We start from the raw sequence: 119102 nt of genomic DNA on the forward strand, positions 1-119102 counted from the left end.
TCTCCTCCTCTAACCAGTAGGCCCCACTCCCCTCCTGGAGCCGGGGAGAGAACTCAAGAGTCCTGGCCCCCCAGCCCTAACCACTAGACCCTACTCCCCTCCTGGAGCTGGGTGGGGGGAAAACCCAGGAGTCCTAGCCCCCAGCCGCCACACGCTAACCACTAGACCCCACTCCCCTTCCAGAGCTGGGGATAGAACCCAGGAGTTCTGGCCCCCAGTCCCCCACTCTAACCACTAGACCCCACTCCCCTCCCCTCCCTGAGCCGGAGGTAGAATTGTTCCCTCTAATTTTGTACATCCATGTGCGGATTGAATTTTGTTATTTGCACCAATATGGAGGTGATGTGTGGTGGGGGTGGGGCCGCGGGGTTTGGAGTGTGGGACAGGGCTCAGGGCTGGGGCAGAGGGCTCTGGCTGTGGGTGCAGGCTCTGGGGATGAGAGGATCGGGGTACGGGAGGGGGCGAAGGCTCTGGGGAGCGGGCTGCCCCAGGGCTGCAGCTGGGAGAGTACTCCTCCCAGCCCTCTTTCCCCGCCGCAGCTCTGGGCCAGGTGAGAGGCCCCTCTCACTGGCTGCGACAGCTCCGTCTGGGCTGGGTTGGGGGATGGGCCCCCTTGATAGCCTGCTGCACGGCCCCGCAGCTTAAAGGGAATTTAGGATTGAACCCAGGAGTCCTGGCTCCCAGCTCCCCCTGTCTCTAACCACTAGACCACACTCCCCTTCCAGAGCTGGGGATAGAACCCCGGAGTCCTGGCTCCCCACCCCCCTTCTGTAACCACTAGACCCCACTCCCCTCCCCACAGTGGGGATAATTCTCCCATAAATCCATCTCGGATCGGAGCACATATCTACGTTGGCCTGCCAGCCACCTGCTGGGCTGGTGGGAACTTTGCTTAAACCTTGGGAAGAAAAATAATTTAAATACTTAATTATTAATCTGTATCGAACTTGTAATAACTGTCCTGGTGGCTGTGGGGAAGCCGTAGATCTGGGCTGGGTGTTTATTCAAAGCTGTAATTTTATTGACAGGCTAAATTCTAATTAACAGACATTTAGCAAACAGGTTCTCGCATCGATCAGCCCAGCCCAACCAGATTCTCCTTATCGCAGTCTGACGAGTATGGGGGCCTGGCAGAAAGTCTCCTTTCCTTCAAAATCTCATTTGGCGTTTACCCAGGGCAGAGACGGGGCAGGGTGGCTGGGGAACAGCCCCACCACCACCCCGCAGGGGGCAGCTCATCCGGCGCTGGGATGCAGCCACCTCTGGGGTGGGGCAGCTGGGAAAGAATAACAGAGCAACGCTGCACGGGGATGGCTCGCCCGGCTGCCAGTCAGATCTTGGAGTACTGAGGGTCACGCACACAACTAAATTCGATGGTGGGGGGATGTGTAGGAATAGACTGAGAGATACGGGCTTCATTTGTACTGGGAGAGCCCCCGGGGCTCAAGGCCATTTTTTTACTTTCATAACGGACGCAGCAAGTCCAGAGGTGCCAGAGCTCAGCCCTGGCACAAACTAGATAGAGAGATGGGGGGCGGGATAGATAGATAGATAGATGGGGGTGTATGGGGGTAGGTAGATAGATAGATAGAGGGGGTGTGTGGGGATAGATAGATAGATAGATAGATAGATAGATAGATAGATAGATAGATAGATAGAGGGTGTGTGTGGGGATAGATAGATAGATAGATAGATAGATAGACAGATAGATAGAGGGGGTGTGTGGGGATAGGTAGATAGATAGATAGATAGATACATAGAGGGGGTGTGTGGGGATAGATAGGCAGATAGAGGGGGTGTGTGGGGATAGATAGATAGATAGATTAGATAGATAGAGGGGGTGTGTGGGGATATAGATAGATAAATAGATAGAGGGTGTATATAGGGATGGATGGATCAATCGATTCCAGTTCCCATTATTCACTACCTGTCCCGTTGTTTGTGTGGCTATCCCTACTCTGCCGTGGAGAGTTTCCCATCTAATAGCTCTGTCTATTAACAACAAATTATTCTGGCTAATATTCAGCACCGCGACTGCTAATAAAATAATAACAACAACCCTTTGACGCCCCTCCAGCCCCTTCCCAGCGCTGCACAACACAGGCATAACCTGCTGCCTCGAGGGGAGACTGTCGCTAGCTACAAATGGGGAAACTGAGACCGAGCAGAATGCAAGAATCCTGCCTCCCAGAACCTCCTTCTTTAACCACTCAACCCCACTCCCGTCCTAGAGCTGGGGATAGAACCCAGGAGTCCTGGCTCCCAGCCCCCTGCTCTAGTCACTGGACCCCCCCTTCCCAGCCCAGCCAGGAAGAACAGAAGGAGACAATGGAAGGATGGAGAGAAAAAGCCTTTTTGCTCATAAACACTGTGGGAGGAAACTCTGTCTCTCACTTTTTCATCCATTCATTCTCTCTTCCAGTCACTTTTTCATTCATTCATCAGTTCCTTCTGGCTCGCTTATGTGGTTTCTCTCTCTCGCTCCCTCGTTCCCTCTGGCGCCCCAGTCCGGTCTCTCTGCCATGCCCTGCAACCCCCTGGCATCTTCCTGGGCTACCCGGTCGTTTCCCATCCGACTCCAGCTCACTGGATCTGAGCGCTGGTGAGAAAGGGCCTGGATCACGTGTGTGTGTGTGTGTGTCCCTGCTGCCCTCCAGGGCTCGTCCCCTCCAGCAGGGGGCAGCCTGGACACACACACACACACACACACACACACAAACACACACAAACAGATCAAGTCTCATCCCCCCCAGCAGGGGGCAGCAGGGACACACACACACACACACACACACACACACACACAAACAGATCAAGTCTCATCCCCCCCACCAGGGGGCAGCAGGGACACACACACACACAAACACACACACACACAAACAGATCAAGTCTCATCCCCCCCACCAGGGGGCAGCAGGGACACACACACCCACACACACACACACGCACACACAAGCACACACACTGTATCAAACTCCCCCCCTCAACCGGCTGAGTCTCTCTCCTTGAAGTGCTTGTCAGATTTCTTCTGTACTAAGGAAATGAGCCGCGATCGGACTCCTTGCTCTGAAATGTCACCCCAAATATATATATTATTGGGGGGTGGGGGGGGGGGAAGAGAATATAGATAAAACTTACAAAAATTATGTTGTTATGGCAACATCTCCGGGCTGCCTCCTCCCCACAGGGCAGGGGAAATATTGTCCAATACATCATGCGCCCAGGGACCTGACAGCAAGAAAATTGTCCCTAACCAGCTCCTGTCCGGGTGATTTATAAGTCCTTAATTTCCCGATGACACCAGGGTATTTAACTTCATTTGCTACCGTTCCCCCCCCATGACCGCGGACACCTGTCGCCCTGCTCCGGGGCAGGCGAGCCAGCCCTCTGCCCCCTTTCTTTGAATCGAAATACTCCCCCCATCTCCAAGTGGTAATTCCGCTCATCGGGAGGCAGGTGGCAGGTCGCCTCTAGGGGGCACCACTAATCTGCACCCAGCTGGCTCAGCGGGGATGGGGAATGGGGCCTTTCCCCTCTAGGGGCACCAGCTCTGATCCAGCCTCAGGGCAGGACACTGGCTGGCCCTGGGTGGGGATCTCTCCCCAGTCCCCCCCCACATACCCCCCACCTTGCCCTCCCCACACAGCCCACCTCCCGGCCAGCTGGGATCTCTCCCCGGCGGGTGCTGACTGGAATGAATTCATTGGAGTCAATGGGGCCGGACCCCCAACTGGGGTCAATCAGCCGTCGTTCCTTGGAGTCAGCGCTGTAGTGAACAGAGGCCTGGATTCCTGGCCCTTGTGAGCGCTGCTAAGGAATGAAACTCGGACGTCCTCTGGCGGCCGGTCGATCTGACGCACGAGAGTTTATTATGCCCCTCAGCCGGGTTCCCCGGGCTTTGCAGCTCTTCCCTGGCACGGGGAGTTAGGAGGCCGGTCCTGGGATCACACCGGCTCGTGATCTAGGTCAGCGGTTCTCAAACCGTGGGGTGGGACCCCAGAATCGGTCGCAATCTTGTTTTAATGGGATCGCCAGGGCTGGCGTTTGACTGGCTGGGGGCAGGGATGAAGCTGAAGCCCGAACCCCACCACCCAGGGCTCAGGTTTTGGCTCCAGCCCTGGGCGGTGGAGCTCAGGTTACAGGCCCTCCACCCAGAGAAGAAGCCCTTGGTGGTGGGGCTAGGGCAGGCTCAGGCCTTGGTCCCCCTCCTGGGGTCGTGCAGTAATTTTTGTTGTCAGAAGGGGGTCACGGTGCAGTGAAGTTTGGGAACCCCTGGTCTAGGTAAAAGCAAATGGAGATCGGGAAAGGGAAGGATTTAGTCAACGTTGGGGGGGAGGCGGGGGAGACTCAGCTGACTGGGGAGTCCAGCAAGCCGCCCAGTCTGGGGAACTTCCCGTGCAGGCGGAAAGAGCTGGGGGGTCGGGGACAGGGGGGAAATGGTGCAGTCAAAGAGCCCTGCCGGGACGTTTCCCCCGGAACGTTATGCTGGTGCCCGGGCTGCAAAGTGAGGGCAACTCTCCACTAAGCAGGGACGGTCACGGCTGGGATTTGGCCGCTGGGGGGAAATGTTAATGCGGGACACGAGGGGATGCTGTGCTCTCAGAGTCAGGGCTGGTCCTGATGCCCCAGGGTGGCACTAGGGGGCGCTGTGCTGCAGGGGGCGGGGTGGGGGCCTCTCCCCTGGCGGTCAGGGCCAGTGCCGGTGCCCCAGGGCGGCGCTAGGGGGCGCTGTGCTGCAGGGGGCGGGGTGGGGGGCTCTCCCCTGGCGGTCAGGGCCAGTGCCGGTGCCCCAGGGCAGTGCTAGAGGGCGCTGTGATGCAGGGGGTGGGGTGGGGGGCTCTCCCCTGGCGGTCAGGGCCGGTGCCGGTGCCCCAGGGCGGCACTAGGGGGCGCTGTGCTGCAGGGGGCGGGGTGGGGGCCTCTCTCCTGACGGTCAGGGCCAGTGCCGGTGCCCCAGGGCGGCGCTGGGGGCGCTGTGCTGCAGGGGGCGGGGTGGGGGCTCTCCCCTGGCCGTCAGTGCCAGTGTAAACCATCCCCGTGTAAACACTTTTAAGCGGTTTCGATTAGTTCCCCTCCGGCCCGTGGACAGAACTAGCTCCGGAGCCGCGTTTTCCTCCCTCCAAGCGCTTTTCATTCGAAGCCTGGAAAATGGTTTTTAATAAGATTAGGAAGTCGTTTGTCAACTAATTAATTGGCTTTTCCCTGGTACCTGGAGCCATTGGCTTGGAAAGGGTGTGAGAGCAGAGAAGAAGGGTGTGCGTGCGTGTGTGTGTGTGTGCGTCCACGTGTGAGAGAGTGAACGAACAAACAGGGGTGTGTGTGTGTGTGTGTGTGTGTGTGTGTGTGTGATCTCCCGGGCTTCTGGTGCCTGAGTTGTCTGTGTGCGGGTGTGCGACCACCACCACAAGACACACTGAAGGTTCAAAGGGTCCACGGTCACTTCTGACTTTCGGTGTGACTTGTGGTGGTGTGCACACGCACGCACACACGATCCCACCGTCCCAGCACCCGGCCAAGGTCGTACGGTCCCGTTCGCCTTGGGGCATGTGGCCAAGGTCATACAATCGCATCAAAGGGTCACGAGACAGGAGTGGCGTCAACCAGGTCAATGTCTTGGGTCATAGGTCAAGGGTCACCCCCGGGCCGGGTATCACTGGCCTAGGCCATGTGACCAAGAGCACTGGAGCTAGGGGTCAAAGGGTGAAGTTCATGGAGATGCAGGTCAAGCTCAGGGGGGAAGGGACCTGTAGGGGGAGATCAAGCATGTGGGTCAAAGATCAAAGGTCACACAGGAACGGGCTAAACATTGGGATCAGAGATCAAAGGTCGTCCAAGGACAGACAAAGCCTGGGGTCAAAGGTCACACGGGGCAAGCGAAGCAGGGGTGAAAGGTCATGTGGGGACAGGTCAGAGGAGTGGTCAGTCTGAGGTCCCTGGGTAGCTCCTTCCCTCCCAGTACAACCTGACACTGGGGTGGGGGGGCCTTAATCTGGGGATGGGGGGCCTGGATGAACCCCCATCGCCCCATCTCAGGGGACAGGCCGAGGGTTGAACAGGCCCCATAACCCCCCTACCCAGCTTTGGCATCTTTCCGTGCACCAGACCCCAGTCCCCTCCCCTCCCAGAGCTGGGGAGAGAACCCAGGAGTCCTGGCACCCAGCCCCCCTCTCCCCCGGCCCCTGCTCTAACCCACTAGACCCCGCTGCTCTCAGCCAATTAATTCTAACCCCACCGCGGTGCGAATGATTTTATTTAGATTTTATTTTCCTTTGGAAATTGCCTGGTAATCTGCTCCCTAATCGCCGCAGAGCTGATTATGCAAATGGCATTCAAATGAGGCACGAATCAGAGGGAGGTGACAGGGTGTGGGCGCATTAAAGGCTGGGAGGCGTGGGCAGTGGGGATTTGCAGGGTCATTTAGTGGGTGAAGGCAAGGAGGTGATAGAAGCAATGTCAGTGTGTCCTAAGCAGATTGACAGAGGGGGTGTATGGGGATAGATAGATAGATAGATAGATAGAAAAAGAGGGGATGTATAGGGATGAATAGACAGATAGAGGGGTGTATGAGGATAGATGGATGGAGGGATGGATAGATGTGGGGGTAGTGTCTGGGGATGGACGGATAGATAGGGGAGTCTATGAGGATGGATGGACAGACGTATAGATGGGGGGTAGTGTCTGGGGATAGATAGCGGGGGGCTGTATGAGGATGGATGGATGGATGGATGGATGGGGGTAGTGTTTGCGGATGGATGGATAGATGCGGGGTAGTGTCTGGGGATGGATAGCTGGGGTGTGTGTGAGGATGGATGGACGGATAGACGGGGGTAGTGTCGGGGATGGACAGATAGATAGGGGAGTCTATGAGGATGGATGGATGGACATATAGATGGGGGGTAGTGTCTGAGGATAGATAGCGGGGGGGGGGGTGTATGAGGATGCATGGATGGATGAATGGATAGATAGATGGGGGGTAGTGTCAGGGATGGATGGATGGACGGATAGATAGCCGGGGGGGTGTATGAGGATGGATGGATGGATGGACGGATAGATAGATGGGGGGTAGTGTCGGGGATGGATGGATGGACAGATAGATGGGGGGTAGTGTCTGAGGATAGATAGCGGGGGGGGTGTATGAGGATGCATGGATGGATGGATGGATAGATAGATGGGGGGTAGTGTCAGGGGTGGATGGATGGACGGATAGATAGCTGGGGCGGTGTATGAGGATGGATGGATGGATGGACGGATAGATAGATGGGGGGTAGTGTCGGGGATGGATGGATGGACGGATAGATGGGGGGTAGTGTCTGAGGATAGATAGCGGGGGGGGTGTATGAGGATGCATGGATGGATGGACGGATAGATAGATGGGGGGTAGTGTCGGGGATGGATGGATGGACGGATAGATGGGGGGTAGTGTCTGAGGATAGATAGCCGGGGGGGGTGTATGAGGATGGATGGATGGATGGACGGCTAGATGGGGGGTAGTGTCTGGGGATAGACAGCGGGTGGATAGATATTTGCAGCGTTGTTGTAGGGGGTCGGTCCCAGGATCTGAGATGCGCTGGGGGAGGGAACAGCTCTTACTGGACCAACGTCTGCTGGGGACAGTTGAGCTGTCGAATCCCAACGACGCAGAGAAGTTCTCTGTGGAGCTCGACAGCCCGTCCCTCCCCAGCGCGGCTCCAACCTCACTGCAAATAGCCTGTCTGTCTCCACACCCCTCTGTCTAGTGCACCCCCCCTCACACCAGCTCTGCTGGGTCACCAGGAGCAAGGCCCGTGCCTCAGTTTCCCTCCCTGTTCTTTTTCTGTTCAGCCGGTAAGTTCTCTGAGGCTGGATCTGTTTCTCTGTGTCTGTCAGTGCCCGGCGCGACGGGGCCCTGATCTCAGCCAGGGTCTGGGCAGCGCCCGGCGTGACGGGGACCCCGATCTCACTCCTTTCCTCTCTGACCTGTCCGGCCAGTGAAAGCCAGTGCAGCGGAAAGCCATGTCTGACATCAAACGAGGAGCCAGCAGCCAGAATCCATTGGAGCCCAGCTCTAGCCCCTCAGCGCAGCGGTTCACCGGCCCCCATGTGCAAATCGAGTGAGCCTGGTCTCAGTCCCCCGTTCCCAGCAGGGACAGCCCCCTCCCCATGGGGCTGCACAGGCCACGGGGACCCCCCCCCCCCGCCCAGCAGTGGTGCGTTGGGGGCGCTGGGTGGCTGTAGGGGTCTGGGGGTTCTTGTCTCTCCCACTCCAGCTCTGAGTGGGGGGCTGGAAACCGTGGGGGGGGGGGGGTTCTCCCCACCGGGCTGGGCTGCAGCCAATGGCTTTAACCCAAGGGCTATTCAACCCCGACCCCGGAGCCCCCGACCCACAGGCCCCTCCTCCGCGGAGCCCCGTGGCCCGGATCCACACGCGTGTGCCGAGCACACGTGCGGCAAATCACACGCTCCTTGCACGCGCCAGCTGGGCTCCGGGCAGCAGCTTGGCTTTGCGCCGGGCGCCACCTGGTGGCGAGCTCCGGTATGCAGCAGTCCCAATTCCACGGGGCTCAGGGCTGCGGGGGGGGGTCTCTCCCTGGCGGTCAAGACTGGCCCCCCAGTGCCGTGCTAGGGGGCCCTGGGCTGCGGGGGGGGGGTGTCACTCCCCTAGCTGTCAAGACTGGCCCCCCTGCCCCAGTGCGGCGTTTCGGGGCCCTAGGCTGCGGGGGGGGGGGGGGGTCTCTCCCCAGGCGGTCAAGACTGGCCCCCCCAGTGCGGCGCTAGGGGGCCCTGGGCTGCGGGGGGGGGGGTCACTGCACGGCCAATGGCGAACACTGAATGGTGCAATAAAAGGGCATCAGAAAACAGTGGCTTGCTCCCCTGGGAGGGGCTGTGGTGGTGTGTGTGTCTGTCTGTCCGTCCGTCCGTCCCTGCCGCCCCTTGCTGGAAGGGACGAGCCCTGCTGTGTGTGTTTGTGTCTATTTGTGTCACTATTCACGTGTGTATGTTTATGTCGGCCACTGATTGCGTCCCTGTTTTTGTGTCTCTGTGTGTTTGTGTCTCCGGCGGTGTATGAGTATTTGTGTCTCCCGGTGTGTGTTTGTGCATACTTGTGTCTCGGTGAGTGAGTGTGTCATTGTGCGTGTGTGCTGGAGGAGTCGGTGGCCACCTCCGCTCCCCGCAGCACAGCGCCCCCTAGCCCAGCCCTGGAGCATGGTCGCCAGCCCGGACTGCCTGGGGAGAGGCCCCCCCCACTCCCTGCAGCACAGCGCCCCCTAGCCCAGCCCTGGAGCATGGTCGCCAGCCCGGACTGCCTGGGGAGAGGCCCCCCCCACTCCCTGCAGCACAGCGCCCCCTAGCGCAGCCCTGGGGCATCGGGGCCAGCCCTGACTGCCTGGGGAGAGCCCCCCCCCCACTCCCTGCAGCACAGCGCCCCCTAGCCCAGCCCTGGGGCATCGGGGCCAGCCCTGACTGCCTGGGGAGAGGCCCCCCCCCCCACTCCCTGCAGCACAGCGCCCCCTAGCCCAGCCCTGGGGCACCGGGGCCAGCCCGGACTACCTGGGGAGAGCCCCCCCCACTCCCTGCAGCACAGCGCCCCCTAGCGCAGCCCTGGGGCATCGGGGCCAGCCCTGACTGCCTGGGGAGAGGCCCCCCCCCCCACTCCCTGCAGCACAGCGCCCCCTAGCGCAGCCCTGGAGCATCGGGGCCAGCCCGGACTACCTGGGGAGAGCCCCCCCCCACTCCCTGCAGCACAGCGCCCCCTAGCCCAGCCCTGGGGCATCGGGGCCAGCCCTGACTGCCTGGGGAGAGGCCCCCCCCCCCACTCCCTGCAGCACAGCGCCCCCTAGCGCAGCCCTGGGGCATCGGGGCCAGCCCTGACTGCCCGGGGAGAGGCCCCCCCCACACTCCCTGCAGCACAGCGCCCCCTAGCGCAGTCCTGGGGCATCGGGGCCAGCCCTGACTGCCTGGGGAGAGGCCCCCCCACACACTCCCTGCAGCACAGCGCCCCCTAGCGCAGCCCTGTGGCGAGTCCCCACCCTGCAGACGAGTCTCGGATTGGCTGGGTCGCCTAGTTTGCATTGCAAATTCCCTGGGACAATTTCTGCTTGGTCTGATCTCAGAGCAGGGACCCGGCCGCCTGCGGTTTCCGGCCCTGACTCATATGCCTGGTGCTTTGGGGAAGCTTCTCTGCGGATCATGTTGGGAAGCTGACACAGCACAGCCCCAGCTGTTGTGAAATGCATCTGCCCTCCCCAAAACACACCCACACCCCTCGCTCCCTCTCTGAGCCCGTCCAACCAGATCATGGAGGATCTAGGACAATGCCTGCCTGGAACAGGGATCGGAGGGACTTTCATTCACCCTGTGCCCCATGCTCTGGCTCTGCCTTCCCTATGGCTGGGCCCCTCTTTCCTACCCACAGAGAGGCATTGGTGGGAGCGGTGGGATTCCACATTATTTGCTCCAGCAGCTGGGGGCATCACGTTCAGATACACTCGGGGCAACTCCCCCCGCTCCCAGTGATGGGCTCAGGCTCTTTGCGGACGCAGGCAGGGTCGCTGCTGTCCCCTGCTGGAAGGGATGAGCCCTTTTCTTCCCCCATAGAGGTTAGGAATTGACTTCATTTTTAAAATGAAACTGAGAATCTGATTAAATTATGGGGGTGCCTGGATGACTCAAGCTGAGATCAGGGTCCCGTTGTGCCGGGAGCTGCCCAGACACACAGCAACAGACAGTTCCTGGCCCAATGAGACCACAATCTAACAAGAGAAGGATTCCTCTTCTTCTTCCCACCCCCTATTTTACCAGTGGGGAAACTGAGTCACGGAAAGGTGAAATGACTGGGCCAAAGCCACAGGTCAGAGACAGAAATCGAACCCAGGAATCCTGAAATTCCCAGGCCCCCTGCCTCTAACCACTACATCCCACTCCCCTCCCAGAGCTGGGGTTGGAACTAGGTTTGCCAGTTTTTGGTTGGATGTATTCCTGGAGATTTCATCACATGACATCATCTTTCATTAAAGATTAATCTTTAATTCCTGGAGACTCCCGGCCAATCCTGGAGAGTTGGCAACCCTAGCTGGAACCCAGGAGTCCTGACTCCCAGCCCAAGTGACAGATGAAGCTGAGAGATCCTTTTAAGTGTGAGCAAAGTCCCACGTCTATTTTCAAAAGTGCTTTAGGCATTTAGGAGCCAAAACCCCACCGACGGTCAATGGGATTTCAGCTCCTAAGTCCCTTTTGAAAACTAGAGATGCAGGCCTCACAACACCGCGTAGAAACACCTCCAGAGCTTGACAAGTCTTGGTCCGTAGGCGCTGGGGGCATCTTGTAACATGCCTCAGCACAGCACGCAGTCCAGCTCCCAGGGCTTGCAGCGCATGCCTTTACAGACTCGCCAGCCCCTTGTATACGCAAAACCGTCGGCCTCGTGGCTGGCCTTGCGTATTTGTTCCACATGCAAACGCCTCGTTTGCATTTCAGGCCCTGGGCGCGCGTTCTGTAGGCAAATGCAGAGGTTGCATTGCGGAGCCTGGCGCATGAATTCTACATACAAACATAACTTGTCCATTGACGAGCCGGGTGGCTGCTTTCTATATGCAGATGTGTCATTCGCATTTCAGGCACCAGGCTCGCATTCTGTAGGCCAGTGTGTGACGTTCCCCTGGTGCTACCCGGACTGGTGATCTGCTAGGTCACTCCCCTCCTTGACTGTGGGAGCCAGCCTCACCCTGCTCTGCTGTGAGAACCCCACTCCCGGGTTGTTCCCCCCCAGCCTCTGGCATGTAAACTGCTCCCAGCGCAGAAGGGAACACTTGTCGCCAGCCCGCCGCTTGGATTGTGCAACCAAATGACACTAGCCAATATCTCCAGTCCCAGACACAACCCTAGGAACCTCCTGTCACGGAGTCCCTGGGCGATGCTCTGGAACTGCTCCCCATGAAGCCAGTCAGGACTCTGGGGCAGTCTCCTTTCTGGGAGCAGCCTGTCTGCAGGACACACAGCTCACCCCGCTCCACCTTCCTGGGTCTGAGCTCGGAGCATTCAGCATTGTCTGCCCGTCCGGGCACTTCCCACAGCGAGTCCGCTCAGGCGGGGTCCTGGGGAAGCCAGAGGATCCTGCCCCCCAACTCCACAGTCAGACGTGACTCTCAGCCAGCCAGGAAAACAGAAGGTTTATTAGATGACAGGAACATGGTCTAACACAGAGCTTGTAGGTGCAGAGAACCGGACCCCTCAGCTGGGTCCATTTTGGGGGGCAGTGAGCCAGACAACCACGTCCGCCCTTCACTCCATGTCTCCAGCCAGCCCCAAACTGAAACTCCCTCCAGCCCCTCCTCCTCTGGGCTTTGTCCCTGCCCCGGGCCAGGAGGTCACTTGATTCTTTTGTTCTCCAACCCTTTAGCTCTCACCTTGCAGGGGGGAAGGGCCCAGGCCATCAGTTGCCAGGAAACAGGGTGTCGGCCATTGTCTGTGTCCAGACCCCTGCACACACCTGCCCTCTAGGGCTCTGCAACGATCATACCCCCTTATCCCACCCCCTAGATACTTAAGAACTGCATAGGGGAAACTGAGACAACCCACACTATTCAGAGGAAACATTAAGAACAGTCCCACTTCGTCACACCTCCGTCTTGCAGTGTCAAGTTATGCCCGCTCGACGCTGCAAGTTTATATGAGTTCGTCAATTTAACAAAGAAATTGATATGTACCAGGCTTGTTATCCCAAGGCGAGATGCTGACATGCCTCAAACGAAATGCATGGCTTCAGGTAGAATAAACAAACAGATTTATTAACCGTAAAGATAGATTTTAAGTGATTATAAGTCAAAGCACAAGAAGTCAGCTTTGGTCAAATGAAATAAAAGCAAAACGCCTTCTAAGCTGATCTTAACGCTTTCAGTGCCCTTACAAACTTGAATACTGCTCACCACAGGCTGGCTGGTTGCCCTTCAGCCAGGCTCTTCCCTTTGATCAGCGCTTCAGTCACTTGGTTGTGATCTCTGTAGAGGGAGGTGGAAGAGAGAGAGAGCATGTGAAAGTCTCTCCATTTTATCATGTCCTTTCTTCCCTCTTGGCTTTGCCCCCTCCCCACCCTTCAGAGTCAGGGGAGCATTACTTCATCGCAGTCCCCAACTGTCCAAAGGAAGGGGGGTGACTCACTGGAGAGTCCAACAGATCCTTTGTTGCTGCCTAGGCCAGCGTCCTTTGTTCCTGTGAGGCTGGGCTGGGTTTGTCCCATACATGCCGTGATGAGGTGTGAACTGCCCCTCTGCTCCTGGAGAGTTTTGCCTGGGCCTGTTTTAAGCCCTGAGGACACATTTTCAGCCTTATAACTATATACATGAAATTACAACCGATAACATCACTATAACAACAATGCTCAGTGCATCATGAGCCTTCCGAAGACACCCGACCTGACAAACTTTGCATTGGACACCACACAATCATATTATAAGGATGAACATGGGGCTGCAGGGTGTTCCCCCGAGGTACAGAGTGTCACAAAATGCATGGGGTGCAGTTCAGAGCCCGCTGCATGCATGTTATAGGCAAATGCATGGGGTGCATTACAGAGCCCAGCACATGCATTCGATATACACATATATCTTGTGCATTGCTGGGGTCTGCTTTCTATGCACAGATGCATCATTTGCACTTCAGGTGCCAGGCATGCATTCGAGAGGCAAATGCTTTTGCATGCATTGAAGAGCCTGCTGCGTGCACTCTGTAGACAAACGCCTCGTATGCACAGCAGATCTTGCACTTCCAGTTGCAGGCATTAGCTTCCCTACCATCGCAAGAGCATGGACTCCAAACTCCAATGCCGACACTTAGGCAGGGGAGGCAAAAGCTAGAAACACCCCCCACGCATTGCAAGGCCCCTGTCTGTCCCATGCACCTCCCGGAGGCCTGCATTTCACGCTCTGCAGGGGCACTCTCACAACACATGCCCTTCCCTGATTGCACGAATCGAACGCCTTGCTTGCAAACCGGGATGCGATGCAGCCCCAGAGCTGGGGAAGCTGTTTTCTCACCGCCTTCCCATGCTCACCCATCGCCAGCTCCCCCCACTGAACCAAAGCCCTTGTTCCTCCTTCTGCTCTGCTGCCCGCTGCATTTCAGCCTCAACCACAGATTTCCTGGCACTCCGTCCTCCAATGACCCCAGAGCTGCTGACTCCGATGTTATCGGGGATTCCCAGTGTTGTGATCAAATAACCCCCAGACTTAATTAGAAATTCATTGTCCCTGGATAACTGTCCACCCTCAGCTCCATCCATCCATCCATCCCCCTACACTCCCACCCATCCAGCTCTGCATCCCACTTCATCTGTCCCCAGACCCCCTCCAACCACCCTCATCCATCCCCCTCTATCTGGTCACCCCCTGTCAGGGTTCCCTCCCCACTCTGAACACTAGGGTACAGATGTGGGGACCCGCATGAAAGACCCCCTAAGTTTATTTCTACCAGTTTAGGTTAAAAACTTCCCCAAGGCACAAATTCTTTGCCCTTGGATGGTACGCTGCCATCACCAAGTGATTTAACAAAGAATCAGGGAAAGGACCACTTGGAATTCCTCTTCCCCCAAAATATCCCCCCAAGCCCTTACACCCCCTTTCCTGGGGAGGCTTGAGAATAATATCCTAACCAACTGGCTACAAAGTTATCACAGACCCAACCCCCTGGGTCTTAGGACAATAGAGAAATCAGTCAGGTTCTTAAAAGAAGGATTTTGTTTAAAAAAAAAGTAAAAATCACCTCTGTAAAATCAGGATGGAAAACAACTTTACAGGGTAACAAAAGATTCAAAAACACAGCCGAACTTCCTCTCGGCTTAGTTTCAAAGTTACAAAAAACAGGAATAAACCTCCTTCCAGCAAAGGAAAAATTCACAAGCAAAACAAAAGATAATCTAACACGCCTTGCCTGGCTTTTACTTACAATTTGTAATATGAGAGTCTTTCAGGATGGATTATAGGAGAAGGAGTTTTCTGAACTGATGCTCTCTGCTTCCCAAGAGAACACATGAAAAAAAAGGCTTCCTCCCCCCACCCCTCCGCCCCCAGATTTGAAAGTATCTTCTTTCCCCATTGGTCCTTTTGGTCAGGTGCCAACCCGGTTATTTGAGCTTCTTAACCCCTTACAGGTAAGGAGGAATTCTAGGTTACCCTTAGCTGTATGGTTATGACACACCCATACACACTCCAGCATCAATCCATCATATTCACCGCACCGCCCTCCCCGCAGCTCACAAATCTAATTCGTTCCCTAGCCAGGCCCAGCTGCCAGCCCTTGGATGCTTCTGTTCTGACCCATTCCCGGTGTATCTGAGAGCTAATAGATGGCACCCACCCCTGGCCCTCGGGTCACCCTGCTGGCCCAGGGTCCATGGGTTCTAACCCAGGGGGGTGGGTCCTGTGCCTCTGACCCCGACATGAGGCCCGTAGCTGGCAGGGCTGGGAGGGCGGAGGAGATGTGCTTTGCGGCCGGGAGCCATCTCACCACCGAGAGTCGTGATGGTCACATCAGGTGCCACATCAGCCATGGACTTATCCTCCCACCCATACAGAAACCCGCCCAGTCGCTGGGTAAACTGAGTCACCTGCCCTGCTGCCTGCAGCACAGCGCCCCCTAGTGCCACCCTGGGGCATCGGGGCAGCCCTGACTGCCAGGGGAGAGCCCCACCCTGCTCACTGCAGCACAGCGCCCCCGACTGTTCAGAGGGAGGGACTTACTTTTGGAGACCCATGATGTGGGCCATGTGCAGTGCAAGGCTAACAGTGCCATAAACTCCCGTGGTGACTCCCTGCACAGCGCTGCCCCCTGCTGGTGGTGCTGGGAACTATGTCAGAAAGAATCCCTATTAATTGCTTTGTCTCCATGAAGTGGGTCTGTAGTGAGACCCCTTTGCATTTCTGACGTAGTAAATGGATGCTCAGTTATGTCTATGCAATCCCCAGAGCGAGGGAACTAATAGCAAGTAATAACGCTAATAATCTATCACTCAAATAACAGCGTAAGTAATCGATTGCTGAATTGCTACGATAGTTAATGACCTATTGCTAAATTATAATTTAATAATTAATTCAATGTTATTAATATCAATGATCTATCAGTAAATTATAGTATATTAATTAATAATATTCTGATGCTAATTAATAACAATAACCTATTTCTAAATTCTAGTATATTTATAAGGACATTCTGTTGCTAATTAACTATGATGATTTATTGCTAAATTCCAGTCTATGAATATGAATATGTTATTAATTAATTACAATTACCTATTAGTAAATTATGGTTTATTAATAAGAATATTTTGTTTCTAAATTATTCACTAAAGTTATATACTTACTTTTATAATCATGTAACTTAGTAATCTATTGCTAAATTTCTATAATTAGCAATGATCTATCACTAAATTATGTTAAATACTAAGAATAATCTGTTGTGAAATTTCTTACCAATTTTATATTGGTAATTATGTTAATTAATATCAGTAATCTACTGCTAAAGTGCTATAATTAATAATGATCTATCACTAAATTATAATATTAATTACTCAGAAAAATCTGCTGTGAAATTAAACAACAATTATATGCTGATTATTATAACAATGTCAATTAACAGTAATCACTATATTCTGATATTCATTCTTATTCCATTGGTAAAATTACTAAATTATTAGTAAGAAAATTATCATTGATAACAAATTGCTATGGTAATTAACACAAATGTACACTACATTCTAAAAATATTCATTAATATTCAATTGCTCAAACTAAAAAATTAATTATTGGTAATCAAACACCAATTATTAATTTTGATGCAGTGTACATTTCTATAATAATTAACAAGAATATCCATTACATTCCAGTACTATTTCTTAGTCACACTATTCCATGGCTCACATCATGAAGGGAATTATTAGTAATAACGCTTGTTTGCAGTGTTATTGTAGACGGGCTAGTCTCAGGAGATCAGAGAGACAAGGGAGGTGAGGTAATGGTGAAAGAGACAAGATTTTGAGCTGTCCCGAGCTCTTATTCAGGACCAGAAGAAGAGCTCTGTGCACCTTGAAAGCATCTCTTTCACCAACAAAAGTTGGTCCAATCAAAGATATTCCCTCCCCGACCTGGTCTCTCTAGTAATAAAGTTCTCATTACTAATTAATACACTGGCAGGCACACTGCCAAGATGCTGAAACCACTTCAAAATGCCGGTGGTGTCTCCGTATGTCGCTCCTTTCCACCGGAGCAGTGTAGCCCATGTTCAGGGCCTCACAGACCATTTCCATGCAGCAGAATTTGTAGATCCACGTCAGGTGTTTCTTGGGTACAGTCCTGTTTATCTCCCAAGAATGGAGGCACAGCTGTCTTTCCCTCAACACAGCAGATAACAAACTCCAGGGGGAAGTTTCCTTCCTCAGAAATCCAAGCCTGCTTGCAGACAGTATTCTGCCCAAAAAGATTTCCTCTCAATGCTCCTCTGGCTTGCTGCAGCCTTTTTGGGGGCAGCTTTCTGCTTCCGAGGTACCTAGCTGCAGTCCAATCAATGCCCCTGTTTCATTTATCACTAAGCAAAGGAGTGTTTAATTGCTGCCTCATTTAGGCTGGACAGAAGGCTGCTAACACCCCTGAGCTTCAGCGAGGTTCTGTGTTTGTTCCCAGATGAAAGACAAGCTTCCTGGGAATGATCAACACCCTCCAGCACCCAAAACACAACAGGTCTCCCCAGTGGAACACAGGTAAGAGCCATTGGTATGCCCCCTTTCCCCTTGTGTTACACATTCATCATGGTGTGTTTCTGTGACGATGTGAAGCAGCAGGGAGGGGAGAGTGTTGACCTGGGAATGTGCCCTGGGGACGGGAGACCTGAGAGCCTGTCACCTGAGCCAGGAAGGGGAGGGGGAGGTAACACCTCTGCCCAGGAATGTGGACGGAGGCTGCAGCAGGAAACCTGCTCGGTGGGTTTAGTTTTCAGTTTGGGGCTGGGAGGAGGAACACAGGGAACCCCAGGGCTGGGGTCTAAGCTCCCTGCTCCCCCAGAAGGACTTCACTGAGGGGTCCTGGGTGTACCCACAAGCTCTGTTTTGGACTGTGTTCCTGTTGTCCAATAAACCTTCTGTTTTACTGGCTGGCTGAGAGTCTCAGTGAATCCCAGGAAGAGGGGTGCAGGGCCTGGACTCCCCCACACTCCGTGACAGTTTCTCACTGGCGTGTCCCCTTTCCCCTTGTTAGAGTCGAGAGAGATTCTGTGTCTGCCTGTATCAAATCATTGTGTCTAATTCTTCCGGATGTTACACACTTTTTAATCTGCCTGTCCTCGACTGTTGTGTCTAATTTTCCCTTGGATTTTATCCTCCTCAGATTGTGTATCCACCTGTACTAGATCGTTGGGTCTAATTTCTCCATGTGTTACACACTCGTCGGATTGTATCTGTTTGTTTTCTAGTCTCTCCATTTCCCCTAGTATCCCCCTCCCCTGCAACCCACTGTCTCTTTCCCAGGCGGTTGTCATGTCACACCCCCAAAATACAGTGAGACCCCCCAGCTCCTTGCTCAGCTACCTGTAGGTGGAGCGAGTGGAATCTCTGTGGCCTGGTGCACCAGGTCCCAGCGCAGTCAGGAAAGTTGCTCCAAAATAAACGGCCAAAGAAATAAAGCAGTTTTGCCTTATTTCCAGGCCTGGTGGACGTATCACCCACAACCGGCTGGGGAGGGAAGACTATGCATGGAGAAGTGGCGTTCCTAGATGCCAAGGCCAGAAAGGAGCATGTGTGCCTCAGTTTCCCTGTGTGCTGCATGTGTAACGAGGTGGAGGGAGAGGGTTCGTTGTTGCTGGGGGTCCGGTGTGACCTCGCCTAGGCAGCCAGGACCCCGGATAATGGCTTGGAGTTGGGGAACCCTAACAACTGTTGACCTGGTGACCAGGAGCCCCCCCAGCTTGGAAGGCAGCCAGTTCGGGCCAGTGGATGACAAAGGGCCGAGGAGAGAGGACCCCGGTGACCTGTTTACTTGGGATGGAGGACAAAGGACACAGAGGACAGCTGTGGGGGCCAGTGATATCGGAGGCTCAGCTGGAAGAAGGGGGCTTCTGGGCTGGGGGGAAGAGAGCAGCCAGAGCCTACCTGGATGCGAGAGAGACCCAGATGTCCTGTGCTGAGAGAGGCCAGGCGCGAGGGCCCTGAGAGCCTCCTGGGTTGGGTTCAGACCTTCAGTAAACCTCCTGTGTTATGCTGGCTGAGAGTCACTGCAGGGTAGCGATCGCGGGGGTGGAGGACCCTGGGGTGCAGAGCAAGGGGACTCCCTGAAGGGGCCCACGGCAGAGACAGGCCAGCTCAGAGGTGTGGTCCCAGGAGGTGCTGGGGCCAGAGGGTCTAACACCGGAGAGAGAGTGAGCCTTCGCGGGGGGCCGTCACGCCGAAGGAGGGTCACTCCCAGGGGCCGTACGGAGCCGAGCGAGAATGAGCCCGGAGTCCGTGACAGCTGGGTGCTGCCCAGACCCAGCGAGAGACGGGCCCTGCCGCAGCTGAGATTGGGGCCGTGTTATGCCCGGCGCTGCCCAGAAACCAACTGCGATCAGGGCCTTCCCAGGGGAAAGGCCGAAGTGAAAACTGATTCTTCACTGCACACAAAGAAGTCATAGTTGTTATTGGCCCTTTGTTAAAAAAGTAGCAGGGACAAAAAATGACACATGGAAATCTATTTCAAGGAACAGCTTGTAAAGTTGGAATTTTACAGTCGGATGCTTTTGGCTTTGGAGTGAACATGTTACCTTGAATAGAGCATCGTTATTAAGAATTTATAATCACATGGCACTGATTGACCAAGACAGAGATCAGGGCCCATTGTGCCAGGGGCTGCCCAGACACACAGTCCCTGCCCCGAGGGGTTTAGAACATAACTAGCCCAGGACACCATTATTATCCCAATTTTCAAAGTGAGGAAACTGAGGCCAGACAGATGCAGCAACTGGCCCAACCTCACCCACGGCATTTTCAGTGGAGCAGGGATGAGAACCCAGGAAACTTGAGTACTAGGCCAGCACCTTAGCCACAAGCCCCGTCCCTCCACTCTTGCCAGCTGCTGCCCCTAAGCTTGAAAATGCTCTCCATCTGTGAAACGAGTTGGCGAGGGCTCAGGCAGGGTAGAAGAGAGGTGCTCTATGGCTGAGAGGTGAGTGGCTCTCTTTCCCCCTGGGGCAGTGGGGTTTGGGAGGGGGCAGGCTTTGGGACCCGGCTGCAGAGGACTCTGGGGTACCTCCCCACAATGCAGCGCTCCAGCATCTCGAAGGCCTAGTTGATTCCGCCGTGAGTCCGGGCCAGAGCAGGGATTTGCACCCAGGTTTCCCACAGCCCTGGGCCAACCCCTTGCCCCCTTCCCCCCTCACTGTGACACCCCACCCCCCCCCCCCAGGATGGGCCAGAGACGCCCAGCCTGGGCCCATGGCGCGAGGGGCTATTTCAGCCGGAGCTCAGAATATTCCGTGGCGGGGCCCTCGGGAGGCTCCCCCCCCTTGCGCTGCAGCTTGGAGAAGTCGATGGAGGCGTAGTGCAGCTCCTCCGGCTCCCCGGGGCCTAGCGGGCCCTGAGCCGCTGCAGCCCTGTCCTGGACGCCTTTGGTCCGGCGGGCGGCTGGAGTCTTGTGATCCTGGATGAGAAGCAAGGCAGAGACACCAGTCAGAGACTTGCAGCCACCCTGCTGAGCTGACTGCATGGGCTGCCCCCGGCCTGGTGTCCCCCACCCTCCTTGCAAATGCATCTCCTGCATCGGGCGTGCACTAGCCAGAGGCGGGGGGGGGGATTGGGTGTGTTTCACACGCTCTGCATGCGTGAGCCGATCCCAGGCCGGCACCAGCTCGGTTAATGCCTCCCGTGCCTCACCCACACAGGCCACGCATTCGCAAGACGCATGGGGCGCGCGGGGGGGTGGGTGGGTTTGCATTTCACGCACTGCACTTGCAGGATTTCATCCCATGCATCTCGTTGCAACACAGGTTCAACACTGGATTTTGTGCAATGGGGATGCATGAACTGCGCCCATGCAGCTTGGGCAGCACGGGGTCAGTTAATCCATTGAGTGCATTCGCAAGACGCATGGGCCTCTGTGCATGTCACACATTGCGCGTGCCTGCACCGATCTCCTGCGTCTCGGGGCAGCGCCGGTTACGTTAATACATTCCCTGCATTGCCTGCACCGGCCACGCATTTGATCCCAGGCATCTCGTGGTTGCAGAGCCCATGCTGATGCATACGCTGCTTTTTCTGAAAGGTGCAACAGACACAGAACAGCCTGCAGGCACTGTCCGATCACAAGCACCTGACACCACAGCTGCAGAAATGCATTTCCTGCCCGGTTGGTGCATCCAGGAGAGGCCCCGGGGGTTGGCAGCATCCCAGCCCCAATCCATTCCCATGCACGTTGTGAATTCACATGAATGCATTCGCCGCATGTCCTCCCCTCTGAGCGAGACCCGAGGGATGAGGTGCCTTCTCTGCATGCAGGAGCCGACCCCATGCCGTTCGGGGGGCCCAGGCTGGTGGCAGGGGTGCATATCCTCCACCGAGCACGCATGGGGGGTTGGGTGCCCTGGTGAAAGCCTGACCTATAGTCCTGCATTCATTCAGGGGGTGGGAAAGCAGGGGGGAGGGAGGAGGAGAAATGGAGGGGGGAAGAGACAGGAAGGGCAGGTAGGCTTGGTCCCCTGCTCCTCCCAGGTACATACCATGGGGATGGTGGTGACCTTATTGTAGATCAGGCTGGAGTCGTCGGCCGTATGCTCAGCCTGGGTCCCGGTAGCTGGCTCCCGGCCCCGCAGCCTGTGGGGAGATGGATCAGGACGGACTCATGAGACCCGGGGCGATGGGGGTGCGGGGGTGGCACACCAGTATGAGAGTCTAGAGGGCAGGGGACTGGGATAGGCCAGGGAGAGAGGTTGGCGGGTCGGGGGGGATCTCACTGGATGAGGGACTAAGGGGCTGGAATAGCCCAGGGGAGATGGCAGGGGATCTCAGCGGGATCTCGGGGCGGGGGCAGCTGGGGGCCAGGGCAGGAGGCGTCAGACTCACTTGATCACACAGAGCCCGAGAAGGAAGATGCCGACGGCGACCCCCAGGCCACAGGCCACCCCGATGCCCAGCAGGTTGCCAGGCTCCTCCGCACCTGCAAAAACACACAGCACGGGGCACGGCTGGGAGAGAACCCAGGAGTCCTGGCTGCCAACTCCCAGACCCAACCCTTCTTCCAGGGCGGGGGACAGAACCCAGGAGTCCGAGTGTCTCACCTCTCTGCGGGGGGCTGAGTTCAAAGTGCAGGGCGGCGTAGGTCCCGTGGGGGTTGGAGCCGAGGCAGAAGATCCGGGGGCCCCTGTCCCCGCTCCCCGTCCAGCTCAGGGTGCTGACGGCCTCGTCCCCCTGGGCCCACGAGCTGACCTGCAGGGCCCCCCACGAGCCGTTCCCAGCCAGGGGCTCCCCGTCCACCTGCCACTGGAGCTGGGGCGGGGGGTGGGAGCGCAGGGAGCAACTGCAGCTGACGCTGGGCCCCTGGCGCTGACAGGAAGAGTTCAGCCCTGTCCCCTGCCGGGGGCTGTCTGGGGAAAGCAGGAGACACAGCGACAAATTAATAGAGAGAGAAACCCAGTGGCAGGGAGTCCTCTGGATTAACCCTACTAATACCCAGGGGCAGGGAGTCCCGTAGATTAACCTACTAATATCCAGTGTCAGGGAGTCCCGTGGGTTAACCCTACTAATATTCAGGGGCAGGGAGTTCCATAGATTAACCTGCTCAATATCCAGAGGCAGGGAGTCCTGCGGGTTCTTCTGCACTGGGACGTCTCTTCAGCCAGCCCGTGGGCACTGATCTGGCCCCATCCTCAGCGAGCTGCACATCACACCAACCCACCTGCTTCTCCACCTTCAGCCTCGGCGCTCACGACCCTTCTAGACGGCCCAGAGGTCTATTCAAGCCTCAGCTGCCCCCCTTGGGGCTGCCCTCGAAGCAGCTAATTAACTATGGCACATGGGAGGTTGGCTCTGTCTCCGTTTAAAGGGGCCAGGCACCTGTGACACCTGCTAGAACTCAGTAGCGAGGAGTCCCACGGATTAACACTGCTATTCTCCAGTGTCAGCATCCCAGGGCTTAACCTGACTCACACTCTACGAGCAGCTGGAACGTCCCCTGGGCAGAGCTCTCCTCGTTCCGGGCCCCGCACCCGTACAGCCCCCCGTCCTCGGCCGTCACGTTGGGCAGTTCCAGCTGCAGCTGATTCTCCCCCGTGGGGCGGGCGCCCTCGACGGCTCTGCCCCCCGTCATCCAGTCCAGCACAGCGGGGGGGTTGCTGGAGACGGAGCAGAGGAACCGCAGGGAGTCGCCCTCCTGGGCTGCGAGTTGTGAGCCGTTTGCCACCGGGGTGCCGGGATCTGGGAACAGGAATAACACAGAGCCACTCGCACCCTGAGCCAGCCAGGCCCTGCCTGGGGGCTGGAGTGGGGCCAGCACCCCGTAGAGGGGGAAGGCCGCATGCCCCTTGCCCTGCCCCCTAGCGATACCTTGGAATAGCTGGGGGTCGCTCCTGTTGGCTCTGGAGACGGTGATTTGCAGATTCCTCACTGGAGCTGAAATACCCACGGCAAGGTATTAGATTGGAGAGCGCCTCCCACTGACCCCCTGCTCCGCTGCCCAGCACCCCCCACTGACCGCCTGCCCCCCTGCAGCCCCGCGCCCCCCATGGATCCCCCGCCCACCCCCTGCACCACAGCCCCCCCTACTGACCATTCGCAAGCTCTGCAGCCCAGCACCCCCCACTGAGGCCCCTCTGTCTCGCCCAGCACCCCCAAATGCCTTACACTGCACGTGCACACGCAGGGCCCTGCTGGCCGACGCAAAGGGATTCTTCGCCCAGCACCGATACTCCCCAGCGTCCCCTCTGCTGAGATTCGGCAGCTCCAGGCGCCCGGCCCCTCCCTGGCCGGGGCTCAGGGACTCGTTCCCCTTCGCCCAGCTCAGGGTGGTCTCGGTTCTGCCCCCAGCCTCACAGCCCAGGCTCAGGGAGTCGCCCTCCTGGGTCTCCAGAGACACGACGTCACCCTCAGCTCCCCAGGCATCTGGCACTGGAAGAGACGAGCAGGCGGGTTTGGTCCCCCCAGAGATTCCCCACAAAGGAGCTGTGACGAAGCGGGACTGTTATTAATGTTTCCTCTGAATATTGTGGGGTGCCTCAGTTTCCCCTACGCAGTTCGTAAGTATCTAGGGGGTGGGGTAAGGGTGTATGATCATTGCAGAGCCCTAGGGGGCAGGTGTGTGCAGGGGTCTGGACACAGACAGTGGCCGACACCCTGTTTCCTGGCACCTCATGGCCTGGGCCCTTCCCCCTTGCGAGGTGAGAGCTAAAGGGTTGGAGAACAAAGGAATCTGGTTACCTCCTGGCCCTGGGAAAGGGACAAAGCCCAGAGGAGGAGGGGCTGGAGGGAGTTTCAGTTTGGGGCTGGCTGGAGACATGGAGTGAAGGGCAGACGGGGTTGTCTGGCTCGCTGCCCCCCAAAATGGTCCCAGCTGAGGGGTCCTGTTCTCTGCACCTACAAGCTCTGTGTTAGACCATGTTCCTGTCGTCTAATAAACCTCTGTTTTACTGGCTGGCTGAGAGTCACGTCTGACTGCGGAGTTGGGGGGCAGGATCCTCTGGCCCCCCCCAGGACCCCGTCTGAGTGGATTCGCTGGGGGAAGCACACGGAGGGGCAGAGGAGGCTGAATGCTCCGAGGTCAGACCCAGCAAGGTGGGAGCCGGGTGAACTGTGTGTCCTGCAGACAGGCTGCTCCCAGAGAGGAGACTTCCCCAGAGTCCTGCCTGGCTTCGTAGGAAGCCGTTCCAGAGCATCGCCCGGGGACCCCCACCAAGGAGCCAAGACGCAGAGTCACCACTGGGGTGGGGCGGGGGGTGGGGGGGGGCTGGTTATACAGGGACCCCTCGCCCAGCGCTGAGACCTGGCCCCTCTGGGGTGGGCGCACAATCTCGGAGCCTTGCCATGGCAGCAGGTCTCCGTCGCAGCGATCGGTCCCTAACCCATCTCCTGCCCGCTGCCCAGCGCCCCCTTAATGACACCCCGGGCTCTAGAGAGAGGGAACCAGGCCTGCTCCCCCCACCACTGCCCCCCACAGCCCCGTGGTTCCTCGGGCTTTCCCCTCCGGGCACGGAGCAGCCTGGCCCGGCTGAGCTGGCGCCGGGCCCGGACCGCGGGCAGAGCGTGACTCGGAGGCGCTCGCTGATTCCCGGGGCTCGCAGCGTGGCCTCTCACCGGGGCGTCCGTTCCTGATCAAGATCCCGGTGACATTGGGGGGGCTGGGCGGGTCTGTAACACAAACCAGAGAGGGGGGATCAGTGGGGCTGGACAGCACCGGGGGGGGGGGGGAGTCACTAGTGATCCCTGAGCCTAGACAGGGACCCTCGCTGTGAGCTCAGCTGGGGGACGGGAAGGTCCCTGAAGTGACACAAGCCCCGTGGGCGGGGAAGGGAAGCGACAGACCCGACTGGGCGCGACCCAAGAGGCGCCGGACGTAACCCAGGGGCCGGGTTAGGGCCAGGGGGAGCCAGAACCAAGGGACCAAAACCGGTGGGTCAGAATTCAGCTTAATTGGCGGAGGCACTAACGAGGGGCCGGGCTGCTCCGGCCTGGGGACTGGAGCGAGCGTCACCATCTCGCTGCCACCGTCCGCCGGGCGCCCGGGTGTTCAGTGTCCTGCTCCCCAAACGTGTCCTCCCCAGGGCGGGACAGAGCCGGGGTCTAAATAACCCCGCTCCCGCCCCCACCAGGGTCGTCAGACACCCCCCTTATGGGTCCTTTGCCTTCCCCCCTCGGTTCGTCTCTCCCCAGCCCTCTCCTTTGGCCCCCGGGCTTGGCCGGCCAGGCCTGGGTATTTTGAAAGCAGCACCTGAAGGAGCCGGACGCTGGTGCCCTCTGGCCAGGCCTGGCAGGGTCCGTCCACGCTGCCCTCAAAGCCCCGCGGTGCCGAGGCCCAGAGCCTGGGTCCGTTGGGTCGGGCTCGTGGGGCTCGGGCTGCGGGTCTGTGATTGCAGCGCGGACGTTTCCTCCGAGGCCTGTGTAGACGTTCGGGGTCGGGCTGGAGCCTGGGCTCAGACACGGAGCGGGGTGGGGGGCGTCCTTACAGTGAGGCCCGATTTGGTCCTTCACCTCCCAAAGGCGGCTGCTGATTTTCCCTCTGTCCTGGATCTGCAGCGCGGGGGTCACGGGCCAGTTAATGGGGGTTTGCCCTGGGGCAGGGCGGGCCGAGGTCTCTGCGCACCGACCCTGGAGCGTGTTTAGTGGCAGACAGCGACTGGGTCCTGTTAACACTCTGCCCCACAGAGAGCATCCACCGATCCCGGCAGAAAGGGTCGGGGCAGAGGAGAGGTGGTGGGACAGCGCGGGGGGATCTCGGGGGGAACTAGGGTGTCTGGTGTGAGGGGGGGAATCCCAGCAAGGGGGGACTGGAATAGTGGGTGGATCCCAGCATAGAAGGATTCTGCGGGCAGAGCAGGTCGGGGGTAGAGAGGATCCCAGAAGAGAAGGGTCTGGGGAGCTGGGGGTGCGTTTGGGAGCGGGGAGCCATCGCCAAGTGGGGCAGGAAGGGGTGAAGATCCTGAGAGAGAAGGGGCTGCAAGGTGTGGGGGGGAAGGGGTCTGGAGTAGAATTGGCTGAGGGTGCATGGTGCAGGGTGGGGATCCCAGCACAGGGCTGAGTTGGGGGAGGGGCTGGAGGGCAGGGCTGGGGAGCCCAGGGGGGTGTGGATCCCAGCAGGGGGGGCTGGGGGCCGGCATGGAGGGGGTGGGGGGGTCACTCACAGCCGACGTGTAGCCGGACGGTTCTGCGGGTGGAAGGTCCCCATGGTGAGCGGTAGGTGACTCTGCAGACGAGCTCTTTGCCGTGATCCCCCGGGGCGGGTGTGAAGCTCAGCGCGGAGCTGCGGGCCCAGGTGCCATTCGCCAGCGGGGCTGAGACGTCCCGGGCTGTGTAGCTGAACGGCCCCGTCCAGGTGACTCGGGGAGGGGGCCCGGAGCAGCGCCCGGGGGCCGTGCAGGTCACAGTCACCGGCTCCCCGGCCAGCAGCGTCCCTGGCAGTCCCCGCGCCGGCGAGATCTGGATCTCTGGCTCCTCCGTCAGCCCTGAGACATGGGGAGAGGGGAGAGAATCACTCGGGGACACGGGGCCTTTCCCCTCTGGGGGCTCCGGCCCCAATCTGGCCCCAGGCCAGGGACTGGCTCAGGGGGCTGATGAGCGGTGACTGCGGCTGCTCTTACCTGGCACGGAGATCTCGAGCGTAGGGTGAGTGCGATACATATTGGGGCGGTAACTGTATTTAAAGTTTCCTTTCTCGACTCTAAGGAAATATCTCCCCACATCCGTCCATCGGGCGTCGCTGATTTGAAGGGAGCAGTCGCCACGTGCCAGATCCCCCGCCAGCCGGAACCGGCCCTGAGTGTCGCTGAGGTTAGTGCTGGCCACGGGTGGATCCTGGCCCACAGTTGCGGGCTCCTTGTACCAGTGTCCGTAGAGCCGGTCCCAGGGATTGTTGGTGTCGTACCAGGCTGGGTACGCGAAGGTGCAGGGGACGAGAACGCAGAGACCCGTCTGCACCGACACAGACTGCGGCAGCGCCAGGGAATAACCAGACTCCAGGGACAGGGACCCTGTAGGGGACGGAGAGGGATCGAAGTGGGAGCCACAGAGAGCAGAGACCAACCCTGAGCTCCCCCGACACCTCTGCCGGTGCCCTCACTCCCGACCTGCAGCCCCCTGCGAGCCCAGCCCTGGGTCCTCAACCAAACCTCACTCCATTTAGTTTCCATCCCTCCCTACGTCGAGCCCCCTGCCCGCTCCCTGTCGCTCGGTGCCCCCTAGCACCGCACGAGGGCATCGGGCTCCCCTCCCGCTCTGGCCAGTCTCCCTTCCGTGGCCTGGGACAGACCTGGCCCTGCTGAGCGCGGGTTCTGCCCTTTCCCCTGCACTGGGGCTGCAGGTGCTGCTTACTTACCCCTCCAGAGCAGGGCGAGGATCAGGACCCTCAGCGTGGCCGCAGGGGGGGCAGGACCCCCTTCTCTCCAGGGGGGGCCCTGAGCCGGGAGCTCCCATTCCCTGGTGTCCTGCTGTGGAAGCAGGGCTCTGCCCATGGGTGGGGCGTCCAGCTGGGACAGACCTAGAGACAGACCGGGGTGGGGTGGTGGGAAGTGTGAGAGCAGAGGCTGTTTACAGGGGGGAAAGATCTGCCTGGGGGACCATCAGTGCTGCTGGGCTCTGCAGGGGGCTGATCTGGGGCTGCTGGCAGTACAGTGACCCCTCCAAATCCCCAAATCAGCAGACGGTCCCCAAAGATCGTGGGCTAAAAAAATCCTTCAATTAGTGAAAAAACTGAGATTTTCTCCAAGAATCACGAGATCAGCCAGAAAATCCCGAGCTGGTGAGAGAAGATGGTGGGAATGCAGCGCTGCTCAGTGCCTGCTCTGCTTCCATCTTCCCACAAACACCAACACACCAGCGGGTGGCCAGCGAAGTTACCACGGATGGCAAAGGGGAAGGGCGTCAGATCGGGAGAAGGAAAGAACCCGTCAGAGATGTTCTGACCAATTTGAATGAATTCAAATCAGTGGGGCAGGATGCTGGATGTGACGAAGTGGGACTGTTCTTAATGTTTCCTCTGAATAGTGTGGGGGTGACTCAGTTCCCCTATGAAGTTCTTAAGTATCTAGGGGGTGGGGTAAGGGTGTATGATCATTGCAGAGCCCTAGAGGGCAGGTGTGTGCAGGGGTCTGGACACAGAGAATGGCCGACACCCTGTTTCCTGGCAACTGATGGCCTGGGCCCTTCCGCCCTGCAAGGTGAGAGCTAAAGGGTTGGAGAACAAAGGAATCAGGTGACCTCCTGGCCCGGGAAAGGAACAAAGCCCAGAGGAGGAGGGGCTGGAGGGACTTTCAGTTTGGGGCTGGCTGGGACATGGAGTGAAGGGCAGACGTGGTTGTCTGGCTCACTGCCCCCCAAAATGGACCCAGCTGAGGGGTCCTGTTCTCTGCACCTGCAAGCTCTGTTTTAGACCATGTTCCTGTCATCTAATAAACCTCTGTTTTACTGGCCGACTGAGAGTCAAGTCTGACTGCGAAGTTGGGGTGCAGGACCCTCTGGCTTCCCCAGGAGCCCTGCCTGAGCGGACTCGCTGGGGGAAGCGCACAGAGGGGCAGAGGATGCTGAATGCTCCGAGGTCAGACCCAGGAAGGTGGAAGCCGTGTGAGCTGTGTGTCCTGCAGACAGGCTGCTCACCGGAAGGCGACCGCCCCAGAGTCCTGACTGGCTTCATGGGGAGCAGTTCCAGAGCATCGCCATTGGACTCCGTGACAACTGGTGGCAGTGGTGGGATGTACTGCACCCCGTGGATGGCGCTTCCTGCAGTAAGTGACTGGGGAGCAGTAAAACGAAGGGGGATTGACGAGGACCAGGCGTGCTGAAGGCTCAGAGAGGAGCGGTTTCAGGGGGCGGTAAACCCCTGGGAGTGTGTGACCAGCGAGAAGGACTGTGCAGTAATGGGGTCCCCCTGGGGACTGCAGTGAGCAGGCTCAGGGGTGGAGGAGCCTGCGGCTTGGCCCTGGGAGAGAGAAGGACTTTTGCAGTAACAGGGTTCCCCTGGGGATTGCAGCGAGCAGTCCAAGGGGTGGAGGAGTCTGCGGCTCGACCCTGGCAAAGAGGTGGTGACCTCAAAAAAGCTGGCATACTTGGGGTTCTTCCTGGAAACCGTGGGGAGCTGAGAGCACACAGGCCTGTGAGTCCACAACAACTTGGGAAGAGCGGAGTGATGGCCTGTCACTGTTTCCTTAAGAAGGACATTGTAACCCTGTGCAGAAAGCGAGGGTTGAGCATTGGAAAGTTCACCAAGGCACAGTTAATCGTGCAGCTGGAGGAGGAGGACCGCTCTAGGAACAGATTCCTGACCCAAATGGGGCTATCGCAGGATCTGGGAGCAGCTGGAATGGGAGCCAGGCATCGCCAAGACTCCTGTCCCCGACCAGACGAGGGTCTTCACGATCGGGTTCCCCATCCGGGGATCGGAGATGCATGGGTTGGAGCTGAGTCCGAGAGAGCCAGAGGACTGTGAGAGACAGCGAGAGCCCGAGAAAGAGCTGCAGAAGCAGCAGCAGCATGAACTGGCGGTGGGGGAGCGGAGAGGCCTAGGGGACCTCCCAGGGGTGAGTGGGGATAGACCCCGGGGGGCCAGTTCCGCAGGGAACCTCCAGACTAAATTGCTGCCCCTGGTTAAGGAGTCGGGGGATGTGGATGCCACCTCACTGCCTTTGAGCAGGCTGGAGATCTGAACCAGGGGGACCCTGCGGAAAAGCCCCGGTGTCTAGCTCCCTCGCTGGGTCCCAAGGCCGTAGACTCCGTCAGCCAGATGGATGGGGAGGGGGACGGGCTCCCACTCCTGGTCCCAACCTATATGTCTGTGTGGAGTTTCCTGGGGTCGGGCCCCTCGGACCCCCAGGGGGAGCAGAAGGTGATGGTCAATGGGGAGACATTCCTGGGGTGGCGAGATCCTGGGACAGAGAGAACTGTTGTCAGGCCCTGGGTGGTGCAGCCTCAGATGCTGAGGGGCTGTGTGAGCTGGGAAAGGGTCCCAGGGATGAAGCCCCTCGCCCTGCCTACTGCCCAGATCCCTGTGCAGACCCAGGAGGGGTCAGGCTGGCTGGTTGTTGGGGTTCTCCGGGATATCGGCTGCGAGACCCTGTTGTGGGGTGACTGTGTCTCTTTGGGACAGGATCCAGACCCTGCTCCTGTAACTGCCAAGGGTTTGAATTTGAATCCAGGGAACCAATCGGTGGAGAGGGAAATGGTCAGTGAAAATGCAGATGACCTGGCTGGCAGCAGGGAGGAGCGGCTAGGCTCAGGCTACCTGCCTGCCTGTAACCAGACCCCTGGGGCTGGGTGGGACAGAGAGATGCTCCCTGCGCCCTTGCACACTGGAGAAGGGGCTCACGCTGGCTCTGATGCTGTGAGGAAAGCAGCGAGCTCGCTGCCTACCCTCACTGGGACAGCAAGGGCAGCGCTGAGCACAGGGGGAGCTGAGACCCCAGCTGAGTGGGGGGAGACACAGGCAGGGCAGGGGATCTGTGGGGAGTGGCAAGGTGTTGGTAAGGAAAGTCTGGATGAGCCTAGGCAGCCTTGTGAGCCGATGGCTGTGTCTAGTCAGCAGGGTGGGAAGGAGAGGAGAGTGGAAGATGAGTGTCCCTGGACCTTACCTGTTAGCTGGGTGGAGAATTGGGACAGGGAAGGAAATGTGCCTGTGTCTGTCAGGGGTATTGACTTGCCTATGGAGGGAGCTACCCTGATCTCCAAGCAGTTGTCTGTGACCAGCCTTGTGTGCTGGGACAAGGGGAATGAGATCCCAAGCTGTGTGTCTAGGAAAGGAGAAAGTGTGTCCGGCTCTTCTTTGTCTGTGGAGCAGACAGAAGGGGCCTTTCAGCCTGTGATGGTTGAGGATAGTGCAGTTGTCTCAGAGTTGGTTCTGGATTCAGCTAAAGCCCAGGAAGGGAAGGGTCCTAAGTTTGGGTCTGCTCAGGAGAATGGCCCTGTAACTAGGTCGCATCCAGTTAGTGTCTATGTAAAATCCCAGAGCCCAGACAATTCTGGTGCTTGTATTTTGCCTGTTGCTAGTGTTTTGTTGGGAAAGGATGTCGCAACTCTGTCTAATCAGGGTGAGATCCTAGCCAGGGCACAAGGAGAGCATGAAGGTGTGTGATTGTGTTACCTACTGAGGGTGTGGAAACCTGTAGCAAGAAGGAAAAGATTCCTGAACTTGTGTGTGGCAAAGGGAAGGAGAATGCTTCTGACCTTTTCTCTAGGAAGTCTGTCAGTTTGCCTGAAAGGGGATTGTGTAGGAATCCGCCGGATGGGCCAGAGGTAATTCTGGATGTAAGGGAGACCCAGAAAGGGTCTGTTGTTGCTCAGGAAAGTGTTCCTCTAGAGCAAGCCCTAGGTAAAGAGGGTAAGGGCAGAATTTCTGTGAGGGGTGAATTGTTGCCTAGAAAAGCCCTAGGGAAAGGAATCCTCATGGAGTCTTTGCAAGCAGTTTACAGCCACTGAAGGGTGTGAAAGTGATTTAATCAAGACAGTTTCAGTTCCTAACAGCCAGAAATTTTCTGTTGTGAATGGATCCACTGACTGTCCTGTTGAAAGATCCAGTGTGGAGAGCCTTGAGAAGGTCTCAGATGAAGTGAAAGCTGTTAAGAAAGTTAAACCGTCCTATAACCAAGTGGCTGTGTTTGGCCGGCTTGATGGGGAGAAGACCCAATCCCAGTTTGACCCCCTGGGGTTTTGGGGTGGCCAAAGGGCACGGGCCGCATAAACCTTCCCACATGCGGCCTGTGAGTGCTATCGACCACCCCCGACCTAAGGGAGGGCGTGAAACTGGAAGGGCCTGGTGTAACTCCTACCAAGGAATGGGAGAGATGCTGGGGCATCCATGGGAACGTTCGTGGCTTCGAACTTCCCCAGGTCACTGGCTAAAGTGACCCCGCTCAGTTCGATCTCGAAGGGGGGAGAGATGTGACGAAGTGGGACTGTTCTTAATGTTTCCTCTGAATAGTGTGGGGGTGACTCAGTTCCCCTATGAAGTTCTTAAGTATCTAGGGGGTGGGGTAAGGGTGTATGATCATTGCAGAGCCCTAGAGGGCAGGTGTGTGCAGGAGTCTGGACACAGAGAATGGCCGACACCCTGTTTCCTGGCAACTGATGGCCTGAGCTCTTCCCCCCTGCAAGGTGAGAGCTAAAGGGTTGGAGAACAAAGGAATCAGGTGACCTCCTGGCCCGGGAAAGGAACAAAGCCCAGAGGAGGAGGGGCTGGAGGGACTTTCAGTTTGGGGCTGGCTGGGACATGGAGTGAAGGGCAGACGTGGTTGTCTGGCTCACTGCCCCCCAATATGGACCCAGCTGAGGGGTCCTGTTCTCTGCACCTGCAAGCTCTGTTTTAGACCATGTTCCTGTCATCTAATAAACCTCTGTTTTACTGGCCGACTGAGAGTCAAGTCTGACTGCGAAGTTGGGGTGCAGGACCCTCTGGCTTCCCCAGGAGCCCTGCCTGAGCGGACTCGCTGTGGGAAGCACACGGAGGGGCAGAGGATGCTGAATGCTCCGAGGTCAGACCCAGGAAGGTGGAAGCCGTGTGAGCTGTGTGTCCTGCAGACAGGCTGCTCACCGGAAGGCGACCGCCCCAGAGTCCTGACTGGCTTCATGGGGAGCAGTTCCAGAGCATCGCCATTGGACTCCGTGACACTGTTCAACCCAGGGTGCTGAAGGAATTAATTGAAGAAATCTTGGAGCCACTGGTAATAATATTTGCAAACTGATGGATGCTAGGAGAGGTCGCAGAAGACGGGAGAAGGGCTAACAGAGTGGCCATCTTTAAAAGGGGGAAAAGGAGCAGCTGGGTAACTATAGACCAGTCAGCCTGGCCCCGACACCTGGAACGCTATTAGAGCAAAAACCTTCAATATGTGAGGACGAAGGGGTGATCACCAGCATGGATTTACCAAGAACAAATCCTGCCAAACCAGCTTGATTTCCTTCTTTGACGAGGTAATTGGTTGGCGGTAGGGGAAAGCAGTGGACATAGTATACCTGGACTTCAGCAAGGCTTTTGACATAGTCCCACAGGACATTCTCATAAGTAAGCTGGAGAAGACTTCTGAAGGAACTCAAAAGTGAAACTGCAGAACTACTAATGATGGTATGTAACCTAGCATTTCAATCAGCTTCTGTACCAGATGACGAGAGGATAGCTAATGTGACACCAATTTTTTAAAAAAAGCTCCAGAGGTGATCCCAGCAATTAGAAGCCGCTAAGCCTAACTTCAGTGCCAGGCAAACTGTTTGAAACTAAAGCAAAGAACAGAATGATCAGACGCCTAGATGAACATCATTTGTTGGGGAAGACTCAACACGTTTTTTCTAAAGATTCTCACCAATCTACTCGAATTTTGTGAGGGAGTCAACAAGCATGTGGAGAAGGGTGACCCAGTTGATGTACTTAGATTTTCAGAAAGCCTTTGACAAGTTAGCTCCCGAAAGGCTCTTAAGCAAAGTAAGCTGTCATGGGATACGTGGGAAGGTCCTCTCATGGATCAGCAACTGGTTAAAAGATAGGAAACAAAGGATAGGAATAAATGGTCAATTTTCACAGTGGAGAGAGGTAAATAACGGTGTCCCCCAGAGGTCTGTATTGGGACCAGTGCTTTCAACATATTCATTAACGATCTGGAAAAAGGGGTAAACAGTGAGGTGGCAAAATTTGCAGATGATACAAAACTACTCAAGATAGTTAAGTTTAAAACTGACTGCGATGAGCTACAAAGGGATCTCACAAAACTGGATGACTGGGTAACAAAATGGCAGATGAAATTCAATGTTAGTAAATGCAAAGTAATGCACATTGGAAACCAGAATCCCTACTATACATATACAATGATTGGGGTCTAAATTAGCTGTTACCGCTCAAGGAAGAGATCTTGGAGTCACTGTGGATAGTTCTCTGAAATCATCCACTCAATGTGCAGCAGCTGTCAAGAAAGTGAACAGAACGTTGGGAATCATTAAGAAAGGGACAGATAATAAGACAGGAAATATCACATTGCCTCTATATAAATCCATGGTACGCCCACAGCTTGAACGCTGCGTGCATTTCTGGTGGTCCCATCTCAAATTGGAATTGGAAAAAGTTCAGAAAAGGGCAACGAAAATGATGAGGGGTGTGGAACAGCTTCCATATGAGGAGAGATTAATAAGACTGGGACTCTAAAGCTTGGAAAAGAGATGACTAAGGGGGGATATGATCGAGGTCTGTAAAATCACGACAGGTGTGGAGATAGTAAATCAGGAAGTGTTCTTCATTCCTTCCCATAACACAAGAACTAGAAGTCCCCAAATGAAATTAATAGGCAGCAGGTTTAAAAGAAAAAAAAAGGAAGTATTTCTTCACACAACACACAGTCAAGCTGTGGAACTCCTTGCGAGAGGATGTTGTGAAGGCCAAAACTATAACATGGTTCAAAAAAGAACTGGATAAATTAATGGAGGATAGGTTGTTACCTAGCAGCTCTGTGTTCTTGGGGAAGCAGGGCGCTGTACCCAGTCTGTCTGTCTCACGAAGACCTCCCCCCCTCCCCCAGCCTCTGCTTGAACCAAATCTACACCAGAAGAATGACTTACGAAAACCAATGAAAAGGCCGTGGGAGACACACCTAAACCCCTGGGATAAGGATGACAGAATTAAGGCAACTCCCCTAGCCTCGTTTGCATCGAAGATGGGACAAGGAGGCGTCTCCATTAGCAGACAGAAAGGAGAACAGAGATTCCAAGGCAAGAACCGCAGGGACCTCTGGGGCCAGAAAAGCAGGGAAGCACTGCATGATGGGGGATCTCTGCTCCAGATGTTAATGAACCCACGCCTGCACACCCCCAGCTCATTAGTTATCAGACCAATTCTAGTAATAAATCCTTTATTGGGATCCAAAATAGTGAAGCTGCCTGACTGCATTGTGAGCTCCCTCCAAGGAACACCGCCCATAGCCAGGAATGATCAGTTCCCATGGTCTAGCCTGATCCAAACAGCTTTGGTATTCTCCCTTGTTTACACATCAACAAATCTAGAATTCTCCCTTGAACCATTGTTGTTGTTTCTCTACAAAAACCCCGACCCACACTCAAGTAAGTGTTCTGATGCCTGGATCCAACATCTGCATCACTTCCATTGGGACTTCATCTTCTCCTGACTGATCGTGCTCGGGGCTCTGCCTGTCTCCAGCACTCCGGACCCTCAGCTACCACCAACACCTGGGTCCCCCGATCGATTCCAGCTTCACGGAGTGGTGAGAACCCAGCTCTCGCTCTCTCTCTCGAGGTGTAGCCTTCTGACCCTGACTTGTGTGATCAGTTAGAGTGTTGTAAACCTGAGTTTCATCATCAAATTTGAGTTGGATTTAATAGTATCACTGTTTTGTTTGTTTTTGCTCCCCTGTGGTTATTACCTGGCAATAGAATCATAGAATCATAGAATATCAGGGTTGGAAGGGACCCCAGAAGGTCATCTAGTCCAACCCCCTGCTCAAAGTAGGACCAATCCCCAACTAAATCATCCCAGCCAGGGCTTTGTCAAGCCTGACCTTAAAAATATCTAAGGAAGGAGATTCCACCACTTCCCTAAGTAACGCATTCCAGTGTTTCACCACCCTCCTAGTGAAAAAGTTTTTCCTAATATCCAGCCTAAACCTCCCCCGCTGCAACTTGAGACCATTACTCCTTGTTCTGTCATCAGCCACCACTGAGAACAGTCTAGATCCATCCTCTTTGGAACCCCATTTCAGGGAGTTGAAGGCTGCTATCAAATCCCCCCTCATTCTTCTCTTCTGTAGACTAAACAATCCCAGTTCCCTCAGCCTCTCCTCATAAGTCATGTGTTCCAGTCCCCTAATCATTTTTGTTGCCCTCCGCTGGACTCTTTCCAATTTTTCCACCTCCTTCTTGTAGTGTGGGGCCCAAAACTGGACACAGTACTCCAGATGAGGCCTCACCAATGTCGAACAGAGGGGAACGATCACGTCCCTCGATCTGCTGGCAATGCCCCTACCTATACTTCCCAAAATGCCATTGGCCTTCTTGGCAACAAGGGCACACTGTTGACTCATATCCAGCTTCTCGTCCACTGTAACCCTTAGGTCCTTTTCTGCAGAACTGCTGCTGAGCCATTCGGTCCCTAGTCTGTAGCGGTGCATGGGATTCTTCCGACCTAAGTGCAGGACTCTGCATTTCTCCTTGTTGAACCTCATCACATTTATTTTGGCCCAATCCTCCAATTTGTCTAGGGCCCTCTGTATCCTATCCCTACCCTCCAGCGTATCTACCTCTCCTCCCAGTTTAGTGTCATCTGCAAACTTGCTGAAGGTGCAATCCACACCATCCTCCAGATCATTTATGAAGATATTGAACAAAACCGGCCTGAGGACCGACCCTTGGGGCACTCCACTTGATACCGGCTGCCAACTAGACAGGGAGCCATTGATCACTACCCGTTGAGCCCTACAATGTAGCCAGCTTTCTATCCACCTTATAGTCCATTCATCCAGCCCATACTTCCTTAACTTGCTGACAAGAATACTGTGGGAGACCATGTCAAAAGCTTTGCTAAAGTCAAGGAACAACACGTCCACTGCTTTCCCCTCATCCACAGAGTCAGTTATCTCGTCATAGAAGGCAATTAGATTAGTCAGGCATGACTTGCCCTTGCTGAATCCATGCTGACTGTTTCTGATCACTTTCCTATCCTCTAAGTGCTTCAGAATTGATTCCTTGAGGACCTGCTCCATGATTTTTCCAGGGACTGAGGTGAGACTGACTGGCCTGTAGTTCCCAGGATCCTCCTTCTTCCCTTTTTTAAAGATGGGCACTACGTTAGTCTTTTTCCAGTCGTCCGGGACCTCCCCCGATCGCCATGAGTTTTCAAAGGTAATGCTCAAAGGCAGTGAGGTGTTCTTAATGTTTCCTCTGAATAGTGTGGGGATGCCTCAGTTTCCCCTAAGCAGTTCTTAAGTATCTAGGGGGTGGGGTAAGGGTGTATGATCATTGCAGGGGTTGGACTAGGTGACCCCTGCGGTCCCTTCTCACCCTGTGGGTCTGTGATTCTAGGATTCACTGAAGCATCCAGAGATTTAATGTGAACATCATGACAACCCCCTGTCCCTGAAATTCGCTAATCAATCCCATGGTTTGCTTTAAAAATCCTGAGACTGGCTTAAAATTATGAGATTTGCTCTAAGAATCCTGAGAAATTCCATAGATTTGTGCTTTGTCTCCATACATCCTGTTGTTTGTGGCCCGTTGGCTTATCCCCACTGCCCCACGGGTGCTCGTGTCACCCCCATGCGGTGAGGGGCTCGGTTCTGCAGGGACCCAGTGGAGCCGAATGGCCCAGATGTGAGTAAAGCATCCCTGGAGGGTCGGGGGAGAGTGCAGAGAGCTGACGGCTCCCTGCTCTGCAACAAGGGCGGGACACTAATGCTGCCCCCCCGTGTCCCACAGCTGTCTCCCCCACCCCCCACTCCACCCTGCTCTTCCTGCAGCTGGGACTCTCCTCCCTCGATGAAAACAGTACTGGCCACTCCCTCCTCTCCACTCTTCTGAGAATAGTAGGGACCACTCCCCCTGCCCGCCGACACGCTCTTGTGAGACTAGTAAGGGCCACTCCCTCCTCCCCACTGCTCACATGTTGTCATAAATATAAAGGGAAGGGTAACAACTTTTATGTATGCAGGAACATAAAATCCCTCCTGGCCAGAGGTACAGAATCACTTTACCTGTAAAGGGTTAAGAGGCTCAAATAACCTGGTTGGAATCTGACCAAAAGGACCAATAAGGAAAGAAGATACTTTCAAATCTGGGGGTGAGGGGAGAAGTTTTGTTTGTGCTCTCTTTGGGTGTTCCCTCTCTAGACAGAGAGAGAGAGACCTAGCAGGTAAAACATCTCCTGAAAAGATACCTGAAATGACACATCTAAAATTACAGAAAGTGTAAGTAAAGGCAAGGAAATGTGTTAGATTATCTTTTGTTTTAGCTTGTGAATTTTCCCTATGCTAAGAAGGAGTTTTATTCCTGTTTTTTGTAACTTTGAAGCTGAGCCTAGAGGGGAATCCTCTGTGTTTTAAATCTTTTTATTACCCTGGAAAGTTACCTTCCATCCTGATTTTGCAGGTGTGATTCTTTTACTTTTTCTTTAAATAAAGTTCTTCCTTTAAGAACCTGTTTGATTTTCAGTGTCCTAAGGACAAAGGGTCTGGTCAGTACTCTCATTATTCTCAAGCCTCCCCAGGAAAGGGGGTGAAGGGACTTGGGGGAATATTTTGGAGAACAAGGGACTCCAAGTGACCCTTTTCCTGAATTTTTGTCTCAATCACTTGGTGGTGGCTGCAGTACCGTCCAAGGACAAGGAAGGATTTGTGCCTTGGGGAAGTTTTTAAACTAAGCTGGTAAGAATAAGCTTAGGGGGACTTTCATGCAGGTCCCGACATCTGTACCCCAGAGTTCGGAGTGGGGAGGGAACCCTGACAAACGTGAAAATGGTATTGGCCACTCACACCTTCCCCCCCTTCTCACCTGTTAATAGGGTTTGGGCCACTCCCTCCTAGCTCTTCCTCACCCATGAGAATGGTAGGGGCCACTCACTCCTCTCCCCGCCTCCCCTATGCAAATATCGTGGACTACTGACTCCGCACCCCTCCTTTCCCTTTAAAATGGTATGAGCCTCTCTCCTCCTCCCCCTTCCCTTTCTGTGCAAATGGTATGGGGCAATGGCTCCTCCCACCACATGAAAATGGTACAGGCCACTCCCCCTCTTTCCCTCCCCTACCTAAAAACTCCTCTCAGCTCCTGAAGGGGGAGCTGCCTCCCTCCTGCAGCACCCCTGATTGGCTGCCCTTCTCCAGGAGGCGGGATAAGTGGGCAGGGCAGGAGGAGCATGGACCAGCCCTGAGGGATCCAGCCCCCATCCCCATCCCTGGGGGGCTGCCCTGACCCCGTGCAGTGTCTGGGAGCCCCAAGGGGTCTGTGCCCCACCCAGCTCCATGCGGGGCAATATGGGGAGCAGAGCTGGGGGTTGGGAGAGAAGTTTGCACATCTGTGCTCCCCCTGGGGTATCTATAACTGCCTCCTCTGCAATGCCTGGCCTCCCTGCCCCCAAACCCACCCCCATGGGGACGGGAAACCCCCGGCAGTTCCATTTCCCACCATCCCTCTGCTGCCCTCAGGTGCTCTCGGGAAGGAGGCGGAGAGATGAGAGCTGGGGAACCCCCGGCTGTACGTGGCCCCCTGAGCCGACGCCTCCAGTGTTGTCCCCAGGGTGGGGGAGCCCTGGGGCAGGACCCTGCTCGGGCTTGAGGGGCAGCGGCAGAGCTGTGGGGCAGGGAGCCCAGGGCTGGGATAAGAAGGGGCTGCGGGTCGGGATTGAGGGGCACCCCAGTCTGCACAGACCATCCAGCTCCCTCCCGCACCCTAGGACCACTCACCCCTAGACCTGCAGAGGGGGGCCCAGGCCTGGCTCTCCCACCCTGCAGCCCGGGTTCCTCACGCTTTGTGACTTGGAGCCTGGGGAAGCGGCGTGCATAGGACTGTGAAAGCAGAAGTCGGTGCGGACAGGGATGAAGGGGAGATGCTATCTCAGAAACCCCATTATCAGCATCCTGCCGACTTCCACTCCCTCTGGCTGGGGCTGCCAGTGGCTTCCTTGTAACAGAGGCAGGCTGCATCTTGCTTGTGGGGCTGGAAATAGAACCCAGGAGTCCGGGTCTCTGAGCCCTGCTAATCCCCACTCTCCTCCCAGAGCTGGGACACAACCCAGGAGCCCTGACTCCCTGCCTCCACCCCCCACTCTAACCCACCGGACCCTGCTCCCCTCCCAGAGCCAGGGACAGAACCCGGGAGTCGTGGCTCTGAGACCCTCTACACCCCACTCTCCTCCCAGAGCCGTGGATGAAACCCAGGAGTCCTGGCTCCCATCACCCCCCAGCTCTGACCACTAGACCCCACTCCCCTCCCAGAGCCTGGAGAGAACCCAGGAGTCCTAGCTCCCAGCCCCCCTGCTCTGACCACTAGACCCCACTCCCCACCCAGAGCCGGGGGTAGAACCCAGGAATCCTGGCTCCCTGCCCCCCTGCTTTGACCACTAGACCCCACTCCCCTCCCAGAGCAGGGGATAGAACCCAGGAGTCCTGACTCCCTGCCCCCCGTCCCAGCCCTATCCCTTTCTGACTGCGTTTTCCAGTCGCACAATAATATTTGAACGCTAGCAGCTCACACCTCTTATCGTATTGAACACGCTGCAGACACTAATCACTCACCCCGAGCTGAGATGCGTCCGCCTCTGGGGTGGGGAGTCTGGGAACAGCCGCACAGCGACACTGTCCAGGGGTTGCTCACCTGGAGCTGAGATGCGTCTGCGTCTGGGGTGGGGCGGCTGGGAACAGCGCACTGGAACCACAGATGCCCAGTTAGGACGGCTAGCCAATCCCAACTCCAATGGGAAGAGCTGGGTGCGTGCAGAGACCTGCCTGACAGGGAGCGGGTGCGAGTGTCAGGGCGAGGGCTGGGGCGAGAGGTGAGATTTCAAGACAGGAAGGGGAAGTCAGTGTGTGAATCTGGCCCTCGCACATCTTGCATAAGCCGGTTCCAGTGGCTGGAGATCTCGGGGCCATCGACAGAAGAGGGAGATTGTCACAGATACAGGCCAGCTCCCCCTGGCAGCCGGCTTCCGGCCCCACCATAGGGGGATTGGCTCGGGGTGGGAGGAATGGGGCATGGGGTCTTTCCCCTCTCGGGAGCGCTGGATGTGATTTCCCGCAGGGTGGGGCACTGGCTGGCTCTGGGGGGTGGGAATGGGACCCGGGGTCCTTCCCCTCTAGGGTCTCTCAGCAGGGGAGACGCCAGCAGATCGGAGCCGGTCCATTGAGCGCAGATGTTTGTTTTCTGTCTCTCAGGTCCTCAAATGCCTGTTTGAAGTCACTGAGTCTGGGGATTCCCTTGTGATGGGACCCGGGTCATCGGCTGGATCAGGAGAGGCAGCTGGATTCCACGGCCCGCCACAGACTCCGTCCTTCGACTTAAGAGGTGAGACACAGCTCTGAATCTGGCCTGGGTCCTGGGGGCTGTTTACACAGGGACCTCTCCCCAGCGCGGAGATGTGGCTGCCTCTGGGGTGGGGCTCGGGGGCTGTTTACACAAGGACTCCTTGCCCAGTGTTGAGATACACAAGGGTTTGGGGGAAACCTGTAACTAAAAGAAACACAGCACCCGCTAAGGGCATGGGGACCAGCCCCAGCGGCCAGGCTCTTCCGAGTCTCCCACCCCAGCCCTGCTCTGCCCCAGGCCACTGGCACGTCAGCTCTGCCCCCCTGCGTGTGGGCACCGGCAGCTGTGCTGGGAAGCTGGTCGCTGAGCGGATCTTTCACAACAGGAAGTTTCCAGTCGGTGAGTTTGCTCCACCTCCGGCCGGTCGGCCCCAGTTCGGGGCTGAGTGAGAGCCACTGAGAGCAGGTGAGAGGGTCCCATTGAACAGTGGGGCGCAGCTGCTTGGACATAGGTCCCCAGCCAGTGGGGGAAGGAGAGAGCCCGGGGTCGCTGGGGTGAGCTCCGGGGCAGGAACCCCGGGGTCTGGGCCGGCCCCAAGTTTGGTGTGTTACATTCTGCCTCTGGTTAATCCCCGTTTGGTTTCCGACTCTTTTTAATGAGCTGCCTGGGAGGTTTCCCTCGGTTGCTGTTAAATAGATGCCCCACCTGGAGGTGGCTGCATCTCAGCGCCAGCCGGGAGAGGGATCCTTATATAAACAGCCCCCACTCCCCACCCCAGAGGCGCTCACATCTCAGCGCTGGGCAAGGGCTCTTTGTGCATTGTATTGAGCTCAGTATTTGACACGTGTGTTTTTCCTGGGTCTTGGGAATTACCAGATTCGGATGCAGGAAAAAAATGTAATTCTCTGGGAAACCTTGGACCCACCAGGTTGAGATAGAAACCTGACATGGCTGATAACGCTGGGATCATGGTGACTGCGTCTGTCGGTATGGGAGGGCAAGGGTTAATCACCTGTCTATCTATCTATCTATCTAATAATTCAAACGTCTGTTTTTTTTCTGTGTCCTGAAGATATTTTAAAGCCGAGGAGAGGTGTGTGTGTGTGGGCGGGGCGGAGGAGGGGAGGATGAGCGGGGAGAGGCAGGAGAGATTGAAACATGTGGGATATTTTTGTGAAACATTCCTAGCTAGTGAATGTTTCCCAGGGATCATTAGTTTTAAGTGGCCCAGATCTCTGTGAAACCTTTCTAAAAACCAAAAAATCCCGTGATTAGTTTTTGGGGAAGGGAACCTTTGCACAAAACTTTTATTTTGAAAAGCACCTGTGAGGAAGTGGGGGATTTTGTTAGAGTTTTGCATGAATACTGTGCCTGCCTCAGTTTCCCTGTGTGCTGTGTGCGGAACGAGGTGGTGGGAGAGGGGGATTGTGGTTGCAGAGGGCCAGGTGTGATGTCACCTGGCAGCCAGGACCCTGGACAATGGCCGGGATATTATGGACGTTAGCAACCAGTGGCCCAGAGGCCGAGCCCATCTTGGGAGCCAGACAGTTCTGGCAAGTGGGAGGACAATGGAGGGAAGAGAGGGGGCCCAGGTGACCTGTTCTATGTCTGCTTCTACCCCTGGGCTCAGCTGAGGTCTCGTTCTCCATTTCCTCAGTCCTGTGAGATTCCAATTCCTTGTCGGCTCTTTGGTGGCTGAGGAACGGCCCGATCTAGACGCCGGACTTGGGCACCATGGATTCCCGGGCCCCCGGCCTGTCCTTCCTTCTCCTTCCATGACAGGGTGTCCTGGGAGAGAGATTCTGGGGTATGTATGTGGTTGGCAGTGTGGATAGATAGATAGATAGATAGATAGATGGGGTATATGGGGATAGATACATAGATAGATAGATAGATAGATAGAGGGGGTTAATGGGGATAGATAGACAGATAGATAGAGGGGGTAGATGGGGATGGATAGACAGATAGATAGATAGATAGACAGATAGATAGATAGATAGATAGATAGATGGGTGTATGGGGATGAATAGACACAGAGGTTGGTGGGTTGGTACATAGTTGGGTAGGTGGATAGATAGACGGGAGGTAGGTGGGTAGATGGGTGGGTGGGTAGGTTGGTGGGTGGGTCAGTAGCTGAGTTACCGTCTGTAATAGAGCAGGGTGAGGTAATAGGCCAGGAAGAATCCAGTCGCCACGAAGACGAATTTGCAGCTGATTTCAATAAATGCCAGAGTGAGGCCACCTGTGGGAGCTGGAAGAAGCCGAGAGTCTGGGATAGATCCCTGCAACCCCTGCCCCAAGCCAGCCAGGCCCAGCCCTGGGACCAGGTCGGAGCCAGTGCCCCCTAGAGAGGAAATTCCTCATTCCCTGAGCCAGCCAACCCCACCTTGGGGTCAGGTCGGAGCCAGTGCCCCCTAGAGGGGAAATTCCCAAGCCCCTGAGCCAGCCAACCCCACCTTGGGGTCAGGTCGGAGCCAGCGTCCCCCAGAGGGGAAATTCCCCAGCCCCTGAGCCAGCCAACCCCGCCCTGGGGTCAGATAGGAGCCGGTACCTCCTTGCTGTGAAAGGTCCTGTGGCCCAATCCCTGCCCCACACCAAGCCAGCCAATCCCCGTCCGGGGTCAGATCAGAGCCAGCGCCCCATAGAGGGGAAGGGCTCCCACCTGTTTCTAGTGGGCTCAGCAGGACAGCGCAGATCCCATGGGGGTTGGAGCCGAGGCAGAAGAGAAACTCAGTGGCAGGGAGTCCCACGGGTTAACACTACTAACACCCAGGAGAAGGGTGTCCCATAGATTAAGCTGTTAATATCCAGTGAGAGGGAGTCCCACAGGTTCTTCTGCCCTTGATTGTCAATTTTGGCTTGCCCCAAGCTGCTGATCCGGCCCCATCCTTGGCCAGCTGCGCTTCACACCAACCCACCTGTTTCTCCACCCTTAGCCTGGTTGCTCATGGCCCTTTTACGCAGCCTCAGCTGCCCCTCTTGGGGCTACCCCAAAGCAGCTAATTAACTATGGCACGGGGGTGGGGGGATTGGCTGATTTGCCATTTAAAAGGGCCAGGCACCCTGCGACACCAGCTAGAACTCAATGGCGAGGAGTCCCATGGATTAACACTGCTACTCTCCAGTGTCAGCGTCCCAGGGCTGAACCCCACTCACACTCGACGAGCAGCTGGAACGTCCCCTGGGCAGAGCTCTCCTTGTTCCAGGCCCAGCACCCGTACAGCCCCCCGTCCTCGGCCGTCACGTTGGGCAGTTCCAGCTGCAGCTGATTCTCCCCCGTGGGGCGGGCGCCCTCGACGGCTCGGCCCCCCGTCATCCAGTCCAGCACAGCGGGGGGGTTGCTGGAGACGGAGCAGAGGAACCGCAGGGAGTCGCCCTCCCGGGCTGTGAGTTGTGAGCCGTTCGCCACCGGGGTGCCGGGATCTGGGAACAGGAATAACACAGAGCCACTTGCACCCTGAGCCAGCCAGGCCCTGCCTGGGGGCTGGATCGGGGCCAGCACCCCCTAGAGGGGAAAGGCCCCATGCCCCAGTTCCCGCCCTCTGGCGATACCTTGGAATAGCTGGGGGTCGCTCCTGTTGGCTCTGGAGACGGTGATTTGCAGAGTCCTCTCTAGAGCTGAAATACCCACGGCAAGGTATTAGATTGGAGAGCGCCCCCCACTGACCCCCTGCTCCGCTGCCCAGCACCCCCCATTGACCACCTGCCCCCCTGCAGCCCCGCGCCCGCCATGGATCCCCAGCCCACCTCCTGCACCACAGCCCCCCCTACTGACCACCCCCCCCCTGCAGCCCAGCACCCCCCACTGGGGCCCCTCTGTCTCACGAACCCCCCCAAATGCCTTACATTGCACATGTACGCGCAGGGCCCTGCTGGCTGACCCAAAGGGATTCTTCGCCCAGCACCGATACTCCCCAGCGTCCCCTCTGCTGAGATTCGGCAGCTCCAGGCACCCGGCCCCTCCCTGGCCGAGGCTCAGGGACTCATTCCCCTTGGCCCAGCTCAGGGTGGCCTCGGTTCTGCCCCCAGCCTCACAGCCCAGGCTCAGGGAGTCGCCCTCCTGGGTCTCCAGAGACACGACGTCGCCCTCAGCTCCCCAGGCATTTGGCACTGGAAGAGACGAGCAGGCGGGTTTGGTCCCCCCAGAGATTCCCCACTGTGACAAAGTGGGACTGTTCTTAATGTTTCCTCTGAATAGTGTGCGGGTGCCTCAGTTTCCCCTACGCAGTTCTTAAGTATCTAGGGGGTGGGGTAAGGGTGTATGATCATTGCAGAGCCCTAGAGGGCAGGTGTGTGCAGGGGTCTGGACACAGACAATGGCCGACACCCTGTTTCCTGGCAACTGATGGCCTGGGCCCTTCCCCCCTGCAAGGTGAGAGCTAAAGGGTGGGAGAACAAAGGAATCAGGTGACCTCCTGGCCTGGGAAAGGGACAAAGCCCAGAGGAGGGGGGGGCTGGAGGCGGTTTCAGTTTGGGGCTGGCTGGGACATGGAGTGAAGGGCAGACGGGGTTGTCTGGCTCACTGCTCCCCAAAATGGACCCGGCTGAGGGGTCCTGTTCTCTGCACCTACAAGCTCTGTGTTAGACCATGTTCCTGTCGTCTAATAAACCTTCTGTTTTCCTGGCTGGCTGAGAGTCATGTCTGACTGCGGAGTTGGGGGGCAGGACCCTCTGGCTTCCCAGGACCCCGCCTGAGCGGACTGGCTGTGGGAAGCGCACGGAGGGGCAGAGGAGGCTGAATGCTCCGAAGTCAGACCCAGGAAGGTGGAGCCGGGGGAGCTGTGTGTCCTGCAGACAGGCTGCTCCCCGAGAGGAGACTCCCCCAGAGTTCTGCCTGGCTTCGTAGGGAGCAGGTCCAGAGCATCGTCCGGGGACGCAATGACACCCACCAAGGAGCCAAGACGAAGAGTCACCACTGGGGTGGGGCGGGGGGGGCTGGTTATGCAGGGACCCCTCGCCCGGCGCTGAGACCTGGCCCCTCTGGGGTGGGCGCACAATCTCGGTGTCTTGCCATGGCAGCAGGTCTCCGTCGCAGCGATCGGTCCCTAACCCATCTCCTGCCCGCTGCCCAGCGCCCCCTTAATGCCACCCCGGGCTCTAGAGAGAGGGAACCAGGCCTGCTCCCCCCACCACTGCCCCCCACAGCCCCGCGGTTCCTCGGGCTCTCCCCTCTGGGCACGGAGCAGCCTGGCCCGGCTGAGCTGGCGCCGGGCCCGGACCACGGGCAGAGCGTGACTCGGAGGCGCTCGCTGATCCCCGGGGCTCGCAGCGCGGCCTCTCACCGGGGCGTCCATTCCTGATCAGGATCCCGGCGATGTTGGGGGCGCTGGGCAAGTCTGTAACAAACCAGAGAGGGGGGATCAGAGGGGCTGGAAATCACTGCGGGGGGGGGGGGCACTAGTGATCAGTGAGCTTAGACAGGGACCCTCGTGTGACGAAGTGGGACTGTACTTAATGTTTCCTCTGAATAGTGTGGGGGTGCCTCAGTTTCCCCTATGCAGTTCTTAAGTATCTAGGGGGTGGGATAAGGGTGTATGATCGTTGCAGAGCCCTAGAGGGCAGGTGTGTGCAGGGGTCTGGACACAGACAATGGCCGACACCCTGTTTCCTGGCATCTCATGGCCTGGGCCCTTCCCCCCTGCGAGGTGAGAGCTAAAGGGTTGAAGAACAAAGGAATCAGGTGGCCTCCTGGCCGGGGAAAGGGACAAAGCCCAGAGGAGGGGGGGCTGGAGGGAGTTTCAGTTTGGGGCTGGCTGGGACATGGAGTGTAGGGCAGACGGGGTTGTCTGGCTCACTGCCCCCAAAATGGACCCAGCTGAGGGGTCCTGTTCTCTGCACCTGCAAGCTCTGTGTTAGACCATGTTCCTGTCGTCTAATAAACCTTCTGTTTTCCTGGCTGGCTGAGAGTCACGTCTGACTGCGGAGTTGGGGGGCAGGACCCTCTGGCTTCCCCAGGAGCCTGCCTGGGCCGACTCGCTGTGGGAAGCACACGGAGGGGCAGAGGAGGCTGAATGCTCCGAGGTCAGACCCAGGAAGGTGGAAGCTGTGTGAGCTGTGTGTCCTGCAGACAGGCTGCTCCCAGAGAGGAGACTCCCCCAGAGTCCTGCCTGGCTTCATGGGGAGCCGTTCCAGAGCATTGCCCGGGGACTCCGTGACAACTGGTGGGAGCGGTGGGATGTTCTGCACCCCGTGGATGGCGCTTCCTGCAGTAAGTGACTGGGGAGCAGTAAAACGAAGGGGGACTGACGAGGACCAGGCGTGCTGAAGGCTCAGAGAGGGGCGGTTCCGGGGGGCGGTTAACCCCTGGGAGTGTGTGACCAGCGAGAAGGACTGTGCAGTAATGGGGTCCCCTTGGGGATGGCGGTGAGCCGTCTCAGGGGCAGAGGAGCCTGCGGCTTGGCCCTGGGGGAGAGAAGGACTTTTGCAGTAACAGGGTTCCCCTGGAGATTGCAGCGAGCCGTCCCAGGGGTGGAGGAGTCTGCCACTCGACCCTGGCAAAGAGGCGGTGACCTGGAGAAGGGCTGGCACACGAGGGGTTCTCCCTGGAAACCGTGGGGAGCTGCGAGCCCACAGGCCTGTGAGTCCACAACAACTTGGGAAGAGCGGAGTGATGGCCTGTCACTGTCTCCTTAAGAAGGACATTGTAACCCTGTGCAGAAAGAGAGGGTTGAGCATTGGAAAGTTCACCAAGGCACCGTTCATCGTGCAGCTGGAGGAGGATGACCGCTCTAAGGAACAGATTCCTGACTCCAAATGAGGCTATAGCAGGATCTGGGAGCAGCTGGAGTAGTAGCCAGGCATCCCCAAGACTCCTGTCCCCGACCAGACGAGGGTCTTCACAATCGGTTCCCCATCCGGGGATCGGAGACGGACGGGATTGGAGCTGAGTCCGAGAGAGCAAGAGGACTGTGAGAGACAGCGAGAGCCCGAGAAAGAGCTGCAGCAGCAGCATGAACTGGCGATGGTGCAGCGGAGAGGCCTAGGGGACCCCCCAGGGGTGAGTGGGGATAGACCCCGGGGGGCCAGCTCCGCAGGGAACCTCGAGACTAAATTGCTGCCCCTGGTTAAGGAGGGGGGGATGTGGATGCCACCTCACGGCCTTTGAGCAGGCTGGCGATTTGAACCAGGGGGACCCTGCGGAAAAGCCCCGGTGTCTAGCTCCCTTGCTGGGTCCCAAGGCCAGAGACTCCGTCAGCCAGATGGGTGGGGAGGTGGACAGGCTCCCACTCCTGACCCCAACCTATCTGTCTGTGTGGAGTTTCCTGGGGCCAGGCCCCTCGGACCCCCAGTGGGAGCGGAAGGTGATGGTCATTGGGGAGACATTCCTGGGGTGGCGAGATCCTGGGACAGAGAGAACTGTTGTCAGGCCCTGGGTGGTGCAGCCTGAGATGCTGAGGGGCTGTGTGAGCTGGGTGAGGGTCCCAGGGACGAAGCCTCTCGCCCTGCCTATGGCCAGATCCCTGTGCAGACCCAGGAGGGGTGGGGCTGGCTGGTCGTTGGGGTTCTCCAGGATACCAGCTGCGAGACCCTGTTGTGGGGTGACTGTGTCTCTTTGGGGCAGGATCCAGGCCCTGCTCCGGTAACTGCCAAGGGTTTGAATTTGAATCCAGGGAACCAATCGTTGGAGAGGGAAATGGTCAGTGAAAATGCAGATGACCTGGCTGGCAGCGGGAAGGAGCTGCTAGGCTCAGGCTACCTGCCTGCCTGTAAGCAGACCCCTGGGGCTCCCTGCCCCCCTTGCACACCGGAGAGGGGGCTCACGCTGGCTCTGATGCAGTGAGGAAAGCAGCGAGCTCGCTGCCTGCCCCACTGGGACAGCAAGGGCAGCGCTGAGCACAGTGGGAGCTGAGACCCCAGCTGAGTGGGGGGAGACACAGGCAGGGCAGGGGATCTGTTGGGAGTGGCAAGGTGCTTGGCAAGGAAAGTCTGGAAGAGCCTAGGCAGCCTTGTGAGCTGATGGCTGTGTCCAGTCAGCAGGGTGGGAAGGCGAGGAGAGTGGAAGATGAGTGTCCCTGGACCTTTCCTGTTAGCTGGGTGGAGAATTGGGACAGTGAAGGAAACGTGCCTGTGTCTGTCAGGGGTATTGACTTTCCTATGGAGTGAGCTACCCTGATCTCCAAGCAGTTGTCTGTGACCAGCCTTGTGTGCTGGGACCAGGGGAAAGAGATCCCAAGCTGGGTGTCTGGGAAAGGAGAAAGTGTGTCCGGCTCTTCTTTGTCTGTGGAGCAGACAGAAGGGGCCTTTCAGCCTGTGATGGTTGAGGGTCGTGCAGTTGTCTCAGAGTTGGTTCTGGATTCAGCTAAAGCCCAGGAAGGGAAGGGTCCTAAGTTTGGGTCTGCTCAGGAGAATGGCCCTGTAAATAGGTCGCATCCAGTTAGCGTCTATGTAAAATCCCAGAGACCAGACAATTCTGGTGCTTGTATTTTGCCTGTTGCTAGTGTGTGGCAAAGGGAAGGAGAATGCTTCTGACCTTTTATCTCAGAAGTCTGTGAGTTTGCCTGAAAGGGGATTGTGTAGGAATCCGCCTGATGGGCCAGAGGTAATTCTGGATGTAAGGGAGACCCAGAAAGAGTCTGTTGTTGCTCAGGAAAGTGTTCTTCTAGAGCAAGCCCTCGGTGAAGAGGGTAAGAGCAGAATTTCTGTGAGGGGTGAATTGTTGCATAGAAAAGCCCTAGGGAAAGGAATCCTCATGGAGTCTTTGCAAGCAGTTTACTGCAACTGAAGGGTGTGAAAGTGATTTAATCAAGAAAGTCTCTGTTCCTAACAGCCAGAAATTTTCTGTTGTGAATGGATCCACTGACTTTCCTGTTGAAAGATCCAGTGTGGAGAGCTTTGGGAAGGTCTCAGATTAAGTGAAAGCTGTTAAGAAAGTTAAACAGTCCTATAACCAAGTGGCTGTGTTTGGCCCAATTGTTGGGGAGACAAGGTTGTTGAGAAAGGGATGTCTCCATGCTTGTTCTGTAAGTGAACAGTATGTGGCCCAGGTCAAGATGGGGGCTCTTAACCAAGAGAGCCCGAATTGCAGCCCTCCAGACTGGAGCGCTGGGAGAAGACCCAATCCCAGTTTGACCCCCTGGGGTTTTGGGGTGGCCAAAGGGCACGGGCCGCATAAACCTTCCCACATGCGGCCTGTGAGTGTTATCGACCACCCCCGACCTAAGGGAGGGCCTGAAACTGGAAGGGCCTGGTGTAACTCCTACCAAGGAATGGCAGAGACGCTGGGGCATCCATGGGAACGTTGGTGGGTTCACACTTCCCCAGGTCACCGGCTAAAGTGTCCCCGCTCAGTTCGATCTCGAAGGGGGGAGAGATGTGATGAAGTGGGACTGTTCTTAATGTTTCCTCTGAATAGTGTGGGGGTGCCTCAGCTTCCCCTATGCAGTTTTTAAGTATCAAGGGGGTGGGATAAGGGTGTATGATCGTTGCAGAGCCCTAGAGAGCAGGTGTGTGCAGGGGTCTGGACACAGAGAATGGGCGACACCCTGTTTCCTGGCAGCTGATGGCCTGGGCCCTTCCCCCCTGCAAGGTGAGAGCTAAAGGGCTGGAGAACAAAGGAATCAGGTGCCCTCCTGGCCCCGGGAAAGGGACAAAGCCCAGAGGAGGAGGGGCTGGAGGGAGTTTCAGTTTGGGGCTGGCTGGGACATGGAGTGAAGGGCAGACGTGGTTGTCTGGCTCACTGCCCCCAAAATGGACCCAGCTGAGGGGTCTTGTTCTCTGCACCTACAAGCTCTGTGTTAGACCATGTTCCTGTCGTCTAATAAACCTCTGTGTTACTGGCTGGCTGAGAGTCACGTCTGACTGTGGAGTTGGGGGGCAGGACCCTCTGGCTTCCCCAGGAGCCTGCCTGGGCCGACTCGCTGTGGGAAGCGCACGGAGGGGCAGAGGAGGCTGAATGCTCCGAGGTCAGACCCAGGAAGGTGGAGCCGGGGGAGCTGTGTGTCCTGCAGACAGGCTGCTCCCCGAGAGGAGACTCCCCCAGAGTCCTGCCTGGCTTCGTGGGGAGCAGGTCCAGAGCATCGCCCGGGGACGCCGTGACACCTCGCTGTGAGCTCAGCTGGGGGACGGGAAGGTCCCTGAAGTGACACAAGCCCCGTGGGCGGGGAAGGGAAGCGACAGACCCGACTGGGCGCGACCCAAGAGGCTCCGGACGTAACCCAGGGGCCGGGTTAGGGCCAGGGGGAGCCAGAACCCTGGGAAATCGAAACCCAAGGGACCAAAACCGGTGGGTCAGAATTCAGCTTAATTGGCGGAGGCACTAACGAGGGGCGGGGCTGCTCCGGCCTGGGGACTGGAGCGAGCGTCACCATCTCGCTGCCACCGTCCGCCGGGCGCCCGGGTGTTCAGTGTCCTGCTCCCCAAACGTGTCCTACCCAGGGCGGGACAGAGCCGGGGTCTAAATAACCCCGCTCCCGCCCCCGCCCCAGTCCCAGCCCCCACCAGGGTCGTCAGACACCCCACTTGTGGGTCCTTTGCCTTCCCCCCTCAGTTCGTCTCTCCCCACCCCTCTCCTTTGGCTCCCGGCCAGGCCTGGGTATTATGAAAGCAGCACCCAGAGGAGCCGGACGCTGGTGCCCTCTGGCCAGGCCTGGCAGGGTCCGTCCACACTGCCCTCAAAGCCCCGCGGCGCCGAGGCCCAGAGCCTGGGTCCGTTGGGTCGGGCTCGTGGGGCTCGGGCTGCGGGTCTGTGATTGCAGCGCGGACGTTTCCTCCGAGGCCTGTGTAGACGTTCGGGGTCGGGCTGGGGCCTGGGCTCAGACACGGCGCGGGGCGGGGGGGCGAGTTTCCTTCTAAATCTCCCTCCGGCTGACGGGAACAAGGGCCGTCCTTACAGTGACGCCCGAGTTGGTCCTTCACCTCGCAAAGGCGGCTGCTGGTTTGCCCTCTACCCTGGATCTGCAGCGTGGGGGTCACGGGCCAGTTAATGAAGGTTTGCCCTCGGGTAGGGCGGGCCGAGGTCTCTGGGCTCCAACCCTGCAGCATGTTTTGTGCCGGACAGCGACTGGGTCCCGTTAACACTCTGCCCCATAGAGAGCATCCATCGATCCCGGCAGAAAGGGGAGGGGGTGGAGGAGATGCGGTGGGACAGCGCGGGGGGATCTCGGGGGGAGTTGGGGTGTCTGGTGTGAGGGGGGGAATCCCAGCGAGGGGGGACTGGAATAGTGGGGTGGATCCCAGCATAGAAGGATTCTGCGGGCAGAGCAGGTCGGGGGTAGAGAGGATCCCAGAAGAGAAGGGCCTGGGGACCTTGGGGTGCGGTTGGGAGCGGGGAGCCATCTCCAAGTGGGGCAGGAAGGGGTGAAGATCCCAAGAGAGAAGGGGCTGCATGGTGTGGGGGGGAAGGGGTCTGGAGTAGAATTGGCTGAGGGTGCATGGTGGGGGGTGGGGATCCCAGCACAGGGCTGAGTTGGGGGAGGGGCTGGAGGGCAGGGCTGGGGAGCCCAGGGGGGTGGGGATCCCAGCAAGGGGTGCTGGGGGCCGGCATGGAGGAGTTGGGGGGTCACTCACAGCCGACGTGTAGCCGGACGGTTCTGCGGGTGGAAGGTCCCCGTGGTGGGCGGTAGGTGACTCTGCAGACGAGCTCTTTGCCGTGGTCCCCCGGGGCGGGTGTGAAGCGCAGCGCGGAGCTGCGGGCCCAGGTGCCGTTCGCCAGCGGGGCTGAGACGTCCCGGGCTGTGTCGCTGAACTGCCCCGTCCAGGTGACTCGGGGAGGGGGCCCGGAGCAGCGCCCGGGGGCCGTGCAGGTCACAGTCACCGGCTCCCCGGCCAGCAGCGTCCCTGGCAGCCCCCGCGCCGGCGAGATCTGGATCACTGGCTCCTCCGTCAGCCCTGAGACATGGGGAGAGGGGAGAGAATCACTCGGGGACACGGGGCCTTTCCCCCCAGGGGCGCCGGCCCCGATCCGGCTCGAAGGCAGGGACTGGCTAAGGGGGGCTGAGGAGCGGTGACTGCGGCTGCTCTTACCTGGCACGGAGATCGCGAGTATAAGATCAGTGCCATCGGAATTGGAGAGGTAATTGTATTTAAAGTTTCGTTTCTCGACACCAAAGAAATATCTCCCGGCATCCGTCCGTCGGGCGTCATTGATTTGCAGGGAGCAGTCGCCACGTGCCAGATCCCCCGCCAGCCGGAACCGGCCCTGGGTCTCCTGCGACACCCGCCGGCTGGGGTCACTGCTGGCCACGGGTGGATCCTGGCCCACATTGGCCTGATCCTTGAACCAGTGTCCGTAGATCCAGTCCCGGGGATTGTCGGTGTCGAACGAGGCTGGGTATGCGAAGGTGCAGGGGACGAGAATGCAGAGACCCGTCTGCACCGACACCGACTGCGGCAGCGCCAGGGAATAACCAGACTCCAGGGACAGGGACCCTGCAGGGGACGGAGAGGGATCGAAGTGGGAGCCACAGAGAGCAGAGACCAACCCTGAGCTCCCCCGACACCTCTGCCGGAGCCCTCACTCCCGACCTGCAGCCCCCTGCGAGCCCAGCCCTGGGTCCTCAACCAAACCTCACTCCATTTAGTTTCCATCCCTCCCTACGTCGAGCCCCCTGCCCGCTCCCTGTCGCTCGGTGCCCCCTAGCACCACACGAGGGCATCGGGCTCCCCTCCCCCACTGGCCAGTCTCCCTTCCGTGGCCTGGGACAGACCTGGCCCTGCTGAGCGCGGGTTCTGCCCTTCCCCCTGCACTGGGGCTGCAGGTGCTGCTTACTTACCCCTCCAGAGCAGGGCGAGGATCAGGACCCTCAGTGTGGCCACAGAGGGGGCAGGACCCCCTTCTCTCCAGGGGGTGCCCTGAGCCGGGAGCTCCCATTCCCTGGTGTCCTGCTGTGGAAGGAGGGCTCTGCCCATGGTTGGGGCGTCCAGCTGGGACAGACCTACAGACAGATGGGGGTGGGGTGGTGGGAAGTGTGAGAGCAGAGGCTGTTTAGGGGGGGAAAGATCTGCCTGGGGGACCATCAGTGCTGCTGGGCTCTGCAGGGGGCTGATCTGGGGCTGCTGGCAGCACAGTGACCCCTCCAAATTCCCAAATCAGCAGACGGTCCCCAGAGATCGTGGGCTAAAAAAATCCTTCAATTAGCGAAAAAACTGAGATTTTCTCCAAGAATCACGAGATCAGCCAGAAAATCCCGAGCTGGTGAGAGAAGATGGTGGGAAGGCAGCGCTGCTCAGTGCCTGCTCTGCTTCCATCTTCCCACAAACACCAACACTCGAGCGGGCGGCCAGCAAAGTTACCACGGATGACAGAGGGGAAGGGCGTCAGATCGGGAGAAGGAAAGAACCCGTCAGAGATGTTCCGACCGATTTGAATGAATTCAAATCAGTGGGGCAGGATGCTGTTCAACCCAGGGTGCTGAAGGAATTAATTAGAATCATAGAATCATAGAATATCAGGGTTAGAAGGGACCTCAGGAGGTATCTAGTCCAACCCCCTGCTCAAAGCAGGACCAATCCCCAACTAAATCATCCCAACCAGGGCTTTGTCAAGCCTGACCTTAAAAACCTCTAAGGAAGGAGATTCCACCACCTCCCTAGGTAACACATTCCAGTGTTTCACCACCCTCCTAGTGAAAAAGTTTTTCCTAATATCCGCAATTTGAGACCATTACTCCTTGTTCTGTCTTCAGCTGCCACTGAGAACAGTCTAGATCCATCCTCTTTGGAACCCCCTTTCAGGTAGTTGAAAGCAGCTATCAAATCTCCCCTCATTCTTCTCTTCTGTAGACTAAACAATCCCAGTTCCCTCAGCCTCTCCTCATAAGTCATGTGTTCCAGTCCCCTAATCATTTTTGTTGCCCTCCGCTGGACTCTTTCCAATTTTTCCACATCCTTCCTGTAGTGTGGGGCCCAAAACTGGACACAGTACTCCAGATGAGGCCTCACCAATGTCGAATAGAGGGGAACGATCACGTCCCTCGATCTGCTGGCAATGCCCCTACCTATACTTCCCAAAATGCCATTGGCCTTCTTGGCAACAAGGGCACACTGTTGTCTCATATGCAGCTTCTCGTCCACTGTAACCCCTAGGTCCTTTTCTGCAGGACTGCTGCCGAGCCATTCGGTCCCTAGTCTGTAGCGGTGCATGGGATTCTTCCGTCCTAAGTGCAGGACTCTGCACTTGTCCTTGTTGAACCTCATCAGATTTCTTTTGGCCCAATCCTCTAATTTGTCTAGGGCCCTCTGTATCCTATCCCTACCCTCCAGCGTGTCTACCTCTCCTCCCAGTTTAGTGTCATCTGCAAACTTGCTGAGGGTGCAATCCACACCATCCTCCAAATCATTTATGAAGATATTGAAGAAAACCTGCCCGAGGACCGACCCTTGGGGCACTCCACTTGATACTGGCTGCCAACTAGACATGGAGCAATTGATCACTACCCGTTGAGTCCAATAATCTAGCCAGTTTTCTATCCACCTTATAGTCCATTCATCCAGCCCATACTTCTTTAACTTGCTGGCAAGAATACTGTGGAGACCATGTCAAAAACTTTGCTAAAGTCAAGGAACAACACGTCCACTGCTTTCCCCTCATCCACAGAGCCAGTTATCTCGTCATAGAAGGCAATTAGATTAGTCAGGCATGACTTGCCCTTGAAGAAATCTTGGAGTCACTGGCAATAATATTTGCAAACTCATGGATGCTAGGAGAGATCGCAGAAGACCGGAGAAGGGCTAACGGAGTGGCCATCTTTAAAAAGGGGAAAAGGAGCAGCTGGGCAACTGCAGACCAGTCAGCCTGATCCCGACAACTGGAACGCTATTGGAGCAATGTATAAAACCTTCAATATGTGAGGACGAAGGGGTGATTACCAGCATGGATTTATCAAGAACAAATCCTGCCAAACTGGCTTGATTTCCTTCTTTGACAAGGTAATTGGTTGGTGGTAGGGGAAAGCAGTGGACATAATATACCTGGACTTCAGCAAGGCTTTTGACATAGTCCCACAGGACATTCTTATAAGTAAGCTGGAGAAGACTTCTGAAGGAACTCAAATGTGAAACTGCAGATCTACTAATGATGGTATGTAACCTAGCATTTCAATCAGCTTCTGTACCAGATGACGAGAGGATAGCTGTCAAAAAAGTGAACAGAATGTTGGGAATCATGAAGAAAGGGACAGATAATAAGACAGAAAATATCACATTGCCTCTATATAAATCCATGGTACGCCCACAGCTTGAATACGGCATGCAGTTCTGGTGGCCCTATCTCAAATTGGAATTGGAAAAAGTTCAGAAAAGGGCAACGAAAATGATGAGGGGTGTGGAACAGCTTCTGTATTAGGAGAGATTAATAAGACTGGGACTCTAAAGCTTGGAAAAGAGACGACTAAGGGGGGATATGATCGAGGTCTGTAAAATCATGACAGGTGTGGAGAAAGTAAATCAGGAAGTGTTCTTTATTCCTTCCCATAACACAAGAACTAGGAGTCCCCAAATGAAATTAATAGGCAGCAGGTTTAAAAGAAACAAAAGGAAGTATTTCTTCACACAACACACAGTCAACCTGTGGAACTCCTTGCGAGAGGATGTTGTGAAGGTCAAAACTATAACATGGTTCAAAAAAGAACTGGATAAATTAATGGAGGATAGGTTGTTACCTAGCAGCTCTGTGTTCTTGGGGAAGCAGGGCGCTGTACCCAGTCTGTCTGTCTCACGAAGACCTCCCCCCCTCCCCCAGCCTCTGCTTGAACCAAATCTACACCAGAAGAACGACTTACGAAAACCAATGAAAAGGCCGTGGGAGACACACCTAAACCCCTGGGATAAGGATGACAGAATTAAGGCAACTCCCCTAGCCTCATTTGCATCGAAGAGGGGACAAGGAGGCATCTCCATTAGCAGACAGAATGGAGAACAGAGATTCAAGGCAAGAACCGCAGGGAACTCTGGGGCCAGAAAAGCAGGGAAGCACTGCATGATGGGGGATCTCTGCTCCAGATGTTAATGAACCCACGCCTGCACACCCCCAGCTCATTAGTTATCAGACCAATTCTAGTAATAAATCCTTTATTGGGATCCAAAATAGTGAAGCTGCCTGACTGCATTGTGAGCTCCCTCCAAGGAACACTGCCCATAGCCAGGAATGATCAGCTCCCATGGTCTAGCCTGATCCAAACAGCTTTGGTATTCTCCCTTGTTTACACATCAACAAATCTCGAGTTCTCCCTTGAACCATTGTTGTTGTTTCTCTACAAAAACCCCGACCCACACTCAAGTAAGTGCTCTGATGCCTGGATCCAACATCTGCATCACTTCCATTGGGACTTCATCTTCTCCTGACTGATCGTGCTGGGGGCTCTGCCTGTCTCCAGCACTCCGGACCCTCAGCTACCATGAACACCTGGGTCCCCCGATCGATTCCAGCTTCACGGAGTGGTGAGAACCCAGCTCTCGCTCTCTCTCTCGAGGTGTAGCCTTCTGACCCTGACTTGTGTGATCAGTCAGTAAACCCTGAGTTTAATATTCAAATTTGAGTTGGTTTTCATAGTATCACTGTTTTGTTTGTTTGGCTCCCCTGTGGTTATTACCTGGCAATAAACTTTCATGATTAAGCTGGTTGCTTCTCTCTCTCTCTCTCTCTCTCTCTCTCTCTCTCTCTCTCTCTCTCTCTCTCCCCCTCATGGGTGTTTTTTGGTTTCCTCATTCGCTCTGCAGCAACGCTCCTCGTACCTAAGCTAAAAGATCCCTGCAGCAGCCCAAAATCCTGTGGGGTTTGCTCATCAGGTGGGTTACGACCAGAACAATTGTAACGTTGAAGTAGGGATAGAGACGTGCTGAACCAGGGACATAGGCGGGTGGGAATTAGAATCGCTGGTCGACCCGGCCTACTGGGGCCAGGGACATCTAAGGGGTCAGGTTGGGAGTGCTGATTAACCCGGTCCTCTCAGACACGCTCTGTTAATTTGTGTGTGTTTCTCTGATTCTGGGGCTGGAAGAACCCAGCCCTGGGGAACCGAGGTCCTGCAGGATAGCGCCATTGGGAGGGCCAAGCAGCAGGGAGAAGTCGAGCTCCGTATGAGAACACAAGTGACACAAGCAGTACCTGGATAGAAATACAGAACACCTCCCCCGCCCAGAAGAGTAACCCTAATAAATGAGCGTACCCCAAAGTAACGGGCAAAGCTGGTAAGAAAGTCAATCAATGGCTATTAGCCAGGATGGGCAGGGATGGTGTCCTTAGCCTCTGTTTGCCAGAAGCTGGGAATGGGAGACAGGGGATGGATCATTTGATGATAACTGCTTCGATCATTCCCTCTGGGGGCACCTGAAATTGGCCAATGTCGGAAGATGGGATACTGGGCTAGATGGACCTTTGTTCTGACCCAGTCTGGCCGTTCTTATGGAGAAGTGTGGGCTGGGTGGAACTACCATTAAGTAGTAAACAACCGCAAACAAGGAGTAACTGTTAATGGAAAGAGATTGGATTGTAGGGAAGTCTCAACTGAAGTCCCACAGGGGATCTGTTCTGGGTCCCGTGTTGTTTAACATCTTTATGAATGACCTGGACGTAGGACTAGGGAGCAGACTGCTCACATCTGCAGATGACACGAAGCTGGGGGGAGTTGCCAACTGGATAAATTGCAGGACTGGGCTGTAGACGACACAATGAAATTCATGAAGGACGAATGGAAGATGCTCCACGTAGGGAAGAAAACCCAACTGCACAAATACAGGATGGGGAAGAACTGGCCGGGCAGCAGCACTGCTGAGAAGGAGCTGGGAGTTGGGGTGGATCACAACCTGGACAGGAGTCAGCAATGCGATGCTGCTGCAAAGAAAATCTAATGCAGTTTCCTGTTGCATTACCAGAGGCAGAGCATGCAAGTCCCAGGAGGTGCCAGTCCCGCTCTGCTCGGCGCTGGCTAGGCCTCAGCCAGAGGACTCTGTCCAGTTTTGGTCACTAATGTGTAGAAAGGTTGCAGAGAAACTGCAAAGGATCCAGAGGTGAGGGAGAAAGATGATCAAAGGGATGGAACGCGAGCCCGAGGGGCACAGCCTGAAGGAACTGGGCGCGGATAGTTTGGAAAAGAGATTGCGGGAGGGGGACATGATCGCGGTTTTCAAACACTGGAAAGGCTGCCAGAAAGAAGCTGGAGAAAAGTTGTTCTCTCTCCCCACAGAGGGCAGGACAAGGGGCAACGGATTCAAACTACAGCAGAACTGATTGAGATTAAATCTCAGGGCAATCTCCCCAGCTGTGAGAGCAGTCCGAGAATGGACCAGACGCCCAGGGAAGTCTTGGAAGCTCCTTCACTGGAGGGTTTTGAGAGGAGGCTGGACAGCATCTGTCTGGGATGGGTTAGACCCCACAAATCCTGCATCTTGGCAGAGGTTGGACTAGGTGACCGCTGCGGTCCCTTCTCACCCTGTGGGTCTGTGATTCTAGGATTCACTGAAACATCCAGAGATTTAATGTGAACATCATGACAACCCCCTGTTCCCGAAATTCGCTAATCAATCCCATGGTTTGCTTTAAAAATCCTGAGACTGGTTAAAATTGTGAGATTTGCTCTAAGAATCCTGAGACTGGCTTTTAAAACCCACAGATTTGTGCTTTGTCTCCACACATCCTATTGTTTGTGGCCCGTTGGCTTATACCCCTGCCCCACGGGTGCTGGAGTCACCCCCATGCGGTGAGGGGCTCGGTTCTGCAGGGACCCAGTGGAGCCGGATGGCCCAGATGTGAGTAAAGCATCCCTGGAGGGTGGAGGGAGAGTGCAGAGAGCTGACGGCTCCCTGCTCTGCAGCAAGGGCGGGACACTAATACTGCCCCCCGTGTCCCACAGCTGTCTCCCCCACCCCCCACTCCACCCTGCTCTTCCTGCAGCTGGGACTCTCCTCCCCCGATGAAAATGGTACTGGTCACTCCTTCCTCCCCACTCTTCTGAGAATGGTAGGGGCCACTCCCCCCACCCGCCGACACGCTCTTGTGAGACTAGTAAGGGCCACTCCCTCCTCCCCACTGCTCACATGTTGTCATAAATATAAAGGGAAGGGTAACAACTTTTATGTATGCAGGAACATAAAATCCCTCCTGGCCAGAGGTACAGAATCACTTTACCTGTAAAGGGTTAAGAAGCTCAAATAACCTGGTTGATATCTGACCAAAAGGACCAACAAGGAAAGAAGATACTTTCAAATCTGGGGGTGAGGGGAGAAGTTTTGTTTGTGCTTTCTTTGGGTGTTCCCTCTCTGGATGGAGAGAGAGACCTAGCAGGTAAAACATCTCCTGAAAAGATACCTGAAATGATACATCTAAAATTACAGAAATTGTAAGTAAAGGCAAGGAAATGTGTTAGATTATCTTTTGTTTTAGCTTGTGAATTTTCCCTATGCTAAGAAGGAGTTTTATTCCTTTGAAGCTGAGCCTAGAGGGGAATCCTCTGTGTTTTAAATCTTTTTATTACCCTGGAAAGTTACCTTCCATCCTGATTTTGCAGGTGTGATTCTTTTCCTTTATCTTTAAATAAAGTTCTTCCTTTAAGAACCTGTTTGATTTTCAGTGTCCTAAGGACAAAGGGTCTGGTCGGTACTCTCATTATTCTCAAGCCTCCCCAGGAAAGGGGGTGAAGGGGCTTGGGGGAATATTTTGGGGAACAAGGGACTCCAAGTGACCCTTTTCCTGAATTTTTGTCTCAATCACTTGGTGGTGGCTGCAGTACCGTCCAAGGACAAGGAAGGATTTGTGCCTTGGGGAAGTTTTTAACCTAAGCTAGTAAGAATAAGCTGAGGGGGTCTTTCATGCGGGTCCCCACATCTGTACCCCAGAGTTCGGAGTGGGGAGGGAACCCTGACACACGTGAAAATGGTATTGGCCACTCACACCTTCCCCCCCTTCTCACCTGTTAATAGGGTTTGGGTCACTCCCTCCTATCTCTTCCTCACCTAGGAGAATGGTAGGGGCCACTCACTCCTCTCCCCTCCTCCCCTATGAAAATATTGTGGACTACTGATTCCGCACCCCTCCTTTCCATTTAAAATGGTATGAGCCTCTCTCCTCCTCCCCCTTCCCTTTCTGTGCAAATGGTACGGGGCAATGGCTCCTCGCACCCCCAAGAAAATGGTACAGGCCACTCCCCCTCTTTCCCTCCCCTACCTAAAAACTCCTCTCAGCTCCTGAAGGGGGAGCTGGCACCCTCCTGCAGCACCCTGATTGGCTGCCCTTCTCCAGGAGGCGGGATAAGTGGGCAGGGCAGGAGGAGCATGGACCAGCCCTGAGGGATCCCAGCCCCCGTCCCCATCCCTGGGGCTGCTGGCAGTGCAGTGACCCCCCCAAATCAGCGGATGGTCCCGAGAGATGGTGGGCTATAAAAATCCTTAGTTTGGTGACAAAACCTGAGATTTTTTCACTAAGAATCACGAGATTGGCCAGAAAATCCTGAGCTGGTGAGAGAAGATGGTGGGAAGGCAGCGCTGCTCAGTGCCTGCTCTGCTTCCATCTTCCCACAAACACCGACACACGAGCGGGCGGCCAGCGAAGTTACCACGGACGGGAAAGGGGAAGGCGTCAGATCGGGAGAAGGAAAGAACCCGTCAGAGATGTTCCGACTGATCTGAATGAATTCAAATCAGTGGGGCAGGATGCATGGATGCCAGGAGAGTTCACAGAAGATGGGAGAAGGGCTAACGGGGTGGCCATCTGTGAGGATGTGACGCAGCAGGGAGGGGGGAGTGTTGACCTGGGAATGTGCCCTGGGGATGGGAGACCTGAGAGCCTGTCACCTGAGCCAGGAGGGGGAGGGGGAGGTGACACCTCTGCCCAGGAAGGTGAAGACAGGCTGCAGGAGGGGGCCTGCTGGGGGGGTTTAGTTTCAGTTTGGGGCTGGGTGGAGGAACACAGGGAACCCCAGGGCTGGGGTCTAAGCTCCCTGCTCCCCCAGAAGGACTTGACTGAGGGGTCCTGGGGGTACCCACAAGCTCTGTTTTGGACTGTGTGCCTGTTGTCCAATAAACCTTCTGTTTTACTGGCTGGCTGAGAGTCTCAGTGAATCCCAGGAAGAAGGGTGCAGGGCCTGGACTCCCCCACACTCCGTGACAACTGGTGGCAGGGGTGGGATGTTCTGCACCCCGTGAACGGCGCTTCCTGCAGTAAGTGACTGGGGAACAGTAAAACGAAGAGGGATTGACGGGGACCAGGCCTGCTGAAGATTCAGAGAGATACGGTTTCAGGGGGCGGTTAACCCCTGGGAGTGTGTGACCACAGAGACGGACTTTTGCAGTAACAGGGTCCCCCAGGGGATAGCAGCGAGCGGTCCCAGGGGCGGAGGAGTCTGCAGCTCGACCCTGGCAAAGAGGTGGTGACCTCAAGAAGGACTGGCACAGGAGGGGCTTTTCCTGGAAACCGTGGACAGCTGCCCGGCCTGCGAGTGGCCAGCAGGGAGATGTACGCTAAACGCCTTAAGAGCGACCTGGATCATGAAAAACAACGTCAACATGAGGAGAAACAACGTCAACATGAGCAGGAGGAGAAGGAGAGGGAGCGTCAGGAGAAGGAGAAAAAAAGACAGCATGAACTGGAGCTGGCCAGGCTGAGGAGCAGTGGGGCCCCGGCTGCGGTGAGTGAGGGGGGACCCAAGACTGCAAGGGGCTTTGATAAGTGCTTCCTGGCCCAGCGGAAGGAGGGGGAGGACATGGATAGCTTCCTGACGGCCTTTGAGAATGCCTGCGAGATGCACAGGGTTGACCCTGCAGACAGGCTCCAGTTCCTCACCCCCTTACTGGACCCCAAAGCCGTGGAGGTCTACAGCCGGATGACAGGGGCGGAGGCAGGGGACTATGAACTGTTCAAACAGGCCCTGCTCCGTGAGTTCGGGCTGACCCCCGAGATGTACCGGAGAAGGTTCCGGAGTCAGCGTAAAACGCCTGAGGTCACCTACCTACAACTGGCCAACCGGATGCAGGGATATGCCCGCAAGTGGGCAGCGGGGGCCCAAGCTAAAGAGGACCTGCTTGACCTCATCGTACTGGAGCAACTGTACGAACAGTGCCCGTCCGACCTGAGGCTGTGGCTGGTGGACAAAAAGCTCGCGAACCCCCAGCACGCAGGGCAGCTGGCCGACGAGTTTGTGAACAGTCGGTCAGGGGGTAGCCGGGAGGAGTCCCAAAAGAACAGGCCCCCCCCGATGCAGAAAGAGAGTCACCATGGGGCCTCCCAGCGGGGAAATAGGGAGAACCCCCTTGTGACGAAGTGGGACTGTTCTTAATGTTTCCTCCGAATATTGTGGGGGTGCCTCAGTTTCCCCTATGCAGTTCTTAAGTATCTAGAGGGTGGGAGAAGGGTGTATGATCATTGCAGAGCCCTAGAGGGCAGGTGTGTACAGGGGTCTGGACACAGAGAATGGCCGACACCCTGTTTCCTGGCAACTGATGGCCTGAGCCCTTCCCCCCTGCAAGATGAGAGCTAAAGGGTTGGAGAACAAAGGAATCAGGTGACCTCCTGGCCCGGGAAAGGAACAAAGCCCAGAGGAGGAGGGGCTGGAGGGAGTTTCAGTTTTGGGGCTGGCTGGGACATGGAGTGAAGTGCAGACGTGGTTGTCTGGCTCACTGCCCCCCCCCCCCAAAATGGACCCAGCTGAGGGGTCCTGTTCTCTGCACCTGCAAGCTCTGTTTTAGACCATGTTCCTGTCATCTAATAAACCTCTGTTTTACTGGCTGGCTGAGAGTCACGTCTGACTGCGAAGTTGGGGTGCAGGACCCTCTGGCTTCCCCAGGAGCCCTGCCTGAGCGGACTCGCTGGGGGAAGCGCACGGAGGGGCAGAGGATGCTGAATGCTCCGAGGTCAGACCCAGGAAAGTGGAAGCTGTGTGAGCTGTGTGTCCTGAAGACAGGCTGCTCACAGAAAGGCGACTGCCCCAGAGTCCTGCCTGGCTTCATGGGGAGCAGTTCCAGAGTATCGCCCAGGGACTCCGTGACACCCCTCCCAAGGGGAACGCCTGGCATCGGGCCCCTCCGACCCGCTCGAGGGGACCAACGTGACCAGAGCTGCTATCACTGTGGCCAGAGAGGCCACGTACGGACCCAGTGCCCCGGGCTCAGGGACCAACTGAGCAGACCCAACCTACCCAGGGTTAACTGGGTAGGGACCCAGCTGGACGAGGGACAGACGACCCAGGAAAGGGGGGCTACCAGTTTACCACCTGCTCCGGAGGGAAGAGTACCCCCGGCCAGCTCCGCCAGAGGGCTGGAGGCTCTGGACGCAGGATGCTCGGTTTACAGGGTGGGCGCGGGGTTGTCCCTCCGGAGAGAGTGCCTTGTTCCCCTGGAGGTGGATGGGAGGAAGGTCAATGGATACCGGGATACGGGCGCGGAGGTGACGCTGGCCCGGCCCGAGGTGGTGGCCCCAGATCGGGTGGTGCCCAACACCTACCTGACCCTGACAGGGGTGGGCGGGACCCCATTCAAGGTGCCCGTGGCAAGGGTTCACCTGAAATGGGGGGCCAAGGAGGGCCCCAAGGATGTGGGGGTACACCACCATTTGCCCACTGAAGTTTTGATGGCGGGAGACCTAGAGGACTGGCCAAGCAAGCCCCAGACCGCCCTGGTTGTGACCCGTAGCCAGAGCCGGCGAGGGGCACTGCGACCTGACCCTGGGGAGGGTACCACACCGGAGGTGCAGGACCCTACCCTGGTGGGGAGGGAGCACCGAGGGGCACGGCTCAGAGAGGCGGAGGCCTCAGACCTGGCCACTGAGGGGGAATCGGGCCCCATCCCTTCCCCAGCCGCTGAGTTCCAGGCCGAGTTGAGGAAAGACCCCTCCTTGCAGAAGCTCAGGGACCTGGCCGACCTCAGTGTGGGACGGACCATGAGGAGAGGCTGCCAGGAGAGGTTCCTGTGGGAGAAGGGGTTCCTGTACCGAGAATGGGCTCCCCCAGGGGAAGGGGAGTCCTGTGGGGTCAGGAGGCAGCTGGTGGTCCCTCAGAAGTATCTCCGCAAGCTACTGTACCTGGCCCATGACATCCCCCTCGCAGGGCACCAGGGAATCCGGCGCACCCGGCAGAGGTTGCTACAGAACTTTTACTGGCCCGGGGTCTTTACCACGCTCCGGCAGTATTGCCGATCCTGTGACCCCTGTCAGAGGGTGGGGAAGGCCCGGGACAAGGGGAAGGCGGCTTTGAGATCTTTGCCCATCATAGAGGAACCTTTCCAGAAGGTGGCCATGGACATCGTGGGGCCTCTCAGCAAGACGACCCGGTCGGGGAAGAAATACATTCTGGTGGTGGTAGATTTTGCCACCCGCTACCCCGCGGCAGTGCCCTTAGCTTCCATTGAAGCAGACACCGTGGCAGATGCGCTCCTGACCATTTTCAGCTGAGTGGGGTTCCCCAAGGAAGTCTTGACAGACCAAGGCTCCAACTTCATGTCGGCCCTGCTCCGGTGCTTGTGGGAGAAATGTGGGGTCCGGCACGACTGGGCCTCAGCGTATCACCCCCAGTCCAATGGGCTGGTGGAGAGGTTTAACGGGACGCTAAAGATGATGCTGAAAACCTTTATGAACCAGCACCCGCAGGACTGGGACAAGTCCTTACCTCACCTGCTGTTCTCGTACCGGGAGGGGCCCCAGGAGTCTACCGGATTTTCGCCTTTCGAACTGTTATATGGAAGGTGGGTGAGGGGCCCCCTGGACCTGATGAGAGACGAGTGGGAGGGGAAGGCCACTCCCGATGGAGAGTCAGTGGTGGAGTATGTCCTGATCTTCCGAGAGAGACTGGCTGAACTCATGGACGAAGGGGTGATCACCAGCATGGATTTACCAAGAAGAAATCCTGCCAAACCCGCTTGATTTCCTTCTTTGACGAGGTAATTGGTTGATGGCAGGGGAAAGCGGTGGACATCACATACCTGGACTTCAGCAAGGCTTTTGACATAGTCCCACAGGACATTCTCATAAGTAAGCTGGAGAAGACTTCTGAAGGAACTCAAATGTGAAACTACAGATCTACTAATGATGGTATGTAACCTAGCATTTCAATCAGCTTCTGTACCAGATGACGAGAGGATAGCTAATGTGATACCAATTTTTTTAAAAAAGCTCCAGAGGTGATCCCAGCAATTAGAAGCCGCTAAGCGTAACTTCAGTGCCGGGCAAACTGTTTGAAACTATAGCAAAGAACGGAACGATCAGACGCCTAGATGAACATCATTTGTTGGGGAAGACTCAACACGGTTTTTCTAAAGATTCTCACCAATCTACTCACATTTTGTGAGGGAGTCAACAAGCATGTGGACAAGAGTGACCCAGTTGATGTACTTAGATTTTCAGAAAGCCTTTGACAAGTTCGCTCCCGAAAGGCTCTTAAGCAAAGTAAGCTGTCATGGGATATGTGGGAAGGTCCTCTCCTGGATCAGTAACTGGTTAAAAGATAGGAAACAAAGGATAGGAATAAATGGTCAATTTTCACAGTGGAGAGAGGTAAATAACGGTGTCCCCCAGAGGTCTGTATTGGGACCAGTGCTTTCAACATATTCATTAACGATCTGGAAAAAGAGGTAAACAGTGAGGTGGCAAAATTTGCAGATGATACAAAACTACTCAAGATGGTTAAGTTTAAAACTGACTGCGATGAGCTACAAAGGGATCTCACAAAACTGGATGACTGGGTAACAAAATGGCAGATGAAATTCCATGTTAAGAAATGCAAAGTAATGCACATTGGAAAACATAATCCCAACTATACATATACAATGATGGGGTCTAAATTAGCTGTTACCACTCAAGGAAGAGATCTTGGAGTCACTGCGGATAGTTCTCTGTAATCATCCACTCAATGTGCAGTGACCGTCAAAAAAGTGAACAGAATGTTGGGAATCACGAAGAAAGGGACAGATAATAAGACAGAAAATATCACATTGCCTCTATATAAATCCATGGTACGCCCACAGCTTGAATACGGCATGCAGTTCTGGTGGCCCTATCTCAAATTGGAATTGGAAAAAGTTCAGAAAAGGGCAACAAAAATGATGAGGGGTGTGGAACAGCTTCCATATGAGGAGAAATTAATAAGAGTGGGACTCTAAAGCTTGGAAAAGAGATGACTAAGGGGGGATATGATCGAGGTCTGTAAAATCATGACAGGTGTGGAGATAGTAAATCAGGAAGTGTTCTTTATTCCTTCCCATAACACAAGAACTAGAAGTCCCCAAATGAAATTAATAGGCAGTAGGTTTAAAAGAAACAAAAGGAAGTATTTCTTCACACAACACACAGTCAACCTGTGGAACTCCTTGCAAGAGGATGTTGTGAAGGCCAAAACTATAACATGGTTCAAAAAAGAACTGGATAAATTAATGGAGGATAGGTTGTTACCTAGCAGCTCTGTGTTCTTGGGGAAGCAGGGTGCTGTACCCAGTCTGTCTGTGTCACGAAGACCACCCCCCCTCCCCCAGCCTCTGCTTGAACAAATCTACACCAGAAGAATGACTTACGAAAATCAATGAAAAGGCCGCGGGAGACACACCTAAACCCCTGGGATAAGGATGACAGAATTAAGGCAACTCCCCTAGCCTCATTTGCATCGAAGATGGGACAAGGAGGCATCTCCATTAGCAGACAGAATGGAGAACAGAGATTCCAAGGCAAGAACCGCAGGGAACTCTGGGGCCAGAAAAGCAGGGAAGCACTGCATGATGGGGGATCTCTGCTCCAGATGTTAATGAACCCATGCCTGAACACACCCAGTTCAGTAGTTATCAGACCAATTCTAGTAATAAATCCTTTATTGGGATCCAACATAGTGAAGCTCCCTAATTGCATTGTGAGCTCCCTCCAAGGGACACCGCCCAAAGCCAGGAATGATCAGCTCCCATGGTCTAGCCTGAACAAAACAACTCTGGTATTCTCCCTTGTTTACACATCAACAAATCTCGAGTTCTCCGTTGAACCATTGTTGTTTCTCTGGAAAATCCCCGACCCATGCTCAAGTAAGTGTTCTGATGCCTGGATCCAAAATCCGCATCACTTCCATTGGGACTTCATCTTCTCCTGACTGATCGTGCTGAGAGCTCTGCCTGTCTCCAGCACTCCGGACCCCCAGCTACCACACACCTGGGTCCCCGAATCGATTCCAGCTTCACGGAGTGGTGAGAACCCAGCTCTCGCTCTCTCTCTCGAGGTGTAGCCTTCTGACCCTGACTTGTATGATCAGTTAGAGTTTTGTAAACCTGAGTTTAATAATCAAATTTGAGTTGGATTTAATAATATCACTGTTTTGTTTGTCTGGCTCCCCTGTGGTTATTACCTGGCAATAGAATCATAGAATCATAGAATATCAGGGTTGGAAGGGACGTCAGGAGGTATCTAGTCCAACCCCCTGCTCAAAGCAGGACCAACACCAACTAAATCATCCCAGCCAGGGCTTTGTAAAGCGTGACCTTAAAAATATCTAAGGAAGGAGATTCCACCACCTCCCTAGGTAACGCATTCCAGTGTTTCAGCACTCACCTAGTGAAAAAGTTTTCCTAATATCCAACCTAAACCTCCCCCACTGCAACTTGAGACCATTACTCCTTGTTCTGTCATCAGCTACCACTGAGAACAGTCGAGATCCATCCTCTTTGGAACCCCCTTTCAGTAGTTGAAAGCAGCTATCAAATCCCCCCTCATTCTTCTCTTCCGCAGACTAAACAATCCCAGTTCTCTCAGCCTCTCCTCATAAGTCATGTGTTCCAGTCCCCGAATCATTTTTGTTGCCCTCCGCTGGACTCTTTCCAATTTTTCCACCTCCTTCTTGTAGTGTGGGGCCCAAAACTAGACACAGTACTCCAGATGAGGCCTCACCAATGTTGAATAGAGGGGAACGATCACGTCCCTCGATCTGCTAGAAATGCCCCTACCTATACATTCCAAAATGCCATTGGCCTTCTTGGCAACAAGGGCACACTGCTGACTCATATCCAGCTTCTCGTCCACTGTAACCCCTAGGTCCTTTTCTGCAGAACTGCTGCCGAGCCATTCGGTCCCCGGTCTGTAGCTGTGCATGGGATTCTTCCGTCCTAAGTGCAGGACTCTGCACTTGTCCTTGTTGAACCTCATCAGATTTCTTTTGGCCCAATCCACCTTATCGTCCATTCATCCAGCCCATACTTCTTTAACTTGCTGGCAAGAATACTGTGGGAGACCGTGTCAAAAGCTTTGCTAAAGTCAAGGAACAACACGTCCGCTGCTTTCCCCTCATCCACAGAGCCAGTTACCTCATCATAGAAGGCAATTAGATTAGTCAGGCATGACTTGCCCTTGGTGAATCCATGCTGACTGTTCCTGATCACTTTCCTCTCCTCTAAGTGCTTCAGAATTGATTCCTTGAGGACCTGCTCCATGATTTTTCCAGGGACTGAGGTGAGGCTGACTGGCCTGTAGTTCCCAGGATCCTCCTTCTTCCTTTTTCTAAAGATGGGCACTACATTAGCCTTTTTCCAGTCGTCCAGGACCTCCCCTGATCGCCATGAGTTTTCAAAGATAATGGCCAATGGCTCTGCAATCACATCCGCCAACTCCTTTAGCACTCTTGGATGCAGCGCGTCCAGCCCCATGGACTTGTGCTCGTCCAGCTTATCTAAATAGTCCCGAACCACTTCTTTCTCCAAAGAGGGCTGGTCACCTCCTCCCCATGCTGTGCTGCCCAGTGCAGTAGTCTGGGAGCTGACCTTGTTCGTGAAGACAGAGGCAAAAAAAGCATTGAGCACATTAGCTTTTTCCACATCCTCTGTCACTAGGTTGCCTCCCTCATTCAGTAAGGGGCCCACACTTTCCTTGACTTTCTTCTTGTTGCTAACATACCTGAAGAAACCCTTCTTGTTACTCTTAACATCTCTTGCTAGCTGCAACTCCAGGTGTGATTTGACCTTCCTGATTTCACTCCTACATGCCCGAGCAATATTTTTATACTCCTCCCTGGTCATTTGTCCAATCTTCCACTTCTTGTAAGCTTTTTTTGTGTTTAAGATCAGCAAGGATTTCACTGTGAAGCCAAGCTGGTCGCCTGCCATATTTACTATTCTTTCTACACATCGGGATGGTTTGTCCCCGTAACCTCAATAAGGATTCTTTAAAATACAGCCAGCTCTCCTGGACTCCTTTCCCCCTCCTGTTATTCTCCCAGGGGATCCTGCCCATCAGTTCCCTGAGGGAGTCAAAGTCTGCTTTTCTGAAGTCCAAGGTCCGTATTCTTCTGCTCTCCTTTCCTCCCTGTGTCAGGATCCTGAACTCGACCATCTCATGGTCACTGCCTCCCAGGTTCCCATCCACTTTTGCTTCCCCTACTAATTCTTCCTGGTTTGTGAGCAGCAGGTCAAGAGGAGCTCTGCCCCTAGTTGGTTCCTCCAGCACTTGCACCAGGAAATTGTCCCCTACATTTTCCAAAAACTTCCTGGATTGTCTGTGCACCACTGTATTGCTCTCCCAGCAGACGTCAGGGTGATTGACGTCTCCCATGAGAACCAGGGCCTGCGATCTAGTAACTTCTGCGAGTTGCCGGAAGAAAGTCTTAATCATAAACTTTCATGATTAAGCTGGTTGCCTCTCTTTCTCTCTCTCTCTCTCTCGCTCTCTCCCCCTTGTGGGTGTTTTTTGGTTTCCTCATTCGCTCTGCAGCAACGCTCCTTGTACCTAAGCTAAAAGATCCCTGCAGCTGTGACGAAGTGGGACTGTTCTTAAGGTTTCCTCTGAATAGTGTGGGGGTGCCTCAGTTTCCCCTAAGCAGTTCTTAAGTCTCTAGGGGGTGGGGTAAGGGTGTATGATCATTGCAGAGCCCTAGAGGGCAGGTGTGTGCAGGGGTCTGGACACAGAGAATGGCCGACACCCTGTTTCCTGGCAACTGATGGCCTGGCCCCCCCCCGCCCCCCAAGGTGAGAGCTAAAGGGCTGGAGAACAAAGGAATCAGGTGACCTCCTGGCCCGGGAAAGGGGAAAGCCCAGAGGAGGAGGGGGTGGAGGGAGTTTCAGTTTGGGGCTGGCTGGGACATGGAGTGAAGTGCAGACATGGTTGTCTGGCTCACTGCCCCCCAAAATGAACCCACCTGAGGGGTCCTGTTCTCTGCAAGTTCAAGCTCTGTGTTAGACCATGTTCCTGTCGTCTAATAAACCTCTGTTTTACTGGCTGGCTGAGAGTCACGTCTGACTGAGGAGCTGGGGTGCAGGACCCTCTGGCTTCCCCAGGACCCCGCCTGAGCGGACTCGCTGTGGGAAGCGCAGGGAGGGGCAGAGGACGCTGATGCTCCGAGGTCAGAACCAGGAAGGTGGAGCCGGGTGAGCTGTGTGTCCTGCAGACAGGCTGCTCCCAGAAAGGAGACTTCCCCAGAGTCCTGCCTGGCTTCATGGGGAGCCGTTCCAGAGCATCGCCCAGGGACTCCGTGACAGCAGCGCCCTAAAATCCTGTGGGGTTTGCTCATCAAGTGGGTTACGACCAGAACAATTGTAACGTTGAAGTGGGGATAGAGACGTGCTGAACCAGGAACATAGGAGGGTGGGAGCTTAGAAGTGCTGGTCGACCCGGCTTACTGGGGCCAGGGACCTCTACGGGGTCAGGTTGGGAGTGCTGATTAACCCGGTCCTCTCAGACACGCTCTGTTAATTTGTGTGTGTTTGTCTGATTCTGGGGCTGGAAGAACCGGTCCTGGGGAACCGAGGTCCTGCAGGATAGCGCCATTGGGAGGGACGAGCAGCAGGGAGAAGTCGAGCTCCGTATGCGAACACAAGTGACACAAGCAGTACCTGGATAGAAATACAGAACACCTCCCCCGCCCAGAAGAGTAACCCTAATAAATGAGCATACCCCAAAGTAACGGGCAAAGCTGGTAAGAAAGTCAATCAATGGCTATTAGCCAGGATGGGCAGGGATGGTGTCCTTAGCCTCTGTTTGCCAGAAGCTGGGAATGGGAGACAGGGGATGGATCACTTGATGGTTACTGCTCCGATCATTCCCTCTGGGGGCACCTGAAATTGGCCAATGTCGGAAGATGGGATACGGGGCTAGATGGACCTTTGTTCTGATCCAGTCTGGCCGTTCTTATGGAGAAGTGTGGGTTGGGTGGAACTACCATTAAGTGGATACATAACTGGTTAAACAACGGCAAACAAGGAGTAACTGTTAATGGAAAGAGATTGGATTGTAGGGAAGTCTCAACTGAAGTCCCACAGGGGATCTGTTCTGGGTCCCGTGTTGTTTAACATCTTTATGAATGACCTGGACGTAGGACTAGGGAGCAGACTGATCACATCTGCAGATGACACGAAGCTGGGGGGAGTTGCCGACTGGATAAATTGCAGGACTGGGCTGTAGACGACACAATGAAATTCATGAAGGAAAAATGGACGATGCTCCACGTAGGGAAGAAAACCCAACTGCACAAATACAGGATGGGGAAGAACTGGCCGGGCAGCAGCACCGCTGAGAAGGAGCTGGGAGTTGGGGCGGATCACAACCTCGACAGGAGTCAGCAATGCGATGCTGCTACAAAAAAAATCAAATGCAATTTCCGGTTGCATTACCAGAGGCAGAGCATGCAAGTCCCGGGAGGTGCCAGTCCCGCTCTACTCGGCGCTGGCTAGGTCTCAGCCAGAGGACTGGGTCCAGTTTTGGTCACCAATGTGTAGAAAGGATGCAGAGAAACTGCAAAGGATCCAGAGGCGAGGGAGAAAGATGATCAAGGGGATGGAACGCGAGCCCGAGGGGCACAGCCTGAAGGAACTGGGCGCGGTTAGTTTGGAAAAGAGATTGCGGGAGGGGGACATGATCGTGGTTTTCAAACACTGGAAAGGCTGCCAGAAAGAAGCTGGAGAAAAGTTGTTCTCTCTCCCCCCAGAGGGCAGGACAAGGGGCAACGGATTCAAACTACAGCAGAATTGACTGAGATTAAATCTCAGGGCAATCTCCCCAGCTGTGAGAGCAGTCAGACAATGGACCAGACGCCCAGGGAGGTCTTGGAAGCTCCTTCACTGGAGGGTTTTGAGAGGAGGCTGGACAGCATCTGTCTGGGATGGGTTAGACCCAACAAATCCTGCATCTTGGCAGGGGTTGGACTAGGTGATCCCTGCGGTCCCTTCTCACCCTGTGGGTCTGTGATTCTAGGATTCACTGAAACATCCAGAGATTTAATGTGAACATCATGACAACCCCCTGTCCCTGAAATTCGCTAATCAATCCCATGGTTTGCTTTAAAAATCCTGAGACTGGCTAAAAATTGTGAGATTAGCTCTAAGAATCTGGAGACTGGCTTTTAAAATCCACAGATTTGTGCTTTGTCTCCACACATCCTGTTGTTTGTGGCCCGTTGGCTTATCCCCAGCTGGGACTCTCCTCCCCCGATGAAAATGGTACTGGCCACTCCTTCCTCCCCACTCTTCTGAGAATGGTAGGGGCCACTCCCCCTGCCCGCCGACACGCTCTTGTGAGATGAGTAAAGGCCACTCCCTCCTCCCCACTGCTCACATGTTGTCATAAATATAAAGGGAAGGGTAACAACTTTTATGTATGCAGGAACATAAAATTCCTCCTGTCCAGAGGTTCAGAATCACTTTACCTGTAAAGGGTTAAGAAGCTCAAATAACCTGGTTGGTATCTGACCAAAAGGACCAATAAGAAAAGAAGATACTTTCAAATCTGGGGGTGGGAGGAGAAGTTTCTCTTTGGGTGTTCCCTCTCTGGACAGAGAGAGAGACCTAGCAAGTAAAACATCTCCTGAAAAGATACCTGAAATGATACATCTAATATTACAGAAAGTGTAAGCAAAGGCAAGGAAATGCGTTAGATTATCTTTTGTTTTAGCTTGTGAATTTTCCCTATGCTAAGAAGGAGTTTTATTCCTGTTTTTTGTAACTTTGAAGCTGAGCCTAGAGGGGAATCCTCTGTGTTTTAAATCTTTTTATTACCCTGGAAATATTTTTATTACCCTTCCATCCTGATTTTGCAGGTGTGATTCTTTTACTTTTTCTTTAAATAAAGTTTTTCCTTTAAGAACCTGTTTGATTTTCAGTGTCCTAAGGACAAAGGGTCTGGTCAGTACTCTCATTATTCTCAAGCCTCCCCAGGAAAGGGGGTGAAGGGACTTGGGGGAATATTTTGGGGAACAAGGGACTCCAAGTGACTCTTTTCCTGAATTTTTGTCTCAATCACTTGGTGGTGGCTGCAGTACCGTCCAAGGACAAGGAAGGATTTGTGCCTTGGGGAAGTTTTTAACCTAAGCTGGTAAGAATAAGCTTAGTGGGTCTTTCATGTGGGTCCCCACATCTGTACCCCAGAGTTCGGAGTGGGGAGGGAACCCTGACACACGTGAAAATGGTATTGGCCACTCACACCTTCCCCCCGTTCTCACTGTTAATAGGGTTTGGGCCACTCCCTCCTACCTCTTCCTCACCCATGAGAATGGTATGGGCCACTCACTCCTCTCCCCGCCTCCCCTATGCAAATATTGTGGACTACTGATTCCGCACCCCTCCTTTCCATTTAAAATGGTATGAGCCTCTCTCCTCCTCCCCCTTCTCTTTCTGTGCAAATGGTACGGGGCAATGGCTCCTCGCACCCCCAAGAAAATGGTACAGGCCACTCCCCCTCTTTCCCTCCCCTACCTAAAAACTCCTCTCAGCTCCTGAAGGGGGAGCTGCCTCCCTCCTGCAGCACCCCTGATTGGCTGCCCTTCTCCAGGAGGCGGGATAAGTGGGCAGGGCAGGAGGAGCATGGACCAGCCCTGAGGGATCCAGCCCCCATCCCCATCCCTGGGGGGCTGCCCTGACGCCGTGCAGTGTCTGGGAGCCCCAAGGGGTCTGTGCCCCACCCAGCTCCATGCGGGGCAATATGGGGAGCAGAGCTGGGGGTTGGGAGAGAAGTTTGCACGTCTGTGCTCCCCCTGGGGTATCTATAACTGCCTCCTCTGCAATGCCTGGCCTCCCTGCCCCCAAACCCACCCCCATGGGGAAGGGGAAACCCCCGGCAGTTCCATTTCCCACCATCCCTCTGCTGCCCTCAGGTGCTCTCGGGAAGGAGGCGGAGAGATGAGAGCTGGGGAACCCCCGGCTGTACGTGGCCCCCTGAGCCGACGCCTCCAGTGTTGTCCCCAGGGTGGGGGAGCCCTGCGGTAGGACCCTGCTCGGGCTTGAGGGGCAGCGGCAGAGCTGTGGGATAGGGAGCCCAGGGCTGGGATAAGAAGGGGCTGCGGGTTGGGATTGAGGGGCACCCCAGTCTCCACAGACCATCCAGCTCCCTCCCGCACCCTAGTTCCACTCACCCCTAGACCTGCAGAGGGGGGCCCAGGCCTGGCTCTCCCACCCTGCAGCCCGGGTTCCTCACGCTTTGTGACTTGGAGCCTGGGGAAGTGGCATGCATGGGAATGTGAAAGCAGAAGTCGGTGCGGACAGGGATGAAGGGGAGATGCTATCTCAAAAACCCCAGCATCAGCATCCTGCCGACTTCCACTCCCTCTGGCTGGGGCTGCCTGTGGCTTCCTTGCAACAGAGGCAGGCTGCATCTTGCTTGTGGGGCTGGAAATAGAACCCAGGAGTCCGGGTCTTTGAGCCCTGCTAATCCCCACTCTCCTCTCAGAGCTGGGAAACAACCCAGGAGCCGTGACTCCCTGCCTCCACCCCCCACTCTAACCCACCGGACCCTGCTCCCCTCCCAGAGCCGGGAGTCATGGCTCTGAGACCCTCTACACACCACTCTCCTCCCAGAGCCATGGATGAAACCCAGGAGTCCTGGCTCCCATCACCCCCTGGCTCTGACCACTAGACCCCACTCCCCTCCCAGAGCCAGGGGTAGAACCCAGGAATCCTGGCTCCCTGCCCCCCTGCTTTGACCACTAGACCCCACTCCCCTCCCAGAACAGGGGGTAGAACCCAGGAGTCCTGACTCCCTGCCCCCTGTCCCAGCCCTATCCCTTTCTGACTGCGTTTTCCAGTCACACAATAATATTTGAACGCTAGCAGCTCACACCTCTTATCGTATTGAACACGCTGCAGACACTAATCACTCACCCCGAGCTGAGATGTGTCCGCGTCTGGGGTGGGGCGGCTGGGAACAGCCGCACAGCGACACTGTCCAGGGGGTTCCTCACCTGGAGCTGAGATGCGTCCGCCTCTGGGTTGGGGCGGCTGGGAACAGCGCACTGGAACAACAGATGCCCAGTTAGGACTGCTAGCGAATCCCAACTCCAATGGGAAGAGCCGGCTGCGTGCAGAGACCTGCCTGGGGAGCGAGTGCGAGTGTCAAGGCGATGGCTGGGGCGAGATGTGAGATTTCAAGACAGGAAGGGGAAGTCAGTGTGTGAATCTGGCCTTAAAACTTCTTGCACAAGCCGGTTCCAGTGGCTGGAGATCTCGGTGCCATCGACAGAAGACAGGAGAGATTGAAACATGTGGGATATTTTTGTGAAACCTTCCTAGCTAGTGAATGTTTCCCAGGGATCATTAGTTTTAAGTGGCCCAGATCTCTGTGAAACCTTTCTAAAAACCAAAAAAATCCCTGTGATTAGTTTTTGGGGCAGGGAACCTTTGCACAAAACTTTTATTTTGAAAAGCACCTGTGACGAAGTGGGGGATTTTGTTAGAGTTTTGCATGAATACTGTGTCTGCCTCAGTTTCCCTGTGTGCTGTGTGCGGACCGAGGTGGTGGGAGAGGGGGATTGTGGTTGCAGAGGGCCAGGTGTGATGTCACCTGGCAGCCGGGACCCTGGACAATGCCCGGGACATTATGGACGTTAGGAACTAGTGGACAAGCCCATCTTGGGAGCCAGACGGTTCTGGCAAGTGGGAGGAGAAAGGAGGGAAGAGAGGGGGCCCAGGTGACCTGTTCCCCTGGGACCCAAGACAAAGGATGCAGGAGGGGCTGAGACTGGCCAGGCCCGAGGGCCCTGAGAACGGCCTGTGGTGGGTTCAGACGTTCGATAAACCTTCTGTGTTACGCTGGCGGAGAGTCATGGCAGGGCAGAGATCGGGGGGCGTTGCTCCGTCTGGGGGTGGGCGCAGAGCGAGGGGACTCCCTGAGGGGGCCCACGGCAGACCCAGGCTGCAGAAGGCTCAGAGCTGGGGTCCTAGGAGGCGGCGGGGCCAAGGCGTAACCCCGCATGGGGAGTGCACCCCCAAGACGGGCTGCCACCCTGCAGGGGCAGTACGGAGCCGAGAGATCCCCGGCCTGGGAGTCCGGGTCAGCCTGGGTTCCCTGCAGCGGTGGGTTGGAATTGGGGTGCACAGCGAAGGAGCTGGAAGCCACCGAGGCATCGCAGGGGTAGGGCTCAGGGAAACCCGGAGGTGGAGGAGAGGCCGAGGGGGCAGGATGTCTCCAGGGGGCGAGAGCCCGGAGATGTGGTCGCTGCAGGCACAGAGGGCAGGGTGCAGGGCCCAGGGACATGGGAAATCTTGGCCCAGGAGAATCTCAAAGGGTTAACGTGGCGGAGGGGAGACAGCGGGAAACAGGCTCACAGAGCGAGCTGTGTCTAGCCCAGGGGAGGAAGCAGCCACCCACCAGCCCCTGGGGCAGAGCTGGCCGGGGAGGGAGGGTGCAGATGGGTCCCCTCCGAGCCCAGCAGCTATGTCTGCTTCTACCCCTGGGCTCAGGCCCCTCTGACCCCCAGTGGGAGCGGACGGGGGTGGTCAGTGGGGAGACATTCGAGTGGTGGAGAGATTCTGGGAGCGACAGACTCTTGTCGGGGTGGGGCGACCCCCCCAGATGCTGAGGGGCCGCGTGACTGGGGGGAAGGCCCCCAAACTTTGGCCATTCCCCAGCGCATGGCTCGGATCCCTGGGCAGACACAGGAAGCACGAGGGAAGAGCCGCCCAGCTTGGGTCCCTGCCTGTCTGTAGCCAGACCCCTTGAGCTGAGCGGGGCGAGGGGGGAGGCTCCCACATGGGGGAGGTGGCTCACGCTGGCTCTGGTGCTGAGAGCAAAGCCGTGGGCTCGCTGCCTGCCCTCATGCGGACAGTGCAGACAGAGGGGAGCCCAGAGGGGCTGGGACCCCAGCTGAGCGTGGGCAGAACCGGGAGGGCAGGACGGCTGCCGGGGACCAGGAGCAGGGTTGCCAGGTGTCTGGTTTTCTACCAGAACGCCCTGTCAAAGAGGGACCCTGGCGGCTCCAGTCAGCACCACTGACCGGGCCGTTAACAGTCTGTCAGCTGCGCAGGGGGCTAAGGCAGGTTCCCTACCTGTCCTGACCACGCGTGGCTCCCAGAAACAGCAGCATGTCCCCCTCCGGCTCCTATGTGTAGGGGCAGCCAGGAGGCTCCGCATGCTGCCCCTGCCCCAAGCGCCGGCTCCGCAGCTCCCCTTTGGCCACATAGGAGCCGTAGGGGGGACACACCGCTGCTTCCGGGAGCTGCTTGAGGTAACCGTGGGCCGGAGCCAGCACTCCTCACCCCCTCTGTGCCCCAAGCCCCTTCCTCAGCCCTGATCCCCGTACTGCCCTCCGAACCCCTCAGTCCCAACCAGGAGCACCTTCCTACACCCCAAGCCTCTCATCCCACATCCCACCCAGAGTCTGCACCCCCAGCTGGATCCCTCAGCCACCCTGCACCCCAACCCCATGCCCCACTCCAGAGCCCCTCCTGCACCCTGAACCCCTCATTTCTGGTCCTACCTTGGAACCTGCACCCCCAGCCCAGAGTTTGTACCCCCTCCCACACCAAAACCCCCTGCCTCATCCAAGAGCCCCCTCCCATACTCCAAACCCCTCGGCTCCACCCCCCAGTCCGGAGCCCCCTCCTGCACCCAAAACCCCTCAACCCTGGTCTGAGCCCAAAGACTGCACCCCCAGCCAGAGCCCTCACCCTCTCCCGCAGCCCAGCCCACTGTCTCAGCCCGGATCCCCCTCCCGCACCTGAACACCTCATTTATAGCCCCACCCCAAAGTCTGCACCCGCAGCCGGAGCCCTCACCCCCTTCCGCACCCCAACCCCCTGAGCCAGTCCAGTGAAAATGAGCGAGTGACGGGGGGTGGGGGGGCGCAGATGGAGTGAGCCTGGGATGGGCCGCGTGAAGTCATCAACCAGCTGAATGTGCCGGAGCTGCCCAGTGGGGCTCACAGCCAGCGAGGGGCCATGTCCACATGACGGAGCCGGACGGTGACAGGGAGACATTCAGGCGACGAAAGAAATTCCAGGTGGAAGTGACGAATCTGTCACTTCTGGGACTGCCACGGGGCACCCCAAAGCGCAGAGCCTGGTGCAGTCTCATGCCCCTGGGAGCCCTCCAGACCACCCGGGAGATTTAAAAGGGCGTGGGGCTCCCTTTTAAATCGCCCGGGCCCCTAGGCAATTGCCCCCTTTGCCTCCCGCTGTCGGCAGGCCTGGAGACATTGGTGTGGCCACGTTTGTGGGCAGGGGGAGGAGAGGGGGAAGATCCCTGGTGGGTCTCTCCCCAGAGACCGGAGCCAGCCCCTCGCTGGAATCAGTCCCCCTCTCTGACCAGCCAACCCCTTCCCTGCAGGCAGAGATCAGAGGGGCTTCGTCCTCCCTAGAACCTGTTCTCCAGTCGGCCTGGGCTGACTAACCGAGCTGTCCACGGTGGAAGGGGGGATGGAAAATAACCCTCCCGTAAGCTGTTCCCCATTCACAGACACGGGGAAAACAGCCCAGGCCCTGGAGAGGGAGCTCAGAGACATGCTGGCACTAGGGGTGAGCCAGCCGACCACCAGCCCTCGGCGTCTCCCGTGGGCTTGGTCCCCAAGAAAGACGGATCGATCCGATTCTGTGCGGACTGTCAGAAGCTCAGCACCATCGATTTGTCAAATGCCTGCCCCATGCCTCGGCCTGACGAGACCCTAGACCAGTTGGGGGGTGCCCGGTACCTTACTCCTACGGATCTCACCAGGGGCTACTGGCTGGTGCCTTTGGACCCAGATGCCAGGTTGAAATCTGCTCCCATCACCCCTGTGGGGCTCTGTGAGTTCCTGGTCCTGCCTTTCAGCCTCTAGGGGGCGCCGGCCGCCTTCCAGCACCGGTGGGTCAGTTACTGGGGGGGGTGGACGACTTTGCCCTGGGGAGCATTGATGAATGGTGTGACGAAGTGGGACTGTTCTTAATGTTTCCTCTGAATAGTGTGGGGGTGACTCAGTTCCCCTATGAAGTTCTTAAGTATCTAGGGGGTGGGGTAAGGGTGCATGATCATTGCAGAGCCCTAGAGGGCAGGTGTGTGCAGGAGTCTGGACACAGAGAATGGCCGACACCCTGTTTCCTGGCAACTGATGGCCTGAGCCCTTCCCCCCTGCAAGGTGAGAGCTAAAGGGTTGGAGAACAAAGGAATCAGGTGACCTCCTGGCCCGGGAAAGGAACAAAGCCCAGAGGAGGAGGGGCTGGAGGGACTTTCAGTTTGGGGCTGGCTGGGACATGGAGTGAAGGGCAGACGTGGTTGTCTGGCTCACTGCCCCCCAAAATGGACCCAGCTGAGGGGTCCTGTTCTCTGCACCTGCAAGCTCTGTGTTAGACCATGTTCCTGTCGTCTAATAAACCTCCGTTTTACTGGCTGGCTGAGAGTCACGTCTGACTGCAAAGTTGGGGTGCAGGACCCTCTAGCTTCCCCAGGAGCCCTGCCTGGGTGGACTCGCTGTGGGAAGCACACGGAGGGGCAGAGGATGCTGAATGCTCCGAGGTCAGATCCAGGAAGGTGGAAGCTGTGTGAGCTGTGTGTCCTGCAGACAGGCTGCTCACAGAAAGGCGACTGCCCCAGAGTCCTGACTGGCTTCATGGGGAGCAGTTCCAGAGCATCGCCCAGGGACTCCGTGACAACTGGTGGTAGCGGTGGGATGTACTGCACCCCGTGGATGGCGCTTCCTGCAGTAAGTGACTGGGGAGCAGTAAAACGAAGGGGGATTGACGAGGACCAGGCGTGCTGAAGGCTCAGAGAGGAGCGGTTTCAGGGGGCGGTAAACCCCTGGGAGTGTGTGACCAGCGAGAAGGACTGTGCAGTAATGGGGTCCCCCTGGGGACTGCAGTGAGCAGGCTCAGGGGTGGAGGAGCCTGCGGCTTGGCCCTGGGAGAGAGAAGGACTTTTGCAGTAACAGGGTTCCCCTGGGGATTGCAGCGAGCAGTCGAAGGGGCGGAGGAGTCTGCGGCTCGACCCTGGCAAAGAGGTGGTGACCTCGAAAAAGCTGGCATACTTGGGGTTCTCCCTGGAAACCGTGGGGAGCTGAGAGCACACAGGCCTGTGAGTCCACAACAACGTGGGAAGAGCGGAGTGACGGCCTGTCACCGTCTCCTTAAGAAGGACATTGTAACCCTGTGCAGAAAGAGAGGGTTGAGCATTGGAAAGTTCACCAAAGCACAGTTCATCGTGCAGCTGGAGGAGGATGACCGCTCTAGGAACAGATTCCTGACCCAAATGGGGCTATCGCAGGATCTGGGAGCAGCTGGAGTGGTAGCCAGGCATCGCCAAGACTCCTGTCCCCGACCAGACGAGGGTCTTCACGATCGGATTCCCCATCCGGGGATCGGAGATGCATGGGTTGGAGCTGAGTCCGAGAGAGCAAGAGGACTGTGAGAGACAGCGAGAGCCCGAGAAAGAGCTGCAGAAGCAGCAGCAGCATGAACTGGCGGTGGGGGAGCGGAGAGGCCTAGGGGACCTCCCAGGGGTGAGTGGGGATAGACCCCGGGGGGCCAGTTCCGCAGGGAACCTCGAGACTAAATTGCTGCCCCTGGTTAGGGAGTGGGGGGATGTGGATGCCCACCTCACTGCCTTTGAGCAGGCTGGAGATCTGAACCAGGGGGACCCTGCGGAAAAGCCCCGGTGTCTAGCTCCCTCGCTGGGTCCCAAGGCCGTAGACTCCGTCAGCCAGATGGATGGGGAGGTGGACGGGCTCCCACTCCTGGTCCCAACCTATATGTCTGTGTGGAGTTTCCTGGGGTCGGGCCCCTCGGACCCCCAGGGGGAGCGGAAGGTGATGGTCAATGGGGAGACATTCCTGGGGTGGCGAGATCCTGGGACAGAGAGAACTGTTGTCAGGCCCTGGGTGGTGCAGCCTCAGATGCTGAGGGGCTGTGTGAGCTGGGTAAGGGTCCCAGGGATGAAGCCCCTCGCCCTGCCTACTGCCCAGATCCCTGTGCAGACCCAGGAGGGGTCAGGCTGGCTGGTTGTTGGGGTTCTCCGGGATATCGGCTGCGAGACCCTGTTGTGGGGTGACTGTGTCTCTTTGGGACAGGATCCAGACCCTGCTCCTGTAACTGCCAAGGGTTTGAATTTGAATCCAGGGAACCAATCGGTGGAGAGGGAAATGGTCAGTGAAAATGCAGATGACCTGGCTGGCAGCAGGGAGGAGCGGCTAGGCTCAGGCTACCTGCCTGCCTGTAACCAGACCCCTGGGGCTGGGTGGGACAGAGAGATGCTCCCTGCGCCCTTGCACACTGGAGAAGGGGCTCACGCTGGCTCTGATGCTGTGAGGAAAGCAGCGAGCTCGCTGCCTACCCTCACTGGGACAGCAAGGGCAGTGCTGAGCAAGGGGGAAGATAAGACCCCAGCTGAGTGGGGGGAGACACAGGCAGGGCAGGGGATCTGTGGGGAGTGGCAAGGTGTTGGTAAGGAAAGTCTGGATGAGCCTAGGCAGCCTTGTGAGCCGATGGCTGTGTCTAGTCAGCAGGGTGGGAAGGCGAGGAGAGTGGAAGATGAGTGTCCCTGGACCTTACCTGTTAGCTGGGTGGAGAATTGGGACAGGGAAGGAAATGTGCCTGTGTCTGTCAGGGGTATTGACTTGCCTAGGGAGGGAGCTACCCTGATCTCCAAGCAGTTGTCTGTGACCAGCCTTGTGTGCTGGGACAAGGGGAATGAGATCCCAAGCTGTGTGTCTGGGAAGGGAGAAAGTGTGTCCGGCTCTTCTTTGTCTGTGGAGCAGACAGAAGGGGCCTTTCAGCCTGTGATGGTTGAGGGTAGTGCAGTTGTCTCAGAGTTGGTTCTGGATTCAGCTAAAGCCCAGGAAGGGAAGGGTCCTAAGTTTGTGTCTGCTCGGGAGAATGGCCCTGTAACTAGGTCGCATCCAGTTAGCGTCTATGTAAAATCCCAGAGCCCAGACAATTCTGGTGCTTGTATTTTGCCTGTTGCTAGTGTTTTGTTGGGAAAGGGTGTCGCAACTCTGTCTAGTCAGGGTGAGATCCTAGCCAGGGCACAAGGAGAGCATGAAGGTGTGTGATTGTGTTACCTACTGAGGGTGTGGAAACCTGTAGCAAGAAGGAAAAGATTCCTGAACTTGTGTGTGGCAAAGGGAAGGAGAATGCTTCTGACCTTTTCTCTAGGAAGTCTGTCAGTTTGCCTGAAAGGGGATTGTGTAGGAATCCGCCGGATGGACCAGAGGTAATTCTGGATGTAAGGGAGACCCAGAAAGGGTCTGTTGTTGCTCAGGAAAGTGTTCCTCTAGAGCAAGCCCTAGGTAAAGAGGGTAAGGGCAGAATTTCTGTGAGGGGTGAATTGTTGCATAGAAAAGCCCTAGGGAAAGGAATCCTCATGGAGTCTTTGCAAGCAGTTTACTGCCACTGAAGGGTGTGAAAGTGATTTAATCAAGACAGTTTCAGTTCCTAACAGCCAGAAATTTTCTGTTGTGAATGGATCCACTGACTGTCCTGTTGAAAGATCCAGTGTGGAGAGCCTTGAGAAGGTCTCAGGTGAAGTGAAAGCTGTTAAGAAAGTTAAACCGTCCTATAACCAAGTGGCTGTGTTTGGCCAGCTTGATGGGGAGAAGACCCAATCCCAGTTTGACCCCCTGGGGTTTTGGGGTGGCCAAAGGGCACGGGCAGCATAAACCTTCCCACATGCGGCCTGTGAGTGCTATCGACCACCCCCGACCTAAGGGAGGGCGTGAAACTGGAAGGGCCTGGTGTAACTCCTACCAAGGAATGGGAGAGATGCTGGGGCATCCATGGGAACGTTGGTGGCTTCGAACTTCCCCAGGTCACTGGCTAAAGTGACCCCGCTCAGTTCGATCTCGAAGGGGGGAGAGATGTGACGAAGTGGGACTGTTCTTAATGTTTCCTCTGAATAGTGTGGGGGTGACTCAGTTCCCCTATGAAGTTCTTAAGTATCTAGGGGGTGGGGTAAGGGTGCATGATCATTGCAGAGCCCTAGAGGGCAGGTGTGTGCAGGAGTCTGGACACAGAGAATGGCCGACACCCTGTTTCCTGGCAACTGATGGCCTGAGCCCTTCCCCCCTGCAAGGTGAGAGCTAAAGGGTTGGAGAACAAAGGAATCAGGTGACCTCCTGGCCCGGGAAAGGAACAAAGCCCAGAGGAGGAGGGGCTGGAGGGACTTTCAGTTTGGGGCTGGCTGGGACATGGAGTGAAGGGCAGACGTGGTTGTCTGGCTCACTGCCCCCCAAAATGGACCCAGCTGAGGGGTCCTGTTCTCTGCACCTGCAAGCTCTGTGTTAGACCATGTTCCTGTCGTCTAATAAACCTCCGTTTTACTGGCTGGCTGAGAGTCACGTCTGACTGCAAAGTTGGGGTGCAGGACCCTCTAGCTTCCCCAGGAGCCCTGCCTGGGTGGACTCGCTGTGGGAAGCACACGGAGGGGCAGAGGATGCTGAATGCTCCGAGGTCAGATCCAGGAAGGTGGAAGCTGTGTGAGCTGTGTGTCCTGCAGACAGGCTGCTCACAGAAAGGCGACTGCCCCAGAGTCCTGACTGGCTTCATGGGGAGCAGTTCCAGAGCATCGCCCAGGGACTCCGTGACAAATGGTAAGACCCATTGTTCCATGTTCTCTGTGTATATAAAATCTCCCCGCTGTATTTTCCACTGCATGCATCCGATGAAGTGAGCTGTAGCTCGCAAAAGCTTATGCTCAAATCAATGTGTTAGTCTTGAAGGTGCCACAAGTCCTCCTGTTCTTTTTATTGCTGGTATCTGTGTCTTTAGCCAGACCTGGGGCGGGAAGAAGCTGTGTCCCAGGGGGCGAGGGGGCTGGGCTGTCTCCGGGAGGCAGGACTGACGATCAAAGCTGGAAAGGGAAAGGTGGGGATGGCAGAGGTGTCGTACCTGGACCACAAGGTGGGAAGCGGTTGCCTAAAGCCCAGGCCGGCCTTGGTGGAGGCGATCGGAGATTGGCCCGTTCCCCAGACCAAGAAACAGGCCCAGGCTGTGATGGGGACCACAGGGCACTGGCGGAGGTTTGTGTCCCCCGTCAGCTCCCTCGCAGCTCCCATCATGGAGCTGTGTACGAAGGGCGAGCCGGACACAGTGATCTGGACCGAGCCATGCCGGGGGGTTCTCTGTGCGTGGAAGGAGGACTTGGGCCAACCCTTTCTGGTGCTCACAGACCCCTCAGACACAGGGCTGGGCAGGTGGCTGATGCAGGCCGATGCAAAGGGGCAGAGACACCCCGTCGTGTACCTGGGCTGGAAGCTGCTGCCAGGGAGTGGAACTATGCGGCTTTGGGGGGGACCCTTTAAAACCTGCAGCCGTAAGTATTTGGGCAGCCCTTGACTGTGTACGCCGACCACTCGCCCCGACGGGCTGCACCAAATGAAAGGGGCTAATGCCAAGCTCGTGAGATGGAGTCTGAGCCTCCAGGATTACGAGATGGAGGTGGGCCTTGGGATGGGGGTGCAAATGTTCTAGCTTAGGCTTTGTCCCGGAGAGGGGTACCTGAAATTCCCCGGGTCACTGGCTGAAATGACCCCGCTCAGTCCAGACTCGAAGGGGGAAGAGAAGGGACAAAGTGGGGGATTCTGTTAGTGTTTTGCATGAATCCTGCGTGTGCCTCAGTTTCCCTGTGTGCTGTGTGTGTAACGAGGTGGGGGGAGAGTGGGATTGTGGTTGCAGAGGGCCAGGTGTGTCCTCGCCTGGCAGCCTGGACCCCGGACACCAGCCTGGACACTGTGGAACTTCGCAACCAGTGACCCGGAGGCCCAGCCCATGTTAGGAGCCAGCCGGTTGTGGCCCGTGGGAGGACAAAGGGCGGAGGAGAGCGGGCCCCGGAAGGCAGCTGGTTCTGGCCATTCGGGGAACAAGGGATGGAAGAGAGGGGGCCCAGGTGACCTGTTTGACCAGGAAGAAAGACAAAGGGTGGAGGAGCGGCTGGTGGGGGAGGGGATGTAGGGGGCTCAGCTGGAAGGAGGTCGCTTCTGGACTGGGGACATAGAGGGGTCTGAGCTACCTGGACAGGGACAGGCCCACCTGGAGTGTGCTGAGCCTGGCCAGGCCCGAGGGCCCTGAGAACGGCCTGGGCTGGGTTCAGACGTTCAATAAACCCTTCTGTGTTACGCGGGCAGAGTCACTGCAGGGTAGAGATCAGGGCGGGGGCGTTACTGCCTCTGAGTGGGGAGGCCCCCGGGGGGCAGAGCGAGGGGACTCCCTGCGGGGGCTGACGGTGAGAGACAGGCAGGCTGAAGGCTTGCAGAGATGCGGTTCCAGGAGGTGCTGGAGCCCAGATCTTAACCCCCCCGGAGCGAGTGTGACCCCAAGAAGGGCTGTCACACTGAAGGGGGGTCCTCCCAGGGACCGTCCGGAGTCGAGAGAGCCCGGGGCCTGGGAGTCTGTGACACAACCCAGATCGGGTGTAATAGGTTTAATACAACAAACAAAACATAATTAGCATCATTATATAAAATATATCCTAAAATAATAGTTAACATATGTATATATGGGGGGCGGGGATAGCTCAGTGGTGTAAGCACTGGCCTGCTAAACCCAGGGTTGTGAGTTCAGTCCTTGAGGGGGCCATTTAGGGATCTGGGGTAAAAATTGGGGATAGGTCCTGCTTTGAGCAGGGGGTTGGACTAGATGACCTCCTGAGGTCTCTTCCAACCCTGATATTCTATGATTCTATATATCCAGTATATGTGTGTGCCCACTGTCTATATGTACTCTCTCTCTCTCTCTCTCTGTGTACCCGTGTATATATGTGTGTGTGTGTATACATATATATTACATTAACATAAAACTGAGCATAATTAGATATATAGTCTATACTTTGTGTGTGTGTATATATATTCGTAGCTCTATAATAACTTAATGGTAGATATAGATACACACACACACATATATATATATATATATATCAAGAGAGAGACAGGGAGAAATACAGCTACATAAAAATATTGAACACAATGAATCCAGCATTTCTCCAAAGACTTAACACTTGCTCACGCATTAAATTATGTCTGGCTTTGTGTAACTGCGCCATCTGGTGGCTCCCTCCAGAACAGTCTGTTCCTCCCATCCCATCTCTCCTATGCAGGGTTCTTTGCCCAGAGCCCAGCTGAAAACTGTTTGAGTCAAATGAAAAAGAAAAATTGGTCAATTTTTTGGCGAACCAAACATTTGAAAAAATGATGTGGGGGTCAATGTGAAAGCATAATTTGATCCATTTTGAGGGAACCAAAAGTCGGGGGGGGGGGGGATCTTTTCATGTAAAACGGAAAATGAAAATTAGTCCAAATTTTCAGCGAACCAGAAGGTCAGAAACAGGTTTGGTTTGAGGATGAAACGTTTTGTTTTGATTTCAAGAATTTTAGATCTTTTTAAAGAAAAAATAAAATTACAGGAAATTTCAAACCACACTGTGATTTTGAATCCAGAAAGTGTCACGTTTCTTTTGGAAAACACCTAATTTTTCTCCCCCATTTTGCAGAGTTTCCCCCCCCAAATGAACAATTCGGCAAAATCAACCTGGAATCACACAAAGTTTTGGTGTTGCCGAAATTGCATTTTGCACCAAAAGAAAGTTTGTCTGAAACTTTCTCCCTGCGCTGGCTGGGAACGGCCGTCAGAGCCGCTGGGTTGGGCGTTGTCTTGCAGGGATAGGTCACTAAAATCAGCTGTTCTGTTCTCTGGAGGGTCTCGTATTGCGCTCGTCACCAGGGCATCCGGGCGCCTTGCGGTCATCACAAAGCAAACAAAGTCATAACCATCAGGGCAACAAACAGATCATCTACCGGTCATATGAATATTACAGGCAGCTTCCACTTGCTTTCCAGGCCCATAGGTGTGATTCAGAGGGGCAGGGAGAGGGCGGGATACCAGGCTAGATGGGCCCATGATGGGGCAGATCTGGAGGGCTTGGTAGGGGGCAGGATATCAGGCTACATGGTCCCATGATGGGGCTGATGCAGAGGGGTAGGGAGGGGGCAGGGTATCAGGCTAGATGGGCCCATGATGGGGCAGATCCGGAGGGCTTGGCAAGGGGCAGGGTATCAGGCTAGATGGGCCCGTTGGCCTCACCCGGGGTGGCAGTCCCCCCAGCTGAGGTCTCATTCTCCGTTTCCTCAGTCCTGTGAGATTCCAATTCCTTGTCGGCTCTTCGGTGGCTGAGGAATGGCCCGATCTAGACGCCGGACTCGGGCACTGTGGATTCCCGGGCCCCCGGCCTGTCCTTCCTTCTCCTTCCACGACAGGGTGTCCTGGGAGAGAGATTCTGGGGTATGTATGTGGCTGGCAGTGTGGATAGATAGATCATAGATAGATAGATAGATAGATAGATAGATAGATAGATAGATGGGTGTATGGGGATGAATAGACACACAGGTCGGTGGGTTGGTACATAGTTGGGTAGATGGATAGATAGACGGGAGGTAGGTGGGTAGATGGGTGGGTGGGTAGGTTGGTGGGTGGGTCAGTAGCTGAGTTACCGTCTGTAATAGAGCAGGGTGAGGTAATAGGCCAGGAAGAATCCAGTCGCCACGAAGACGAGTTTGCAGCTGATTTCAATAAATGCCCGAGTGAGGCCACCTGTGGGAGCTGGAAGAAGCCGAGAGTCTGGGATAGATCCCTGCAACCCCTGCCCCAAGCCAGCCAGGCCCAGCCCTGGGACCAGGTTGGAGCCAGTGCCCCCTAGAGGGGAAATTCCCCATCCCCTGAGCCAACCAGTCCCGCCCTGGGGTCAGGTAGGAGCCGGCGCCTCCTTGCTGGGAAAGGTCCCGTGGCCCAATCCCCGCCCCATACCAAGCCAGCCAATCCCCCCCGCCCTCCTCCGGGGCCAGATCGGAGCAGCGCCCCCTAGAGGGGAAGGGCTCCCGCCTGTTTCTAGTGGGCTCAGCAGGACAGCGTAGGTCCCATGGGGGTTGGCGCTGAGGCAGAACGTCCGGTGGCCCCCATCCCAACTCCCTGTCCAGCTCAGGGTGCTGACGGCCTTGTCCTCCTGGGCCCATGAGCTGAACTGCAGGGCCTCCCACGAGCCGTTCCCAACCAGGGGCTCCCGGTCCACCTGCCACTGGAGCCGGGGCGGGGGGTGGGAGCTCAGGGAGCAGCTGCAGCTGATGCTGGGCCCCTGGCGCTGGCAGGATGCGTGCAGCCCGGTCCCCAGCTGGGGGCTCTCTGGGGAGCGCAGGAGACACAGCGACAAATTAATAGTCAGAGAGAGAAACCCAGTGGCAGGGAGTCCCACGGGTTCACACTCCTACTACCCAGCGGCAGGGAGTCCCATAGATTAACCTGCTAATATCCAAAGGCAGGGAGTCCCGCAGGTTCTTCTGCCCTTGCTTGTCTCTTTGGCTTGCCCCAAGGTGCTGATCTGGCCCCATCCTTGGCCAGCTGCACTTCACACCAACCCAGCTGCTTCTCCGCCCTTAGCCTGGGTGCTCACGGCCCTTGTACGCAACCTCAGCTGCCCCTCTTGGTGCTGCCCCAAAGCAGCTAATTAACTGTGGCACAGGGGCGGAGGGATGGCTGAGTTGCCGTTTAAAGGGGCCAGGCACCCTGCGACACCTGCTAGTTCTCAGTGGCAAGGAGTCCCACAGATTAACACTGCTTCTTTCCAATGTCAGCATCCCCACACACACCCAGTGGCAGGGAGTCTCATGGGTAAACCTTGCTAAGACACAGTGGCAGGGAGTCCTGTGAGTTAACCCAACTCACATCAAGTGACAGGGAGTCCCGCAGGTGAACCTCACTCATGTTGGATGAGCAGCTGGAATTTCCCCTGGGACATCCCCCAATGGACCCTGCCCCACTCCCTGCAGCACAGCGTCCCCCAATGAACCCCCCGCCCTGCTCCCTGTGGTACGGCGCCCCCTAGCGCCTTACACTGCATGTGCACACGCAGGGCCCGGCTGGCCGACCCAAAGGGATTCTTCGCCCAGCACCGATACTCCCCAGCGTCCCCTCTGCTGAGATTCAGCAGCTCCAGGCGCCCGGCCCCTCCCTGGCCGGGGCTCAGGGACTCGTTCCCCTTGGCCCAGCTCAGGGTGGCCTCGGGTCTGCCCCCAGCCTCACAGCCCAGGCTCAGGGAGTCGCCCTCCTGGGTCTCCAGAGACACGACGTCGCCCTCAGCTCCCCAGGCATCTGGCACTGGAAGAGAGGAGCAGGCGGGTTTGGTCCCCCCAGAGATTCCCCACCAAGGAGCCAAGACGCAGAGTCACCACTGGGGTGGGGCGGGGGGCGGCTGGTTATGCAGGGACCCCTCGCCCAGCGCTGAGACCTGGCCCCTCTGGGGTGGGCGCACAATCTCGGTGCCTTGCCATGGCAGCAGGTCTCCGTCGCAGCGATCGGTCCCTAACCCATCTCCTGCCCGCTGCCCAGCGCCCCCTTAACGCCACCCCGGGCTCTAGAGAGAGGGAACCAGGCCTGCTCCCCCACCACTGCCCCCCACAACCCCGCGGTTCCTCGGGCTCTCCCCTCCGGGCACGGAGCAGCCTGGCCCGGCTGAGCTGGCGCCGGGCCCGGACCGCGGGCAGAGCGTGACTCGAATGCGCTCGCTGATCCCCGGGGCTCGCAGCGCGGCCTCTCACCGGGGCGTCCGTTCCTGGTCAGGGTCCCGGTGATGCTGGGGGGGCCGGGTGGGTCTGTAACACAAACCAGAGAGCGGGGATCAGGGGGGCTGGACAGCACCGGGGAGGGGGGTCGCTAGTGATCCCTGAGCCTAGACAGGGACCCTCGCTGTGAGCTCAGCTGGGGGACGGGAAGGTCCCTGAAGTGACACAAGCCCCGTGGGCGGGGAAGGGAAGCGACAGACCCGACTGGGGGCGACCCAAGAGGCGCCGGACATAGCCCAGGGGCCGGGTTAGGGCCAGGGGGAGCCAGAACCAAGGGACCAAAACCGGTGGGTCAGAATTCAGCTTAATTGGCGGAGACACTAACGAGGGGCCGGGCTGCTCCGGCCTGGGGACTGGAGCGAGCGTCACCATCTCGCTGCCACCGTCCGCCGGGCGCCCGGGTGTTCAGTGTCCTGCTCCCCAAACGTGTCCTCCCCAGGGCGGGACGGAGCCAGGGGCCTAAATAACCCCGCTCTCGCCCCAGCCACCACCAGGGGTAGTCAGACACCCCACTTGTGGGTCCTCTGCCTTCCCCCTTCGGTTCGTCTCTCCCGAGCCCTCTCCTTTGGCCCCCGGGCTTGGCCGGCCAGGCCTGGGTATTTTGCAGCCTGGCTGCGCCCAGAGGGGCGGCTGAAAGCAGCACCTGGAGGAGCCGGACGCTGGTGCCGCCTGGCCAGGCCTGGCAGGGTCAGTCCACGCTGCCCTCAAAGCCCCGCGGCGCCGAGGCCCAGAGCCTGGGTCCGTTGGGTCGGGGTCGCGGGGCTCGGGCCATTTAATGGGGGTTTGCCCTGGGGCAGGGTGGGTCGAGGTCTCTGGGCACCGACCCCGGAGCGTGTTTAGTGCCAGACAGTGACTGGGTCCCGTTAACACTCTGCCCCATAGAGAGCATCCTCCGATCCTAGGAGAAAGGGCACGGGGTGGAGGAGACATGGTGGGACAGCCTGGGGGGATCTTGGGGAGAACTGGGGTGTCTGTTGTGAGGGGGGGCATCCCAGCAAGGGGGGACTGGAATGTGGGGTGGGGGGGTGGAGCCCAGCACAGGAGGATTCTGGGGGCAGGGCAGGTCGGGGGTAGAGAGGATCCCAGAAGAGAAGGGCCTGGGGACCTGGGGGTGCGGTTGGGAGCGGGGAGCCATCGCCAAGCGGGGCAGGAAGGGGTGAAGATCCCAAGAGAGAAGGGGCTGCATGGTGTGCGGGGGAAGGGGTTTGGAGTAGAATTGGCTGAGGGTGCATGGTGCAGGGTGGGGATCCCAGCACAGGGCTCAGTTGGGGGAGGGGCTGGAAGGCAGGTCTGGGGAGCCCAGGGGGGTGTTGATCCCAGCAGGGGGGGCTGGGGGCCGGCATGGAGGGGCTGGGGGGATCACTCACAGCCGACGTGAAGCTGGACGGTTCTGCTGGTGGAAGGTCCCCATGGTGGGCGGTAGGTGACTCTGCAGACGAGCTCTTTGCCGTGGTCCCCCGGGGCGGGTGTGAAGTGCAGCACGGAGCTGCGGGCCCAGGTGCCGTTCGCCAGCGCGGCTGAGACGTCCCGGGCTGTGTCGCTGAACGGCCCCGTCCAGGTGATTTGGGGAGGGGGCCCGGAGCAGCGCCCGGGGGCCGTGCAGGTCACAGTCACCGGCTCCCCGGCCAGCAGCGTCCCTGGCAGCCCCCGAACCGGCGAGATCTGGATCTCTGGCTCCTCCGTCAGCCCTGAGACACGGGGAGAGGGGAGAGAATCACTCGGGGACACGGGGCCTTTCCCCCCAGGGGCGCCGGCCCCGATCCGGCTCGAAGGCAGGGACTGGCTCAGGGAGGCTGAGGAGCGGTGACTGCGGCTGCTCTTACCTGGCACGGAGATCGCGAGTGTAAGATCAGTGCCATCGGAATTGGGGCGGTAATTGTATTTCAAGTTTCCTTTCTCGACTCTAAGGAAATATCTCCCGGCATCCGTCCGTCGGGCATCACTGATTTGCAGGGAGCAGTCGCCACTTTCCAGATCCCCCGCCAGCCGGAACCGGCCCTGGGTCTCCTGCGACACCCGCCGGCTGGGGTCACTGCTGGCCACGGGCGGATCCTGGCCGAGATCGGCCTGATGCTTGTACCAGTGTCCGTAGAGCCGGGCCTGGGGATTGCCGGTGTCGTACCTGGCTGGGTACGCGAAGGTGCAGGGGACAAGAACGCAGAGACCCTCCTGCACCGACACGGACTGCGGCAGCGTCAGGGTAAATCCGGGCAGCTGGCACAGGGACCCTGCAGGGGACGGAGAGGGATCGAAGTGGGACTGTCGCAGGGTCGACACCCGCTCCTGCCCTGAGGGGCTGAGAACAGCCCAGGAGAGCCTGTGGGTGGGGCAAGCAGCCCAAGCTGAGTGGGGCAGTAGGCCCCAATTCGGGCTCCGCTGGCCTCAGAAGCAGGCGGTGATGCAGGAGCAGACTCTCTCTCGCTTGCCTTTGGCGAGGGAGGACCTGGCTGCAGGGAGCAGAGCGTACCTAGCGTGGAGCAGGGCTGGCGAGCGGCCAAGGGAGCTGGGGAGCTCCGGCCGGGAAAATCCCAGGCTGCAGTGTAGCAGGAGGCCAGGCAGGTACTGGGGTTGCACAGGGGCAGCCCATGGGGAGGCCAGGGCAGCCGATCCAAGCCCCTCCTTGCCAGTGATGAGTGGCTTTTACACCGCAGTCTGACCCCCTACAAGGGGCTAGTTGGTGACTGGCAGTAGCCTTACACTGCGGCAAGGTGGGGATAGTGGGTGGGGGGGTTCCCCTGGGTGGGGGGACCCTGAGAGACAGCGGGTGTACTGCCAGGGGGCAGCCATCCAGGAGACCAAGGGGCACCGGGTCCGGGAGGGATGCGGGGCCAGCAGTAAGGCGGATCATCGGCCTGCAGAGGGCGCCCTGGAGCCTGGTGAACTAATTCCCGACGAAGACCAGCAGGAGGCACCGCAGGGGTGAGTCTGCCCCCTTCCAGGCACCCACAGAGAGCAGAGGCCAACTCTGAGCTCCCCCCCCCAGCTCTGCCGGTGCTCCTCACTCCCGACCTGCAGCCCCCCGCGAGCCCAGCCCTGGATCCTCGACGAAATCTACTTCCATTTAGTTTCCAGCCTTCCCTACATGGAGCCTCCTGCCCTCTCCCGAGCACCACACTGGGCCATTGGGCTCCCCTCCCCATCTGGCCCGTCTCCCTTCCAAGTCCTGGGACAGACCTGGCTCCGCTTAGCGCGGGTTCGGCTCTTCCCCCTGCACTGGGGCTGCAGGTGCTGCTTACTTACCCCTCCAGAGCAGGACGAGGATCAGGACCCTCAGTGTGGCCACAGGGAGGGCAGGACCCCCTGCTCTCCAGGGGGGGCCCTGAGCCGGGAGCTCCCATTCCCTGGTGTCCTGCTGTGGAAGTAGGGCTCTGCCCATGGCTGGGACGTCCGGCTGGGACAGACCTAGAGACAGACGGGGGGGGAAAGTGTGAGAGCGGAGGCTGTTTGAGGGGGGACAGATCTGCCTTGGGGACCATCAGTGCTGCTGGGCTCTGCAGGTGGCTGATCTGAGGCTGCTGGCAGTGCAGTGACCCACCCCCCGCCCCGATCACCAGATGGTCCTGAGACATCGTGGGCTAAAAAAATCCTTAATTTGGTGACAAAACCTGAGAATTTTTCACTAAGAATCATGAGATCGGCCAGAAAATCCCGAGCTGGTGAGAGAAGATGGTGGGAAGGCAGCGCTGCTCAGTGCCTGCTCTGCTTCCATCTTCCCACAAACACCAACACGTCAGCGGGTGGCCAGCAAAGTTACCACGGACAGCAAAGGGGAAGGGCGTCAGATCGGGAGAAGGAAAGAACCCGTCAGAGATGTTCTGACCAATTTGAATGAATTCAAATCAGTGGGGCCGGACGCTGTTCAACCCAGGGTGCTGAAGGCATTAGTTGAAGAAATCTTGGAGTCACAGGCAATAATATTTGCAAACTCATGGATGCCAGGAGAGGTCCGAGAAGACGGGAGAAGGGCTAACGGGGTGGCCATCTTTAAAAGGGGGGAAAGGAGGAGCCGGGGAATTATAGACCAATCAGCCTGACCTCGACACCTGGAAAGCTGCTAGAGCAATGTATAAAACCTTCAATTAGTGAGGACAAAGGGGTGATCACCAGCATGGATTTATCAAGATCAAATCCTGCCAGACCAGCTTGATTTCCTTCTTTGATGAGGTAACTGATTGGTGGCAGGGGGAAAGTGGTGGACATAATATCCCTGGACTTCATCAAGGCTTTTGACACAGTCCCACGTGACATTCTCATAAGTAAGCTGGAGAAGACTTCTGAAGGAACTCAAATGTGAAACTGCAGAACTGTGCAGCGAACAGCAGAGAGGCTAACAGAGGGAGTTTGCCTGGGATCTGCCGGAGAGGAGGTACGCTAAGGGCTGCATTAAGGAGGCTGTGTTGGTGAGTATCTGAGTGTCTGTTGTGGGGACAGTTTGACCGTGTGCTTGATTGGTGGTTTGAAAAGTGAGAATTGGGAGTGCTTTGTTCCAGGTGAGCCTTGAGTGGGCCTGACTGTTATAAAAAGCCAGTCAGCTGCGAACCAGCTGAGTGGCGAACAGCAGAGAGGCTAACAGAGGGAGTTCGCCTGGGGAGAGCCCGCTGAGGCTTACATCTTGCCGGCTTCTCTGAGTAATTACTACAACTCCTGAGGAAGCTCGTAGAAGGAAGGTAATATGGATGGGGAGCGTTCAGCTGTTGTGACCTGCACTGGATGTGCCATGTTTGTCTTTCTTCCACAGGACAGAAGCGACTTTGTCTGTACAAAGTGCAGGCTGGTCTCCATATTGGAAGAGAAGGTTCAAGGTCTGGAGAAACAAGTATCGACCCTGCGTTGCGTAAGGGAAACTGAAGATTTCCTGGACAGACGTCAGGATATGCTTCTACGGGCACAATGTTCTGAAGATTCAGAGCAGGCTGCACTGTGGGGACAGGAGGATGGTGAAGAAATTTGGCAGCATGTGACCTCCAGAAGAAGAAAGGGGAGTGTCCATGTACCAGCAACGCAGATACAGGTAAGTAACCGTTTTCATGTTCTCTCCACAGGTACTAATGCGGAGAGTGGACCAGATGATACGTCTGAGGGAAGGGAGCAGAAGGAGACTCCACTGATTGGAAGGCATGAGATGCACGGTCCTAGGGATGGGGGTTCCACGACCACCGCTCCGAAGAGGAGGCGGGTGGTGGTGGTCGGGGACTCTCTCCTCAGGGGGACTGAGTCATCTATCTGCCGCCCCGACCGGGAAAACCGAGAAGTCTGCTGCTTGCCAGGAGCTAGGATTCGCGATGTGACGGAGAGACTGCCGAGACTCATCAAGCCCTTGGATCGCTACCCCTTCCTGCTTCTCCATGTGGGCACCAATGATACTGCCAAGAATGACCCTCAGCGGATCACTGCGGACTACGTGGCTCTGGGAAGAAGGATAAAGGAGTTTGAGGCACAAGTGGTGTTCTCGTCCATCCTCCCCGTGGAAGGAAAAGGCCTGGGTAGGGACCGTCGAATCGTGGAAGTCAACAAATGGCTATGCAGGTGGTGTCAGAGAGAAGGCTTTGAATTCTTTGACCATGGGATGGTGTTCCAAGAAGGAGGAGTGCTGGGCAGAGACGGGCTCCACCTAACGAAGAGAGGGAAGAGCATCTTTGCGAGCAGGCTGGCTAACCTAGTGAGGAGGGCTTTAAACTAGGTTCACCGGGGGAAGGAGACCAAAGCCCTGAGGTAAGTGGGGAAGTGGGATACTGGGCGGAAGCACGAGCAGGAGAGCGTGAAAGGGGAGGGCTCCTGCCTCATACTAAGAAAGCAGGACAAACAGCAAGTTATCTCAAGTGCCTATACACAAATGCAAGAAGCCTGGGAAACAAGCAGGGAGAACTGGAAGTCCTGGCACAGTCAAGGAATTATGATGTGATTGGAATAACAGAGACTTAGTGGAATAACTCACATGACTGGAGCACTGTCATGGATGGATATATGGAAAGGAGCAGTATGACTGCTCAGAGCTCAAGTATGAAACTGCAGAAAAACCTGAGTGTCTCTGGATTAAGTTTAGAAGTGTGAGCAACAAGGGTGATGTCGTGGTGGGAGTCTGCTATAGACCATCGGACCAGGGGGGTGAGGTGGATGAGGCTTTCTTCCGGCAACTCGCAGAAGTTTCTAGATCGCATGCCCTGGTTCTCATGGGGAACTTCAATCACCCTGATATCTGCTGGGAGAGCAATACAGCGGTGCACAGTGTGACGAAGTGGGACTATTCTTAATGTTTCCTCTGAATATTGTGGGGGTGCCTCAGTTTCCCCATGGCAGTTCTTAAGTATCTAGGCGGTGGGATAAGGGTGCATGATCATTGCAGAGCCCTAGAGGGCAGGTGTGTGCAGGAGTCTGGACACAGAGAATGGCCGACACCCTGTTTCCTGGCAGCTGATGGCCTGGCCCTTCCCCACTGCGAGGTGAGAGCTAAAGGGTTGGAGAACAAAGGAATCAGGTGCCCTCCTGGCTCGGGAAAGGGACAAAGTCCAGAGGAGGAGGGGCGGGAGAGAGTTTCAGTTTGGGGCTGGCTGGAGACATGGAGTGAAGGGCAGACGTGGTTGTCTGGCTCACTGCCCCCCAAAATGGACCCGGCTGAGGGGGTCCTGTTCACAAACTGGGAAGAATTAGTAGGGGAAGCAAAAGTGGATGGGAACCTGGGAGGCAGTGACCATGAGATGGTCGAGTTCAGGATCCTGACACAGGGAAGAAAGGAGAGCAGCAGAATACGGACCCTGGACTTCAGAAAAGCAGACTTTGACTCCCTCAGGGAACTGATGGGCAGGATCCCCTGGGGGAAAAGAGGGGGAAAGGAGTCCAGGAGAGCTGGCTGTATTTTAAAGAATCCTTATTGAGGTTAAGGGAACAAACCATCCCGATGTGTAGAAAGAATAGTAAATATGGCAGGCGACCAGCTTGGCTTAACAGAGAAATCCTTGCTGATCTTAAACACAAAAAAGAAGCTTACAAGAATTGGAAGATAGGACAAATGACCAGGGAAGAGTATAAAAATATTGCTCGGGGATGCAGGAGTGAAATCAGGAAGGCCAAATCACACCTGGAGTTGCAGCTAGCAAGAGATGTTAAGAGTAACAAGAAGGGTTTCTTCAGGTATGTTAGCAACAAGAAGAAAGTCAAGGAAAGTGTGGGCCCCTTACTGAATGAGGGAGGCACAAGTCCATGGGGTCGGATGCGCTGCGTCCGAGAGTGCTAAAGGAGTTGGCGGATGTGATTGCAGAGCCATTGGCCATTATCTTTGAAAACTCATGGCGATCAGGGGAGGTCCCAGACGACTGGAAAAAGGCTAATGTAGTGCCCATCTTTAAAAAAGGGAAGACGGAGGATCCGGGGAACTACAGGCCAGTCAGCCTCACCTCAGTCCCTGGAAAAATCATGGAGCAGGTCCTCAAGGAATCAATTCTGAAGCACTTAGAGGAGAGGAAAGTGATCAGGAACAGTCAGCAGGGATTCACCAAGGGCAAGTCATGCCTGGCTAATCTAATTGCCTTCTATGACGAGATAACTGGCTCTGTGGATGAGGGGAAAGCAGTGGACGTGTTGTTCCTTGACGTTAGCAAAGCTTCTGACACGGTCTCCCACAGTATTCTTGCCAGCAAGTTAAAGAAGTATGGGCTGGATGAATGGACGATAAGGTGGATAGAAAGCTGGCTAGATTGTCGGGCTCAACGGGTAGTGATCAATGGCTCCATGTCTAGTTGGCAGCAGGTATCAAGTGGAGTGCCCCAAGGGTTGGTTCTGGAGCCGGTTTTGTTCAATATCTTCATAAATGATCTGGAGGATGGTGTGGATTGCACCCTCAGCAAGTTTGCAGATGACACTAAACTGGGAGGAGAGGTAGATACGCTGGAGGGTAGGGATAGGATACAGAGGGCCCTAGACAAATTAAAGGATTGGGCCAAAAGAAATTTGATGAGGTTCAACAAGGACAAGTGCAGAGTCCTGCCCTTAGGACGGAAGAATCCCATGCACCGCTACAGACTAGGGACCGAATGGCTCGGCAGCAGTTCTGCAGAAAAGGACCTAGGGGTTACAGTGGACGAGAAGCGGGATGTGAGTCAGCAGTGTGCCCTTGTAGCCAAGAAGGCCAATGGCATTTGGGGATGTCTAAGTATGGGCATTGCCAGCAGATCGAGGGACGTGATCATTCCCCTCTATTCGACATTGGTGAGGCCTCATCTGGAGTACTGTGTCCAGTTTTGGGCCCAACACCACAAGAAGGATGTGGAAAAATTGGAAAACGTCCAGCGGAGGGCAACAAAAATGATTAGGGGACTGGAACACATGACTTATGAGGAGAGGCTGAGGGAACTGGGATTCTTTAGTCTGCGGAAGAGAAGAATGAGGGGGGATTTGATAGCTGCTTTCAACTCCCTGAAAGGGGGTTCCAAAGAGGATGGATCTAGACTGTTCTCAGTGGTCGCAGATGACAGAACAAGGAGTAATGGTCTCAAGTTGCAGTGGGGGAGGTTTAGGTTGGATATTAGGAAAAACTTTTTCACTAGGAGGGTGGTGAGGCACTGGAATGCGTTACCTAGGGAGGTGGTGGAATCTCCTTCCTTAGATATTTTTAAGGCCCATCTTGACAAAGCCCTGGCTGGGATGATTTAGTTGGGGATTGGTCCTGCTTTGAGCAGGGGGTTGGACTAGATACCTCCTGAGGTCCCTTCCAACCCTGATATTCTATGTTTCCATGAACTACTAACTGTGTTATGTAACCTATCATTTAAATCCCCTTCTGTACCAGATGACTGGAGGATAGCTTATGTGACACCAATTTTTTAAAAAGGCTCCAGAGGTGATCCCACCAATTAGAGGCCACTAAGCGTTACTTCAGTACTGGGCAAACTGATTGAAACTATAATAAAGAAAAGAATTATGAGATGCATAGATAAACACAATTTGTTGGGGAAGAGTCAACATGGTTTTTGTAAAGGGAAATCATGCCTCACCAATCTACTAGGATTTTTTGAGGGAGTCAAATAGCATGTACAAAACGGTGTACACAACGGTGACCCAGTCGTTGTATTTAGATTTTCATAAAGCCTTTGACAAGGTCCCTCCCGAAAGGCTCTTAAGCAAAGTAAGCTTTCATGGGATACGTGGGAAGGTCCTCTCCTGGATCAGTAACTGTTAAAAGATAGGAAAGAAAGCATAGGAATAAATGGTCAGTATTCACAGTGGAGAGAGGTAAATAGCAGTGTTCCCCAGGGGTCTGTATTGGCATCAGTGCTGTTCAACATATTCATAAATGATCTGGAGAAAGGGGTAAACAGTGAGGTGGCAAAATTTACAGATGATACAAAACTACTCAAGATAATTATGTTCACAGCTGGCTGCGAAGCTCTACAAAGGGATCTCACAAAACCAGGTGACTGGGTAACAAAATGACAGATAAAATTCAATGTTAATAAATGCGAAGTGCTGCACATGGGAAACCCTAATCCCAGCTGTAATATAAAATGATGGGGTCTAAATTAGTTGTTATCACTCAAGAAAGATTTTGGAGTCAGTGTGGATAGTTCTCAGAAAACATCCACTCAATGTGCAGCGGAAGTCAAAAAGGCAAACAGAATCTTGCTTATCATTAAGAAAGGAATAGATAATAAAACCGAAAATATCATATTGCCTTTCTATTAATCGACGGTACACCCAGATCTTGAACGCTGCGTGCAGTTCTGGTGGCCCCATCTCAAACTGGAATTGGAAAAGTTTCAGAAAAGGGCAACAAAAATTATGAGGGGTGTGGAACAGCTGCCATCTGAAAACGAATAGTGCAGTGTCACCATACACCATGGAACAGCTTCCCTATGAGGAGAGATTAATAAGACTGGGACTGTTCAGCTTGGAAAAGAGAAGACTGAGGGGGGATGGGATTGAGGTCTATAAAATCCTGACGGGTGTGGAGAAAGTGAATAACACAAGAACTAGGAGTCCCCAAATGAAAGTAACAGGTAGCAGGTTTAAAACAAACAAAAGGAAGTATTTCTTCACACAACACACAGTCTACCTGTGGAGCTCATTGCCAGAGGATGTTGTGAAGGCCAGGAATATAACAGGGTTCAAAAAGAACTGGATAAGTTCCTGGAGGCTAGGTCCATCAATGGCTATTAGCCAGGATAGGCAGGGATGGTTGTCCCTAGCCTCTGTTCGCCAGAAGCTGGGAATGGGCAACAGGGGATGGGTCACTTGATGATTCCCTGTTCTGTTCATTCCCTCTGGGGCACCTGGCATTGGCCACTGTGGGAAGACAGGATACTGGGCTAGATGGACCTTCGGTCTGACCCAGTCTGGCCGTTCTTATGGAGAAATGTGGGCTATTTGGAACTACAAATAAGCGGATACATAACTGGTTAAACAACTGCAAACAACGAGTGACTGTTAATGGAAAGACATTGGATTGGAGGGAGGTCCCAAGTGGGGCTCCAGAGGGATCTGTTCCGGGTCCCGTGTTGTTTAACATCTTTATCAATGACCTGGATGTAGGACTAGGGAGCAGACTGATCACATCTGCAGATGACACAAAGCTGGCGGGAGTTGCCAACGCTTTGGAGGATGGAGCTAAAATTCTGAGGGATCTTGATAAATTGGAGAACTGGGCTGTAGACGAGACAATGAAATTCATCAAGACAAATGGAAGTTGCTCCACATAGGGAAGAAAACCAAATACAGGATGGGGAAGAACTGGCCGGGCAGCAGCACCGCTGAGAAGGAGCTGGGAGTTGGGGCGGATCACAGCCTCGACAGGAGTCAGCAATGCGATGCTGTTGCAGAAAAAATCAAATGCAATTTCCGGTCGCATTACCAGAGGCAGAGCATGCAAGTCCCGGGAGGTGCCAGTCCTGCTCTACTCGGCGCTGGCTAGGCCTCAGCTGGAGGACTGTGTCCAGGTTTGGTCACCAATGTATAGAAAGGATGCAGAGAAACCGGAAAGGATCCAGAGGCGAGGGAGAAAGATGATCAAAGGGATGGAACGCGAGCCCGAGGGGCACAGCCTGAAGGAACTGGGCGCGATTAGCTAGGAAAAGAGATTGCGGGAGGGGGACATGATCGCGGTTTTCAAATACTTGAAAGGCTGCCAGAAAGATGCTGGAGAAAAGTTGTTCTCTCTGGTGCCAGAGGGCAGGACAAGGGGCAATGGGTTCAGACTGCAGCAGAGTCGATCGAGATTAAATCTCAGGAAAAACTCCCTAGCTGTGAGAGCACTCGGACAATGGACCAGATGCCCAGAGAGGTCTTGGAAGCTCCTTCACTGGAGGGTTTTGAGAGGAGGCTGGACAGCATCTGTCTGGGATGGGTTAGACCCAATAAATCCTGCATCTTGGCAGGGGTTGGACTAGGTGACCCCTGCGGTCCCTTCTCACCCTGTGGGTCTGTGATTCTAGGATTCACTGAAACATCCAGAGATTTAATGTGAACATCATGACAACCCCCTGTCCCCGAAATTCGCTAATCAATCCCATGGTTTGCTTTAAAAATCCTGAGACTGGCTAAAAATTGTGAGATTTGCTCTAAGAATCCTGAGACTGGCTTTTAAAATCCACAGATTTGTGCTTTGTCTCCACACATCCTGTTGTTTGTGGCCTGTTGGCTTATCCCCCCTGCCCCACGGGTGCTGGTGTCACCCTCATGCGGTGAGGGGCTCGGTTCTGCAGGGACCCAGTGGAGCCGGATGGCCCAGATGTGGGTAAAGCATCCCCGGAAGGTGGGGGGATAGTGCAGAGAGCTGACAGCTCCCTCCTCTCGAGCCAGGGCGGGACACTAATGCTGCCCCCCATGCCCCATAGCTGTCTCCCCCACCCCCCACTCCACCCTGCTCTTCCTATAGCTGGGACTCTCCTCCCTCGATGAAAATGGTACTGGCCACTCCCTCCTCCCCACTCTTCTGAGAATGGTAGGGGCCACTCCCCCCGCCCGCCGACACGCTCTTGTGAGACTAGTAAGGGCCACTCCCTCCTCCCCACTGCTCACATGTTGTCATAAATATAAAGGGAAGGGTAACAACTTTTATGTATGCAGGAACATAAAATCCCTCCTGGCCAGAGGTACAGAATCACTTTACCTGTAAAGGGTTAAGAAGCTCAAATAACCTGGTTGGAATCTGACCAAAAGGACCAATAAGGAAAGAAGATACTTTCAAATCTGGGGGTGGGGGCAGAAGTTTTGTTTGTGCTCTCTTTGGGTGTTCCCTCTCTGGATGGAGAGAGAGACCTAGCAGGTAAAACATCTCCTGAAAAGATACCTGAAATGATACATCTAAAATTACAGAAAGTGTAAGTAAAGGCAAGGAAATGTGTTAGATTATCTTTTGTTTTAGCTTGTGAATTTTCCCTATGCTAAGAGGGAGCTTTATTCCTCTTTTTTGTAACTTTGAAGCTGAGCCTAGAGGGGAATCCTCTGTGTTTTAAATCATTTTATTGCCCTGGAAAGTTACCTTCCATCCTGATTTTGCAGGTGTGATTCTTTTACTTTTTCTTGAAATAAAGTTCTTCTTTTAAGAGCCTGTTTGATTTTCAGTGTCCTAAGGACACAGGGTCTGGTCAGTACTCTCATTATTCTCAAGCCTCCCCAGGAAAGGGGGTGAAGGGGCTTGGGGGAATATTTTGGGGAACAAGGGACTCCAAGTGACCCTTTTCCTGAATTTTTGTCTCAATCACTTGGTGGTGGCTGCAGTACCGTCCAAGGACAAGGAAGGATTTGTGCCTTGGGGAAGTTTTTAACCTAAGCTGGTAAGAATAAGCTTAGGGGGTCTCTCATGCGGGTCCCCACATCTGTACCCCAGAGTTCGGAGTGGGGAGGGAACCCTGACACACGTGAAAATGGTATTGGCCACTCACACCTTCCCCCCCTTCTCACCTGTTAATAGGGTTTGGGCCACTCCCTCCTATCTCTTCCTCACCCATGAGAATGGTATGGGCCACTCACTCCTCTCCCCTCCTCCCCTATGCAAATATTGTGGACTACTGACTCCGCACCCCTCCTTTCCATTTAAAATGGTATGAGCCTCTGTCCTCCTCCCCCTTCCCTTTCTGTGCAAATGGTACGGGGCAATGGCTCCTCGCACCCCCAAGAAAATGGTACAGGCCGCTCCCCCTCTTTCCCTCCCCTACCTAAAAACTCCTCTCAGCTCCTGAAGGGGGAGCTGCCTCCCTCCTGCAGCACCCCTGATTGGCTGCCCTTCTCCAGGAGGCGGGATAAGTGGGCAGGGCAGGAGGAGCATGGACCAGCCCTGAGGGATCCAGCCCCCGTCCCCATCCCTGGGGGGCTGCCCTGACCCCGTGCAGTGTCTGGGAGCCCCAAGGGGTCTGTGCCCCACCCAGCTCCATGTGGGGCAATATGGGGAGCAGAGCTGGGGGTTGGGAGAGAAGTTTGCACGTCTGTGCTCCCCCTGGGGTATCTATAACTGCCTCCTCTGCAATGCCTGGCCTCCCTGCCCCCAAACCCACCCCCATGGGGAAGGGGAAACCCCCTGCAGTTCCATTTCCCACCATCCCTCTGCTGCCCTCAGGTGCTCTCGGGAAGGAGGCGGAGAGATGAGAGCTGGGGAACCCCCGGCTGTACGTGGCCCCCTGAGCCGACGCCTCCAGTGTTGTCCCCAGGGTGGGGGAGCCCTGGGGCAGGACCCTGCTCGGGCTTGAGGGGCAGCGGCAGAGCTGTGGGGCAGGGAGCCCAGGGCTGGGATAAGAAGGGGCTGTGGGTCGGGACTGAGGGGCACCCCAGTCTGCACAGACCATCCAGCTCCCTCCCGCACCCTAGTTCCACTCACCCCTAGACCTGCAGAGGGGGGCCCAGCGCCTGGCTCTCCCACCCTGCAGCCCGGGTTTCTCACGCTTTGTGACTTGGAGCCCGGGGAAGCGGCATGCATAGGACTGTGAAAGCAGAAGTCGGTGCGGACAGGGATGAAGGGGAGATGCTATCTCAGAAACCCCAGCATCAGCATCCTGCCGACTTCCTCTCCCTCTGGCTGGGGCTGCCTGTGGCTTCCTTGCAACAGAGGCAGGCTCCATCTTGCTTGTGGGGCTGGAAATAGAACCCAGGAGTCCGGGTCTCTGAGCCCTGCTAATCCCCACTCTCCTCCCAGAGCTGGGACACAACCCAGGAGCCGTGACTCCCTGCCTCCACCCCCCACTCTAACCCACCGGACCCTGCTCCCCTCCCAGAGCCAGGGACAGAACCCGGGAGTCGTGGCTCTGAGACCCTCTACACCCCACTCTCCTCCCAGAGCCGTGGATGAAACCCAGGAGTCCTGGCTCCCATCACCCCCTGGCTCTGACCGCTAGACCCCACTCCCCTCCCAGAGCAGGGGGTAGAACCCAGGAGTCCTGACTACCTGCCCCCCCTCCCTGCCCTATCCCTTTCTGACTGCGTTTTCCAGTCACAAAATAATATTTGAACGCTAGCAGCTCACACCTCTTATCGTATTGAACACGCTGCAGACACTAATCACTCACCCCGAGCTGAGATGTGTCCGCGCCTGGGGTGGGGGGTGGCTGGGAACAGCCGCACAGCGACACTGTCCAGGGGTTCCTCACCTGGAGCTGAGATGCGTCCGCCTCTGGGGTGGGGCGGCTGGGAACAGCGCACTGGAACAGCAGATGCCCAGTTAGGACGGCTAGCGAATCCCAACTCCAATGGGAAGAGCCGAGTGCGTGCAGAGACCTGCCTGGCAGGGAGCGGGTGCGAGTGTCAGGGCGAGGGCTGGGGCGAGAGGTGAGATTTCAAGACGGGAAGGGGAAGTCAGTGTGTGAATCTGGCCTTAGAACTTCTTGCACAAGCCGGTTCCAGTGGCTGGAGATCTCGGTGCCATCGACAGAAGACAGGAGAGATTGAAACATGTGGGATATTTTTGTGAAACGTTCCTAGCTAGTGAATGTTTCCCAGGGATCATTAGTTTTAAGTGGCCCAGATCTCTGTGAAACCTTTTTAAAAACCAAAAAATCCCGTGATTAGTTTTTGGGGCAGGGAACCTTTGCACAAAACTTTTATTTTGAAAAGCACCTGTGACGAAGTGGGGGATTTTGTTAGAGTTTTGCATGAATCCTGTGCCTGCCTCAGTTTCCCTGTGTGCTGTGTGTGTAACGAGGTGGGGGGAAAGTGGGATTGTGGTTGCAGAGGGCCAGGTGTGACCTCGCCTGGCTAGGCCTGGACCCCGGACACCAGCCTGGACACTGTGGAACTTCGCAACCAGTGACCCGGAGGCCCAGCCCATGTTGGGAGCCAGCCGGTTGTGGCCCGTGGGAGGACAAAGGGCGGAGGAGAGCGGGCCCCGGAAGGCAGCTGGTTCTGGCCATTCGGGGAACAAGGGATGGAAGAGAGGGGGCCCAGGTGACCTGTTTGACCAGGAAGAAAGACAAAGGGTGGAGGAGGGGCTGTGGGGGAGGGGATGTAGGGGGCTCAGCTGGAAGGAGGTCGCTTCTGGACTGGGGACATAGAGGGGTCTGAGCTACCTGGACAGGGACAGGCCCACCTGGAGTGTGCTGAGCCTGGCCAGGCCCGAGGGCCCTGAGAACGGCCTGGGCATGGTCTTTCTGGGTCTCCCTTACATCCAGAATTACCTCTGGCCCATCCGGTGGATTCCTCCACAATCCCCTTTCAGGCAAACTGACAGACTTCCTAGAGAAAAGGTCAGAAGCATTCTCCTTCCCTTTGCCACCCACAAGTTCAGGAATCTTTTCCTTCTAGCTACAGGTTTCCTGGATTCAAATTCAAACCCTTGGCCATTACAGGAGCAGGGCCTGGATCCTGTCCCAAAGAGACACATTCACTCCCCAACAGGGTTTTGCAGCTGATATCCTGGAGAACCCCAACGACCAGCCAGCCCCACCCCTCCTGGGTCTGCACAGGGATCTGGGCCTGCACAGGGATCTGGGCCATAGGCAGGGCGAGGGGCTTCGTCCCTGGGACCCTCACCCAGCTCACACAGCCCCTCAGCATCTGAGGCTGCACCACCCAGGGCCTGACAACAGTTCTCTCTGTCCCAGGGTCTCGCCACCCCAGGAATGTCTCCCCATTGACCATCACCTTCTGCTCCCACTGGGGGTCCGAGGGGCCTGGCCCCAGGAAACTCCACACAGACATATAGGTTGGGGTCAGGAGTGGGAGCCTGTCCACCACCCCACCCATCTGGCTGACGGAGTCTATGGCCTTGGGACCGGCAAGGGAGCTAGACACCGGGGCTTTTCCGCAGGGTCCCCCTGGTTCAAATCGCCAGCCTGCTCAAAGGCAGTGAGGTGGCATCCACATCCCCCCCATCCTTAACCAGGGGCAGCAATTTAGTCTCGAGGTTCCCTGCAGAACTGGCCCCCCCGGGGTCTATCCCCACTCACCCTGGGGAGGTCCCCTAGGCCTCTCCGCTGCACCATCGCCAGTTCATGCTGCTACGTCTCCTGCAGCTCTTTCTCGGGCTCTCGCTGTCTCTCACGGTCCTCTTGCTCTCTTGGACTCAGCTCCAATCCCGTCCGTCTCCGATCCCCCGATGGGGAACCGATCGTGAAGACCCTTGTCTGGTCGGGGACAGGAGTCTTGGCGATGCCTGGCTCCCACTCCAGCTGCTCCCAGATCCTGCTATAGCCCCAGTTGGGGTCAGGAATCTGTTCCTTAGAGCCGTCATCCTCCTCCAGCTGCACGATGAACTGTGCCTTGGTGAACTTTCCAATGCGCAACCCTCTCTTTCTGCACAGGGTTACAATGTCCTTCTTAAGGAGACGGTGACAGGCCATCACTCCGCTCTTCCCAAGTTGTTGTGGACTCACAGGCCTGTGTGCTCTCAGCTTCCCACGGTTTCCAGGGAGAACCCCTCGTGTGCCAGCCCTTCTCGAGGTCACCGCCTCTTTGCCAGGGTCGAGCCGCAGACTCCTCCACCCCTGGGACGGCTCGCTGCAATCCCCAGGGACCCTGTTACTGCAAAAGTCCTTCTCTCTCCCAGGGCCAAGCCGCAGGCTCCTCTGCCCCTGAGACGGCTCACCGCCGTCCCCAGGGGGACCCCATTACTGCACAGTCCTTCTCGCTGGTCACACACTCCCAGGGGTTAACCGCCCCCCGAAACCGCTCCTCTCTGAGCCTTCAGCATGCCTGGTCCTTGTCAATCCCCCTTCGTTTTACTGCTCCCCAGTCACTTACTGCAGGAAGCGCCACCCACGGGGTGCAGTACATCCCACGGCTGCCACCAGTTGTCTCCTTTCTGTGAGCAGCCTGTCTCCAGGGCACACAACTCACACAGCTTTCACCTTCCTGGGTCTGACCTCGGAGCATTCAGCATCCTCTGCCCCTCCGGGCGCTTCCCACAGTGAGTCCACCCAGGCGGGGTCCTGGGGAAGCCAGAGGGTCCTGAACCCCAACTTCGCAGTGAGATGTGACTCTCAGACAGCCAGTAAAACAGAAAGTTTATTAGATGACAGGAACATGGTCCAAAACAGAGCTTGTAGGTACAGAGAACAGGACCCCTCAGCTGGGTCCATTCTGGGGGGCAGTGAGCCAGTCAACCACGTCTGCACTTCACTCCTCATCCCCAGCCAGCCCCAAACTGAAACCCCCTCCAGCCCCTCTTCCTCTGGGCTTTGTCCCTTTCCCGGGCCAGGAGGTCACCTGATTCCTTTGTTCTCCAACCCTTTAGCTCTCACCTTGCAGGGGGGAAGGGCCAGGCCATCAATTGCCAGGAAACAGGGTGTCGGCCATTCTCTGTGTCCAGACCCCTGCACACACCTGCCCTCTAGGGCTCTGCAACAATCATACACCCTTATCCCACCACCTAGATACTTAAGAACTGCCTAGGGGAAACTGAGGCACCCCCACACTATTCAGAGGAAACATTAAGAACAGTCCCGCTTCGTCACACAGGGTAGCGACCGGGGGGGGGGGCGTTGCTCCCTCTGGGGTGGAGGACCCTGGGGTGCAGAGTGATGGGACTCCCTGAGGGGGCCCACGGCACAGACAGGCCAGCTCAGAGTTGCGGTCCCAGGTGGTGCTGGGGCCAGAGGGCCTAGCCCTGGAGAGAGAGTGAACCTTTCCAGGAGGCTGTCACGCTGAAGAAGGGTCACTCCCAAGGGCCACATAGAGCCGAGCGAGAATGAGCCCTGGGAGTCCATGACAGCTGGGTGCTGTCCAGACACAGCAAGAGACGGGCCCTGCCAAGCTGAGCTCAGGGCCCGGTGTGCCAGGCACTGCCCACACATACAGCGAGAGACAGTCCCTGTCCTAGCTGAGATCAGGGCTGTGTTTTGCCCAGCCCTGCTGTCATAAATATAAAGGGAGGGGTAAACACCTTTAAAATCCCTCCTGGCCAGAGGAAAAACCCTTTCACCTGTAAAGGGTTAAGAAGCTAGGGTAACCTCGCTGGCCCCTGACCACAATGATCAATGAGGAGACAAGATACCTTCAAAAGCTGGGGGGAGGGAGAAACAAAGCCTCTCTCTCTCGGTCTGTGGGATGCTTTTGCTGGGGACAGAACAGGAATGGAGTCTGAGAACTTAGTCAGTAATCTAGCTTGAGATGCGTTTGATTCTGATTCCTTTAAATGGCTGATAAAATAAGCTGTGCTGAATGGAATGGATATTCCTGTTTTTGTGTCTTTTTGTAATTTAAGGTTTTGCCTAGAGGATTCTCTCTGTTTTGAATCTGATTACCCTGTAAGGTATTTACCATCCTGATTTTACAGAGGTAATTCTTTTTACTTTTTCTTCAATTAAAATTCTTTTTAAGAAACTGATTGCTTTTTTCATTGTTCTTAAGATCCAAGGGTTTGGTCTGTGTTCACCTATGCAAATTGGTGAGGATTTTTATCAAACCTTCCCCAGGAAAGGGGGTGTAAGGTTGGGGAGGATTTTGGGGGGAAAGGCATTTCCAAACGGGCTCTTTCCCAATTATATCCCTGTTAGACGTTTGGTCGTTGCAGCGAAAGTCCAAGGGCAAAAGGTAAAATAGTTTGTACCTTGGGGTAATTTTAACCTAAGCGGGTAAAAATAAGCTTAGGAGTTTTTCATGCAGGTCCCCACATCTGTACCCTAGAGTTCAGAGTGGGGAAGGCACCTTGACATGATGTGAGAAGTGGGATTTACTTGAAATCATTTTGAGATCAATTTGAGATTTTTGAACCAGAAGCACAGATTTTAAAAGGGAATATTTTTTTTCATTTGGGCTGCTGGAAAGCAGGTTTTTGGCTGAAAGCAGTTAGAGTTTTTTTTGTCTCTGCTTTGGGGCCAGAGCAGAGACAAAAGGGAATTGTCTTTTGTGAGCTGGAGTTTTTTCGACCTAAAGGCAGGGTAGTTAACCTGCTGCAGGGAAATTCACAAGTCTTCACAGACCTGAAGAAGTTTTTGTTTTGTTTTTTTACCTAAGAGCAACTAGAGGGTTTTTTTGACTATTTGCCTGGAGACAAAGGTGTTAGATTTTTTTTTAAGGATTTCTCTGTAGGCTGACCATCACTATCAGAGAACATAGGTATCCGGACAGCATAGCAAAATTTTACAAGCCAAGTTTTTTTTTTTTGGTTTTGTTTTCTTTCTAACTCTCGGGTGTAAAGTTAGTTAAAAACAGAGAGGTTAGGATGACAGACTCCACGGTTCAACAAAAGCTGGAATTAGCCAGATTTGAGGCTGAGGAAAAACAAAAGGAATATGAAAGACAGCTAAAACTCATGTGGATGGAGATGGATGTACATGCGTCCAGGGAAAAAGAAATGGAGGCTGCCCACAGGAGGGAAATGGAGGCAAGGGACAAAGAAATGGAGGCAAAGGACAAAGAACTGGAGGAGAAGGAAAAAGAGAGGAAGCACGCACTGGAGATGGAGAAGGCAAGGGCTCAGCAGAATATACCAACAAACCCGAGCAATCCTTCTCCAGGTACCACTTCCCATCCCAGAAAGTTCCCCACCTACAAGGCAGGCGATGATACTGAGGCCTTCTTAGAAAACTTCGAAAGGGCCTGCCTTGGGTACAGCATCTCTACTAACCAATACATGGTAGAGCTGAGGCCGCAGCTCAGTGGACCCTTAGCTGAGGTGGCAGCTGAAATGCCTAAGGACCATATAAACGAGTATGAACTGTTTAAAACCAAGGCGAGAGTCAGAATGGGGCTAACACCCGAGCATTCCCGTTGGCGGTTCAGAGCCCTAAGGTGGAAACCAGACGTGTCATTTACCCGACATGCCTACCACATTGTGAAACATTGGGATGCCTGGATATCAGGAGCAAGTGTTGAATCTCCAGAAGATTTGCCCTTCCTAATGCAAATGGAGCAGTTCTTAGAGGGTGTTCCTGAGGAAATAGAAAGATACATCCTAGATGGGAAGCCCAAAACTGTAATCGAGGTGGGGGAGATTGGAGCCAAATGGGTGGAGGTGGCAGAAAAGAAAAAAACTGGTCGCAGTTGGAGCGGATACTAGAAGGGACAACCCCAGACCACCCCCTACTACCGGGGGCAGCCCAAGGCCCCAACTACCCCCCAAGGAACCCTCCAGCCACCTTATCATCCCGCCACACCATTCTCCAGCAACCCACCTCGCCCCAGTGACCCGTCAGCTGGACAATGTTTTAAATGTAACGAGCTGGGGCATGTAAAGGCCAGCTGCCCCAAGAACCCCAACAGATTACAGTTCATTGCACCAAAATCACACCAGAGGTCCGCAGGCCCAGATACCTCCCAGATACCCTTGGAGCGGAGGGAAACTATGAGTGTGGGCGGGAAGAAGATCACCGCATGGAGGGACACCAGAGCACAGGTGTCGGCTATCCATGCTTTATTAGTGGACCCAAATGTAATCAACCCAGAGATCCAAGTGACGATTCAACCCTTCAAGTCCAACTCTTTCAATCTGCCTACAGCCAAGTTGCCTGTTCAGTACAAGAGCTGGTCAGGAACGTGGACTTTTGCAGTCTATGATGATTATCCCATCACCATGCTTTTGGAGGAAGACTTGGCCAATCGTGTGAAGCCAGCCAAGAGGGTGGGAATGGTCACCAGCAGCCAGGCTAAACCAGCCGTCATGCCTAGCTCTGTTCCGGAAACTTCTACCAGGACCCGGTCAGAGGTGATGGACCCAGACCCCAGGCCAATGTCTGCAACAGCAGTAGTGGATCCAGTCCCAGAGACCCAGACAGAGCCAGTCCCAGAACGGGAACCAGAGGAACAACCAGCACCAGACCCATTGCCAGCACTGAATCCAGTACTTGCAACCTCAACACCAGAGGGCCCCACCGACCCTGAACTGGCAGCAGCCGATAACCCTACACAAGAGGCTCAGCCGGAGCCTGAACCCCTACATAGTGCCCCAGCGGAGAGCGGTTCACAGTCGACGGAAACAGCCCCATCCCCTACATCGCTTCCAGAGGGACCAAGCCTAGGTCCCCAATCCAATGAGGAACTGATGTCTCCAGCATCAAGGGAACAGTTCCAGACCGAACAGGAAGCAGATGAAAGCCTCCAGAGAGCTTGAATGGTGGCATGGAGCAACCCACCGCCTCTCAGCTCTTCTCATTGATCCAGAGAATTAAAGGTTTGTCAGTTTACAGCTCCAGGAAGAAATCCTATCTGTGATTTGGGGGGGAGTGTCATAAATATAAAGGGAAGGGTAAACACCTTTAAAATCCCTCCTGGCTAGAGGAAAAACCATTTCACCTGTAAAGGGTTAAGAAGCTAGGGTAACCTCGCTGGCCCCTGACCACAATGACCAATGTGGTCAATGATACTTTCAAAAGCTGGGGGGAGGGAGAAACAAAGCCTCTCTCTCTCGGTCTGTGGGATGCTTTTGCCGGGGACAGAACAGGAATGGAGTCTGAGAACTTAGTCAGTAATCTAGCTTGAGATGCGTTTGATTCTGATTCCTTTAAATGGCTGATAAAATAAGCTGTGCTGAATGGAATGGATATTCCTGTTTTTGTGTCTTTTTGTAATTTAAGGTTTTGCCTAGAGGGATTCTCTCTGTTTTGAATCTGATTACCCTGTAAGGTATTTACCATCCTGATTTTACAGAGGTAATTCTTTTTACTTTTTCTTCAATTAAAATTCTTTTTAAGAAACTGATTGTTTTTCATTGTTCTTAAGATCCAAAGGTTTGGTCTGTGTTCACCGATGCAAATTGGTGAGGATTTTTATCAAACCTTCCCCAGGAAAGGGGTGTAAGATTTGGGAGGATTTTGGGGGGAAAGACATTTCCAAACGGGCTCTTTCCCAATTATATCCCTGTTAGACGTTTGGTGGTGGTAGCGAAAGTCCAAGGGCAAAAGGTAAAATAGTTTGTACGTTGGGGAAATTTTAACCTAAGCGGGTAAAAATAAGCTTAGGAGTTTTTCATGCAGGTCCCCACATCTGTACCCTAGAGTTCAGAGTGGGGAAGGAACCTTGACACCTACCCAGAAACCAACTGCGATCGGGGCCTTCCTAGGGGAAAGGCAGAAGTGAAAACTGATTCTTCACTGCACACAAATAAGTCATAGTTGTTATTGGCCCTTTGTTAAAAAAGTAGCAGGGACAAAAAATGACACATGAAAATCTATTTCAAGGAACAGCTTGTAAAGCGGGAATTTTACAGTCGGATGCTTTTGGCTTTGGAGTGAACATGTTACCTTGAATAGAGCATCGTTATTAAGAATTTATAATTGTCACGGAGTGTGGGGGAGTCCAGGCCCTGCACCCCTCTTCCTGGGATTCACTGAGACTCTCAGCCAGCCAGTAAAACAGAAGGTTTATTGGACAACAGGAACACAGTCCAAAACAGAGCTTGTGGGTACACCCAGGACCCCTCAGTCAAGTCCTTCTGGGGGAGCAGGGAGCTTAGACCCCAGCCCTGGGGTTCCCTGTGTTCCTCCACCCAGCCCCAACCTGAAACTAAACCCACCCAGCAGGTTCCCTGCTGCAGCCTCCGTCCACATTCCTGGGCAGAGGTGTTACCTCCCCCTCCCCCTCCTGGCTCAGGTGACAGGCTCTCAGGTCTCCCGTCCCCAGGGCACATTCCCAGGGCAACACTCCCCCCTCCCTGCTGCTTCACATCGTCACATCTCTCCCCCCTTCGAGACTGAACTGAGCGGGGTCACTGTGACCAGTGACCTGGGGAAGTTCGGGGCCCCCTCTCCGGGACAGCGCATCCGCTATCAGGTTGGCACTTCCCTTCACATGGACCACGTCCATGTCGTAATCCTGCAGGAGCAGGCTCCACCTCAGGAGTTTGGCGTTGGCTCCTTTCATCTGGTGCAGCCAGGTCAGGGGAGAGTGGTCGGTGTACACGGTGAAGTGTCGCCCGAAGAGATAGGGCTCTAGTTTCTTGAGGGCCCACACCATGGCCAGGCACTCCTTCTCGATGGCCGCGTAGTGTTGCTCCCGGGGTAGCAACTTCTTGCTCAGATACACGATGGGGTGTCTCTCCCCCTTTTCATCCTCCTGCATTAACACCGCGCCCAGTCCCGTGTCGGAGGCGTCGGTGAACACCACAAAGGGCTTGTCAAAGTCTGGGTTTGCCAGAACTGGGCCACTGACCAGAGCCTCCTTCAGCGCCCGGAAAGCCTCCTGGCACTGCTCGGTCCAGACCACCTTGTCTGGCTTCCCCTTCTTGCATAGCTCAGTGATGGGGGTGGCTATGGCGCTAAAGTGGGGCACAAATCTTCGGTAGTATCCTGCCATCCCAATAAAGGCTTGGACCTGCTTTTTGGTGTGGGGAGCGGGCCAGTCTCTGATCACCTCCACCTTGGCCGGTTCCGGCTTTAGGCGGCCGCTCCCCACCCGATGGCCCAGGTAAGATACTTCAGCCATCCCCACCTTGCACTTCTCCGCTTTGACAGTCAGCCCAGCCCCCTGGAGTCGGTCCAGCACTTGTCTAACCTGGGACACGTGGTCCTCCCAGGTCTGGCTAAAGACACAGATGTCGTCAATATACGCCACGGCAAAACTCTCCATCCCCCTCAGGAGCTGGTCCACCAGGCGCTGGAAGGTGGCCGGCACTCCCTTGAGGCCGAAAGGCAGGGTCAGGAACTCATAGAGCCCCAGAGGGGTGATAAAGGCCGATTTCAGCCGGGCATCTGCATCCAGCGGCACTTGCCAGTAGCCCTTTGTAAGGTCCATGGTGGTAAGGTACCGAGCTCCTCCCAGCTTGTCTAGGAGCTCGTCCGGCCTGGGCATGGGGTAGGCATCCGATACAGTGATGGCATTGAGCTTCCGATAGTCCACACAGAACCGGACTGACCCATCCTTTTTGGGGACCAGCACCACCGGCGAGGCCCAAGGGCTGGCCGATGGCTGGATCACCCCCAAAGCCAGCATGTCCCGGACCTCTCTTTCCAGGTCCTGAGCAGTTTTCCCTGTGACTCGGAAGGGGGAGCATCTTATCGGCGGGTGCGACCCTGTCTGCACCCGGTGGACAGTCAGATTAGTGCGTCCAGGCTGGTTGGAAAACAGCTGTCGGTACGGATACAGCACCCCCCTGACCTCAGCTTGCTGGGCAGGGGTTAGCTGATCCGAGAGGGGAATTACTTCCAGGGGGGAACCAGCTCTGGTCCCAGGGAATAGATCTACTAAAGGGTCATCTCCCTGCTCCTCCCACTGACCACACACGGCCAACACCACATTCCCCCTGGCATAATATGGCTTCATCATATTCACATGGTACACCCGGCGGTGGTGGGCCCGGTTCGACAGCTCCACCACATAGTTTACCTCATTGAGCTGCTTGACGACCTTGAACGGGCCCTCCCAGGCGGCCTGTAGTTTGTTCTTTCTCACGGGGATGAGAACCATCACCTGATCCCCGGTGGCGTAGGCACGGGCCCGCGCCCTGCGGTCATACCAGACCTTCTGCTTCCTCTGGGCTCTGGCCAGATTCTCCCTGGCCAGGCCCATGAGTTCAGCCAGTCTCTCTCGGAAGGTCAGGACATACTCCACCACTGACTCTCCATCGGGAGTGGCCTTCCCCTCCCACTCGTCTCTCATCAGGTCCAGGGGGCCCCTCACCCTCCTTCCATATAACAGTTCGAAAGGCGAAAATCCGGTAGACTCCTGGGGCACCTCCCTGTACGCGAACAGCAGGTGAGGTAAGTACTTGTCCCAATCCTGCGGGTGCTGGTTCATAAAGGTTTTCAGCATCATCTTTAGCGTCCCGTTAAACCTCTCCACCAGCCCATTGGACTGGGGGTGATACGCTGAGGCCCAGTCGTGCCGGACCCCACATTTCTCCCACAAGCACCGGAGCAGGGCCGACATGAAGTTGGAGCCTTGGTCTGTCAAGACTTCCCTGGGGAACCCCACTCGGCTGAAAATGGTCAGGAGCGCATCTGCCACGGTGTCTGCTTCAATGGAAGCTAAGGGCACTGCCTCGGGGTAGGGGGTGGCGAAATCTACCACCACCAGAATGTATTTCTTCCCCGACCGGGTCGTCTTGCTGAGTGGCCCCACGATGTCCATGGCCACCTTCTGGAAAGGCTCCTCTATGATGGGCAAAGGTCTCAAGGCCGCTTTCCCCTTGTCCCGGGCCTTCCCCACCCTCTGACAGGGGTCACAGGATCGGCAATACTGCCGGACGGTGGTAAAGACCCCGGGCCAGTAAAAGTTCTGTAGCAACCTCTGCCGGGTGCGCCGGATTCCCTGGTGCCCTGCGAGGGGGATGTCATGGGCCAGGGACAGGAGCTTGCGGCGGTACTTCTGGGGGACCACCAGCTGCCTCCTGATCCCACAGGACTCCCCTTCCCCTGGGGGAGCCCATTCTCGGTACAGGAACCCCTTCTCCCACAGGAACCTCTCCTGGCAGCCTCTCCTCATGGTCCGTCCCACACTGAGGTCGGCCAGGTCCCTGAGCTTCTGCAAGGAGGGATCTTTCCTCAACTCGGCCTGGAACTCAGCGGCTGGGGAAGGGATGGGGCCCGGTTCCCCCTCCGTGGCCAGGTCTGAGGCCTCAGCCTCTCTGAGCCGTGCCCCTCGGCGCTCCCTCCCCACCCGAGTAGGGTCTCGCGCCTCCAGTGTGGTACCCTCCCCAGGGTCAGGTCGCAGTGCCCCTCGCCGGCTCTGGCTACGGGTCACAACCAGGGCGGTCTGGGGGTCGCTTGGCCAGTCCTCTAGGTCTCCCCCCCATCAAAACTTCAGTGGGCAAATGGTGGTGTACCCCCACATCCTTGGGGCCCTCCTTGGCCCCCCATTTCAGGTGTACCCTTGCCACGGGCACCTTAAATGGGGTCCCGCCCACCCCCGTCAGGGTCAGGTAGGTGTTGGGCACCACCCGATCTGGGGCCACCACCTCGGGCCGGGCCAGCGTCACCTCCGCGCCCGTATCCCAGTATCCATTGACCTTCCTCCCATCCACCTCCAGGGGAACAAGGCACTCTCTCCGGAGGGACAGCCCCGCGCCCACCCTGTAAACTGAGCACCCTGAGTCCAGAGCCTCCAGCCCTCTGGCGGGGCAGGCTGGGGGTACTCTTCCCTCCTGAGCAGGTGGCAAACTGGTAGCCCCCCTTTCCTGGGTCGCCTGCCCCTCGTCCAGCTGAGTCCCTACCCAGTTAACCCTGGGTAGGTTGGGTCTGCTCAGTTTGTCCCTGAGCCCGGGGCACTGGGCCCGTACGTGGCCTCTCTGGCCACAGTGATAGCAGCTCAGGTCACGTTGGTCCCCTCGAGCGGGTCGGAGGGGCCCAACACCAGGCGTTCCCCTTTGGAGGGGGTTCTCCCTATTTCCCCGCTGGGAGGCCCCATGGTGACTCTCTCTCTGCATCGGGGGGGGCCTGTTCTTTTGGGACTCCTCCCGGCTACCCCCTGACCGACTGTTCACAAACTCGTCGGCCAGCTGCCCTGCGTGCTGGGGGTTCGCGAGCTTTTTGTCCACCAGCCACAGCCTCAGGTCGGACGGGCACTGTTCGTACAGGTGCTCCAGTACGAACAGGTCAAGCAGGTCCTCTTTAGCTTGGGCCCCCGCTGTCCACTTGCGGGCACATCCCTGCATCCTGTTGACCAGTTGTAGGTAGGTGACCTCAGGCGTTTTACGCTGACTCCGGAACCTTCTCCGGTACATCTCGGGGGTCAGCCCGAACTCACGGAGCAGGGCCTGTTTGAACAGTTCATAGTCCCCTGCCTCCGCCCCTGTCATCCGGCTGTACACCTCCACGGCTTTGGGGTCCAGTAAGGGGGTGAGGAACTGGAGCCTGTCTGCAGGGTCAACCCTGTGCAGCTCGCAGGCATTCTCAAAGGCCGTCAGGAAGCTATCTATGTCCTCCCCTCCTTCCGCTGGGCCAGGAAGCACTTATCAAAGCTCCTTGCAGTCTTGGGTCCCCCCGCACTCACCGCAGCCGGGGCCCCACTGCTCCTCAGCCTGGCCAGCTCCAGTTCATGCTGTCTTTGTTTCTCCTTCTCCTGCTGCTCATGTTGACGTTCCCTCTCCTTCTCCTGACGCTCCCTCTCCTTCTCCTGACGCTCCCTCTCCTTCTCCTGACGCTCCCGCTCCTTCTCCTCCTGCTCATGTTGACGTTGTTTCTCCTTCTCCTCCTGCTCATGTTGACGTTGTTTCTCCTTCTCCTCCTGCTCATGTTGACGTTGTTTCTCCTCATGTTGACGTTGTTTTTCATGATCCTCCAGCTCCCTCATTTTCCTCTCCCTCTCCCATTCCAGCCGCATCCACTCCAGGGACGGGGAGCTCCGCCGGGAGGATCCCCTGCTGGCTGCTGGGGTCAGGGTGCCCTCGGTATTCGCTGGGCTTCCCCCAACCCCTCCCCCAGGCATAGGTAGGAAGGGTCTTGGGGTGTCCTGGGCAGCAGTCTGACCCCTCCCAGCCTGGTCAGGCCCCAGGGCCCACGCTGCGTCCGCCGGGCGGCTTCCCTCAGGGACAGGGATTGGGTCGTCCAAGCGATCCCTCTCCTCCAACTGGGCAA

General features: G+C 56.0%; 2 protein-coding genes across 2 annotated transcripts; both read right to left on the reverse strand.

Annotated features, from left to right (window-relative positions):
- Window positions 1-19662: 19662 nt before the first annotated feature.
- Window positions 19663-106015, reverse strand: LOC119564232. The gene is given in 21 exon segments (XM_043535600.1): window positions 19663-20624; window positions 21700-21793; window positions 22043-22136; window positions 22258-22563; window positions 23126-23392; window positions 23522-24082; window positions 25265-25318; window positions 26809-27129; window positions 27265-27654; window positions 27999-28160; window positions 40882-41126; window positions 43334-43396; window positions 43751-43859; window positions 44765-45031; window positions 45161-45226; window positions 45455-45718; window positions 46891-46944; window positions 53114-53434; window positions 53570-53974; window positions 54319-54480; window positions 105810-106015. Coding segments are annotated over 20 exon segments (4371 nt in total). The 5' UTR covers window positions 54455-54480; window positions 105810-106015; the 3' UTR covers window positions 19663-20432.
- Window positions 89118-94811, reverse strand: LOC119564233 (sialic acid-binding Ig-like lectin 12). The gene is made up of 6 exons (XM_043535602.1): window positions 94778-94811; window positions 93066-93470; window positions 92610-92930; window positions 91219-91272; window positions 90515-90778; window positions 89118-89221 (listed from the first exon to the last, which is right to left on the reverse strand). The coding sequence occupies exons 1-6, from the start codon at window positions 94809-94811 to the stop codon at window positions 89118-89120; spliced, it is 1182 nt and encodes a 393-aa protein (XP_043391537.1).
- Window positions 106016-119102: the final 13087 nt, after the last annotated feature.

This window comes from Chelonia mydas, chromosome 24 (assembly GCF_015237465.2).
Source record: "Chelonia mydas isolate rCheMyd1 chromosome 24, rCheMyd1.pri.v2, whole genome shotgun sequence".
NCBI classification, from domain to species: Eukaryota; Metazoa; Chordata; order Testudines; family Cheloniidae; genus Chelonia; species Chelonia mydas.

Bases quoted from the DNA above. Each gene is read 5' to 3' on its own strand.
- LOC119564233 (XM_043535602.1), bottom strand. From the start codon at position 94,811: ATGTCTCAGGACCATCTGGTGATCGGGGCGGGGG. The intron at 93,471-94,777 runs GTGGGTCACTGC...CGTCCCCTGCAG, and splicing joins TCTGGTGATCGGGGCGGGGG to GGTCCCTGTGCCAGCTGCCC. The intron at 92,931-93,065 runs GTAAGAGCAGCC...CCCGTGTCTCAG, and splicing joins ACTCGCGATCTCCGTGCCAG to GGCTGACGGAGGAGCCAGAG.